The sequence below is a fragment of the Oncorhynchus gorbuscha genome, linkage group LG08 (assembly GCF_021184085.1).
Source record: "Oncorhynchus gorbuscha isolate QuinsamMale2020 ecotype Even-year linkage group LG08, OgorEven_v1.0, whole genome shotgun sequence".
Taxonomy (NCBI): domain Eukaryota; kingdom Metazoa; phylum Chordata; class Actinopteri; order Salmoniformes; family Salmonidae; genus Oncorhynchus; species Oncorhynchus gorbuscha.
Window position 1 is genome coordinate 33,065,833 of NC_060180.1, and position 144,179 is coordinate 33,210,011.

General features: G+C 42.9%; 1 protein-coding gene across 4 annotated transcripts; it reads left to right on the top strand.

The window, feature by feature from the left end:
- The first annotated feature begins 7,921 nt into the window (after window positions 1–7,921).
- smoc2 (SPARC related modular calcium binding 2) lies at window positions 7,922–67,782 on the top strand. 4 transcript variants are annotated; one of them, XM_046359179.1, is made up of 14 exons: window positions 7,923–8,579; window positions 32,805–32,967; window positions 38,657–38,763; window positions 43,557–43,656; window positions 44,630–44,674; window positions 48,499–48,582; window positions 49,225–49,299; window positions 56,167–56,353; window positions 56,500–56,556; window positions 57,368–57,450; window positions 64,455–64,554; window positions 64,822–65,069; window positions 65,290–65,327; window positions 67,256–67,782. In XM_046359179.1, exons 1-14 carry the CDS (start codon window positions 8,505–8,507, stop codon window positions 67,277–67,279), a joined length of 1,386 nt encoding a protein of 461 aa, XP_046215135.1. In that variant the 5' UTR covers window positions 7,923–8,504; the 3' UTR covers window positions 67,280–67,782. The 4 variants fall into 4 exon arrangements, with proteins under 4 accessions (XP_046215138.1, XP_046215135.1, XP_046215137.1 ...); XM_046359180.1 differs by having other exon boundaries at window positions 7,924–8,579; window positions 48,532–48,582; XM_046359181.1 differs by lacking the exon at window positions 56,500–56,556.
- The last annotated feature ends 76,397 nt before the right edge of the window (window positions 67,783–144,179 follow it).

Sequence of the window (144,179 nt, forward strand, 5' to 3'; positions counted from 1 at the left end):
TGTCTCCAAAAGTAAGATCTTTGTCCCCATGTGCAGTGGCAAACTGTAGTCTGGCTTTTTTTATGGTGGTGTTGGAGCAGTGGCTTCTTACTTGCTGAGCAGCCTTTCAGGTTATGTCGATATAGGACTCGTTTTACTGTGGATATAGATACATTTGTAACTGTTTCCTCCAGCAAGGTCCTTTGCTGTTGTACTGGGATTGATTTGCATTTTTCTCACCAAAGTACGTTCATCTCTAGGAGACAGAACGTGCCTCCTTCCTGAGCGTTATGACGGCTGTGTGGTCCGAGGGTGTTTATACTTGCGTACTATTGTTTGTACAGATGGACGAGGTACCTTCAGGCATTTGGACATTTTTCCCTAAGACGAACCAGACTCGTGAAGGTCTACAATTCTTTTTTAGGTCTTGGCTGATTTCTTTTGATTTTCCCATGATGTCAGGCAAAGAAGCACTGAGTTTGAAGGTAGGCCTTAAAATACATCCACAGGTACACCTCCAAATAACTTAAATGATGTAAATTAAGCTATCAGAAGCTTCTAAAGCCATGACATAATGTTCTGGAATTTTCCAAGCTGTTTAAAGGCACAGTCAACTTCGTAAATGTAAACTTCAGACCTCTCCTCTAGCATCCCGCGGCGAGCTGCAGATCCCCCCCTGGTCCTCGTGTCCATCCTGATGAAGCTATGCAGGACACAGGTAGCCTTCACACACCTGAATTCCCCCAGGAGGCAGTCCCAGATGGCCCTGGTCACGCAACCTTGCAGTGCCCTACACAGTAACTGTAGGCAATATGATTACTCTTATAACAAATCATGATAACATTGGATAAATAGATGCATGTGCACACACATCTGCATGTGTGGCATGTAACAACAACAGGATCACATCAAGGACAGCTCATTTGAGTTAGCCTGCACTGTAGCTAGTTAGCTAATAATTCACCATTTTATTGTACATTTTTGTTAAATGTATTTACTTACTTGAAAGGTTCTCTCAACCATGTGGACAATTGGAAACAGAGCAGCAAGGTTTGTTTGTCACCAGAGCGGTTTAGAGAATATTACTATTTACATGTGAATAAATTAATGAAATGGAGAATGGATGAACTATTGACCCATTTAATAACCAGACCTTCATACAAACTTGCTGAATTCTTGACACATAATCGAACCGCGCTACTATATGCTGCCAGCACACCCACAATCAAGCCACTTCTGGTGGCCGGAGCGGCACGTTGCAATTTACCACGTACTAATGTACACATACGATAAGGATTTCAGGTTAGTCCCATGCAACTCAGTAGTGCTGAGGCTGCGGCTGCCCCCCATAAATAGCTACCGCGGCACTACTTCCACCCTGTGTCCTTTTTCGAGGTGCCGTAGATCACTGACAAAGACGATTGGAGTGAACCAATAGCTCACATAACCGTGTTTACATACATAACCTTCATTATGTAGCACTATATTGGATCACTCCAATATGGTATCACAATACCAGATGAATCGGTGAACTAGGTAAGGGCCAGACAGGGAGTAAAGTCCCGTAGGACTGAGTTTAGGGCAGTCATAGTTGCTGTGTTCCTCCGTACCCGACTCAGGGAGGCGGAGGTAACACCCAGCACAGCCGTCCCGACCTCATAGACAGGGTCCCCATTTACTTCATAGTACCTAGAAAAGGTGCTAGACGATGCCCAACTGGCTGAGGCACAAATGTCAACTGGTAGGGCCCATGATAGTAGAATGCCTCACTACAGCAGACGGCAGAGGCCAATGTGAGAGTCTTTAAATCAATAGACTTATCCTAGAACTCTCTCACCATAGCAAACGAATAGCTGATCAGACTGTCGTATTGCCTGTGTCTGTGTAATGTAAGTGTCCAAGAACCTCATCGGGCACAGCACACTTGGGGAAAAACAACCAGCTCATCCCCATCCACGGGATGGGGCATAATAGAGACAAATGTAAGGCCCGGTTCACATGTTTGTCAGACAGGAACTTCAGCAAGAATTAGGGTTTAAGATGGAGGGTGACACTCCTCTTGTCTGGACCCAGTGTGAAAAACATTCAGTGCTCACTGAAAAAGCATGAGATTCACTCACACTCGTAGTGGAGGTAATAGCCAACAGGAATGCCCAGCTTCATGGATAGGTGCTTCAAAGACATCGACTCTAGGGGCTTCAGGGGCTTGAGGCTTAGCAAGAGCGGCTTAGCAAGAGCTGACAGCACCACGTCAAGGTTCCAACTAGGCACCGAGCGAGCCTTTACTGGTCACAGACATTGAACTCCCTTCATACATTTTGAGAGCAATGGGTAGCCACCCATGGGTCCGTCTTGGCATGGCATGTCATGGCATGCTGAGATAGCGTCTAAACTGTAAGAATGTAAAACTGTTTGCATATGTGACTCCAGTGGAGGCTGCTGAGGGGAGAACAGGTCATAATAATGGCCGGAACGAAGCAAATGAATGTATTGATACCATTTAATTGATTTCGTTCCAGTCATTACCACAGCCCATTCCTCCAATTAAGATGCCACCAGCCCCCTGTGTATCACTCTCACACCAGGTACAGAATATGCCCCATCACATTTGATATGATGCATTGGTGGAAGATGCCATGGCGCTCCACAATGTGTTCACCACATTGTCCTGAAGGTCTAGATTGGTCCACTAGAGGCCAAGCCCGAAGCTGGAGGCGGTGCGGGTCCGGATACCACAGTGTCCCCCAAGCCTGAAAGAGCAGGTTGGGCCTTAGGGGCAACTCCCATGGGGTCCCAGAGAGGAGGGACAACAGGACGCTGAACCATGGTGGTCTCGGCCAAGATGGAGCTACCTTGAACAGTTCGTGGCCCATCAAGACGACCAAGTCTAGCGTAGCTGTGATCAGGGGAAATGGTGGGAACGCGTAAAGTGTCATTGAATCCCTCGTGAGCGAGGGAGTCCAGACCCAGAGGGCCTGTAGGGTCCAACATTGAGAACCATCTGGGGCAATGAGTGTTCTCCTGAGATGCAAACAGATCCACCTGTGCTCTCCCGAACCTGTCCCAAAGCTGTTAGACCAAATATCTAGTCCCCCTCCAGTGGGCCGTCTCTCAAAAGCATGTCTACTGCATTGTTCAGGACCTCGGGGATATGTGCTGCTCGCAGCGATGATAAGCGGGTCTAGGCCAACAGCAAGAGCTCCCGAACCATTGGACCAGGAACTGTCCTACCAGGTAGGACTGGAACTTTTGGAGAGCTAGACAAACCCCCGAGCTCCTGCACATTGATGTGTTGACCATTCCATGGGAGGCTCCAGCGGACGCTGGCCGCCTGCCTCTTAACGGCACCCCAACCCAGAGGCATCAGCTCACACAAGTTATCTGAGGTGGACACTGATCAGGCTCACTCCCTTTAACAGGAAGGAGCGAGATAGCCATTTCGATAGGGTCTTCAAACATGCACCCATCACCAACAGTTGATGGTGTCTGTGTTGGTTTGGGTGCCGGCCGTGGGATTTGAACAGTGAAGCCACCATCAGTAGGCCGAATAACTGTTGGCACTCTAACACCGACATGGCTTGTCCGAGCAGGAAACGTTTGAGCTAGGATATAATTTTGTTTCTCTCATCTAAGGAGACGTGCCCTCATGAGAGCCGAGTCTATGGACACCCTGAGGTAGATCAGATGCTGTGAGGAGGTCAGGTGACTCTTTTCCTCGTTTAGGGTGAGGCCCAGAACTCTAAGGTGGTTAAAGAGGGTCATCATGTCTGTTTTGGCCTGTTCCCTGGATGGGACAGACTATCCAATCGTCCAGGTGTGCCACCTTTCATAGACACAGTCTCTGCCTGTGGACAGGGACACCTTGCATATCTCAATGTAAAATGGCATTCTGGAAATGGTCATTTTTCTCTGTGGGAAGAAGAGAAGTGTAACAGAAAAATATGGCAACACCGTGAGACCAGCAGTGTAATCTAGTTATTATGTGAAAAAAAATAATCGAGCACCAACCCAGCTACCCACTGTTTGAAAAACAGCAGTGCAAATGCAGCTGGAATGTGAGTTTACAATGGAAACTAGTATAGTTAATGTCTGTACTGCAAAGTAGTGCAACATAACTATAGTAACCCTCACTACAATAGAGCTGTAATGTTAGTTTCCAGGGGAAACTAGGATAGTTACGGTATTAACTGTAAATACAACAGAAAACTAGTAACCCCAGCTACACACTGTGCAAGACCGTAGTGTAATAGAGGAAAGTTGAGTTTCCAAGGGAAAACTAGGATAGTCACTGAAAACTGGTATGTAGCCTACCGTAAGTAGTGCAACAGAAAAACTATAGTAAACCCAGCTACACACTGTGCAAAAAAAAATGTTGTGTAATAGTGCTGTCAGTTTCCAATTAAGGGATAGTTCATGTCTGTACTGTAAAGTAGTGCAACATATCTACAGTTCACACAGCTCCACACTGAAATAGAGCTGAGAGGTGCGTTTCCATGGGAAACTATGATAGTTACTGTTTGTACTGTAAACTAGTTTAACAGAAAACTATCACAACCCAGCAACTGTGTGAAAAAACATTGTAATCTCACTATGGTGAACATAAACTCAGCCCAATACTGGAAAATTAAGCCAACAGTGTAATTTACTGGGTATACAAAACATTAAGAACACCTGCTCTTTCAATGAAAGACTGACCAGGTGAATCTAGATGAAAGCTACGATCCCTTATTGATGTCACTTATTAAATCCACTTCAATCAGCGTAGATGAAGGGGAGGAGACAGGTTAAAGAAGGATTTTTAAGCCTTCAGACAATTGAGACATGGATTGTGTATATGTGCCATTCAGAGGGTGAATGGGCAAGACAAAATATTTAAATGCCTTTGAACGGTGTATGGTAGTAGGTGCCAGAAGCACCAGTTTGTGTCAAGAACTGCAACTCTGCTGGGTTTTTCACTCTCAACAGTTTCCCGTGTGCATCAAGAATGGTCCACCACCCAAAAGACATCCAGCCAACTTGACACAACTGTGGAAAGCATTGGAGTCAACAAATATTAGTAGGGTGTTCCCCATGTTTGGTAGACTCAGTGTGCTACTGTGCCTATATATACACTGCGCAATACTGTATGATAGTATAGAATGGGTCCTACAGTATCAGCCTTAGTCTCATACACTATTTGAAGGAGAGGAGACATTAATGGCGGTAGCTTCTCCTTCTGGAAAAACAATTAAGCCAACCATGTGATATACAATGTTTATAGTAAACACTGTGCAATACTGTACAATATGGACCTAAAATATCAGCCTAAGAGTATGAGACAATCTGAAGGAACAGACATTTAGTGTGAACTGCCTGACCGTGAAGTGGCAGGGCATTCTACATCACACGTTTATAGCTTATTTCTTGCTATATATGTGGGGGTTCAGGTTGGCAGTACTTAGTCCTGCAATGTTCACCTCTCATTAGATAGCTACTTTGCATAGTTCATTCACCATGGAACACACAAGAGTCTAGGCAAGATGGCTTGCGCCCTCTGAGTGAGATGAAAAAATGGTGCGCCTCGCGACACCTAGCTTACTCTCAGGGGAGAACTGCAAGTCCACCAGAGTGAAACATACACAGTCTCCCGATCTTGCGGGATAGGCATGGTCCCCGAACCTGAAGGCGTAAACCGTGAGGGTTCCTGAAGGCTTAAACCGTGAGGGTTCCTGAAGGCTTAAACCGTGAGGGTTCCGGTGGACAGACAAGTCACACAGACAACTAAGACAAACGCTCTGCGTCACAATACTAGTCGGCCAAACCGAGTATCGCCCAGTTTTGTACACTGTCAAAAGTAATAAAACAAGGACAAAACCCCCAAAAGATGGCATAAGTCAAACCGAGTGGGGGAACAGCAGAGCACCGAGATGGAGAGGTTAGCTAGCTGCATCAAGCTTATGAATAGCTGTGGCTATACTTCAGCGCTTATACACTCTAATATAGAGTTCTTACCAAGAAAATCCTCTTGGAATGAGCCGAGAAAGGGAAAAAGATGGAAGTAGTGGGGCGGCGGCAATTTAAGGGGGTCACTACCCGATACAGGGGACTAATTTGAAATCCTTACTCGGAATGTATCCTGTCGCACGGAAGAATACCATATTGGAGTGATCCCATATAGTGCTACATAACCTATCTTGACATGTTAATGCTGGCAGAGCTGTCTAAGAGGAAAATGAATGGTAGCTAACTGGACTAGGGGAGACTCATCATATTTATAGTCTCTTCTCTGCCCAGCTACTAGTTCAAGTGCACTACATTTGTATAGGCATTGATAGTATACATTCGTATTATTAGATATTAGTTTAAAAATATATATGTACATTTGAACCCATGTTGCAATGGTCAGGAAGTCCTCTTTCAAATCAAGGTTGTCCCGTGGATTTAATTACTTAACTTGCCACCAGGTGGCATGATTGCTTTGAATGTGCACTGACAGGGTAACATTGTTGACATTGTTGCACGGTGACTAGTAACCTATGCAGACATAGGGTTAGACATAGGGGCAGACATAGGGTTACATACGGTAATGTGCAGACGCATTACCCCTTTGGCCATAACCTCTTTTTTGTTATTATTTATTGTGAGTGGTGTAGATGTTTCAACTGGAATTTTAATTTGCATGACTCTTTCCTGTACTCTATGACAGGCCTGTCCACAAGTGGAGGCTGGTGCGAGAAGCAATAGGAGGACGGGCTCATTGCAATGGCTGGAATGGAATAAATGGAACAGAGTGGAATGTGGTTTCCATATGTTTTATGTGTTTGATACAGTTCCTTTTATTCCATTCCAGCCATTACAATGAGCCCGTCCTCCTATAGCTCCTCCCACCAGCCTCCATTGCTGTCAACACAAAAGCGCTCCTGAGCCTCGGTACTTTAATGGCCTTAAAACCCACAGTTTCAGATTTTATGGACAATGTTTTATGTTTTTTTTGTATTAGGCTATTAAATTACATTTTTGCTTAGCATAATTTTAAAAAGTTTGCCTCAAATCTCACGTAGGCCTGTTAGGCCGAGCCTATTGGCCATAATATTCCATTCGAAATGATCGGTGCACACTGTGCACTGAGTGTTAAAACTTTGCAAATGTGTCTTTTGCCGAATGCCAACACTATAGGTTTGGGCCTACTCGACAGTACATTCTTTGACCGCCATATGACATTTTTTTTCATGCCCTCGGACACTGGCCTTCTAAGCCCAGCTAGTGAGATTCCACACCCAATTTCGCAGCCCACTGGATCGTTTGCGGTTTGGGTAAACTGTCAGTGAGCTTCCATCCATGGAATCTGGCATGATACTTCAATATTCCTCATACAAGGCAGCCCAGCTTGGTCTCATAGACTAGACGTAACATAGTAAATGTAAACTCGAGACACTCAAATTAATAGCTAACCCTAACCCAACTCCTAATATAAACCCTAACCTTCACACCCTAACCCCTAGCCTAGCTAACATTAGCCATTATTCGTAATATATCATACGTTTTGCGAATTTGTAACATATTGTACATTTCGAAAATGTGTAACATATTGTATGTTTTGCAAATTCGTAACATTAATACAAATTGTAATTTGTAACATGTACTAAATGGGTGTCTCGGATTTACATACAGAATAATACAAATGCTCTGAGACCATGCTGGGCAGCCTGACCATCTTTTATTTGAGGTGTCAGAGCATCAAAGGGGTTTTCCATTCCTTTCGACATGTGGACCTATCCATATCCCTATCTTTTGCGTGTGCGTTAGAGTAGAGAGAGAAAGAGAGAGAAAGAGAGAGAGATTGAGTTTTCAAGAGGGAGTTGAAGACTGTACACGCGACTCAATATATATTCTGTCCTCTTTCATTACCTTTCATACGCATGCGCTAGTCGCTACTCTACACTCACTACGCCTTTACGCAGTCTGGTCCTCTCTTTACTGAGCGAGGCTCATAACACAGCAGAGGACAAAAGAGAAAAGGATTCCCTGTTGTGGTTTAGGGGAAAAAAAGAAAAAGAGGGAGAAAGAAAGAAAATAGAACTTTGTTTGCCTTAGCTACCAGCAGCAGAAAGATAACTTCAAAACGTATAGGCTACCAAGGAACTGCCTGCATCCGATAAGGGATCTAGTCCACATACGAGGAGAGGGGGGGGTGTGGAGAAAAGTCGAGAGAGAGACAGAGTGTGTGTGTGAGAGAGAGAGAGAGCACCGAAGGAGGGAAAAGGGTCAGGACACAAGGGGCATTTCGCACTGCGAGAAATAAGGATAATATCAGAAGGTTGCAGAAGTAACGGAATTGGCAGAGATAAAAACGTGTGATAAAATAAACGTCTGCCCCACAACTTCTTCACAAAGTCAATTGAAAGGAGTACCTTGGTAATTGAATTGTGCGCATTTTCTCAAGAAAAGTATTTGGATACTTAGGACACAGTTGGTTTTGCTGAAGCCGAGACAGTAGGCTGGAGGCTTCACTTTGTGCGTAATTTTCATTGAGAGCCACCATCAGGATGCGCGTCTGCCTGCTCTTGGTCCTTCTCTGCCTCCTTTGCGCCGGGCACGCTCAGAAGTTCTCCGCTCTTACGGTAGGATACTATAGTATACTTCTGCCAGAATACTCTGACTTTTTGCAGTCGAGCATTTGTCATACTTGTGTATTGGTTTATTTGGGATATAGCCTTCTTACGCGCAGAATGCACGCTTGGAGCAATGGCTTTATGTGATGGCAATTAAGAAAATAACGTTTTTTCACCAGTTTACGAGCCGCGAAGGATAACATATGGTTCGGATTCTCCACTTGCATATTTTTGAATCCATGAACATAGCCTATTGATTTAAGTGTTGTTTTATCTGGAACTAGATATTTTCTATCTTTTTTCATTTTTGTATTTCTTTATTTAGGCCTGTTAATATATATATTTATTTATATGTAATCTTTTTTAATATTTCTATTTCTATTCTTTTAATATATATTTTTTTAACTTAAATGATAGGACCATTCATGTAAGGTCCCTCTTTGATGTAAGGTCCCTCTTAATTTCCGTGCCAAATCATGTCCAAATCATCATCCTAAAGTATGACAAAAATGACTGTGTAACTCAATGAAGTAACTTGTAGATAACTTGGACATGATTTGGAAAATTCTAGTTTAGGTACTATTGACTTGCATTGGATTGATTAAATCAATCAACTTACCTTGTTTCGTTAGATTAAGTTAGATCATGTAGATGAGACAGATAACATGTTTAGTTGAGCAAAGGAGGAACAAACTACATTGTAATAATAGTTATTTTTGATACGAAAGAAGATTAGCTGTGTGTTTGATTACGCTAAATAAGTGAACATTGCATATTGTATATACATTAAAACATAGTGTGGTGGTGGTTTTGATTATTATTTTTTTTTTTTACCAGAGCAGTGTTCTTAAGCTTTATGAATGTTAGAGGTACACCAAATATTGACTTGTCCACATGAGTCCATCATTCTAAAATCCGTTTTAGTGAAAAATATCTGGGTATAAGAGTCCATTGTGAAAGCTAGATGTACTGCTAACACCTATAGCTAATTTAATGTAATGACTTTCAAAGGTCTGAAATAATTTAGAGAATACTTCAGTTTAGCCTTATTGAATCTTTGGGTGAATTTTGTCTTGTAACAATTGCATTTTTCAAAGCATTTTTTGTGCAAACGCTGCTCCTTCGTGGAACTCCATGTCAGCGAAGTCTTTCGTCCTTGCGCGCCTGTGCGCTCTCATTGCGAGTGTAAACACATTGGCTAGGGAATAGCTGGCTGGTTGCTTGGCGGGGAAACTCGTTTAAACCTGTTTGAAGGATGATATAAAGTATGTAGGCTAAAAACAGCCTCATAGTCTTGTAGCCTTATTATAGTGATATTTCGCATGTGCTGCATTCGTTGCCTTTTAGATAGAATAAATAAAACAGGGTTGAACTAAGTTGAAAAATGTCATCCATAAAAAAATATAAAAAACATGCACATATTCAATATAAGAAACAGACAAACTGAAAGAACATTTATTTTAACCTTGTATTAATTAATTTTCTTTCAGTATGCTCCATAGAATCTAATTATTAATATAATAAAACTAGGCCTATGATATTTTCTTGAAAATGAGGCCTATAGCCTACTCAAACATGATAATTGGCTTTATTTAGCAAGGCACTGTGCAGATTCATTCATATTCAGCACATCATGATTCGTTTTTTAGGATAGGCTAATGATTAGAGATTCTGTACCGCTTTTTGTCAACAGCACACCAAATATTTTCATCGATTTGAGGAATATTAGGCTATAGTGACGTCACCAATAGCCTATGTAAAATTTGTATCAATAGGCTACCTGTTGCATTTTTGAGATATGAAAAGGAAACAGAAATGTGACTGACCTACACTGTACAGGTAGGAAAGTGTCCAGACAATTGTGAGCTGATTGACCATTAGGCTAGGTGTGAATGTTCTGAAGCTTAAAATTCTAATCCATCATGAATACAACAGAAACCCAATCGACCCCTTATGAGCCATCAGCGGGACAAAAGTATTGCTCAGTCAATGAGGTGGTTCGCTAAAAATGTCAGCACCATTTTATCAAATGTTCATGTTGATATTTTACAGTTTTCATGGGCATACAAATCCAAAATGATGTATGCTATTGCAAAATCGAATGCTTCTTACCGAGTCACCAACTTGCGTTGTACTTCAATATGCATAGGCCAATAGGACTACTTGTTGGAGGCTCATTTGGAATCCAGGTGTTTAGTTAAGCCTAGTGATATTGTCAACCATCATCAGCTCATCCAGATTTTTTTTCTTCTGAATGAGAGTCAGATGTTGGGATATAGCATGGGGTGCTAGTTCGCCGCGCCTATGAAGACTGTTGCGATCAATGTTGGATTCCATCCAATACCCCTACATTTATGTTGATTATCTGCTATTGTCAGATTGATTTACAGCAGGGTCTAGAAGATTTAACAGAGAAAGCATCAAGGTCTAGGCTACTGTACCCAATTGCGTAGGATGGGCTGTATACTTTATCATAGAGGCTATTGTTACTTTGTGTCTATAAAATCACAATGTTTCCATTTCTATTTTCATGTGACAAAGAGTCTTCTTTAAATTGAAACGACCTTAGCCCTGCCTTTTACCTGATCCAATATTTTTGCATGAACTGTTTATTGTCATACATTTGGTAGCCTATGCTACAAAATATAATATTCTGCCCATATGAACACATTTATTTTAGGCCACAGCCTAAGGAACAGCTACATGATTGAATGAAAAGCAGCAAACAGACACAACATTGTTTCAAATTCTTTAATAAAAGACACATAAACAGCTTGCTTCACAGCTTGCTTCACAGTTTCCTCGCCACATAGGCCTACAAGGAAACTCAATGTATCTCGACGAGTTCTTGGGGATCTGTACGCAGCATTGTACCTTCCACCAAAAGTTTTGCTCCTCAAAAAGACACGTAAGAGGAATTTTTGTGTGCATGTATTCCGTCTGGCTAAGTGGCTTGACAGAATCTCTGGGTGCATTCTTTCTGCCAAGCAGTGGCAACTGGGCGCATGTACTCTGTCTGACCTGATAGAATCTCTAGGTGCCATCTCCCTGGGTTTGTAGGGTCTGACAGCTCCAGATGGTAGGAGTGGAGTGATTATCTCTGCTGGCATGTCTCTGTGATGCTGATGTGCCTGTTAGCAGCCTGCTCATTGCTCCAGTGCCTGGCTTGCCCAGTGATCCTCTCCCGTTTTGTTGTGCTAGTCACCCAGACAGCAAGCTAGAAGCCAAATATGCAAACATGACTGCATCCAACATCCAACAGCACTGATGACAATGCACTCTTTGGGGATGGGGTCCATGCCTCTCTGCTTTGACTGCCTTACCAGTGCATTTACATTCACAAAGCACTTGTCATTGTTACCACAGGCGAAGCACAGGCCAATGTCAGTTCATCCCCCTCTAGATCTGAGTAATGGTCTGAAGCACCATGCACACAAGGCTTCTGGTGAACTCTAAAAACAACCTAATTGCTGTCCCCTCTTAGAGTGTAATGTTGACATGTTCATTGCATCATAACCCAGTAGGGGAAACCCAACAACACTACAGTGCCCATTCCATATTACCCATCAGCCCTTGCATGCTTATGAAGAAAAGAGAGGCAAGAGCACATTTTTGGGTGGATGGAGTTTTTTTTAACGACCGTAATCATGTGTGCTCACAGTGCTCATCTCTGCTCACTTCTGCTCAGGTAGGAATAATAGAAAGTTGTAGAGACTGGAGGCCGAAGTGGCTGTAGAGGAATGCGCAGTGTCAGAGTCTTGCCTCTGTGATTTAGAGGTTGATGTGGCAGCCACCGCCCTTAGTGCCACTATTTATGGGCTGTGCGAGGATGCCTTAATATCCAATGGGAAACAAATGGCCATGGGTTGTTAACCTGGAGGTGAGGGGTCAGAGAAGCTCTCTCCTCTGCCTGCACATGGCATTTTGGAATGTGGGAGGAAGCATTGCATTGTGCAGATGCACCTCTCGCTCTGCAATCTCACACACACTGTGATATACAGTTGAAGTCAAAAGTTTACATACACTTAGGTTGGAGTCATTAAAACTCATTTTTCAACCACTCCACAAATTTCTTGTTAACAACTACAGCTTTGGCAAGTCTGTTAGGACATCTACTTTCTGCATGACACAAGTCATTTTTTCAACAATTGTTCATAGGCAGATTATTTCACTTATAATTCACTGTATCACAATTAAAGTGGGTCAGAAGTTTACATACACTATGATGACTGTGTCTTTAAACAGCTTGGAAAATTCCAGAAAATGTTGTCATGGCTTTAGAAGCTTCTGATAGGCTAAGTGACATCATTAGAGTCATTTGGAGGTGTACCTGTGGATGTATTTTAAGGCCGACCTTCAAATGCAGTGCCTCTTTGCTTGACATCACAGGAAAATCAAAATAAATCAGCCAAGACCTCAAAAAAAGTATGGACCTCCACATGTTTGGTTCATCATTGAGAGCAATTTCCAAAAGTCTGAAGGTAATAAAAAATTCAAAAGGCATTCGCACATCTGAGCAATCTTTTTTGCAGGTGCATGGCAACAGTTAAACCAGATGAAGGAAACAGGAAACTGTACACTGCTCTTGATAGTATCACTGATATGAATAAGCTTACTTATTGGTCTCACGGCTTTCGTCAGAGCTTTTGTGATTTAAAACAATTAGCACCGTTATGTAGACCTAGCCCTAACCACATTCATTCTACATGTCGAAAGGGGTTGGAGGCAAAGGAAAAACACATAAGTGCTACCAAATATAAAAGCCTGAAGGTACCATGTTCATCTGGACAAACAATAGTACGCAACTATGCGACAACACCATGGGACAACGCAGCGGTCATACTGCTCAGGAAAGAGCAGTATGTCTCCTAGAGATGAACGTACTTTGGTGTGAAAAGTGCAAATCAATCCCAGACAACAGCAAAGGACCTTGTGAAAATGCTGGAGGAAACAGGTACAAAGGTATCTATATTCACAGTAAAACAAGTCCTATATTGACATAGCCTGAAAGGCCGCTCAGCAAGGAATAAGCCACTGCTCAAAACCGCCATAAAAAAGCCAGACTATGGTTTACAACTGCACATGGGGACAAAGATTGTACTTTTTGGAGAAATGTCCTCTGGTCTGATGAAACAAAAATAGAACTGTTTGGCCATAAGGACCATTGTTTTGTTTGGAAGAAAAAGGGGGAGGCTTGCAAGCCAAAGAACACCATCCCAACCGTGAAGCACGGGGGTGGCAGCATCATGTTGTGGGGGTGCTTTGCTGCAGGAGGCACTGGTGCACTTCACAAAATAGATGGCATCATGAGGGAGGAAAATTACGTGGATATATTGATGCAACATCTCAAGACATCAGTCAGGAAGTAAAAGCTTGGTTGCAAATGGATCTTCCAATTGGACAATGACCCCAAGCATACTTCCAAAGTTGTGGCAAAATGGCTTAAGGGCAACAAAGTCAAGGTATTGGAGTGGTCATCACAAAGCCCTAACATCAATCCTATAGATGATTTGTGGGCAGAACTGAAAAAACATGTGCGAGCAAGGAGGCCTGCAAACCTGAATAAGTTACTCTAGCTCTGTCTGGAGGATGGGCCAAAATTCACCCAACTTATTGTGGGAAGCTTGTGGAAGGCTACCGGAAACGTTTGACCCAAGTTAAAGAATTTAAAGGCAATTCTACCAAATACTAATTGAGTGTATGTAAACATCTGACCCACTGGGAATGTAATGAAATAAATAATAGCTGAAAGAAATAATTATCATTACTTTTATTGTGACATTTCACATTCTTAAAATAAAGTGCTGATCCTAACTGAACTAAGACAGGGAATTATTACTAGGATTAAATGTCAGGAATTGTGAAAACTGAGTTTAAATATAGTTGGCTAAGGTACATGTAAACTTACGTCATCAACTGTTCGCAGAGACTAGCTGTCCACAAACACATACACACACACTGATATATGTGCACTCTGTCCTTGTGGAGGCAGAGGGATGGAGCAGTGTTTGGTGTGAGTGTTCTCAGCGTTGAGGTAAAAAGTGTTGTGAGTGTTATATCTGACTTTTGATTCTAATGGAGTTAACACCAGTGGGATTGAAATTGACGCCACCTGCGGTGAATAAATGAAGTGGGGTTTTTGTTACTCCACTGTGTTGAGGTACTTTTTCTGTCAGAGTGCAAAAAAACATGGAAGTGGCCTATTTACCAGTATCCCTTGCTGCAGGTTGCTATTTGTAATGGTTTGTTTTAAATTCTATGTTTCTGCATGCATATTGATTGATTAATTGTTCTTATACTACCCAACGATAACACATTTTTCTTAACTTATCCGATCTGTAAGTGGTTGGACTTATTGCATCTGTTATTGAGATGGTTGTTCCAGTGTAGATGGTTTAGGTAGTCTCATTTATCCCTTACAAGTTTTTCAGACCACTGTGTTAGGGTAAAACTAGGCTGTCGAAGTATGATATTGTCAAAAAAAGTAATATATTGTCATAAATAATTAAATCTTTATGATAAAATATTCACTTAGCCACTCACTTGCTGAAGGTTGCAGGACTGAAAGCTGTGAAATGCAACAATAATGTTTCTGTCACTAGCAAACACGTAATGTGTACTACAATTACCTCTAAAATTAACTTGAAAGGAACCCTGGGAAATAAATATGTAAATAGGCCTTTACACCCTACAGTGTTAAAACAACACCCCAGAATGAGTTACTGTAACTCCACAGGTATTCATTGCTTACCACAGAAAAATTTGGTAACTATTTGCATGAGCTTTCAGAGATCATATCTTATTATTTAACATTGTTTTAGGTTTTTGATTATCAGGCATTTTATCCCACTTTCACAGCCATTGTTGTGCACTGTGCTCAATCCACTAACAGTAGCCTAAGTGTGTCACGACTTCCGCTTGTTCGGGCGGCGTTCGGCGGTCGACGTCACCGGCTTTCTAGCCACCGCTGATCCACTTTTCATTTTCCATTTGTTCTGTCTTTGTCTTATCACACCTGGATTCACTCAAACAATTACTTGTTTATTATTTAACCCTCTGTTCCCCATGTTGTATTTGTGAGTGATTGTTTATTGTTATTGTCAGGCGCTGCACTTTTGTTTTAGACCGTGTTTTGCCACTAGTATGTGTTATGTGCTGTCATTTGGTAACCGGTATTAAAGTGAGCCTTTTTATTTTACTCCGCTCTCTTGCACTTGACTTCGCCTCCCATATACACGCCAACACTCTTGGGGTGTTAGTTTTTCAACACTTTGAAAATTATTATTTTAACAACCTTTCTGTCAGTTACATTTACACACTAAGAAAGTATTACAATTAACACTGTGGTTGTTAAAATTTTGAACTCAAATTTGCTGTGTGGGCACGGTGCAGGTGCATGCTCGGGATATGACTATAACAATGAGACAACTTCTACCATGTAGTAAACTATTGCAACACAAAAAATTCCCTGGTATGCATATATAATCTACTGTACTCAAGTTGGTGGCTGAGTCTCAGAATTACACTTTATTGGTGAACCGTCCTAATAGGACCCTTAGAAAACATAACTGATATTGTATTTAGGCTATATTTGGTCACACAAACAATAACTAATTCATTAAATTAAGCCTTCATAAACCCTTTATAAGGCCTACATAGATGCTTCACATGGTTAATACATGTAAAGAACTTTGTGAGACAATAGATATAACATGGAATGTTGTGGTGTTAGGTTGTGGTCTGGTGAGACATAGTGGCTTTAATGTTTTGCCTCAGGAGAAATTGATTAACCAGAAGACGTTTGGAGTTCCCTTTAAGTTAGTCAACTTCGGTAAAATACTATGGGGAGTCGCACACTCTCGAAATATGCACCTCGCTGGAAGCCCCGCCTTCCACAGGTGATAAAGCTTGAGGCTCGAATTCATTCCTTCAATTAATATGTTCTTCACCTCGGTGTGAAACGGAACGATTCACTTTACTAAAAAACAATTGTAACACGAAACTGTCTTACATTGTGTCAACTTAACTGTCCCTTAGTGGTAGAGCATACTATCAATAACTTTGTGTGCTGAATTTGGCATGGTTCTCATAAGTTTCCTAATCACAAACAATTAGTTATTCTTTGAATAGTTTGGCCTGGCTATAGCAGTAAGTAAGATGGCTAACGCGTCCGAAACAACTAAGCTAACAAGCCAGTTCGGGTTTGCGACCATGCACAAATTAATTAAAAGATACTCACGTTTGTTGTCTTGTATGTCTTGTCTCGATGAAGGCTCAAGGTCCCACCTCTGTGATTCGGTCCTAAGTAGATTTTTGAGATCAGGCTAGCTAACAAGCGCTGCATAGCATGCTAGCCATGTTAGCTAACTTGCAGAGGCGAGCTAGCTACTGTCATCTATTCCGGCTTCCTAACGGTGGAATTGCTTGGGTAGCTCTCTTATTTAGTATACATAGCTAGCGTTCAGTTTCTTGGTTATTCTAAACGGATTGTGCTGCGGTCAAAGAGGCTAGCTAGACTAGAAGCCTCATCATGGTTAAAGTTGGTTAGCGTGCATAACTTCTGGCAAATTAAGCTTACTAGCTTTCCCTCAGCATTAAGGCAATCACATTCCTATTTCCAATTCCTGGAGTTGGAGGGAGTGGAGGAAGTGGGCTTGCGGGCACCTCCGATGAGAAAGCAGACTCCGAGCACTTGACTCGGGAAATCCTCGGAGCGAGGGACCTTAGCACAGGTCTGAGTGACTGGTGAGCCCCTGCACAAAAAAAACATTACTGTGACATCAGTGCCTCCACATATGGTTACGGCCAAACCCAAACAGGGTGCTACGTCAACCATTGCCGTAGCCCCTGTGTCCATAAGGGGCCGGGCTTTTTCCAGCTTATACAGTCTCATGGAAACACAACTTAGTTTACAGCTTGTCTGTTTTTAAAGCCCCCTGATACCCCCCCATTCCTTGGTGTTCACCTGGTTCAAAGGGTATATCAATCTCCCAGGGTGGGAGAAATAAATTGGGAGATTCGCTCTCTGTCCACAAGGGGGCACTCTCCCCCATAGGTGGCTCATTACTGGGATTAATAGCTGATTCGTGCCTGTAGCTCACTAGTCCCTATTAGGTGCTTAGTGATACAGGTAATGGGTTTTATAGGCGATTGGTTTGATTCCTGTGAATTAAATTAGCTTTTTCAGAGCCGTATGTCCCTTTTCCAGGTGGGTTACAAGGTGATGTGACAATGGTACCTATGACTGGTGGGTATGATAACCTTCAGTGCTGGGTGCCAGCCGGTTACCGGGACGCCACTTACCGCCTAAAACGAGGGGCACTGCCAATCGGAGTACGTCACGGATTGCTGGTGCCCCAAAACCCAGAGTGGACTGGGCTTCAGGCAAACCTCAGTGCATGAACACAGTTGTCAACCTAAAGTTCCACAGTGTTCATGGGTGACAAAAGGGTTGTGTCTCCCACATGTGGGTGTAATGAAAAGTGTCCCTTCTCCACATTCAAACACATGTGGTCAAGTGGTGGAAAGGGAAAAATAACCAATCTCTCCCAGTCCACAAGGTGGTGTCCCGCCCCTTCAGACGGGACTTGACGGGAGGCTCACTGTCTGCTCCAATCAATTAGCGCCCATGTGCAATATTTCTGTGGATCATGCGAACAGGAACATTGGGGTACAGGCTACAATTTTCTACGGCGTCATCACGTCCACTGTTCCCGAGGCCTTCGTGCCAATATTGAGGGACCATATGTTGTTCCACACCCCTGGGTGTTTGCCCAGATATGGGAGAGGTTTGGCAGGGCCGATGTAGATCTTTACGCATCACGAGAAAACGTGCAGTGTAGTCTACTTTTCTTGATGAGGGACCCGAGTGCCCCATTTGGAATGGACGCTCTGGTGCACCAGTGGCTTTGGACCCTCCTTTACGCGTTTCCGCCAGTGGTTCTGATTCAGCCCACGTTTTGAGAGAGTGCGCCGGAAGGGATTATCATTGATTTTTGTGTTTCCCCGTTGGTCCAGGCAGCCTTGGTTCGAGGAGATCATTTGCCCTTTAGGCGGGGACTCATGGTAACTCCTGTTGCGCAGTGACCTGTTGTCCCATGCGCATGGGTTTGGCATGCAAGGCTGGAGATTAGGTTCCTATGTGCCTGGCCCTTGATGGCCAGAGGTTTACCTCCGAATGTTATTGCTATCGTTCAATCCCCAAAGGCGTCCTCCACGAGAAGGCTGTATGAGGCAAGCGTTTGAGCTCTGGTGCCATGATAAAGGGCTTGTTACTTTTGATTGCTCTGTGAGGGACATCCTTATGTTCCTACAGGAGCTTTTTGAGCAGGAGCGGGCATTCTCCACCTTAAAGTGTACATGGCCTCTATTGCTATCTGGTAATTGATGGAGACACACCGGGGGCCTACCCCCTGGTTGTGTGGTTCCTGGACGGTGTACGTCGTATCAGACGTGTCTCTAAACCTATTTCGCCCACATGGTACTTGATGCTGGTTTTGGAGGCACTGTGTTCCCCTTTGAGCCTCTGGAGTCTGAAGATCCTCTTCTAAAGAACCTCCTTGCTCATGGCTTTGGCATCGGCTAAACGTGTTGGGGACCTCCATGCTTTATCTGTATGCACTTCCTGTACTCAGTTCGTTCCGGGTGACTCTAAGGTGATGTTGTCCATTACATTTACATTTAAGTCATTTAGCAGACGCTCTTATCCAGAGCGACTTACAAATTGGTGCATTCACCTTATGACATCCAGTGGAACAGTCACTTTACAATAGTGCGTCTAAATCTTAAAGGGGGGGGGGGTGAGAAGGATTACTTTATCCTATCCTAGGTATTCCTTAAAGAGGTGGGGTTTCAGGTGTCTCAGGTGTCTCCGGAAGGTGGTGGGCCCATAGCTCATGACTATGAGCTATGGGCCCAGTTGCATAAAACATCTTAAGTTTAATTTTCCCTTTATCTTTTCCCTTAAAGTTTCCTTTAACTTTTAAGGGGAACTGCACCCGCTGATTTGGCCTCATGTTTTAGCTTGCTCCTCAAGAAATGCTAGTGGCCATGACAGAAGCCAAAGGTGAGTTGGCTTGTGGGTGTGGTTCGATGTGAGTGCTTCTTGGGTGTGCCTTTGCCACCACCAAGACACACCCATCTGTCAGCAGGCCGCAGCTGTTTCCCTCAACTTAATCACAACAAACTAACTTCATTCAGGTTGAGTTCAATAGCTTTGAATAGGTCAGTAGCCTACAGAGTAATATGAGAAGGATGCATTTGCTGAATTTATGTAGATAATCTAAGCAAAGTGTTTTGATAACTTTCAAATGTAGTAACAGGTCCATATATAATAAACAAGCCTTTACGTAATACCGTAGAAGCAGTGTTCTACTAATATAACAATGTCCACCTTTCACCTTTCATCTTTCATTGCCATTCACAGCATTCTGTCTGGTGGTAATGGGGCTACCTTGGCAAACGTGTCAGAGTGGTCATACCTCTCTGACAAACGTGTCAGAGTGTGGTGTCCCATATACAACAAGAGTTCCCTGATCCTGGTGCAGAATACACAGGGTTTCTCCCTCCCGATATTGACTGATACCACTCAATTCAATAATAATAAAGACAATACAAGTAAAAGTTGTGTCTAGTAAAAATGTTATGCCGATTGCCAGGTCTCTCCCCATTCAGAGACACCAGTATCAAGCCTGTCTTTCAAGTCTCCATGTGCTGGCTCCATACATGTTTCTGTGAATACACACACATAGTGTATGTGTTTTATTAGCAATGGCAGTTAGGATAGGAAATAGAGTATCTGACAAACAAACAAGTACTATGTTAATACCCTCTTGATTCTAGCCATCCCGGATCCGGGATCGTGAATACAGCCTCAAGCTCATTACCATAATGCAACGTTAACTATTCATGAAAATCGCAAATTAAATTAAATAAATATATTTGCTCTCAAGCTTAGCCTTTTTGTTAACAACACTGTCATCTCAGATTTTCAAAATATGCTTTTGAACCATAGCTAAACAAGCATTTGTGTAAGAGTATTGATAGCCTAGCCATGCAACATTTTCACAAAAACAAGAAAAGCATTCAAATAAAATAATTTACCTTTGAAGAACCTCAGATGTTTTCAATGAGGAGACTCTCAGTTAGATAGCAAATGTTCAGTTTTTCCAAAAATATTATTTGTGAAGACAAATCGCTCCGTTTGGGTAAGAAAAAAACAGAACCCGAACTTTTTTCCAAATTAATAATATCCAAATCCATAATATCGACAGAAACATGTTGTTTAGAATCAATCCTCAAGGTGTTTTTCACATATCTATCGATGATAAATCAGTTTAGTTTCTCCTCTGAAGAAATGGAACGCTCATGGACCTAGAGATTACGCAATAATTTCGACGCAGGACACCTGGTAAATGTAGTCTCTTATGGTCAATCTTCCAATGATATGCCTACAAATACGTCACAATGCTGCAGACACCTTGGGGAAACGGCAGAAAGTGCAGGCTCATTCCTGGCGCATTCACAGCCATATAAGGAGACATTGGAACACAGCGCCTTCAGAATCTGGGGCTTTTCCTGTATGAACTTTAATCTTGGTTTCGCCTGTAGCATTAGTTCTGGGGCACTCACAGATAATATCTTTGCAGTTTTGGAGTTTTTTCTTTCCAAAGCTGTCAATTACATGCATAGTCGAGCATCTTTTCGTGACAAAATATCTTGTTTAAAACGGGAACATTTTTTTATCCAAAAATTAAAAGAGCGCCGCCTATCTCGAAGAAGTTAATGATTGAACAGGTCAGATAAAACCTACCCAACTATAGTCTTCCCATCAAATGACTGAGGCTGCCATCTGGAAAAAGCATCTCCAGTCCATCTGCAATAGGCAGAGTTGAGGCAGATTTCATCAGTGACACATGGAATGAAAATAGTATTACTGTTACTGGACATTTGTGCTGTACTGTATTATTAGTAATCACCTCATTGTGAATGTGTTGAGTTGATGTGTTGAGTGCCTTGTCAGACTAAACCTACCTAATTCTGTTCTCCCCATTGACGACCATTGGTGAGCAGGCCAGAGGTGAGTTCTTTGCCAGAGCCCCATTGATGGGCATAGCAGTGTAGATCAGCTCCTGGCCACTCATCAAAGATACTGTTCAGTACTGCTGAGTGATTAACCAACATATACTTTTTTCGGGCTATTAAACAAGTCATTGACCGTCGTCAAGTTCAGTTACATGAATTCCATTACGTTTTTTTATTTTGTGAACCCAGTGCACTGTTAATCTAGAGAGGAAATCAAATCATTCACAAAATAAATCAAATTAAGTACTATTTGGGATGCTGGGTTGAAGGGAGATATAGTTTTAATTGAGCAAATATTCAACCTCGTTCAGCGAAGAAACATGGTAATTAACTACAATTACCTTTTTTTTTTTTTACTATTGCGCCATTTTTCCCCAGCTTAGATGGATCAGAGAGTAAGAGGCGAAGTGAGAGGTTTCACTCTTGCCAAAATCTGTCCAAAACAAGCCCAATGCATTTCTGTGGCCTTATTTTGGACCTACGATTGTAACCTGCCTTCCCACCTCTATGACTCCGATTGCTAGGGCAGAGACATGGGCATCTTGTCATATACAGTATGCATATTTCTGGATGGATACACTTTTACGGCTGCTACGTTAGGTTAGATACACACAGACCACATAGAGCGCATGAGAGAGGAATGTACACAACACAAGAGGAGAGGGATAGAGACAGTTCGTGAAAGTATGCCTTATCTACTTTGAAGAACAAGTAAAATTATTTAATCAGACAGCTCTGCAGGCTAGCTAAATAAGATGACTAAAAACAGTACAGCATGGGTAGGACATCATTTTCGATGGCCTGGCTGGCTGACTGCAATTGCTTGAGTAGAGATGAGATGATTACTTTATGAAATGAAAAATAATAAACTAATCAAATAAAAACTAAGTAATATACACAACTGAAATATTTTCAATTCAATATTTTGTTTAATATTCAATATTCAATATATTTGGCTTTAGAATTTCCATTAAAAAGCTTGGAAATCATTGTAAAGTCATAATTTCATAAGGCATTTGACGTTATTTGACACACACAAACACACAAAGCACTTATTACATTATCAATGGTGGTTATGATTAGCCTGTGATACTATCAAGAGCAGTGTGCGGTTTCCTCCTTTTCTCTCATTGTATTCAACTGTTACCATGCACCTGCAAAAAAGACAGCTCAGATGTGCGAGTGCATTTGGAAATTTTGTTTCTGATTAGCCTGATGAAACCAACCTGATCTATGCTTTCACTTTTCTATTTCACTTCAGATATATCATGCCCTGGACATTATACAGTGGCTTGCGAAAGTATTCACCCCCTTGGCATTTTTCCTATTTTGTTGTCTAACAACCTGGAATAAAAAGTTGGGAAAAAAGTTTGTATCATTTAATTTACACAACATGCCTACCACTTTGAAGATGCAATATATATTTGTTATTGTTAAACAAACAAGAAATAAGACAGAAACACAGAAAACTTGAGTGTGCATAACTATTCACCCCCTAAAGTCAATACTTTGTAGAGAGCCACCTTTTGCTGCAATTATAGCTGCAAGTCACTTGGGGTATGTCTCTATAAGCTTGGCACATCGAGCCACTGGAATTTTTGCCCATTCTTCAAGGTGAAACTGCTCCAGCTGTGCAGCAATCTTTAAGTCATACCACAGATTCTCAATTGGATTGAGGTCTGGGCTTTGACTAGGCCATTCCAAGACGTTTAAATGTTTCCCCTTACACCACTCTAGTGTAGCTTTAGCAGTATGCTTAGGGTCATTGTCCTGCTGGAAGGTGAACCTCTGTCCCAGTTTCAAATCTCTGGAAGACAAACAGGTTTCCCTCAATAATTTCCATGTATTTAACGCCATCCATCATTCCTTCTATTGTGACCAGTGTCCCAGTCCCTGCCGATGAAAAACATAGTCACAGCATGGTGCTGCCACTACCATGCTTCACTGTGGGGATGGCGTTCTTGGGGTGATGGAGGGGTATTGGGTTTGCGCCAGACATAGTGTTTTCCTTAATGGCCAAAAAGCTACATTTTAGTCTCATCTGACCAGAATACCTTCTTTCATATGTTTGGGGGGTCTCCAACATGCCTTTTGGCAATTTCTTTAAGAATGGCTTTTTTTTCTGGCCAGCTCTGTGGAGTGTACTGCTTAAAGTGGTCCTATGGACAGATACTCCAATCTCTGCTATGGAACTTTGCAGCTCCTTCAGGGTTATCTTTAGTCTCTTTGTTGCCTCTCTGATTAATGCCCTCCTGCCTAGTCTGTGAGTTTCGGTGGGTGGCCCTCTCTTGGCAGGTTTGTTGTGGTGCCATATTCTTTACATTTTTTAATAATAGATTGAATGGTGCTCTGTGGGATGTTCAAAGTTTCGGATATGTTTATATACCTCAACCCTGATCTGTATGTCTCCAAAACTTTGTCCCTGGCCTGTTTGAGCTCCTTGGTCTTCATGGTGCCACTTGCTTGTTGGTGCCCCTTGCATAGTGGTGTTGCAGACTCTGGGGCCTTTCAGCACAGGTGTATATATACTGAGATCATGTGACACTTAAATAAGTTTTGTGCAATCTAACTAATTCTGTATTTTGAAGGTAATTGGTTGCACCATATCCTTTTAGGGGCTTCATAGCAAAGGGGTGAACACATATGCAATGTTTGTATAATAATTGTATATTTTATAAATTTTTGAAACAAGCTCTTTTTTTCATTTCACTTCACCAATTTGGACTATTTTGTGTTATGTCCATTACATTAAATCCAAGAAAAAAATCTAGTTAAATGACAGGTTGTAATGCAACAAAATAGGAAAAACACCAAGGGGGATGAATACTTTTGCAAGGCACTGTATGCATCTAAGAAGTAGAAAACAAGAAACAAATGTCAGTTACATAAATCATGATTCATAATTGGGTTATCAAATGTGTCAAAGCAATGAAGTGGGTCACCTTCTGTATTTGTACAAATGATGAGCCTTTGAAAGCTGTTGCCGCTGACGGGTGAAGGTTAATGGCCGGATACTTGCCAACATGTGGCTGACTGACATTTACTCCGAGGTGCTGTCCTGTTGCACCCTCTACAACCACTGTGATTATTGTTATCTGACCATGCTGATCATCTATGAACGTTTGAACATCTTGGCCATGTTCTGTTATAATTTCCACCCAGCACAGCCAAAAGAGGACTGGCCACCCCTCAAAGCATGGTTTCTCTCTAGGTTTTCTCCTAGGTTCCGGCCTTTCTAGGGAGTTTTTCCTTGCCACCGTGCTTCTACATCTGCATTGCTTGCTGTTTGGCATTTTAGGCTGGTTTTCTGTACAGCACTTTGTGGCATCGGCTGATGTAAAAAGGGCTTTATAAATACATTTGATTGATTGATTGATTGATTGACTGTTCAATTTATAGGAATTCTCACAGCGAGGGCATGTCTGCATGATATTGATGAGGGCTCCCTTGCTGGTCTTTTCTATGCTGCATGTTCGGTTGCAAACTGGACATATCTCGATCAACTGCAGCAGGCAATTTTATGAGGTGTTGTTGACTGGGAGGGACTGTGACATGGTGATATATTAGACAGCCAAGTGGTAAATTGCATGTTGTTATAAAGAAAGGACAAGGCTTTTTGCTAATATACTTCAGAACCAAAATTACTGTACTTGTTGTATCTGCTTGGCTGGGTAATTGGCAAACTATTTTATCAAGACGGGTATTTTTGAATACAACTTTTTATATAACACACCTCACATGTCATTGTTGATGAAGTCGCCTGTGTCATCAGGGTAGTAACTCGGGTCACTGTCTGATGATGGCGTGTCTGTCCTTTTCATAGGAGTCAAGGGAGACTCTGGAATCAATGGCAATCACATTACCGGACATGTTATGATACCCACCTTTGCTCCTTCTGGTAGGTCCCGGGATGTATTCCTGACCAGGGGATCCATCTGACACCCAACTGTGCACTTTGTCTAACAGGAAAACAGTGTCAACAATTGTCATCATCCCTCAGTTATAAACATAGCTTGAGAAATAATGTAATCTCATTTGGAAGCTAATTCTATGCTTTACAGATGTAGACTGACTGGCTCCAGATTGTATTAGATAAACACGTTACATTATGTAACCAACTGTGACATCCGGGTGGAGGCGATGGAAATCCCTCAACAGTGACGGGTCTAAGACATGCAGGCCCCTCACTAGGCGTCTCGAGTCCAGAATGGCACGTATCCTGTACGCCGGGGACCCCTCGATGTCCAGAGGGGGCGGAGGGACCTCCGGCACCTCACCTTCCTGTTGGGGACAAGCTACCACCGGCCTGAGGAGAGACACATGAAAAGAGGGGTTAATACAAAAATAGGAAGGGAGTTGTAATCTATAACACACCTCGTTTATCCTCCTCAGGACTTTGAAGGGCCCCACACACTGCAGCCCCAGCTTCCGGCAGGGAAAGCAGAGGGGCAGGCTTGTTTGAGGGATTCCTGGACGGCTCTCCAGTTCTCCTTGGAGCGCTGCACCCACTCCTCCACCACAGGAGCCTCGGTCTGACTCGGATGACATGGTGCCAGAACCAGCTGGTAGCCCAACACACACTGAAATGGTGATAGGTTCATAGAAGACGGAGTGAGTTCTGGGCATACTCCGCCCATGGGACGTACCTAGACCACTCCCCTGGCCGGTCCTGGCAATACGACCGCAGAAACCTACCCACCTCCTGGTTTACTCTCTCCACCTGCCCATTACTCTCGGGGTGATAACCGGAGGTCAGGCTGACCGAGACCCCCAGACGCTCCATAAACGCCCTCCATACCCGAGACGTCAACTGGGGACCTCGATCAGAGATGATGTCCTCCGGCACACCATAGTGCCGGAAGACGTGGGTAAATAGTGCCTCCGCAGTCTGTAGGGCTGTAGGGAGACCGGGCAACGGGAGGAGACGGCAGGACTTAGAAAACCGATCCACAACAACCAGGACCGTAGTGTTCCCCTGAGACTGGCGAAGATCGGTCAGGGAATACACTGACAAGTGAAACCATGACCGTTGTGGAACGGGGAGGGGCTGTAACTTCCCTCTAGGAAGGTGCCTAGGAGCCTTACTCTGGGCGAACACCGAACAGGAAGAGACACAGAACCTAACGTCCCTAGCCAAGGTGGGCCACCAATCCCGCACTGTCCTCGCCACACCACGATAACCCGAAGAGGGTAGGGTGTGAGCCCACCGAATCAGTTGATCGCGAACACCAAGCGGCACGTACTTGCGACCAGTCGGACACTGAGGAAGTGCAGGTTTCACCCGTAATGCCCGCTTGATGTCCGAGTCCACCTCCCATACCACTGGTGCCACCAGCCTAGAGGCTGGAAGGATGGGAGTAGGATCGGTGGGCCGATCCTCCGTGTCATGGAGACGAGACAGCGCGTCGGCCTTCGTGTTCAGAGAGCCTGGTCTATAAGACAGATTCAGTCTCCTAGCTGCCACCGCTAAGAAGTCCCGGTCCCCCACATAGTTAGGCTCCGCCGGACCGAGCTTCCTCGAAAAGAAAGCGCAGGGGCGGAGTTTCGGTGGCGTACCAGAGCGCTGTGATAGCATGGCACCCACCCCAGCCTCGGACGCGTCCACCTCCACTATGAATGCTAAAGAGGGGTCTGGGTGCGCCAACACGGTGGCATCTGTGAATAGCGCCTTCAACCTATTGAAGGCTCTGTCAGCCTCTGCTGACCACCTCAAACGCACCCGCCCCCCCTTCAGCAGTGAGGTAATGGGAGCCGCTACCTGGCCAAAACCCCGGATAAACCTCCAGTAGTAATTGGCAAACCCTAAGAACCGCTGCACTTCCTTCACCGTGGTTGGAATCGGCCAATTACGCACGGCCTTAACGCGGTCACACGCCACCCAAACAGGAAGGGGAGCCACCTTCGGTAGGAGTCGTGACAAATGTTGCCATTTCTGTTACGAGAAAATAGTTTTTCAAAAATAGCTAGCAATGCTAATGTTAGCTAGCTAAAATACTGCATCTAAAGTCAATCTGGCGACATCATGACAAAAGGTTTTCCTACTTAATTATTTCCCTTCTTTTTAAATGTTATGTTTCCAAGCAAAATCCAAGTTGTATTGAGGTAGGCTAATATTAGCTAGCTAGCTGGCTAGAAAGTAATAGTTGAGAAAAAAGTAACTAAAAGCGACGTGTTTTATTATCTTCTAATTAATTTGTCTACTAAGATAAATGTGATTTCTTTGAGATGTTTAGTCAGTGAATCAGGCCGTATCCATGGCAACCAGACACTCTTTCTGCCACGCATGCCTTCAAACTACTGTAAAAACACTTAAGTATGCCACTTACCTAAAGAAACTGTTTGAGGGGCTCTATGCAACATCCTTAAACAATTCCCTTGGGTAAGGTCAAATTATTCCTTAAGGTAAACCCTTAAGAACACTTAAGATGTTTTATGCAACCGGGCCCAGGTCCTTAGCTTTGGGCTATTTCCCATCTCGCCGCCTCCTTTTGCTTCTGAAGAGCAACAGAGGTCACATTGCCCATTGTTTAAAGGGTTGACTGTAGGAGATATTTGTGCTGCGGCGAGTTGAGTATCACCACACATTTTTGTGAGGTTTTATTGCTTGGATGTCACTGCTCCCAGTATAGCCAACAGTGTCCTTAAGGCTTTGACAGGGGAAAATCAATAAGCAGCGCACCTTGTGTGCAATACCCAGACTGACGCATCTGGCTGGGTCAGGAGTGGGTGGTCTGCCAAGGGACGTTTCATTTATAGTATTCATTGGGGTCGGCCTGGGGCATGATTATATTTCCTCATAGTATGTTGTACCGAGTTGACTGACTGAAAGGGAACGTAATGTTATGACTATAACTACTGTTACTTGAAGGAGGGAAACGAGGTACAACACCTGTTTGGCCCGGCGTCGCCCATTCCTGGGCTCCTTGAAGAGCTGTATAAAACATTTAAAGAATGAATCCTAGCCTCACGCTTATCACCTGTGGAGGGCAGGGCCTCCAGCAAGGCATGGATATCATTGGCCTTGTCAGGCATATAATAATAATATATATAATATATGCCATTTAGCAGACGCTTTTATCCAAAGCGACTTACAGTCATGTGTGCATACATTCTACGTATGGGTGGTCCCGGGGATCGAACCCACTACCCTGGCGTTACAAGCGCCATGCTCTACCAACTGAGCTACAGATCCTTCAATCAAAGTTGTGAGAGTATGAAACCCCATAGTATATTGTACCTCGTTTCCCTCCTTCAGGGAACTATAGTTATAGCCATAACGTTATGTTCTCTGCCTAAAACATTTGTCAATGCCCTCTTGATGTTATTAGGCAGCTGAACAATGTGCCACTTATGTTATTCCTGGGTAGGTTATGTTTTTGTCATTGTACTGTGAAAGGTGTTAGACCTGTCTAGAATTGTGTTTAAATCGGAAAAGAACTTGTAGAACAATGCCTGCCTCTGGCACAAACCTATAAAAAGAAAAAAATCATGCTTTAACTTAACACATGGCCTCTATTGCCCCCTTGTCATTCACGAAACTTAGCACCTGCAAACATTTCTTTACTTAAAAAAAACCTCACATAAAAAACTACCAGCGGCCTTTCACAGATTTCTCTTTTCTTTTTTTCCCTTCTTATTTTTTACATCTTTCACAGCAATTAAACGCCTTTGCCTTTGATTGAGTTAATAGCCTGGTTAAAAAGCTGTCAATTTCTTCCCTGTCCACCATTCTGGAAACTAATGATCTCCTTTGCATCCAAGCGGTGGAGCAGGAAACCCCCGCCAAGGCGATTTAACACGTTTGTGACGGCTCTCAGCTGGGGCCCCCATTGACCGTATGGGGCCGTGGTGTGAGGGGCCTCTCGGGGCAGTAGAAGAGGGGGCACCCCAGCCCAGAAGGCCCTCATTGGGCTACAATGTGCTCTCTGCTGGAGCTTCGCCTCCAGACCACTCCATTCAATCCCAAAAAGCTGCAAAGCCAGGGGAGGTAATAGGATTTGATTTGTATGCTGGTTGGTCTAGAAAAGAAAAATCCCTCTCTCACACCCACTCCCTTTCTCAATCCCCCCTCGTTATCTTCAAACATCTCATTGCATTATTTTAGCAGATGCAAAAAGCTTCTTCCAACAGAGATTAAGGAAATAGCATAAAAAGGACACAGACTAGAAAGAGAGAGAAATGGACACATTAAAATGGTACATGAAAAGGACTCAAGCCACAACAAGTGGTCTGTCTTGCATGAATTCTCTTCTTCTCCTTCTATGAAGAAGTCGTAAGTCACAGTAGAGCGGAGGGCGGAGATATGCACTTAGCTGTAGCAGACCCACTGGGCACACACTGGTTGAATCAACATTGTTCCCACATAATTAAAAAAAATGTTAAACAACGTGGAATAGACATTGAATTGACATTTGTGCCCAGTGGGGATGCAGTGGACAATCCATCACGTTGTGGCCCAGGCCCTGTTATGGTGTGTGATGGTTGCCATGAAGTTGGAGTGATATGTCAGGGGAGTGTCAGGCCCACTGTCTGTGGTTGAAAATGATGATCTGGTCTAGGTGGGCAGCAGCAGTAGCACTCTGGTCTGTGGTGGGGCTCTGGGGCTGCTAGCCTGCTGTGGTGGGGTGGGTCTGGGTTGAAGTCTGGAGGACACACAGACTGATCATTGTCAGAGCTGATCCTGGCCCGTTACGGCTGTGGTCTTGAAGAAAGCCATTTTCTGCCCAGTCTTTCTTGCCTCCTGCCCTTTATGTGACGGGGAGCTGTGAAAGAGAGCGGCCGGGTGCATGGAGGTCACAGCTGCAGGGGAAAGCCCTAATGGGAGATGTTGTTTCTGTACGATGGGAAGGGAAGACAGTGAGGGAGGAGGGGGGGAGGAAGGAGGGAGGGGGTGAGAGAGTTCTCTGACCCAAGACTGTGGGAGACTGTCAGTCAGAAGCAGTGGTGCAGACGATCCAAGAAACTGAGAGATGAGAGACATGGAGGAAGAGAAGGGGGGTTAGGGATAGACCCCCAACACACTCAGAAATGGGCAACAAGCCCTCCTCTTTTCTTCTCGAGATGATATTCATAAATTGGATGAACATTCACATGGATGTTTTGCATAGATCAGTAAAAGAAAACCAAGACAGAGGAAGTGGGCTTAAAATATTCACTGACAATCATGTATCTCCCAATCCAGAAGATAGTATCCCAAGTGGGTAAGAGAAGGGAGAAGGAGGAGGGAAGAAAGAAAGGCTGCAGAGACTGTAGTCGTGACTCAGACACAGGGTGTGTTTGTGAAAACAGACGTGGGGCCCCTGTAGCACGTGCAAACATTTTGTTCCACCGTCTCATCTCTACTCCCTTTAGCTTCCAGATCAATGTTTTTTTTAAAGAATGACAACGCATTAGTTTAAAGGCAGCGAGGGAAGAAAAGCAAGACAGACAGAAAGACAGGGGCTTGTAAAAATATTTTATTTATTTTATTTAATCCAAGTCTTTCCTCGTGGCTCTTCTCTCTTTCTCAATGTGTTTCAACTGGCCTCTCTCTTCTGATTCCTCCCTGGGAGATTTATGATCAGAGATGACAGAGGGGGTTGTCTCCCCCGGCCATGGGCGATGCCGTGATCCAGGCTAGCGCTCTTCCAGGTGCAGTGCAGCCCCTCCAGCTCTCCTCTTCTGAGCACTGTTAGAGGCCCATCTGCTAACAACCCTAAACCCTCGGCACGTCAAGTCTCTCTTCATTTGTTACATGTCAGACAAAGCTAATTTATTTTATTAGTGATCATCCCGTCCACCTATATGGATGATGTTTCCTTTTTAATCTTTCTAGGCCCGCTGCCCTGTCATTTGATCACTAACAATGGATTTATTTGCTGTGGGTAACTTGTAGGTGTGTGTGTGTGTGTGTGTATGTGTGGGTGTGAGGGTGGGTGGGTGGGTGTGAGAGTGTTGGAGGTTACGGCTGTTCAAGAGTGTGTATACTGCATGTGTATGTGTGCGTACCTACAATGACAACTTAAACAAAAAACTGTTTGTGTTTATTGTGAGTGGTCCAATATTTACATGACTTCAGATACAATAGAATTCAAGTGTCAGGAGAGGACAGTTAAGTCCACAAACAGGCATTTACTATTTGGATTGAAATGAAAACAACACCTGCGTGTGTTCTGGAGACAGGAGAGGGCACAAAACAGTGTGTTTTCACCATTCAATCCACCTGAATATCGTACAGAACATGCAAGAATCAAGCCAACACCATGAAAACCCACACATTTGTACTCTAAGTCACACAAAACCCTCAAGACTTCTATTTTATTTAGCCACTTTCTCATTCAGTGTCTTTCCATTCATTGTAGCAGTCACAGCCTGTTGCCTGCTCCTTTGTATGGACCAGCGAGGGGGTTTCAGTTTGCGGTGGGCAGACACAATGGTTGCATTGACACAGGTGATCTGATGCGTTCAGCCAGGAGGCTGCATCGTTGTTGCTCTCTTTTCATGCCTCAGTCAAACATCCATCGGGAATCTGGAGGGATTTCAGGTGAATTCCTGCGCAGGTATTGGCACGAAAAAAAGGCAAGCAGGAAGCGTCACTCAAGTCTGATCCAGCTCCCCTCCCCCTCAACCCCCTCACCCCCGGGACAAGACAGGGCATGGCTACTCCTTGTGACTGACAAGCTTCTCCTCAGTCCTGTGATAGAGACGGTTTCATCAGGGTGTCTGTGTGGTTGTATATCAATGAGAGGACGTTATGCTTGTTTTCTTTTTACCACCAGTAACGACTAGAAAAGACTGCTAAAAAGGAACTTTCAATTACGATATTTGGTTTAGGCAATGAATGGACAGCTGTACCTTGTTGGCATAAGAGTCTCACAATATGGTTCTGCAAGGTATATGCCTATACACAGGCCCCAATTACACCGTGTATTTAGGCTACATACTGTGCATCCCTTTGAAATCACACCAGCTGCTTGAGAAGATTAAACTGTTTTGTCAGAGAGGTCAATGAAATTATTCAGTGTAATGATTTTCAACATGTTTAACACCTCTCTTATTTCTGTCCCTTTCTCCACTCTATCTTGCTCTCTGTCTTTCTGTCTCCTTTTCTCTCTACTCTCATCTTCCTTTCTGTCCATATCTCCCTCTTGCCTCTCCCTCCCTCTATCTCAGTTTCTGCGTGTGGAGCAGGATAAGGAGTGTAACATGGAGTGTACTGGTGGTCCCAGGAAGCCCCTGTGCGCTTCGGACGGCAGAACCTTCTCATCGCGCTGCGAGTTCCTCCGTGCCAAGTGCCGAGACCCCCAGCTGGAGGTCATCCGAGGGCCATGCAAAGGTCAGGCCATGAGTCACGCTTCAGCCCCGCGGAGCCTCGCAAATGAGCCCCGGGTCACAGCAGAAACTTCATTTCAGCATAATGGGGCGGCAGGGTAGCCTAGTGGTTAGAGCATTGGACTAGTAACCAAAAGGTTGCAAGTTCAAATCCCTGAGCTGACAAGGTACAAAATCTGTCATTCTGCCCCTGAAAAGACAGTTAACCCACTGTTCTGAAGCTGTCATTGAAAATAAGAATTTGTTCTTAACTGACTTGCCTAGTAAAATAAAGGTAAATTAAAAAAAATACAAATAATAATTGATTCTTTCAGCACTGGGTTGACAACTGGTGTTGACACAGGCAGGCCTATAGAGAGTATAATGTAAAGTGAATTCTGCTGGTTTGGTCTTATAGGTTTGTGTGTAGCTACTAGTCATGCATTATACAGGACAAGTTCCCAACTCCCCATCAATGTTTTAAAAGTGTTATGTTTTTTTGTTTTGGTGGTATAATAAGTCTAACTTGAGGGATGATGAAAGGATAATTGGCAGGTAAAAGTCAGTCGACGTGTAGAAGAATGAACACCATTCTAGTTTATTGCGTTGATGAAGTTCTTGAATGATTTGTATTAGATGTGTATATGTGTTGGAGGGTGTGTATCCTGCAACATTGTTCCCCCTTTGCTTTATGTTTATTTTTAAATGATTTCCTTTCCTTTCTATCCAATCACAATGTCAAACTATGGGTGAAGCATCCTCATCGATTAGAAACAGATTTTTTTATCCTCCGTCTGATGGAACAGAATAAATGATGTGCCTGGTGTCTGAATGAAATGCCTTGACAAGAGTTAATGGGGTCGTTTTCATTATATAGATTATATATGCATGCTAGCATAGACATATATGGGACCGATGGCAGATTTGGGATGAAAAGTGTAATGCAATCAGAACCCAACAAGGTCAAGCAGCTCACAGACCCACTCATTGTGCGAGTGGTGGTAGGAAGACCCCATAGAATCCTAGCACCCCCAATTCTGCACCTCCTACTCCTTTGCTGCACTCACTAGAAAGTAACAGGGGAGGATTGCGGGCAGGGGCGGACTTGGACAAAAATTCGGCCCTGACATATTATCCACACCTGCCCACATCAATGCGCGGGCCACCAACTCACCTTTGTTTGCCTCCCTGTTGTGCTCTCTATCTATCTTGACATCTTCAATCCTGTCACATTGTGCCTCTTTTTGAATGTCTGCTTAAGCTGTATACATTACAAATGCCAAGCTAACGACTTAGGCTATATTGCAAATTAGTGCGCTGTTATCTGTTCCCCTGAACAACACCTACCTTAAGTTTTAATTACTATTACAGGGCTCCAGACTAATATTTTACCCTGGTGTCACTCATGACTTGAGTCCGACAAAATCATGGGGCTGGTGCCACCAACTGTAGAAGATAGTGGCACCAGCCCCATGATTTTGTCGGACTCAAGTCATGAGTAATCATCTTATAAAATAGTTAATCATTCTTTATTAGGAAGTGTAATAAATGGACTACTAATGTATTCAAGACATAAGTTGTTCAATCTAACACATCCAAGCAGGAATGCATGATTCAATTTATTATTAACCTAATAAGGTGATTGTCATGAATTTTCGGGTTGACAATTAGACTATAGTTGCTATATTTTTACTGTCAAAATAGGACTCCAGAATTTCAAGATTTATTTTGTGTTCAATAGAGATGAATTACGTACATCTTTATGTACACTAACTAATATCAGGATATTAACATTTGGGGTTCAACACCTGAGGAAGTGAAAGCTCAAACTATGCACAACCAATTCATAACATATTGCACAGATTGGATTTGTAACATATCAGATGAATTGCAAAATGCATGATCCACCAGTAAATGTAATGTCCTAAAAAAACACACAGCTGTAGGCTATTACCCATGAGACCTATATATGCCTATGACCGCGCGGCACTCCAAATCTCAAAGCCATATCAAATATCTTGGTTGTAAAATAGATGCTATTGAGTGGAATATTGAGAGTTGAGAAATGTAAATGATTCCTACAGAAAGCGGAGACCCTCCTCTCTGACAGGGACAAAGCATCCAAAGCTGTGTTTTTTTGCATTTTGAAATGTTAAACGACCAGAACAAATGTTTCACTCGAGCTCATGGAGGGAGAGGAGAGTGGCTCCCTCATCACAGCAGCAGGCTCCAGTGAAACAAGCACAGCGGCAATTCATCTCTATTGAACACAAAATAAATCTTGAAATTCTGGAGTCCTATTTTGACAGTAAAATATAGCAACTATAGTCTAATGGGCACTTTCATTACAGAAATTATGAAGATAATGCACTTTACTCTTTGACCAATTCATGGTTTTAGTCGCCCAAAAAAACAGGACGTTTTGAGTGAGTTGACAATGTATAATGTGCTCTTTCCGCATTTATAGGTACCTTTTAAAAATGTTTTATGATCCATGATCTTGGCTGCCTAATTGATGACAGAGTCGGAGCAGATCTCTTTGCTGATGCCGCGTTTGACTTTGAATGTGAGTTTGCGTGACCTCAGCTCAGTCAGAGAACCGAGCCGGCCGTTGCCCACTGAGCAGCCAAAGGCTCATTATAGATTAATTTAACAAAGAAATTGTGCAAAAATCGTAATAAAAAAAAAATATTAACAGGCTTAAGGGCCATGTCACCTTTTATATAAAAAATATATTTTAGGGGTGTCAATTCCGACAAACCCACCCCCAAAAATAATTGTCCAGCCCATCTGGCATTTGTCAGAATTGCCAGATGGCCAATCTGCCCTGCTGCAAAAAAAGAAAATACGTAACATGACAGAAAACAATTTTTTGCATTTATGCTTGTGCTGAGTTGCCACGGCAACTGCTTTGAGCGGGACATCTGGATGTGGCCAACAAAGAAAGGCAGGAGAGAGAATGGAGGATTCCAGCTAGGAGGGCTGAAAGGGACAAGGGTCCATGAAAGTCCTATTGTATGAGTAAATAACATAGATGCTGGGGAGTCTAAAACCCCATCCATTCCTTGGGGCAAGACACACAAAGTGACTTTTCCAGGCTGAAGCCCAGGCCAGTCGGGACCAGAAATAACCCAGAGGTCAGCAGAGACTAGGGGGCATTGGAAGCACAGAGTTGGGTTTGTGCATTCGGGATGGCGGGTAAGGCGAGACTGGCACCACATTTGTTTTCTATCACAAAGCAGAGCTCAGATGATTCAACTGTCCTGTCATTTTTTCCAGTCGTCGGGTATTTGGTTGGAGCCCCCTAGTGAAGGACGAGAGGTTTGTTTTTTTTCCACTGAAGCTAACTTTAAGTCCCTGTTTCCCTCCCTCCGGAACATTGTCTTGCCTTGCCCCCTCTTCCACGCCCGTGACAGTGGTGCACACACACACACAAACACTCAGGCTGAAATAAACCAGCACGCTTTCTCTCCTTCTCCCTCTAATGGACGAGCAACAAAGAGCCAGCGACAAAGAGCCTCCTCACCAGACTGGAGACAACTTTTAAACGTTTTAGCATGCGTCATTGTTTTCACTTGATTCGAACCAGCCAGGTTTGCATTATGGGTAATGTGTCACACATAGTAATAGTCAGCTGTGGCATCAACACACATTTAACATTTACATTTAAGTCATTTAGCAGACGCTCTTATCCAGAGCGACTTACAAATTGGTGCATTCACCTTATGACATCGAGTGGAACAGTCACTTTACAATAGTGCATCTAAATCTTAAAGGGGGGGGGGTGAGAGGGATTACTTATCCTATCCTAGGTATTCCTTAAAGAGGTGGGGTTTCAGGAGTCTCCGGAAGGTGGTGATTGACTCCGCTGTCCTGGCGTCGTGAGGGAGTTTGTTCCACCATTGGAAGGGCCAGAGCAGCGAACAGTTTTGACTGGGCTGAGCGGGAGCTGTACTTCCTCAGTGGTAGGGAGGCGAGCAGGCCAGAGGTGGATGAACGCAGTGCCCTTGTTTGGGTGTAGGGCCTGATCAGAGCCTGGAGGTACTGAGGTGCCGTTCCCCTCACAGCTCCGTAGGCAAGCACCATGGTCTTGTAGCGGATGCGAGCTTCAACTGGAAGCCAGTGGAGAGAACGGAGGAGCGGGGTGACGTGAGAGAACTTGGGAAGGTTGAACACCAGACGGGCTGCGGCGTTCTGGATGAGTTGAAGGGGTTTAATGGCACAGGCAGGGAGCCCAGCCAACAGCGAATTGCAGTAATCCAGACGGGAGATGACAAGTGCCTGGATTAGGACCTGCGCCGCTTCCTGTGTGAGGCAGGGTCGTACTCTGCGGATGTTGTAGAGCATGAACCTACAGGAACGGGCCACCGCCTTGATGTTGGTTGAGAACGACAGGGTGTTGTCCAGGATCACGCCAAGGTTCTTAGCGCTCTGGGAGGAGGACACAATGGAGTTGTCAACCGTGATGGCGAGATCATGGAACGGGCAGTCCTTCCCCGGGAGGAAGAGCAGCTCCGTCTTGCCGAGGTTCAGCTTGAGGTGGTGATCCGTCATCCACACCATCCACTATAGCTCCTGACAGGGCAATCTGATCTGAGGCCATTACCATAAGAGAAGAAAAATAGGACCCATTTTTACATCCAGGAACCCTTAAAGGCCAGGAGAGAAAAAATAAGTGACCAGAATCTAAACTGTTTTGGAGTGGGGTTTAAAGAGAGGGAGGGAAAGAGAATGAGAGAGATGGAGTGGGGTCTAGAGAATGGGGTTGAGAGAGATAGAGAGATAGAGAGAGAGAGAGGATGCTGTGGGGTTTAGAGTGTGAAGAGATGGAGTAGGGTTTAGAGAGAAAGGAAGAGGTGGACATCCCAACGTTCCGACCTTCCAGAATTTTTTTCCCGTGCATCAGCCCTTTTCTGAGCTAGGCCAAGACTGGAATGTACTCCAGGAGAAAGAGGGAAAGTGATCTGTCCAGCCCCGTAATGGCTTTACCACTTGGCCATTGGACTGGCTGGTGCAGAGGCCTGTCTGCTACTAATAGATGGCGATGTTGGTTCGATTCCCAGCCACACAAGACACAAGAATCTGCAACTTCCGAAACAGATTTTATTATTTCCCCTCTGTCTTAGTCTTTCTTTCTCTTTCCTCTCTTCATAATATGAATATGTGATTCCATGTCTCCCTCTGTCTTTTAACCATATTTATTGTCTTTGCTTTTTAGTGAATGTCATAAAACTCACAAGTTTTTTTAACTAGTGGATTTTAACAGAGTATTTGAAGCCTACATGTAGATATGACTAGCTGGATTCTTGTTGAGGTTGAGTGTGTCCGCTCTTGCTGGACATGCAATGATTGTTATGGTTTCTGTTGCCCAGACAGTAGGGCTGCAATTCAATTCATAGCGCAGTGCACTGAACAGCCAATGTGCACTGAACAGCCAATGGCATTTTCCCCGATGTTCGTGTGTATCACATTCATGGTAAGCGCTGGAAATGTGGGCTCAATCGGAAATTACCTTAAGTCAATTACCTTACCTTATGTCAAGCATGGATTGGATTGAATTCCAGCCTAGTTGTTTTTATAAACAGTGTTTTATAGACATATGATTGGTTGAGATATTATATTGTTTATTATATGATTGGTTGGATTATTATTTAGTTTAGTATATGATTGGTTGGATTATTGGACGTGTGATGATTATGATGTCTGTGCTTCAGATACATCCAGATGTGTGGCAGAGAAGAAGTACACGGAACAGCAGGCCAAGAAGCTCTTCCCTCAGGTGTTTGTACCTGTCTGCAACCCAGATGGAACATACAGCGAGGTAAGATAGAGTGCAATTATAGGAGCTAGATCAGCATTTCTCAATCATCTCCTCGAGTACCCCCAGCCATTTCAAGTATTTTATATATTTTAACATTCACTTTTTTAGTCATTTAGCAGACACTCTTTTCCAGAGTGATTTACATGAGCAATTTGGGTTTATTGCATTGCTCAAGGGAACATCAACATATTTTTCCACCTTGATTTGAACCAGCAACCTTTTGGTTACTGGTACAGCATGCTTACCTGCTAGGCTATAAATTCCAGAACTTAATCAGGTGTGTTAGTTCTGTTTATCAAATATGTAGAATCACTGGGGACACTCGAGGACAGGTTTGGGAAACACTGATAATGTAGATTGGATTTGAATTATTTGGTATTTTTGACAAGGCCGTCAGTCACCTTGTGCACTTAAAGGCTTAAGAAATTAATTGAGAATAAAACTTAACTTATTGTGAAAAAAGCAATATAAAACAAAACAGATTAGCAGTTCAAAGATTCTAAAAACAACCTTACGGTTCAAGAACATACCTGTTTTACACTTTGGGTTGAGCAATTAACTATTTAGGTACACTTGGGAGTGCGGCCTGCCATGCAAATCTTAACCAATCTCATTTAACACACAGTTGAAACAATTAACCAAACAATTAACTGCATGAGGTGATACTTATTGTCTCATGTCAATCAAACAAGTCCCCAGGCTATGTGCGCTAATTACTCAATTTGGTAGTTCTGCTGTCTGTAAAGAAATTAACAGGCTGTTGGTTCTGCTGCTACAATTGGTAGTGTGCAGCATGCTCCTATCATTTGTGCTGCAAGGCAGCTGTCCCGAGTTAGCGGGCATGATTGAATTCCAAACCCAACCCTCAAATATCCCAGGAAATCAGCAATGTCATTTTCAAAAAAAAATTGTTTTGGAAAATACTTAGTGACCAAAATTATCCCACTACTTACAGTTGTTAGTCAATTTTGGGACTAGAATTGATATGACTACTACCGATGCCACAGTTAATTTATCTAGTCGTTTATTTTATTGTTCAGCTGTTCTAAATATGGAAGGATTTGAATGAATCAATACAAAACAAACACACTTGCTCTTAAATAACATGCATACTTTAAGACTACACGGGCTCTAGTACCAGAGCCTTTCCTTCACTTCTGAAATGTTTTGTTTTAAGAGCATCTTAAAGAGTATTGCTGTAATGAAAAGTGATACGAATTAAATCTGTACACAGGCAACCCAATGCTGATATGTTGCCATTAATTGGTCTTTCTACCCATCAGATCAGAAAATTGGACAAATTATCAGGCTGCTTGTGTAAACACAGCTAGGGAGTCTGCTGCCAATACAGTTAAGTTTTGAAGGCCTTGAAATCATCCAGTACACAGCCAATAAACACATCTATTTGCAGTTCCCCATTTAGCCTCAAGAGGACAGCCCCCTGACTTTATCTAAGTCTTCTTGTAGTTCCCCTTTTGGTATATCGGCAACTGCGGGAGTGCCTCCACTGCACTCCCAGAACACTGCAGCCTAGGCACAGAGGGCAGCAGGTAGCCCTTAAGAGTGGTGGGCGAGTAATCAAAAGGTCACTGGTTTGAATCTCCAAGCCAAATAGGTGAAAAATCTGTCGATATGCCCTTGAGCAAGGCACTAAACCCTAACTGCACCTGTAATTCGCTCTGGATAATAGAGTCTGCTAAATGACTGAAATGTAAAATGGAACGGCTGTACTCCTCAGCAGGAGCAGAACCGCTTCCCCTTCTCACGGGTCTTCCATGCTGGTCCTCCAGAGGATACACACCAGTTGCCACCCACCCACATCCTGTTGAATTATGGCTTGGTGCTGGTAAACGATGGCCTTGACATTGCTTGCTCTTGCAAAAACATCTCAGTTTAAAGCCTTCTACAAAAAAGCCCCCAAAACCGCTAGGGGTAAATATCCAACCACTGCCTCCATACGTGACAAGGCTGGCCATCCCCTCAAAATAAACTGAGAATAAAACTTTTTTTAAAGTGTTTGAGCAAGCTAAAACAAACCAGATTGCCGGTAAAAAAAAGAACATACTGAACACTTTTCAGAACATACTGAATATACCTGTAATATACTCTGGTTTGAGCAATTACCTAATTGGGTACACCTGGAATGTGACCTGCCATGCAAAACTAGCCAATCTGCTCATTTAAAACACAATTTAAACAATTAACTACATGAGGTGATACTGATAGAAAGCACTTAAATATGGAAGTATTGGAATGACGAATGAATTAATCAATTCAAAATATACGACCGACCTGGGCCCGGTTTCCTGATAGCGATGGAACTTAGGCTTGCAAGTGTTTTAACGATGCCCCTTTCCTACAATGGCTGAAAATGTAACATGTGTTTCCCAAAACACCATGCAGAGAGAACGGCTGTTAAGTGGAGCATGTGTCGATACTGATAGAATCGAAAGAAAGACAGTTAAAATCCATTAAAATCTTACCTTAACATTATAATTATTTCACAATACTGATGATGGATAAGCTCCTAGAGAGATATTATCACCTACGGATGCAAATATTGAGGCAGCTTATTCTAACGCATCCCCAATTTTTTTTTTTTTACCTTTATTTAACCAGGCAAGTCAGTTAAGAACACATTCTTATTTTCAATGACGGCCTGGGAACAGTGGGTTAACTGCCTGTTCAGGGGCAGAATGACAGATTTGTACCTTGTCAGCTCAGGGGTTTGAACTCACAACCTTCCGGTTACTAGTCCAACGCTCTAACCACTAGACTACTCTGCCGCCCCAATAAAAATACTCAATCACCGATTTGGCACATTATTGCGCACCTGTTACGATACACATCATGAAATTACAGACAGTAGCCTAAAAGCATTGGGACTCAATTGATTGAACATGAAATGTATTTCAATATTTCCTACTGTTTATATTTTAATGCAGTCATCTCAGTTTTCACTTGAATCATCTTTCTATACATCGCTTGCTTGTATCAATAAACGGTCATACGAAAATGTATCACCTTTTAGCCAGGTACATTTCTATGGCAAAGAATCCTTCAGAACTAACCTGCTGCGGGGCAGGCTAACTCACAGTTAACTCCACTTACCCTGAATGAAATGAAATAACTTGCCCATGGATTGATTTTTCATCATTGTCTCAATGAAGAGTTCGGCGTTCGACTAGCATGTGCGACATGCATGCATAGTTACAAGCCTGCTAGAGGCTTGTAACTATACGAGCAATATCCACAATTGTAGTATGGATGAAGCCGGAGCTCGAATGTGAAGTTAACTGATGCTGATTAGCTTTACAAAACCCTAAGTAGATCTAGATTGCTTCGTAGGATACCCCTATGAAGTTATCAGTGGTCACAGAGAGATCTGTAAACCATGTGATTCTATGTTTAGCGGAAATCTTCTTTGTATACATTTATGTAAACTCACTTTTGTACATCGCCTTGGTCCGTACAATTGACCGTATATTAGCACCCCAAAAACGTAATACTTCCAGATCAACTATAATGTCAATACCATTGTAAAGCACACTTTCTCCCCTTTCCAACAAAATAAATGACATGACCTAAATGCTGCCCGTTTCTGCATAATTCAAGACGGCAATGAGCCCCGTCGGGTCTTTTTAAAAATGGAGGGTGGGGAAGCGAAACTAATAGTGAGAAGGAGAGATGTGAGGGAAAATGGCCTTTTTTCACTCAATCTGTCCAATTTATCACCTTATTGTCTCTAAAATGTAAATACAACACTATAAAGAGTTTATATAATGTGTGATTACATACCTATTTGAAGGTTTGTGTTGAATTTGAATCTGGTTTTTAGGACGGTGCTAAAGTGATCTTCAGAAGTAAACCGTTTTTTTGAGAGTCGTGATCGCTGGCAGTGACGACGCACTGTCCATTTCTTGTTTTTAAACGATGAGAGAAGTGCTACACTTGGTGGAGAGAGATTGTAAGACAGAAATAGTTGCTTTATGCGTGCTGTACGTTACGGCACGATGTAATGGAGGGTCAGTTTTTTCAACTTTTCTCCAATACTATAGAGTCATTACCATGTCAATCAACACTTAAATAGAAACATAGTTAATACCCCAGATTTGGAAGTCAACACAGTCGCTACAGTCCCATTAGTTTTCTTTGCGGCCTCGTTTGAATGTCGCGGTAGCTCACATTTGTACGGAATGGTTGCAAGACGAAAATTAATCTAACGACACACTTAGCTGTTCTACGAGCGGTCTGAGGCAGGCGTTAGATTACGAGAATTTCTAAGTGCAACGTTAATAACATTGGTCTTGGGAAACAGTTTGGAGATTTAACGATTCTCCTACGAAGTTCTAACGATGAACTTAGCCTTAAGATGCCTTTGGGAAACCAACCCTGCTCTTAGTGCGATACTTTGGGATTTTGGCAATAGGGTCTCTGTGTCCAGTATGAAGGGAGTTAGAGTTAGTTTCGCAAGCCAATGCTAACTAGCATTAGCGCAATGAGATAACCATAGACTTCGAGTCACTGCACTAATATTAGTTAGCAATTGTGCTAACTAGTTAGCAACTTCCTTCAAACTGCAAGTAGAGACATAAAAATGTTATTCACAAGTTCAACTGACTGGGGAAGTAGATAAAGGGCCTCATTGCCAAAATCCCAAAGTATCCCTTTAAATAACTATACTTTAAAATACTCCAATGTCTCGCGTGAAGGAGTTTTTCCTTCAGCGTTATCTTGTCTATGTGACATGTTATCCTGTGCTGAGCTCTTATGCCATGCTGTGTTGGTTACAGGTGCAGTGTCATAGTTACACAGGCTACTGTTGGTGTGTCACGCCCAATGGCCGTCCTATCAGTGGCTCAGCCGTGGCCAATAAGAAGCCCCGATGCCAAGGTAGGTACACTCCTCCCAACCTGGGTCCTTTTTGTTATATATTTTTTTGTTAGAAACCATCTAGTTGTTACTTATATTCTGTGTGTGCATGTCTGTGTACGTGTCTACTTGCACAATTGTGTATGTGTAAATGTGTTAATTTTAGGGCACTTTTTGGTTACAATGTTGTCGCAATGTTGTTGTTGATTGATCAGTTGCTGACAGTGGAGAACCACATCCAAATATTACAGTAATGATGTGTATTGTAATTTAGCTTTAGCAGCATGTAGCTGAGTAACAATGACAATGCTTGCTCAATCCACTTACGTAGGGAAACAACTTGACATTCTTTTGATTGTGAGACATATTTGTGTGGACCACCATTTATGCCCTTCCCTATGGGAACGTCAGGATCCAGCAGACCTTGGGCTTTGAGGGTTAGGTGTGCATCCCAAATGTCACTCTTTTCCCTATGGAGCACAGTTATTTGGACCAGGGTCCATAAGGGCTATTCAGCATAATGGGAATAATGTGCCATTTAGGACGCAACCTAGGAGTCCGAGGATGTTGCTCAATTCATGGGCTACATGGTGTAAATAGGCCCAGCAGAAAATCCTGTAGTGGAGTTGAGCAACAAACTTAAACTGTACGGAATGTGAGCGTTCCTGGATAAAAGAGTCTGCCAAACAATCAAATAACCAATGCCACATGTCCCTATATTTTCCCTCTTTGGAGCTCAATTGGAAGTCAGTGTGATTTCAGTTGTGAGGCAACTACAGAGATCTCAGGGTGTGGGTTTGGGTTTGCAGTCCATGTTGGTGTCACAGTAGGAGGCCAATGATTGAAAGCATGGCGGATATAGGAGCCACTGGTTGATGTACTTAGGACTCTTGGGTCATGTTCATTAGGCACCAAATGAAAAAAAACTGACTAAAACAGAGAGTGACTACCTGGACTTGTCCAATAAGAAAAGCTAACTGCTTTCTATTTTCAGGGTCAAAACATGAGAGAGCTAGCACAAGAGAACCCGGAAAAGCAGGTAAGTACCTTGACAATAACATGATCAAACTGTTATTTTTGGTACATTTTATGTGTGTCTATAGTGGGTGTGCATTCATCCGTGAGTGAGTGCATGTGTGTGCTTGTGTGCATGCACCTGTGTGTATTTGAATCTGTAATATATGTACATCATACAGGATGGTCACCTGTTATAGCTTGCCTTTTCAATATTTTGACAATTGAAAGAGTGCGAGAGAGCAGCCTCAGGGCTGGAATAAAAGACAGCTTGTTACACAGTAACTAGGCCAGAGAAGAGAGGCTGTGTTTGGCTTGTATAAAGTTTACTCCCAGCAGCTAGACTAAAGGGATTTTCACACTACTGAGCCAAACCAAGTCAAGCCAAGCCAAACTGTACTGAGCTGGGCTGGTTACGCATCCACCATAGTTGCTGGAACCATAATGAAAAAGACCATGTGGAAAGAAATATCAAGCCTATAAACTTTGATTCGGGGTCGGCACAATATTGTGAAAAGGGCATCAGACCCCATTGCCTTTTTGCTTGTCTTTACCAGAAACCAGACAACGATATTGAAGGGCCCTCAGAGTGGCAGAACTCACCAACTTAACTCATCAACACAAATAATTGTATTTCCTTTCAGCAGCAGTGTCCTCAGAAACAACAGATACAATAATTTTCTCAGTCCTCCCTAACATTTTACCTCCTTTATCCTCTGACTCTCTCTCTCTCTACCTCACAACTGAGTTTCATTTTAAGGGCATGCTGATTTGAAATCCTGTGAATCCTGTGAAGGATGTTGTTAATTGGGGGGAGGTTTCCGATTGATTCCAGGACGCGGTGTCGTGATATTCTTTGCTGTGTGACATTTATGTCTGCACCTCTTTTCAGTTAACAGCTTAAACCTAGAGAATGTATGTTGTTTGAGCCCAGCCAAGTCATTACCCATACTGTAGGTCAGCTGTTATTAGAGTCAGAGAAAATGCAAATGCAGAGGCCAGAGAAAGAGTGCATCCTAAATGGCACCATTTTCTCTATGTAGTGCACTACTTTTGGTCAAAGTAGTGCACTACATAAGGAATAGGGTGCCATTTAGGGTGCACACAGAGAGTATAGTTCAGCTTGATTTGGTTGGATAAACAGGATGGTTGAAACTAGAATAAACCATAGATTTTTGGTTTCCCGACACTGAAAATAGCTTTGATTCGGCAAGAGATCCATCGATATCTACGCCTCCTTAGACGGCCTCATCAACTGTTTGTTATTAGAAACAAACATCAAAGTTGGAACCAGATATCTTCCATAATTAACACCGTCCACATTTATCATGGGACTTGCGGACTTAATTTAAAGGTCCAATGCAGCTGTTTTTATCTCAAATAACATCTGGGTAATAATTAAGTACCTTACTGTGATTGTTTTAGATTAAAAAGGTAAAAAAAGAAACAAAAATAGCTTATTAACAATATCATATGTTGCTCTGATGGAAAAACTCAACCGCCTCGCTTCCATGGCCCACAGATCCTTCCAGCTGATCTTCCTCTTCTCCACACTGTCCCATCGAGTCCACTGTCCCTGTTTGGAAAGAGAGACTGCCTTGGCCCACCTTGCAGCCTCTTCCTCATGGCGTACTTCCTGCACTACCATCTTCCGCCGCTCTGGTGCAGTGGCCTTACTCCAAGCAGCACAGCTAGTTAGCCCAAGGCCTCCTCTCCCTTGCTGAACATGACCCACAATGTCAGCATGTCTGAGGGCTGCTGTTGCCTCCTGGACTGCTTTTCCTGGCCTCCATTTGCGCCCAGTTGCCAAGGTCGGCACGTTGTTGCTCACCACTGGGTCTCGAGATTCATTCAGTGTCATCTGGAGCCTGGTTTTTGCACACTTGAATTCCTCTGTTAGACTGGTGAGGGGCAGCTTGAGGACACCATCTCCATAGAGGCCTATGGTGGTAAGGCATCGTGGAACTCCGAGCCACTTCTTTAAGTAGCCTGTGTGTCCTCTTTCCATCTTCTCCACTGTACTGCCAAATTCTCTAAAATGACAATGGAGGTGGCTTATGGTAGAGAAATTCATATTAAATCATCTGGCAACAGCTTTGGTGGACATTCCTGCAGTCAGCATGCCAATTGCACTCTGCCTCCAAACTTGAGACATCCGTGGCATTGTGTTTTGTGACAAAATTGCACATTTTAGAGTGTCTTTTTCTTGTCCCCAGCACGAGGTGCACCTGTGTAATGATCACTCTGTTTAATCAGCTTCTTGATATCCATTTACATTACATTTAAGTCATTTAGCAGACGCTCTTATCCAGAGCGACTTACAAATTGGTGCATTCACCTTATGACATCCAGTGGAACAGCCACTTTACAATAGTGCATCTAAATATTTTAAGGGAGGGGGGTGAGAAGGATTACTTTATCCTATCCTAGGTATTCCTTAAAGAGGTGTCAGGTGTCAGGTCACCTGTCAGGTGGATGGATTATCCTGGCAAAGGAGAAATGCTCACTAACAGGGATGTAAACACATTTGTGCACAACGTGAGAGAAATACACCTTTTGAGCATATGGAAAATTACTAGGATCTTTTATTTCAGCTCATAAAGCACTTTACATGTTGCGTTTTATATTTTTGTTCAGTATAAAATACAGCTAAATCTAGTTTTTGACTGCATTCATACATATTTCATACACATTCTGAAAAATTGGTCACTGAAGACTGACAGTAACTAATGCTGTGTAACAACAAATGGCATGTGATTTTCCTACTGGACACAAAAAAAGGAATTACAGCCATAAAAACCTTACAAAATAATGTTTATTAGAGGTTTATGTTAAATCCAAGTCATAAATATGACTTCCTTTGTAGAATCTCATTTCCTGTGTAGTGCTATGACTTCCTGTGCATTTCTGAATTAATTTGTAACTGAAGGCTGACAGGGTTCAAGTGAATTCAATCCCAAAAGCTTTATTGTCCATACGATGGAACATTCTTCAATCTCTCTAGTTCCCATAAGCCTGTGTCCCCAGTCAGTCCCCACAGTGGTTGAGCCCTCCTCTGTGACCTGCTGTGAGGTTACCCACACCTGTGCTTTACACTAACGAGCCAGAACCCAACTAACCCCTTTCCCAGTCCTCCCTTCCACCCCCCTCAAAATCAAACAAACAAACAGAGCCTAAACAAACACCAAGCCCAACCCTAACCCTCTTGTTAATTGATTCATCTGGAACATGTGTGCGCCTGGATGTTGCATATTTCTCTGGTTGGGCCTTGCACGCCTTCTCCTCTCCTTGCTCCTGTTCTTCAGCTGGCGGGACACACATGCACGTACGCACATGAACGTATGCACGCACACAAACTCATGCATTCCCCACATGCAGATCCACAGAGGGATGGAGAAGTGTATACCACAGAGTAGTTTCAGCCTTTAGCAACGTTCACATCCCTTCTCATTAACTTTGGGTTAGGTCCTAAATAAGTGTACTGTATGTAGGGCTGCATCCTAGCTTGAGATGTACTGTATACATATGTAACTTTCCCTTACATTTTCCATTGATCAAAGGGGATGGTGTGGGTGTCTGAAGTTAGATATGGGTATTATGTGTCTTTGAATAGCCACTAACATTTTTTAATGATGATGAGTATTATTGAAGCTCTGCAATCTTGATGTCCAACTATGACCACTATATGTACTGTACATCCACTGACACCTTGAGTGCATCTCATCTCCTCTATCACCCCTCTCACTCTTTCAATCCTCTAGTCTCTCTACCTCTCTTGGCCGGGCAATGTGCAAATCTGTAATGGTTGATTTAGTGTTGTAAAAATCTAGCGTACACTCTCAATTGTAGTTTCCTTGCAAATCTTTTCCATTCTAAACACAGATGAGTCAGCTGGCCTAGTGGGGGAGCCGAATTCCCCGACAGATGAGGAAGGTGAGCTCTTCTTCTTCCTTTCTGGGCCCTGTTCGATTAGTTCAGAAATGCGTCCTTCCTTACTCACCTTCAAGTAATAACAAATCTGAATTGGTTGGGTACTTTAAATAATTCCACTTTAATACTGTTTACGTATCTTACATTACTCATATCACATGTATATACTGTATTTTATACCATCTACTGCACCTTGCCTAGGTAGTTGTTGGGGAATTGTTAGATTACTTGTTAGATATTACTGCACTGTCGGAACTACAAGCACAAGCATTTCGCTACACTCGCATTAACATCTGCTAACCAATACAATTTGATTTGATAAAATAAATAAATTAGTAACCTTGTTTTCACCTCAACAATACAAGAAAGGACATTTCTTCAGTATTCGAAAAGGGTCAAGATAGTTTCTGAACTGGGCGCGGCAGGTTGCGTAGTGGTCAGAGTGTTGGACTAGTAACTGAAAGGTTGCAAGATTAATTCCCTGAGCTGACAAGGTAAAAATCTGTTCCTAGGCTGTCATTGAAAATAAGAATTGGTTCATAACTGACTTGCCTAGTTAAATAAAGGTACAATAAAGGTACATTTAAAAAAAAATAATTGTGATGGATAATGTGTGTTTGATTGAATTCTGTAATCTTCTTTCAGACATCATTTCTCAGTACCCCACCCTCTGGACAGAGCAGGTCCGCAGCCGGCAGAACAACAGGACCAGAACACAATGTGAGTTCAAGAGGCATTTCTACCTATCCAATGATTGTTTTTTAGATTGCATTGTGAACTGAATTGATGAAGCTCTTGCTCTTTAGTTTATTTTAAAAATAGCAAGAGAGTTTTGTGAGAATATCTTAGTAGAAGAAAGACTTTCATTATGATTAAGTATTTTATGAGAGTATTGAATGTGATCTATATGATATTAGTATATGGGATGAGTATGCTGCATTCACAATTGATGATGGTTTAGAGCTCTGTCTCTGTCTTTTTTCTTATTCCAAGTGCCTGTAATTGTCAGCACATTGCAGTATCCTCTCCATTCCCCTATTCCCCTCCATTCCCCTATCCTCTAACACACATTGTATATAGACTTTCTTTTTTCTACTGTGTCATTCATTTGTTTATTGTGTTATTGGCTTGTTTATTGTTTACTCCATGTGTGTTGTTTTCTGTGTCACACTGCTTTGCTTTATCTTGGCCAGGTCGCAATTGCAAATGAGAACTTGTTCTCAACTAGCCTACCTGGTTAAATAAAGGTGAAAAATGGCATTTTATTTATTCCCATCTACTCATTTGGGGAAAATGACTGCTTGCTGTATGAAACAATGTTATTTTTGGTGTCTTGTCATGATATGTGTGTGTGTGCGTGCATGTGCATGCCTGTGTGTGTGTGTGTGTGAATCACTCAGTCTTGATTTTAGACCAATGAAAACGTTGCAAATGCAGTGTTGATGGTTTTGATTACCCAATGAACTCCCATGTGCTCCTTGTGGAGTATTGGATTTCTATCTATGAAAGAATTATCAAAAGAGAGACACACAGAGAGAAAAATAGTAAAGAGAGAGTTAAGAGAGCAAAGGAGCTATTTAGGGTCTTTTGTGTGGCTAAAGCTCTTGTAAAATGAAAACAAACAAAGACAAAAGGGGATATGCATTATCTTACTGTTGATTCCATGCCCAGAGGGAAGCCACAATGAAGAAGTAGAGGAAAGAAAGAAGAAGTGTTGAAAGCCCCAATGGCCCAGAGGAGCTCTTTAGAAAATGTGTTGGCATAGAAGTTTAATGCTTTAAAGCTTTGCTGGAGAGCTGTGTGGCATAGGGAAAATTCGGCTACAGGGAGTGATCTGATTGATTTCTGGTGGGACTCTTGGAGAGATATCTTTCTTCGGTGGAGCCAAAGTAAGTCCCTACTACTGTGTTTGGGAATTTTTAAGGAAAAATATGCAGACATAAAAGCTAGTTGCTTTAGATACAGTAGATGTAGCATTTTTCTCTCTGGGAAAATGTGTGTGTGTGTGTGTAAATATTTACTTAACTTGAGCACAGGGACCTCTGTTCAGTCATGAGCCCTTCAATGCCGGTAAACAGTGCAGTGGGGGGCTGATAAAGCAGTCTGCACACACTGTCTCCGAACACTCATCCTCCTCCTCCTCCATTGCTTCTTTTCCTCTCCTTTAAAAAAAAAATCAAATAAAATTGTATTGGTCACATATACATATTTTGCAGGTGAAGCAAAATGCTTGTGTTCCTAGCGCCAAGAGTGCAGTAATACCTTACAATACAAAACAATACACTTATATCGCCAAAATTAAGACATATTAGATGAGCAATGTCAGAGTCTGGAGAGCCTTTTGGTTCCAGATGCTGCAATTGCAGTACCAGGTGGTGATACAGCCTGACAGGATGCTCTCAATGGTGCATTTGTAGAAGTTTGTGAGGGCCTAAGTTGCCAAGCCAAATTTATTCAGCCTCCTGAGGTTGAAGAGGCGCTGTTGCGCCTTCTTCACTGCACTGTCTGTGTGGATGGACCATTTCAGGTTGTCAGTGATGTGCACACCGAGGAACTTGAAGTTTTTCACCCTATCCACTGAGACCTTGTTGATTTAGATGGGGGTGTGCTCCCTCTGCTGTCTCCTAAATTCCAGACTCAACTCCTTTGTTTTGTTGATATTCAGGGAGAGGTTATTTTCTTGGCACCACTCTGACAGGGCCCTCACCTCCTCCCTTTAGGCTGTCTCATCCTTGTTGGTAATCAGGCTTACCACTGTTGTCGTCTGCAGACTTTATGATTGTGTTGGAGACATGCGTGGCCAAGCAGCCATGGGTGAACAGGCAGTACAGGAGGGGGCTGAGCACACACCCTTGTGGGGACTCCCGTGTTGAGGATCAGCATAGCTGAAGTGTCGTAGCCTCCACCTGGGGTCGACCTGTCAGGAAGTCCAGGACCTAGTAGCACAGGGTGGGGTTCCGACCCAGGGCCCCAAGGTTAGTGATGAGCTTGGAGGACACTATGGTGTTGAAGGCTGAGCTGTAGTCAATGAACAGAATTCTTACATAGGTATTCCTCTTGTCCAGATGGGATAGGGCAGTGTACAGTACAATGGTTATTGCATCATCCGTGGATCTGTTGGGGTCTTTTGCTAATTGTAGTGGGTCTAGGTTGTTGGGTAAGGTGCAGGTGTGCGTGGATCCTTATATCCTTAACGAGCCTCTTAAAGCTCTTCATGATGACAGAAGTGTGTGCTACGGGTCGATTTGTAATTTAGTTTAGTTTCCTGTGCTTTCTTAGGTACAGGAACAATGTAGGGAAGGGCATGAGTAAGTACTTGAGTACTCGAACTGACCTCAACTCGATCTGTAACCTGTAAAACTAATTGGTCTAAATTTAGTCTTGAAGACAAGGTTAATTTGCTTTGACTCTAGTGTTCCATTTGTACATGTGCATTTCAGGGACACAACAACAAAATAAACCAAGCCAAGCATCTCACAGTTCCGCTCACTTAATTCCCTTTCCCCTCCATGTCTCACTACTCACTCAATTGTGTTCGGACTGCTCCCTCTACACACACGTGCTGTGTAAGCCTACAGAAACAAAAGCCTATAAAAACGTATCCAACTGATGGGAAACACAAGCTACATTCCTTGCCAAATGATGACAATTTTATCACAAATTCTAAATGGACTGGTTGACTGAAGTATGGATATATGTGTTTCCAACAATGAACTGTAGATATGGAACATTTGTCATTAGTTGTTTAGGATACTGGTACTAGTCAAAAGTTTCACAAAGTCAAAATTGGCTATATCATAAAAATACATGAAAACAAAAGGTTAGGTTAGGCTAACAGTGTGGTTCAGGTCAGGGTTAGGTTTAATCTGATTTTTAAGAAGCAAACTTGTAGAAACAGACAGGGTTTATGACTTTCTGTTTGTGGTAACTAATGTTAGTGACGATCCTACGAACTGCTAGCGGCATTTAGGTTTGGCTAGCCCAAACTATTACCCGACTAAACATAGACAGGTTCCACACTGAAAATATGGAAAAATATATTAGTTTGATGAAGAAATTGAACATATTTTCATCAGAATCATTAAGCCTAGGCCTACTCCCCAAACAGATGTCTTGGCCATAATTAATCCCCATGCAGTGTTCAATGGGGCGGCAGGGTAGTGGTTAGAGCATTGGACTAGTACCCGAAAGGTTGCAAGTTCAAAACCCCGAGCTGACAAGGTACAAATCTGTCGTTCTGCCCCTGAACAGGCAGTTAACCCACTGTTCCTAGGATGTCATTGAAAATAAGAATTTGTTCTTAACTGACTTGCCTAGTAAAATAAATAAAAAAATGTAGAATGAACAGGCATAATAAACTCAATCTGTTTATCAAAAGGAAGACTTTCATTTGGTTTTGGTTTGTAAACCCTTGCCAAATTGAGCCCATTTCACATTATTACTCTAAGAGTAACTGTTCGAGACACGAATGGCTTTGCACTATTCTGTTCTATTTTATTTTGATATATTACATGCTTTTTTTACTAGAAAATAGGTGTCTTTACTGTGATGAGGGCTCCGGAAATAGGGGGTCTTGTCTGCAAAATTAACAAAACAAGGCTATTCCATTGCACAGCAAAAGCTTCTACAAGTAAGCGCCACACTGCTGAGGTTACTACCTTTTTGAAGACTGTGTTCCACAATGTTAACCAGTTGATTTTACAGTTTTCAATAAATACATCTTAAATGGCACTTGTTTTATAAATTGACTGAATATATATATATGGGTCAATTTAGCAATTAGTATGAGTTTTCTGTAATAGTTATGATAAATTAGGCATTGTTACTCGCTGTTGGCATATTGATAAATGTGCAATTTTCTGACAATAGCTTTTTATTTTATTTTATTTGAGTACTCGAGTACTCTAAAAAAGCATGCAAGTACTCGAACAGTCAAAAAAGGTAAATTGCCCATCCCTAAAAGAATGGTGGACATCTTGAAGCAAGTGAGGCTAACAGACTGGGATAGGGAGAGATTGAAAATGTCCGTAAACAGTCCAGCCAGCAGGTCTGCGCATGCTCTGAGGACACGGTTAGGAATGCCGTCTGGGCCTGCAGCCCTGCAAGTGTTAACACGTCTTTTGGTTTTGGGTAAGTTCTTATCGTAACAGTGGGAACAACATCCTCTATGCACTTCCTGATGATCTCAGCCACCGAGTCAGTGTATACGTCAATGTCAATCTCAGTGGCAACCCGGAACATATCCCAGTCCGTGTGATCAAAACAATCTTGAAACATAGATTCCGATTGGTCAGACCGACGTTACCACGGGTACTTACTGTTTAAGTTTCTGTCTATAGAAAAGGAAGCGCAATGGAGGTGTGATCTGATTTGCTGAAGGGAGGGCAGGGGAGGGAGGGCCTTGTAGCCACCCCGGAAGGGGGAGTAGCAATGGTCAATCATTTTTATTGAGCGAGTAGGGCAGGCGATGTGTTGGAAATACTTTGGTAGTGGTTCTTCAGAAATGCTTTATTAAATTTCCCAGCTACAATAAATGCGACCTCAAGATATGCAGTTTCCAGTTGGCACAAAGTCCAATGTAGTTCCTTGAAAGCCATTGCGGTGTCGGCTTGAGGGGGAATATACACGGCGATGACGATGATCAAAAATAATGATCTCAGGAGGTAATGTGGTCGGCAGTTGATTGTGAGGTATTCCAGATCGAGAGAACAAAAGGTTTTGAGTTCCTGTATCTTATCACAATCACACCATGAGTAGTTAATCATGAAATACACCTCCGCCTTTCTTCCTTCTGGAGTGATCTTTCTTAATGTCCGCTCGATATACGGAGAACCCAGCTGGCTGTATGGACGGGGGTAGTATATCCGTTGAGAGCTATGATTCCGTGAAACTCAGTATGTTATAGTCCCTAATGCCTCTCTGGAAAAAGATCCTCGCCCTGAGCTCGTCTACTTTATTGTCCAGAGACTGAACATCAGCAAGTAATATACTCGGAAGCGGTGGATAGCATACACGCCTCCTGAGTCAGAATAAAAGCCCACTCCATATTCCTCTTCTCCGTCGCCGGCGTCTTGCAGCAGACCCTGGGATGAGTGGAAATGCCTCGGGTAGTACAAATAAAGGTTCCAATTCAGAAAGTCGGATTTCCGGTTGAAATGCTGGTGAGTGACCGTTGATCTAATATCGAAAAGTTATTTTGGCAGAATGTAATAATGTGAGAAATAACAACAATACAAATCAAAATACTGCATGTCTGTCAGGGCACTCTTTATTTACAATTGCTACCTTCTGGTTCATCCTCTGTGTGGGTCTAGGGTCTGATGCAGAATATGGATAGGGATGGGAAGGTATGTCAAGAGAAAAGAAAGCATGCATTTGTTTTATAAGTCCAAACTTCAGTTATATTGGGTCAGGGCTTAAATACAACAATGGTGTGTTTAACCTTTCTTGCACAGGGCGTTCCGCTAGCGACCAACCTTGATAACATCTGGTGAAATTGCAGAGCGCCAAATTCAAAATACAGAAATAGTCATAATAAACATTCATAAAAAATACAAGTGTTACACATCGGCTTAAAGATGAACTTCTTGCAGCTTTGTCAGATTTCAAAAAGGCTTTACGGCGAAAGCATACCATGTGATTATCTGAGCACAGCGCCCCGCTTACAAAAGCATACAAACATTTTACAACCAAGTAAAGGAATTACTAAAGTCAGAAATAGTGATAAAATGAATCACTTACCCTTGAAGATCTTCATATGGTTGCAATCAAAAGAGTCCCAGCTACACAATAAATTGTTGTTTTGTTTGATAATGTCCCTCTTTTTATCCCCAAAACTCTGTTTTGTTGGCGTGTTTTGTTTAGTAATCCACTGGCTCAAAGGCGGTCAAAACATGCAGACGAATAGTTCCTAATAGTACCGGTAAAGTTCATAGAGACATGTCAAACGATGTTTAGAATTAATCCTCAGTTCGTCAATTGTCTAAATAATCGATAACATTTCAACCGAACAATAGCGTATTCAATAGAAAGGAAAAACAACGAGGGGGGCACACTCGGTCACGTGCGCAAACCAGCACTGCATGATTCTACAGTCCACTGACAGAAAGGTCTCATGCTTTTTCATTTTTCGGAAAACAAGTCTGAAACAATGTCTAAAGACTGACATCTAGTGGAAGCAATAGGAATTGCAATCTGAGTCCTAACCCATTAGACACTCTATAGGCATTCAATTGAAAATACCCACATCAAAACAATCCAACTTCTGGGATGGATTTTCCTCAGGTTTTCACCTGCCATATCAGTTCTGTTATACTCACAGACATTATTTTAACAGTGTTTTCTATCCACATCTACCAATTATATGCATATCCTAGCTTCTGGGCCTGAGTAACAGGCAGTTTACTATGGGCACGCTTCTCATCCAGACATCGAAATACTGCCCCCAAGCCATAAGAAGTTAAATGAATCTTCTCCAGGTGTACTGTGTTTGAGTGTCTATATACCAAGGTGGACCATCTTCACTGCGCTGATTTGAGATGTTCTGATCTGTTCTCGCTGCTCATCCTCTTACCCCTGACCCCTCAGCCTCATCATGTGACCAGGAGCAGCAGTCGGCCCAGGAGGAAGCACGGCAGCACAAGAACGAGGCGGTGTTCGTGCCCGACTGTGCCCAAGGGGGCCTCTACAAACCTGTCCAGTGTCACCCGTCCACCGGGTACTGCTGGTGCGTGCTGGTGGACACAGGGCGGCCCATTCCTGGCACCTCCACCAGGTGAGAGACTGGCACTGCCCACTTTGACAGTACAGCTTCAAAACACCTGACTGGGGGCTGGAGATGGAAGTTTTCAACCTGTATTACAGTAGGATATCGATATATTGTCTTATTGGGTACCCTGCTTTGTGTCCTGCTTTGTATAGTGTACGTCCTGAAGCTTCCAAGTGTACAGATGCAACTACATACCAACGTACATGCAGGTACATACAGAATGCCCTCACATCCACATTTCCTATAGAGTCCAATCACACATTAAACTGAGTGCCAGTCACCAGTAGCTAAGCGGTCCATCATGGGCACTGCTGTGTGTGTGATTGAGCGGTTGTTGAGGTTGAGTGTGGGGTTCAGGGGTCGGCGAGGCTGGCAAAGAAGGGGCATGCGTGCGGGTACAGTTTTAATGAGCGGGGGGAATGATGCAGAGCTAGGTATCGGATTAACAAGGCCCCAGGCAGGGCCCCAGGCAGGGCCCCAGGCAGGGCGCCAGACAGCGCATTAGTCTGTTCTTGGCCAGGACGCATGGCACAGCAGTGGCAATCGGGGCTTCGCTCTCAAGCGTTTTCCAAGGGAGGGCATGAAAGACATCCCTGTGTCCCACGCTCTCTGTTTCCCTCTATCTCACACACAATTCCCTTTCTCTTTCACTCTATTTCTCCCATCTCACTATCACTTTTCCTTTTTGACTCTTTCTTTCACTCTCTCTCTCTCTCTCTCTCTCTCTCTCTCTCTCTCTCTCTCTCTCTCTCTCTCTCTCTCTCTCTCTCTCTCTCTCTCTCTCTCTCTCTCACACACACTATCCCTCCACTATCCCTTCCTGTTTTGGGAGCAGCTTCTCACCCTCTCTCCAAGTTGCAGGGAAAGTATTTAGCCACAGTAATATTTCTAGATTAAGTGGGACTTTAAAATGCTGACATTTGATTGCATGGGGAGATGGGTGATGAATTATAGCATTGTTAATTTAACCATAAGAGTCAACTGAACAACATTAATAGTTCTTTACATTGTGTATCACAGATATGAGCAACCAAAGTGTGATGGCAACGCCAGAGCCCATCCCACCAAACCGAAGGACCATTACAGAAGCAGACATCTTCAAGGTGGGTCTTGGTAGATGAAGTCTACATGGTCTCTTTCCTCTTTCCTCTCCGGATCACATTGTGGAATCTTAATCCTAACCAACTTGTCTCTGACCCTAACTATGCTATGTAACTAATATATCACTATATAGTGATATTTTATTGTGTTAATTGTATGTTTTTTGTTAACAATCTACACGAAAAGACTATGTGAAAGTGGAAGAAGATTCATAGAAATTAAATAACTAAAATATAGTTGTTGCCTAAGTATTCAGCTCCCTGAGTCAATAGATGTTAGAAGCAGCTTTGGCATTGATTACTGCTGAAAGTCTTCTTGGGTGTCTATAAGCTTTGAACAACTAGATTGTGTAATATTATTTTCAAAATGCTTTAAGCTCTGTCAATATGTTGGGGATCATGGATAGACAGCAATTGTCAAGTCTTGCGATAGATTTTCAAGCAGATTTAAGTCAAGACTGTAATTTGGCAACTCAAGAACATTCACTGTCTTCTTGGTAAGCAACTCCAGTGTAGATTTGGCCTTGTGTTGTAGTTTATTGTCCTACTGAAAGGTGAATTCCTCTCCCAGTCTCTGGTGTAAAGCAGACTGAAGCAGTTTTTTCTCTAGGATTTTGCCTGTGCTTAGCTTCATCCCATTTATTTTGATCCTCAGTATTTGCAGATAACAAGGATACCCATACCATGACGCAGGCACCACCATGTTTGAAAATAAGGAGGCAATTACTCAGTGATGTGTTGTGTTGGATTTGTTCCAAACATAAGGCTTTGCATTCGGCCAAAAAGTGTATTTCTTTGCTGTGTTTTTGTTTCTTCAGTATTAATTTAGTACCTTGTTGCACACAAGATGCATGTTTTGGAATATTTTTCGTCTTTATATTTGTATTCTTCTTTTCACTCTGTCATTTAGGTCATTATTGTGGAGTAACTACAATATTGTTGATCCATCCTCAGTTTTCTCCCATCACAGTCATTGAATGTTTTAAAATCACCAATTGCCTCATGGTAACACACCCTAAGCAGTTGAATTCCTGTCCTGCAGGTCAGTTCAGAAGGACGACTGTATCTTTGATGTGTCTGGGTGATTTAACCCTTGTGTGGAGTTCATGTTTTTGTTATTCACCCAATGTTTGCGGGTCTGATGGACCCACAACATGATTTGGGTTTTAAAACAATACAGCCGTAACAATTTACATAAAAATACTTCATACTTAGATGTTGGCTTATATCAATTACGAGGAATATAGACAACATACATGGTTCATATTAGCTATTTACCTCATCTAGATCACATGTATAAATAAAAGTGCTATTAGTTTTTTTTTTTATCTAGACATATGTGGATTAAATCACGTTTATCTTGAACAAATATGAATGAAACAAGATTTTCATCACTATTAATGTTTATTGCTATGAACTGAACAAATCGGAAGGACCCATTCTACATAAGGTATTTTATGGAAATGATAAATGAGACCCATTGAATACAAATTAAGGTTGGTCTACACACCACAGAGTTTTACTGTGTGTGTGTTGCAAACGTATTTCTTGCACTTGATGCATGTGTACTGTGTCTTCCTGTCCTTCATGCGTCCACACACTTCTTGTTGCTACCGGCTGCAATCTAGAATGATGAAAACACTTAGTTCAGGAATTTTATTAACATCTCACTCACTCACGTATATAGTTACAGCAGGCCAAGGTAGGAGAGTCAGACACACACACATGCAACAACATTGCTCACACTTCTGGTATTGAAGTTGTTGGTTCTGTGCGTCGGGCGGATGTGGACCAACCATCCTCCTCCTGAATCCCCCTCACGATGGCTGCAAAATCTGGGGTCCTTGGGATATGTTGCTTCCTCTGGATTTGAGGTCTTACCAATACCTTTTCCAGCTCCACTATGAAAGAGCTATCTCCTCTGGAGATTCCCTCTGTTCCAATCTAGGTTCAACGCCATCCAGATGACAAACGCATTTTATGCCGAGATTCTTATTTTGCAGCTGTAGCCAGTCACCAGCTTGTCTAAATTGTCCACCTCTCCTTTTCTGGCTTTTGATGTTCCTAGCTACAGATTCTCCCATCCCTATGGAGCGTACTCATGAGTACCACATTTTTGTCCATGAACACAAACTTAGATGAATTGATAAGCCTGTTCCGTGTATTCAACAGCTGAGGTGGGAGCTCTGGCTTGTTTTTTCGTACTGTTCCTGCCATCGTCAGATTCCTCTAGAGGAGCTGCAGTCCCAGCTTGTGCGAAGTAAAAAAGTGTAATGTATTGTCATACAAATCATGTATTGTAATAACATTGTGCAGGTTCACACACTACAAAGGGTAAAGAGTGTGTGAAAAGCTGGAGACAGGCAGACATGCAGGGAGACAGACAGGTTCTTGGTGCTATGTTGAAACAGTAAGCCCAGAGAGGAGGAAGACAGACTGAAGGCACACAGCAAACCTTTTTGTTTAATTTTTACTTGTTTTCACCTACACACACACACTTTTCCACACTTTTTTTACCCTCGTGACCAGTGGACCCGAACATGACATATGTAATGTAAATGTGTAGGGGGGTGCACAGTGTGCATTCAATGAAAATGTTTTCTTTTACATGTTCTTCACAAAAAATGAGCCAAGGCCAATGAGTGTCAGGTTGAAAAAAATTATGAATTGTATAATTTTTATTTGAGTAAACATTGAAAATGGGTCCCATATACCCAAACAACCCACATCAAAATTATTAACTTGGCCATGCTTAAAGAGATATTCTGTGTCTGATTTGCTATTGTTACCGATCTACCAATCTTTATTGGTAGATCGGAGGAAGTGTTAGTCATTCGAAAATCACGTGATCCCCTATTATTTCACACAGAGTGAGGCCAACTTATTATGTGATTTGTTAAGCCAAATGTTATTCTGGAACTAATTTAGGCTTGCCTAAACAAAGGGGCTGAATACTTATGCAACAACTACATTTTAGTAATAAAAAATCCACTTTGACCTATTTTGTGTAAATTGTTGACCAAAAATGGCAATTAAACCATTTGAATTTCACTTTGAAACACAATAAAATGTGAAGAAATCCAAGAGGTCTGAATACTTTTGCAAGGCACTGTAAATAAAATGTCACTCTAAGTAAAATATAATGAATATGTCACTATAAGGTTTAAAGATGATCACTAGCTAGGTTTCCATACAATTGGCGAAAGATTTTCATGCAAATGTTCTAAAGTCCATAAGAAATTATCTGTGCATTATTCCACCAGATTTCCCGCTGATAAAAAGTTGTGTGATGACTTAGTGCACATGAAAGCACTTTTGCGCTTAAATTTTCGGTGTACCGAATAAAAAAACGAATATGTTTCCATCCCATTTTACTCTACCGATTTAATTGTGCATGAAGGTAATCACTGTGCACTTAACCACCATAAGCTATAAACTTACGAAATAAATTATGAAGTTCATCATAACTTATTTAATCTGCCTTTAAATGCTTTTCCACATTGTGGTGGAACGTAATATATCATCTCGTGACTCCAAGTTTAATTCGACATGATGCGTTTCAACCTCAATTATGACTCTATTTAACCAACAAAAAAATTATCGTAACTTGTCTAGAGTATTCTGTTTTGTCGACATTTGGGAAATTTCACAGCCAAAATTGCTGTTTTTTTGCATTAGGTAATTAATCCGCTTGAAATGGTTGGATGGAAACCTGGTTACTATAAGTAACATGTAAGTAATATAAGTAATATGTCAGTTTAGGTGATGTAATGGTTAGATATGACTATTTTGACATTCTAATGAGACCATGTTGGTTTCACAGCAGTTTACCCTGTCTGCTGATCCCAACACAAGGGGCAGAAACACAGTGCCTGTGTGTGTCTTTGTTGACATCATTAGTGTTTATCCATGAAATGCTTGACGCAGGCTGGCTTGATATTTCCCACAACCCCTCACATTGTGTGTGTGTTTGTGTGTGATAGAGAGGAGACAGATGCTAATTAGTGAGGTATGTAATCAGGGACTAACAGGGAGAGATGTGAAATAGGCCGGTGACAGGAATCGCCAGTTGAGGATGGAAGTGAAACCGTATGTGTGAGAGAGGGAAAGATAATGAAGGACAGGAAGTATGGGGGATACTATGGATAGTTAGTGGAAGATGGATGGACGACAGGGATAGATAGGTGTGGGCAGGGGAAATCCCAAGAGGGACTCCTGGTTGTTTTTTAAAGTTTTTTTTTAGTACAGGAATGCCATTCAGTACAGATTATATTGAAGTTAAAGTATCTGCGGTGAAAAAATTCCGTGTTTCCCATATGAAATTGTTACCAAAAGTAAGATGAGTTGGCTACAGGAAAATATTGTTGATACTTGACAGGAAATTACACCAATTACATATTGGTTACCTTACTCTGTAAGTAGTCTTTGGACAAATCTATGCTTTAGTTTTGTCACCTTTAGTTTCATTCACCCACAGCATTTTAGTCTAAAAACCAAAGTTAGCATTTGATTAGAGCAGCCATTTGATTAGAGCAGCCAGGTAAACAAAACCATGTCACTCTAACAGTCACTCGGGATGGGTTCATTCTTGATGCACCCATCCCGTTACCGGGATCATTTTCGTCAACCACCGCTGAATTGCAAAGCGCCAAATTCAAATTAAATCACTAAAAATATTTAATTTTCATGAAATCACAAGTGCAATATAGCAAAACACAGCTTAGCTTGTTGTTAATCCATCTGTTGTGTCAGATTTCAATAAAGCTTTTCGGCAAAAGCATACCAAGCGTTTATGTAAGCACATCTCTCTCAGTAGGCAAAACATTACAAACAGCTAGCAGCCAAGTAGATTGGTCACGAAAGTCAGAAAAGAAATACATTAAATTGCTTACCTTTGATGATCTTCAGATGTTTGCACTCACGAGACTCCCAGTTACACAATAAATGTTCCTTTTGTTCCATAAAGATTATTTTTATATCCAAAATACCTCCATTTGGTTGGCCCGTTATGTTCAGAAATCAACAGGCTCGAGCGGTCATGACATCGCAGAAGAAAATTTCAAATAGTATCCGTAATGATCGAGGAAACAAGTCAAACATGTCAAACAAATCAATCCTCAGGTTGTTTTTACAATATATAATCGATAATATATCAACCGTGAATGTAGCTTCTTCAGAGAGAGAGAGAAAGAAAATGGATGCTCCATGCTATTGCGCATACAAAACGCTGCTGGCACCCAGCCATACCCAGCCATACGCTCATTTTTCAAAATAAAAGCCTGAAACTATGTCTAAAGAATGTTCACACCATGGGGAAGCCGTAGGAAAAGGAATCTGGTTGACATCCTTTTAAAATGGAGCGAAGGCAGGCTATGGAACATAGCTTTCAAAATAGAAGCCACTTCCTGGTTTGATTTTCCTCAGGTTTTCATCTGCAATATCAGTTCTGTTATACTCACAGACAATATTTTGATGGTTTTGGAAACTTTAGAGTGTTTTCTATCCTAATCTGACAATTATATGCATATTCTAGATTCTGGGCCTGACAAATAGGCAGTTTAATATGGGTACGTTTTTCATCCAAACATCAAAATACTGCCCCCTACACTCAGGAGGTTAAAACGTTAGAGTCAGTCGAGTCGTCAACACTCGGTTCAGCTGCTGATAAACCTTTGCTTTGCTCTGTCGTCAATCCTCTATTACGCTGCTCATACACCTTTGCTTTTCTCTTGTGTCTTTACCTGGGAAAGGAGGAAATGAGGCTGGGTGCTGGGTGTTTACCACTGCGCTGGACGCCACCTGTTTGAGATGGGCCAAGCATGCTATTATCTCCTGTGCAGGAGAATATGGCCCCGTAGGCCTGGGTCATAAGAAGAGAAGAAACCCTGGATAATGTTCTCCTTTTCCTCCCGCAGGCGGCAAGTTGGGTTGGGGGAAAGGGGGATGGAGGGGGGTGACTGTGAGAACACCTAAAAACCCCTAGAGGAAGAGTCCATGAATCTCTCGGGCCTCCATGGCCTTCAGCTCTTCCAGAACAACTTTGCCCCTTATTCTTAAAACATTATGGCCGAACACACAACTACTATCATTAGGTTAATTTGCTTCAGTTGCCCCCTCATGTACGTACGTACATATTGGAGAGGTTCTGTCCTGACTGTTCTGCATGTGATGATTGGCTAAGGTTAGGTGGAGGTGTCTGTTGGATGTAATTGTTTAACTTGTTTCAATGGTGGACGAGACTCCAATTTACACAGTGACACATATAGGGCACATACCGGCTGTGTATTTCTTAAATTATTTATTTTTTCAAAGTTCAAATACTCAGTCCATCAAAACATTTTTTTTGGACCTTTTTTAACTAGGCAAGTCAGTTAAGAACAAATTCTTATTTTCAATGACGGCCTAGGAACAATGGGTTAACTGCCTTGTTCAGGGGCAGAACGACCTTTCGGTTACAAGTCCAACGCTCTTAACCACTAGGCTACCTGCTGGCCCACATATTGATTATATTATCAGATAATGTTGTAGAAAGAGACCAAAAGGATGGGAATATTAAGATTCATATAGTCAATAATATCTCCAGTTTGCATATGAAATGGTACCAGGCGTTGGTTAGTCACGTCGGGGGTCTGTAGCCCACAGTTGTGAAAACTGTGATAGGTTTGCTCTGGGAGCCTCCAGATACATTTTCCTTCTCCATGATTGGGGAATTCTGACACTTATTGAAAGGGATTAAAAAGAAAACTGTGTGACAGTCTCATTGGGTTTTATATCCCCCTCTGTCATCTGTATGTGCTACTCATGTTCAAACTACAGTCTCAGTTATTTTACTTCCCTTTCCAAAGGGGTTTTATGGTGGCAACCACCTTTGAGAAATTGAATGGCATGACATGGAATGGAAAGTCATTGTTCTGTCTCGTCACTCGCCGATGTTGACATTCTTTTGTAAATAAAACACATAATAGGTGCATATGCACTTATTCAGCTACCTTTGTTTTCCTTCCCAGGGTGTCCCGGGGCAAAGAAAACTGAATTTCTGACGAGTGTTCTCGACGCGCTGTCAACAGATATGGTGCATGCTGTCACAGATCCAGCATCTGCCGGCAGGTTAGAATGTCACTGATTGATTTATTCATAGTTTTTTATTGATTTAAATGGTTTGGCCCGCTCCTTAATTAGAAAAATAAACAAAATGGCAGCCAAGTCACTTTAAAGCTGAGTGATATTCTTTTGCTATGAAGCTGAGTGATATTCTTTAATATCATACAATATCATGAATTTAAATAATATTAAATTGATCTAAATATCACAGAGTGGCCTTTAACCGATTAATTCCCTGATTGATTGATTAATCGAACAATCATGGATCCACAGGATGTTGGAGCCAGAGCCAAGTCACACACTAGAGGAGAGAGTGGTCCACTGGTACTTCAGTCAGCTAGATAAAAACTCCAACGGTGACATCGGCAAGAAGGAGATCAAACCTTTCAAACGTTTCCTGCGCAAGAAGTCCAAGCCCAAGAAGTGTGTGAAGAAGTTTGTGGAGTACTGTGACATCAGCAATGACAAGGCTCTTTCCCTGCAGGAGCTGATGGGATGCCTGGGCGTCACCAAGGAAGAAGGTGAGATACCAAATTTTCATTCCCAGAGAATTCCCAACCAGGAATGCTGCCTGACACAAATGGGATTGATACACCTCACAAATGCTAATGTTGTAATAAGCTGCTAAACGATTAATCGAAAATGACTATGAAGTGATTTTATAAATGAAAACTGCTGGTAAAGTTTTACACTGCTCTCATCATGTAAGGCTGATTATATTGTGACACTGTTTTACTCCAGGGACCAAACCAGGTGAAGGTACATCCTCCAGTAAACTGGTAAGTAAAACCCTGGCAATTACTTGTGTGAGTATTATATGCTGCACTTATAAGGTCAGCAAATATCAGAGTGACAATAAGGAGAGTTGAGAGTAGTGAAATAATGGGAACCCGTCTGCCCTCTTTAAATGTCCTTAATATCAAATAGTCCAACAGGTGCATTGTTTAAATATATATATATTTTTAATAGAAAGATAGAGACTGTACTCCGTTGAGATTTTGGAATAATCGAAACCGAAGGCTCAAATGCAACAATATAAATAATTTATTAGGACATCATAATGTCCTAAAAGTGCAAGGTGCATACTGAAATGCACACTGAGGACACTGATGATGGTTTGAAATTTTAACCTTTTATTTATGCATTTTTTTGCACCTTGCACTTTTTGGGCAGTATGATGCCCTAATAAATTATACATATTTTTGCATTTGAACCTCCAGTTTGGGGTTCTTGTAAATTTTACCGTAGCATACAAGCAGCTAGTGGCAAGTAGGTTACTGTGAATATCAGATCAACGACACACAGTACAATAATGTAAAATGAATAATACTACTGTAGTCGTAATAAAATAAATGAATGAATGAATGGATGAATTCATTAAATTAAATTAATTGATGAGAGATGGGGGTGGATATTACAGTATTTTACTCGGATTGGTGCAAGCAGGTTGGCTGCTAGGTAAAGTGTTTTCACATTACAGCATCTATTAATATTTGTACTTTATATCACTTGCACTTTTAAAGGCCATAGTTAAGGCTTCAAACTGGCAGTGACTACAGTTAAAAGCAGACCAAAAGAACATGCCAAAATGCTTAACCTTTAAAGGTTTAAGACTTGCTCCCACTCCAATCTGTATCCTATACATTTTAGATTGATAGTTGACTACCACACATTAGTTAAATTGGTACAGCATTCTCACAAACGGATGCAACAAAAATGAATATAGGGACACGCAAAAATATGATAATGAGTCAGAAACAACAATACCATGCACCAATTGGTGGTAAAGAAAAGAAGATGTTGGCGCTCCAAAAATATGGCAAAATAATGTATTCTGTAGGGTGGTAATACAGCAATTATTTTTCCTCTCACAACATTTTCCAATACTGCACCTTAATTTACTGTATTATGCAGTATAATGCTTCTACAGTATTTTACTGTTGATACATATATACAATTACCGTATAAATTACAGTTTTCTGTTACAGTATGATCTCTTTTTATAAGATCCTAGCAGTGCTAACACTACCTTTGAAAAGCAGGTTATAATAACTTTGGAGAAAGATGTGTGAGATATGTATCACAGATATAGTTTGCTATAGTGCTTGTGTCATGCAGGTGAAAGAGGACCCAAAAGCGACTTAACAGAAACAGAGTTTATTCAAGTCCAAACAGAAAACGACAAATCCTGAATCCTTAACAGGAAATGTCCAAACAGGGAATAACAGAAATCCTCTAGTCTGTAGAGGGGAATAACAGGAGAAGCGGCCACAGACTGCAGGTCGCTTCGGGTAGGCGCAGGCCGTAGCTGACAGAGACACCTGCTCACACGCAGCATCTGATGAAGGCAAAAACACGACAGGACAGGGCGATACACAATCACAGCACGGTGAATTCTAAACAAGGAACCGACAGGACAGGAACGGAACACAAAGGAAGAAATAGGGACTCTAATCAGGGGAAAGGATCGGGAACAGGTGTGGGAAGACTAAATGATGATTAGGGGAATAGGAACAGCTGGGAGCAGGAACGGAACGATAGAGAGAAGAGAGAGCGAGAGAGTGAGAGAGGGAGGGGGAGAGAGAGGGATAGAAAGAGGGAAAGAACCTAATAAGACCAGCAGAGGGAAACGAATAGAATGGGGAGCACAGGGACAAGACATGATAATAAATGACAAACATGACAGCTTGGTTCTCCCTCTTCGCAGAATCCCTCAAAGAAGCAAGGCTAAGCCAACGACCGAGATTTCCCCTCCCCTTTTGGAGCTTCTGCCAATCGGCAATGGAAACCATAGTATTTGCACTTTGTACTTTAAGAAATGTAAATTCCCTTTGTAGAAATTAGGTATTTAAACAGACTGCTGAATCTGTGAATGATGTAGTTTTTTTAATGTCTTTACAAAAAAAATATTTAACACATACAGTGTATGTGTCTTTTGTGTCTAAAGAAAGTATACTTTTCGGAGTTGTACAAGTTTTGTGATTTTGCATTTTGTGTCCGCTTTGAATTGTTACGTTTTACTGTTGTTGATGTTAACGCAGATGTATGTATAGTTTGTTATATGGCTAAAACATTAACTTAGGCCCCTCTGCATTTTTTATGTACTTACTGACCTAGCAGCCCTTCCTGAGCTCTGTACAGCAGTTTGTATTATTAAACATGGATCATCACACAATTAATTTTGTTCAAAATGTATACATGTTTATTAGAAATAAAGAACTCTTTTATGACCCATTTGGGTCCCGCTTTAAATGACATGCTCCTTATAAAGGCTTCATAAAGGGTGGCAGGTAGCATAGTTGTTAGAGCGTTGGGTTACCTAGTAACCGAAAGATTGCCAGGTCGAATCCCGATCTGACAACGTAAAAATCTGTTATTCTGCCCCTGAACAAGGCAGTTAACCCACTGTTCCTAGGCCATCATTGTTCTTAACTGACTTGCCTGGTTAAATAAAGCCTCCATATAGCGTTCATAAACACTACAAGTGTCATATATAACTATGTCTTGTTTTATAAAGTGTTTATTCATGTGGCATAACTGTGTGACATAACCCACTATGTCAAATGTGACCCAATTCAGGAAACTAGGTGAACCGTTTGAACCTAAAACAAATATTTTTTTTATCAAAATGTGTTTTTTGACAGATCTGCCTTCTTAAACATGTGAACTTCCATGTGCCTTTATAACAAATTTGTACGCCATCTGTAAATACAAATACAATTTCTAAATTGCAAGCCTTGTTGGTCAAGCCACAGAAAAAGCCAGCATAGTCAGAGTTGGACCTGACCGGCCTCCCGGGTGGCACAATGGTTAAGGGCGCTGTACTGCAGCGCCAGCTGTGCCTTCAGAGACTCTGGGTTCGCGCCGAGGCTCTGTCGTAACCGGCCGCGACCCGGAGGTCCGTGACTGTCAACCATGACTTTCAACCTTCGTCTCTCCCGAGCTCATACGGGAGTTGTAGCGATGAGACAAGATAGTAGCTACTAAAACAATTGGATACCACGAAATTGGGAAGAAAAAGGAGTACAATAATAAAAATATATATATAAAAACAATAGTTGGACCTGACCTAAACTTCTCCCAAAGTAAAAAAAAGTTGGTAGGGCCTTTTAAAATCCGTTTAAAAAATTGCCTAATTTTCCCAAATTCCATTTTCTTGGTTTTGTTTTTCCAGGTTTTTTAAATTTTCCCTCCTTTTCTTCTGCTTTACCCCAGTTTAATAGAAACACGACCATATGCTTAACATAGCAAATGCTTAACATCAGGGGCTAACTTTTGAGGTCTGAAAAAAAAAAAAAACTTAGATTTTTGGATGAGCATGCCATGCCATAATTGGTTAGTGTTTTTTTTGTAGTGCAGTAAGCACACGTCATGTGTTTCGGCTGGCAATGGATGGGTGGAATAAAAGGCCAGTAACACTTCAAAGCCCTATGAAACGACATTATATACAATATACATTCATACTGAGTATTCCCTACATGTCACGCCTTGGTCTTAGTATTTTGTGTTTTCTTTAATTATTTGGTCAGGCCAGGGTGTGACATGGGTTTATGTTGTTGTATTTCGTATTGGGGTTTTTGTATTATTGGGATTGTGGCTGTGTAGGGGTGTTGTATGGGCTTGGCTGCCTGAGGCGGTTCTCAATCAGAGTGAGGTGATTCTCGTTGTCTCTGATTGGGAACCGTATTTAGGTAGCCTGGTTTCGCTTTGTATTTCGTGGGTGATTGTTCCTGTCTCTGTGTAGTTTCACCAGATAGGCTGTAATAGGTTTCACGTTCCGTTTGTTGTTTTTGTATTTATGAGTTATTTCATGTATCGTTCCATTTTCCTTCATTAAAGAACATGAGTAACAACCACGCTGCATTTCGGTCCGACTCTCTTTCGACAAATGAAGAACGACATTACAAAATCACCCACCCTACTCGGACCGAGCAGCGTGTTAACAGGCAGCAGCGAAGGGAGGATGTTATGGACAGCAAAGGCATGGAGTATACGACGTGGGAAGAAATAGACAGGTGGGCGGTCGACCCAGAGAGAATGCCGGAGCCCGCCTGGGATTCACTGGAGCAGTGCGAAGAGGGCTATAGGCGAATGGAGTCGAAAAGAAAGACACGGCGACGCAGAGCGAAAACCGAAAGTCATCCCCAAATATTTATTGGGGGAGGGCTCAGAGAGAGAGTGGCTGAGTCAGGAGTCAGACCTGAGGCTACTCTCCCTGTTAATCGTGAAGAGCAGTTGCAGTGGGAGAGGCTGCACCACTTGAAGAATTGGACATGGGAGGAGGAACTGGACGGAAAAGGACCCTGGGCTCAGCCTGGTGAATATCGCCGCCCCAAGGAGGAAATAGAGGCGAAAAAAAGCGGAGAGGCGCTGGTATGAGGAGGCAGCACGGCGACGCGGATGGAAGCCCGAAAAGCAGCCCAAAATAATTATTGGGGTGGGGCTTAATGGGAGTATGGCTATGCCAGGTAGGAGACCTGTGCAAACACCCTGTGCTTACCGGTGGGCTAGAGAGACCGGGCAGACACCGTGTTATGCTATGGAGCGCACGGTGTTTCCAGTGCGGGTGCATAGCCCGGTGCGGTTCATACCAGTCCTTCGTATTGGCCGGGCTAGAGTGGGCATCGAGCCAGGTAAGCTTGGGCAGGCTCGGTGCTCATGAGCTCCAGTGCGCCTGCACGGTCGGGTCTATCCAGAGCCACCTCCACACACCAGTCCTCCGGTAGCAGCTCCCCGCGCCAGGCTTCCTGTGCGTGTCCTCGCTCCAGTATCACCAGTGCCAGCATCACGCACCAGGCCTCCTGTGTACCTACCTAGCCTTGCACGTCCTGTGCCAGTCCTGCTCTCAGGCTCTCCAGGACACCTTCACGGTCCAGTCCATCCTGTGCCACCTTCACACACCAGTCCTCCGGTAGCAGCTCCCCGCACCAGGCTTCCTGTGCGTGTCCTCGATCCTGTAGCACCAGTTCCAGCACCACGCACCAGGCCGTCAGTGCGCCTCGCCTGTTCAGCACTGTCAGAGCCTTTCTCCTCTCCTGCGCTACCGGAGTCTTCTGTCTGTTCAGCGCTATCAGAGCCTTCCTTCCCTCCTGCGCTGTCGGAGTATCCCGCCTGTTCAGCGCTATCAGAGCCTTCCTCCTGTACAGCGCTGCCGGAGCCTCCTGCCTGTTCGGTGCAGCGTGAGCTGCCAGTCTGCAGGGAGCTGTCAGTCTGCAAGGTGCTGTCAGTCTGCATGAAGCAGCCAGAGCTGTCAGTCTGCAAAGAGCTGCCAGTCTGCAAGGAGCTGCCAGTCTGCAAGGAGCTGTCAGTCTGCAAGGAGCTGCCAGTCTGCAGGGTGCTGTCAGCCTGCATGGAGCAGTCAGAGCTGTCAGTCTGCATAAAGCAGCCAGAGCTGTCAGCCTGCATGGAGCAGTCAAAGCTGTCAGTCTGTTCGAAGCAGCCAGAGCTGTCAGTCTGCATGAAGCAGCCAGAGCTGTCAGTCTGCAAAGAGCTGTCAGTCTGCAAAGAGCTACCAGTCTGCAAGGAGCGGTCAGCCTGCATGGAGCTGCCAGAGCTGTCAGTCTACAAGGAGCTGTCAGTCTGCATAGAGCAGCTAGATCCGCCAGTCAGCCATGATCTTCTAGATCTGCCAGTCAACCAGATTCTTTCAGATCTGCCAGTCAACCAGTCTCTTCCAGATCTGCCAGTCAACCAGTCTCTTCCAGATCTGCCAGTCAACCAGTCTCTTCCAGATCTGTTAGTCAACCAGAATCTTCCAGATCCGCCAGCCAGCCAGGATCTACCGGAGCCTACTACCTGCCTGAGCTTCCTCTCAGTACTGGGCTTCCTCTCAGTACTGGGCTTCCTCTCAGTACTGGGCTTCCTCTCAGTACCGGGCTTTCTCTCAGTACTGGGCTTCCCCTCAGTTCCGGGCTGCCCCTCAGTTCTGGGCTGCCCCTCAGTCTCGAGCTGCCCCTCAGTCCCGAGCTGCCCCTCAGTCCCGAGCTGCCCCTCAGTCCCGAGCTGCCCCTCAGTCCCGAGCTGCCCCTCAGTCCCGAGCTGCCCCTCAGTCCCGAGCTGCCCCTCAGTCCCGAGCTGTCCCTCAGTCCCGAGATGCCCCTCAGTCACGAGCTGCTCCTCAGTTCTGTGGGGTTCTGGGTGAGGACTATTAGGCCATGGTCGGCGGAGAGGGTGGATTATCCCAGGACGCGAAGGGGAGGAACTAGGACATTAATGGAGTGGGGTCCACATCCCGAGCCGGAACCTCCACCATGGACAGACGCCCACCCGGACCCTCCCTATGGTTTTGAGGTGCGTCCGGGAGTCCACACCTTAGGGTGGGGTGGGGTTCTGTCACGCCTTGGTCTTAGTATTTTGTGTTTTCTTTAATTATTTGGTCAGGCCAGGGTGTGACATGGGTTTATGTTGTTGTATTTCGTATTGGGGTTTTTGTATTATTGGGATTGCGGCTGAGTAGGGGTGTTGTATGGGCTTGGCTGCCTGAGGCGGTTCTCAATCAGAGTCAGGTGATTCTCGTTGTCTCTGATTAGGAACCATATTTAGGTAGCCTGGTTTTGCTTTGTATTTCGTGGGTGATTGTTCCTGTCTCTGTGTAGTGTTCACCAGATAGGCTGTAATAGGTTTCACGTTCCGTTTGTTGTTTTTGTATTTATGAGTTATTTCATGTATCGTTCCGTTTTCCTTCATTAAAGATCATGAGTAACAACCACGCTGCATTTCGGTCCGACACTCTTTCGACAAACGAAGAACGCCGTTACACTACAATACTTTTACTGCGGCACCTAGAATAATTCTTGCTCTAAGCTAACATGTATTCCATATATAGTGATTTGCATTGGGGGCATTTATTTGACCTATTTTCAAATCCACATTTATGCAAATGTCACTTAAACTTGAAGAAATATGACTCTTTGTTTTATTTAGACAATTATTTGTCATATATCATGAATGGTTGACACTTTTCTACTATTCCGTGGGGGACTTTTTTTCTCTCAAAAATGTCAGAAATTATGTGACCCTAAAGTACTTTTTTAATGTTGCTGACGAGAAGCTGATCATGTGATGAGTTTGCAAATTAAAGGCACACAAAAAACAAGTAAGTTAATCTTTATTTATTCTCATTTAAATTAGTTTGTAGAAGTTAAGTGATGAGATCGATTACATACCGTAGCTATCTCGATCATTATTTCAAATAATTTTGCTAGCTAGCAGGCTCAGCTAAATAAAACTCCTCCTACATACATCCACGTCTCATTGTCACATCATGAGATTTGTAAATTACAGAGGAACAATATGAATTGAATTGAGTTTATCATCTTCCCATTTAGAGTTTCTGGCGCAGCATAGAAATGCCCTTATCCAGATGGTGTGACAAAGGCATTTCCTAACAGACCTGCTAACTTTCTTTATTGTTACTTTTAAGGTTGGAACCAACATGCAGTATCTCCAGCAGGAGGAGAGACAATTTCCTCTGCCAGTTCAGGGACAATCTGCTGTTCAATGTAATTGCATTTCTGGACATTTTGAAACTTCATGTATTCATGTTACTGATAATTCCCTAAGTGTTATTAACACATTTGTGTTTATATCATTAACCCTTTTTGTTATAATTGACCAAATATGCCTGACTTTATAGTAAGTACAGCAGCATATGATACAAGGCATTTATGTATGTGTTAAAAATGAGGGGTCTGACTTTAAATGAAGTACGGCTTCATGCGATATAGAGTCTTTATGGATGTGTTATGAATAACTAAAGGTTTCTCACTTCGAACTAAGTATTACAGGACACTACATAAAGTGTCAATAAATAGGTTATTAACGTTTTGCTGATTTAGGAAGGTTCTCTCATTATCCACAGGTTACTATAGGGTGAGAGGTATTTAAATGGATTGACGGACCTGCAAAGCTTCCGTTTGTATGTGTGTGTGTCAGAACCAAGATGATTTGGAGTAGTCCAACCTGAGACTACCGCACCAGGTTTTCCTCTTCTGTTCCCATGCTGGAGACAAGGGAGTGATTACAACCTGTTACAATGGTGCCAACATTTTGTGGCTCATCTTTCAGTGGGGGAGTGGGTGAATGTACTGAGGAACATGTAACTTGGTTCCAGAAGACAGACACTTAACATTTCTTTAGGTTGGAGGCTTTCATCAACTTAAGTGGTTCTTGGTGTAAAGTCATCCCCAGGCAATTGCACACACAGCACATATAAGCCTGGGATATTAACCATTCAAAGTGGGCCTTAGTGGGAGTGCCTATAGAATTCTATAGGAGTAACCTTACTGAGTAAAGTTTTTGTCATCGTCACTAGTTAACACAGTCAAAAAGTCATAATTCTGGCTAAACCCTGCCCATTTCCACGATTTATCTTAAAATGAGATTTTAAACCTATGTGTAATGTGACTAACATGCCATAACTTTAAAGAGTATGCCATCCTTCAGTACAGCATGTCACCCTTTATAAAGCACATGTTTATATCATATTTAACATAGTGGATTATGTCACATTTGACATTGGTTATGTCACACAGTTATGAACCCTTTATAAAGCATGACTTACGGTTTTCTAGATGCTTTAACACATTTATGTAGTGCTTATGAAGGCATTATGAAGGCTTTATGAGGCCTTCATAAGCTGAACTTAATTCAAGCTGGACCCATATTTGCATTGCATGTGTCTATCAGTCATACAAGGGTACGATTAAGTAATAAGGCCCGAGGAGGTGTGATATATGGCCAATATACCATGGCTAAGGGCTATTCTTAGTACGACGCAACCCGGAGTGCCTAGACACAGCCCTTGGCCATGGTATATACCACAACACCCAGAGGTGTCTTATTGCTATTCTAAACTGGTTACCAATGTAATTAGAGCAATAAAAAAAAATGTTTCGTCATACCCATGGTATACTGTCTGATATACCATGGCTGTCATTCAATTAGCATTCAGGGCTTGAATCACCCAGTTTATAATGGGAAATATTGTATGATCTAAAAACTATTACTAATTATCAGCACAACTGGACAGATTTTGTGTTTTGGGGAACCAATCTCTTGTAATGTCCCCACACTGTTCACAAATGCGGAACAATGGACAGGGCTGCATCTTGATTACATTTGACTAAATGTGATTGACTGGTGACATGTCTTTTTTTATGTTGCTGTGCACAGAATATCAGATAGTACAAGGATTGGAGAAGAGTTTAATCTCAACAGCAAAACATCAATATGATATATACACTTCATGACCGAAAGTATGTGGACACCTGCTCGTCGAACATCTCATTCCAAAATCCTGAGAATTAATATTATGCCGTTGGTCTCCCATTTGCTGCTTTAACAGCCTCCACTCTTCTCTGAATGCTTTCCACTGGATGTTGGAACATTGCTGCAAGGACTTGCTTCCATTCAGCCACAAAAGCGTTATTGAGGTCGGGAACTAATTTTTGGCGATTAGGCCTTGCTCACAGTTGGCACTCGGCATTCCAAATCATCCCAAAGGTGTTCAATGGGGTTGAGGTCAGGGCTCTGTGCAGGCCAGTCAAGTTCTTCCACACTGATCTCAACAAACCATTTCTGTATGGACCTCGCTTTGTACACTGGGGCATTGTCATGCTGAAACAGGAAAGGGCCTTCCCCAAACTGTTGCCTTAAAGTTGGAAGCACAAAATCTTCAAGAATGTGATTGTATGCTGTAGTTTTTCCTCCACTGGATCTAAGGGGCCTAGCCCGAATCATGAAAAACAGCCCCAGACCACTATTCCTCCTTCACCAAACTTTACAGTTGGCTCTATACATTGGGGCAGGTACGGTTCTCTTGGCATCTGCCAAACCCAGATTCATCCGTCGGACTGCCAGATGGTGAAGCGTGATTCGTCACTCCAGAGAACGCTTTTCCACTGCTCCATAGTCCAATGGCGGCTAGCTTTACACCACCCTAGCCTACGCTTGGCATTGCGCATGGAGACTTAGGCTTGTGTGTGGCTACTCGGTCATGGAAACCCATTTCATGGAACTCCCGACAAACAGTTATTGAGCTGACTTTGCTTCCAGAGGCAGTTTGGCACTCGGTAGTGAGTGTTGCAACCAAGAATAGACTATTTTTACACGGTACACTCTTCAGCTCTCTGGAACTTGTGTGACCTACCACGCTGTTGTTGCTCAGCTCTCTGGAACAGAAGTTTGATGAACTGACCTACCATCCTTGACGTCGGCTGAGCTGTTGTTGCTCTTATACATTTACAGTTCACCGGAGAAGAAACCCATAATGATAAAGTAAACACGGTTTATTTTTTTTATTTTTGCAAAAGTATGAAATGTAAAACAACTGAAATATTACATTTACATAAGTATTCAGAGCCTTAACTCAGTACTTTGTTGGAGCACATTTGGCAGCAATTACAGACTCAAGTCTTCTTGGTATGACGCTACAAGCTTGGCACACCTGCAGTTTCTTCCATTATTCTCTACAGATCCTCTCAAGCTCTGTCAGGTTGGATGGGGAGTGTCAGTGCATAGCTATTTTCAGGTCTCTCCAGAGATTTTTGATTGGGTTCAAGTCTGGGCTCTGGCTGGGCCACACAAGTACTTGTCCTGAAGCCTCTCCTGCATTGTCTTGGCTGTGTGCTTAGGGTTGTCCTGTTGGAAGGTGAACTTTCACTCCAGTCTGAGGTCCTGAGCACTCTGGAGCGAATTTTCATCAAGGAATTCTCTGTACTTTGCTCGGTTCATCTTTCTTTTGATTCTGACTAGTCTCCCAGTCCCTGCTGCTGAAAAACATCCCCACGCATGATGCTGCCACCACCATGCTTCACCGTAGGGAAGGTGCCAGGTTTCCTCCAGACGTGATGCTTGTCATTCAGGACAAAGAGTTCAATCTTGGTTTCATCAGACCAGAGAATCTTTCTCAAGGTCTGAGAGTCGTTTACGTACCTTTAGGCAAACTCCAAGCGGGTTGTCATGTGCCTTCCACTGAGGAGTGGTTTCCATTGGGTAACTCTACCATAAAGGCCTGATTGGAGGAGTACTGCAGAGATGGTTGTCCTTCTGGAAGGATGATGGAGGCCACTGTGTTCTAGTGGACCTTCAATGCTGCAGAAATACGTGTCTCGACACAATCCTGACATGGACCTCTACGGACAATTCCTTCGACCTCATGACTTGGTTTTTGCTCTGACATGCACTGTCATACTGTGGGACCTTATATAGCTGTTTACCTTTCCAAATCGTGTCCAATCAATTGAATATACCATGGGTGGACCCAAATCAAGTTGCAGAATCATCTCAAGGATGATCAATGGAAACATGATGCATTTGAGCTTCATTTCAAGTCTCACAGTAACGGGTCTGAATACTTATGTAAATAAGGTATTTCAGAGTTAAATTTTTAATACATTTTCAGATATTTATAAAAACCTGTATTTTACTTTCATTATGTGTAGATTATTTTAGAACAAGGCTACAACGTAACAAAATGTGTAAAAAGGGAAGGGGACTTAATCATTTCCGAATGCACTGTATAGTGTATTTAACTAAGTACTATATTTCACTGCTTCTCTTAAGTGGTGATAGTGGGGCGGCAGGGTAGCCTAGTGTTTAGAGCTTTGGACGAGTAACCGGAAGGTTGCTAGTTCAAACCCCCGAGCTGACAAGGTACAAATCTGTCGTTCTGCCCCTGAACAGGCAGTTAACCCACTGTTCCTACGTTCCCGTTTTAAACAAGATATTTTGTCACGAAAAGATGCTTGACTATGCATATAATTGACAGCTTTGGAAAGAAAACACTCTGACATTTCCAAAACCGCAAAGATATTGTCTGTGAGTGCCACAGAACTGATTTTACAGAAAAAAACCAGATAAAAATACAATCAGGAAGTGCCGCATTTTTTGAAACCGCCTCATGGCAATGACTCCTTATATGGCTGTGGAGGAGCTAGCAGTCAGCTTACCTTTTCCACGTTTTCCCCAAGGTGTCTGCAGCATTGTGACATATTTTTAGGCATATCATTGGAAGATTGACCATAAAGAGACTACATTTACCAGGTGGTCGCTTGCGTAATCTCCAGCTGCAGTATTTTTCCGTTTGCCTCGGATGACAAACCGACTGCCAGGAATGATTTTTCATCGAATAGAATTGTGAAAAACACCTTGAGGATTGATTCTAAACAACGTTTGCCAATGTTTCTGTCGATATTTATAGAGCTAATTTGGAAAAAAGTTCAGCGTTGTAAGTGACTGCATTTTCGTTTTTTTTTCTTGGCCTAACGTGATGAACAAAACTGAGCTATTTCTCTTACACAAATAATATTTTTGGAAAAAATGAACATTTGCTATCAAACTGAGAGTCTCGTCATTGAAAACATCGGAAGTTCTTCAAAGGTAAATTATTTTATTTGAATGCTTTTCTTGTTTTTGTGAAAATGTTGCCTGCTGAATGCTAGGCTTAATGCTATGCTAGGCTATCAATACTCTTACACAAATGCTTGTGTAGCTTTGGTTAAAGCATATTTTGAAAATCTGACATGACAGTGTTGTTAACAAAAGGCTAAGCTTGTGTTTCAATATATTTATTTCATTTCATTTGCGATTTTCATGAATAGGAAACGTTGTGTTATGGTAATGAGCTTGAGGCTATGATTACGCTCCCGGATACGGGATTGCTCGACGCTAGAAGTTAAGTGCTAAACCGCAGCTGAATCTGGTAATGAATTGTGTGGCTATTGAACAAGTTGAGGAGACTAAATTACTTGGCGTTACCTTAGATTATAAATTGTGATGGTCAAAACATATAGATTCAATGTTTGCAAAGATGGGGAGAGGTCTAGCCGTAATAAAGCGAGGCTCTGCTTTTTTGACACCACACTCCAAAAAGTTCTGCAGGCTCTAGTTTTGTTTTATCTTGATTGTTTTCCACTTGTGTGGCAAGGAAAGACCTAGTTAACCTCTTAAGCCTAGCCCTGTTTACTGCCCCTAATGGAGGAATTGGGTACCCATATAAAACAGGATACATTTTTGTCAAAAGTTGCTAATATATGCATATAAAAAATATTATCGAATAGAAAACACTCTAAAGCTTCTAAACCCATTTAAATTTTGTCTCCATGTAAAGCAGAAGTCTCAGGGCATGCATTCTCCCAAAATCTCTCTTGTCATGGAAAAAGTTGGCCCAACTTTGACGTCATCTTAAACGCCTTCCCAAACAACTACCGCTCTGGGAACAGTTCCTACGTGTTCAGCGCGAAGCCTGCTTTCAATGGGGCTTCTCATTGTGTGAATCGCACGCTCACGAGACGTTGAGCATGCCGAAAGGTCTCGGTCACGCGAAAAAAAGTGTACGTTTATGCGCGCTCTGCTCCCGCTCTCTCTTTTCTTCAGGATCAATTACAAGACGTGTGTGTTTCGCTTCGTCCTCACAATTGCTGTACACCTTTATAACATGTTAAAGCTTAATTATGAACATAGTTTGACAAGTTTACTCGATATATAATATATAATTTCAACGTTTTGGTGCGCATCCACTTGAATTTTGCCTACATTTCGACCGAAAAGTGGCTATTTTGAGAAACGAAAGACGCAGACTTGAAAACTAAACGCTGTTTTGGTAAGTATAATCCCTTCCAGGTCTTTTGATGGAAGAACAGCAAAGGTAAGGGAATATTTATGTGTTAATTTTGGGTTTCTGTCGACTCCAAGATAGAGGAGGCATAATGATACATTTGGAGCGCTGACTCCTAGTATAGCCTAGTAAACGCAAACTGTAACGTTAAAAATAAATGTAACACAGCGTTTGCATTTAGAAGAAGTGTATCTTCCTATACATATGTAAAACATGCATATTTAGTCAAAGTTTATGATGTGTATTCCTTGTTAGCTGACGTTATCTGCCGGAGCTATTTCATTTCTCCTGACATTTTAGTAGCATTTTTTGAACGATGCTTCATTGTAAACGGAGATTTATGGATGTATATTGCAGATTATTGAAAAAAAAGAATGTGCTGTGTAACATGTTATATTACTGTCATCTGATGAAGATTTCAAAAGGTTAGTGAAATTATTTTTTTTTTAATCCTGCGTTTGTTGATTGCATATTTTTTCCTACTTGGCTATGCTAATGAGCTATGTCTGCGGTGGTGGTTTGACATAAATATGTGCTATGTTTTCGCCGTAAAACATTTTAGAAATCTGACTTGTTGCCTGGATTCACAACGAGTGTAGCTTTAATTCAATACCCTGCATGTGTATTTTAATGAACGTTTGAGTTTTAACTAATACTATTAGCATTTAGCGTAGCGCATTTGCATTTCCAGAGCTCTAGATGGGACGCCTGCGTACCAGGTAGAAGCAAGAGGTTAAGCTGCAGCTGGCCCAGAACAGAGCGGCACGCTTTGCTCTTAATTGTAATCAGAATGCTAAACATAAATACTATGCATGCCAGTCTCCCTTGGCTAAGAGTTGAGAGCATCACTTCTTCTTTTTATAAGAAATATTAATGTGTTGAAAATACTCAATTGTTTGCATTGTCAACTTACACACAGCTCTGACACACACACTTATCCCACCAGACATGCCACCAGGGTACTTTTCATAGTTCCCAAATCCAGAGCAATTCAAGAAAACGTACAGTATTATATACAGTAGAGCCCTTATTGCATGGAACTTCTTTCCATCTCGTACTGCTCAAATAAACAACAAACCTGGTTTCAAAAACAGATAAAGCGGCACAACGCCTCTCCCCTATTTGACCTGGGTAGTTTGTGTGAATGCATTGATATGTAGGCCAGGTGTACGCCTTTTAAAAAATGTATGTCATTCTGTCCTTGAGCTGTTCTTGTCTAATGATGTTCCATATTATGCAATTCTGTATTATGTTTCATGTTTTGTGGACCCCAGGAAGAGTTGCTACTGCTTTTGCAACAGCTAATGGGGATCCTAATAAAATACCAAACACCAAACATTAGACATACTTCTGACATTTAATATAATTGGGCCAGAGGGGATGGCTGCAGTTTTATGGGCTCTAACCAACTGTGCTATTTTGTTTGTTTTTTCATGGTGTTTGTAATTTATTTCGTACATAAAGTTGCTGCTACCGTCTCTTATGACCGAAGAGCTTTGGACATCAGAACAGCAATTACTCACCTCGAACTGGATGAAGATTTTTTCATTAATAATTTGTAGCCGTCTATTTACCACCACAAACCGATGCTGGCACTAAGACCGTAATCAACGAGCTGTATAAGGCCAAAAGCAAACAAGAAAATGCTCATTCAGTTGCGGCGCTCCTAGTGACCGGGGACTTTAATACAGGCAAAGTAAAATTTCTACAAGCATGTCACATGTGCAACCAGAGGAAAAAAACTCTAGACTACCTTTACTCCACACACAGAGATGCATACAAAGCTCTCCCTCACCCTCCATTTAGCAAATCTGACCATAACTATATCCTCCATATTCCTGCTTACACGCAAAAACTAAAGCAGGAAGTACCAGTGACTAGCTCAATACAGAAGTGGTCAGATGATGAGAATGCTACGCTATAGAACTTTTTTGCTAGCACAGACTGGAGTATGTTCTGTTCATCCAATCATATTGAGGAGTTTACCACCTCAGTCACAGGCTTCATCAATAAGTGCATCGATGATGTCGGCCCCACAGTGACCGTGCGTACATATCCCAACCAGAAGCCATGGCAACTTCTTCATCGAAGCTGCCGCTTTCAAGGAGGACACTAATCTGGATGCTTACAAGAAATCCCGCTATGCCCTCAAACAAACCATCAAACAGGCTAAGTGTCAGTACAGGACTAAGATTGAATCCTACAACACCGGCTCTGATGTTCGTCGCATGTGGCAGGGCTTGCAAACTATTAAGGACTACAAAGGGAAACCCAGCCATGAGCCTCCCAGTGACGGAAGCCTACCAGCAGAGCTAAATGTCTTTTTTGCTCTCTTTGAGGCAAGCAACACTGCAGCATAAATGAGAGCACCAGCCGTTCCGGATGACTGTGTGATCACGCTCTCCGTAGCCCGATGTGAGCATTACAGTTAAAAAGGTCAACCTTCACAAGGCTGCGGGGCCAGACAGATTACCAGGGCGTGTAATCAGAGCATGTGTGGACCAACTGGCAAGTGACTTCACTGACATTTTTAACCTCTCCCTGACTGAGTCTGTAATACCTACATGTTTCAAGCAGATCACCACAGTCCCTGTACTCAATAATGCAAATGTACCTTCCTAAATGACTACGTTGGCAGCCATGAAGTGCTTTGAAAGGCTGGTCATGACTAACATCAACACCCTCATCCCGGAAACCGTAAACCTACTCCAATTCACATACCACCCCAACAGATCCACAGATGACGCAATCTCAATTGCACTCCCCACTGCCCTTTTCACACCTGGACAAAAGGAACACTTATTAATAATATATAATATATGCCATTTAGCAGACGCTTTTATCCAAAGCGACTTACAGTCATGTGTGCATACATTCTACGTATGGGTGGTCCCGGGGATCGAACCCACTACCCTGGCGTTACAAGCGCCATGCTCTACCAACTGAGCTACACAGGACCTCTCTGCGCACCGAACCCGTTAGCGGGATTAAATTCGACAACATATGGTGATCGCTACATAAATAGTCATATGAAACATTCATGAAAATACAAGTGTCTCACATGTTTCGAAAGCCTAGAATCTTGCTAATCCAACTGCGTTGTCAGATTTAAAAAATGATTTACTGCGAAAGAATACGATGCCATTATCTGAGGATAGAGCCACATAAAAAAATATTTCAACCAGCACAGGCGTAACAAAATCACAAATTTCAAGAAAATAAATCGTTTACCTTTGACAATCTTCCTCTGTTTGCAATCCCAATGCTCATTGTTACACAATGAATGGTCTTTTGTTTGATAAATCCATTTTTATAGCCTAACATGAAACATTTTGTGAACCGCTTGTGTCGTGAATTCCGTCTCATTCCATTTTCGACGACACATTCGATGTAAATACACCGACTAAACGTGACTTTTCCAGTCATGTTAGGTTTCATTGCAATCAACTGGTTTGTTTGTAACACAACCAAACTTGATGGGTCATTTCGCGGTACCTATTGACTAAAAGAAACCGATTTGAAGACAACAAGTAATGACATCATTGTGCACCAATGATATGACCGCTGTTTCGTTGATTGACTGTATTTTAACCCAATGACCACTGATCGTCTTGAAATCTAGCTGGGTAGATAACCAATGAGCTAAGATAAACGGCAATATGAAATGTTTATGTGTTGCAAGACCAACTCATGTAGTAAACTCCTGCGTAAAGATGGTCATTTGCCATTGAAGATTCATACTGGAAGGAGCCAAGCTTGTGACGCACAGCACTTTTTCGGTAACGCGCATCTTCAGCTGTTTATAAATCGAACATCATGGCGAATAAGTCAGGGAAAGCTAAATCCAAGAGTAGATATACGAATGTAGACAAAATAATAGAGGAAATTGATCGTGATAGTGAAACAGATCTTCTTTTGGAAGACGATTCAGCTAGCGACCATAGCTATGTCTCCAAAATGGAAGCATATTTTTTCAACGGAGAAGACATTGTTTTGGACTGGTAAGTTCTCTCATGCTTATGCCGTTGTTTGAAATTAATAATATAAAATATTATTTGTGATTTTTTGTTTTTACATTTTATTTGCAATATATAAAAATGTAATGAAATGTGTAAAGTACACATTGGCTATACATTGTGGGTGGGGGTGTGTTTGTATGTATGTGAATGACCCATAGCCTATGTTTGTGTGTGTGTGTTTATACGTATATATATAAAAATGGAATGGAGTAGAATGTAACAGCAAACCTACACATCGCAACACAGCGACCATGCTTCCTCCTCTCAGTCTACATATTATGGATTAGAGGGAGCATGGTCGAGATGTGTGTGTCTGCCGCTCCACCCGGAGGAGGGGAAGTGTGCCACCTGCTAACGAAGGGACAGAAGGGCGTTGGCACACTGACCTAGAAGATGATGTGGGAGCCACCTCAACCAACATTTAGGCCGAAAAGGAAGCCAGGACCTCAGGTGAACATGACTGCAACTTACAGCCCCCTTCAGCTTTTTCGACTGTTTTTCACACAATCTGTTGTCAATTCGCCCGTGTCTAACACAAATAAGTATGGGAAGAAGAAGCAAGCAGGCAAAAAGGTAGCATGGAAGCCCATATCCATGTCAGACTTTTTCTGCTACCTTTCACTGGTCATCTACATGGGGCTGGTGAAGCTGAAAAGCCTGAGTGATTACTGGTAAACAACATCTCTCTACCAACTGACTTTCCCCATGACTGTTATGTCTTGCAAAAGGTTTCTGGTTATCTCACAGGCGCTTCACATCAGTGACCCAAAGGTTCATGAAGCGAATGACAAGAAGAGAGGCACAGCAACGTTTGATAGACTGTGCAAAATAAAACCTCTCTACTACAGCATTGTTGAGGCCTGAAAAACCTACTTTCAGCCAGCCCAGAATGTGTCAATAGATGAGAGGATGGTAGCCTCAAAGGCCAGAATTGGCCTCAAACAGTACATGAGAAACAAACCAACCAAGTGGGGTTACAAGCTGTTTGTGTTGGCTGATTCTGTGTGTGCCTACACATGCAATTTTGCTACCGGTAAGGGAGCTATGACTTTGTAATGGAGATATTGGATTTTCAAATGCTAGGTATGGGCTACAAACTGTTTGTGGATAACTTCTAAACAGGTCCTACCTTGTTTGCAGACCTTAGGAAGTGGGAAGTGTGGGCTTGTGGCATCATTCCTACCAACAGGGTGGGCATTCCGAAGGAGAAGGTGAACGACATGCCTAAGCAGTGGACCATGCGATGGATCCATGAAGATGGCCTGCTGTTTGTAAAGTGGATGGATACCAGAGAGGTGGTGATGTGCACAACAATCCACAAGTCCTTCAGTGGGGATCATGTCGTCAGACGTATGAAGGACGGTGCCGGGGCATGGACCACCAACAATGTCCCCATTCCAACTGCAGTAAAGGACTACAAAAAGAGCATGGGAGGTGTTAGGCTATTACAATGTTCTCCATAAGACGATGAAATGGTACAAGACCTTCTATCATTTCATCGACATTGCTGTGGTGAATGCATTCATCCTACACAAGGAAATGGCTAAGAGCTGTGGAAAGCCCTTCATCTCAAATCAAATCAAATCAAATGTATTTGTCACATACACATGGTTAGCAGATGTTAATGCGAGTGTAGCGAAATGCTTGTGCTTCTAGTTCCGACAATGCAGTAATAACCAACAAGTAATCTAACTAACAATTCCTAAACTACTGTCTCATACACAGTGTAAGGGGATAAATAATATGTACATAAGGATATATGAATGAGTGATGGTACAGAGCAGCATAGGCAAGATACAGTAGATGGTATCAAGTACAGTATATACATATAAGATGAGTATGTAAACAAAGTGGCATAGATAAAGTGGCTAGTGATACATGTATAACATAAGGATGCAGTCGATGATATAGAGTACAGTATATACGTATGCATATGAGATGAATAATGTAGGGTAAGTAACATTATATAAGGTAGCATTGTTTAAAGTGGCTAGTGATATATTTACATCATTCCCATCAATTCCCATTATTAAAGTGGCTGGAGTTGAGTCAGTGTCAGTGTGTTGGCAGCGGCCACTCAATGTTAGTGGTGGCTGTTTAACAGTCTGACGGCCTTGAGATAGAAGCTGTTTTTCAGTCCCTCGGTCCCAGCTTTGATGCACCTGTACTGACCTCGCCTTCTGGATGATAGCGGGGTGAACAGGCAGTGGCTCGGGTGGTTGATGTCCTTGATGATCTTTATGGCCTTCCTGTAACATCGGGTGGTGTAGGTGTCCTGGAGGGCAGGTAGTTTGCCCCCGGTGATGCGTTGTGCAGACCTCACTACCCTCTGGAGAGCCTTACGGTTGAGGGCGGAGCAGTTGCCATACCAGGCGGTGATACAGCCCGCCAGGATGCTCTCGATTGTGCATCTGTAGAAGTTTGTGAGTGCTTTTGGTGACAAGCCAAATTTCTTCAGCCTCCTGAGGTTGAAGAGGCGCTGCTGCGCCTTCTTCACGATGCTGTCTGTGTGAGTGGACCAATTCAGTTTGTCTGTGATGTGTATGCCGAGGAACTTAAAACTTGCTACCCTCTCCACTACTGTTCCATCGATGTGGATAGGGGGGTGTTCCCTCTGCTGTTTCCTGAAGTCCACAATCATCTCCTTAGTTTTGTTGACGTTGAGTGTGAGGTTTTTTTCCTGACACCACACTCCGAGGGCCCTCACCTCCTCCCTGTAGGCCGTCTCTCACAGAAAGCCTTCAGAGAGCTGCTCATCAAGGAGCTTGCTGGCTTCAACACCACTGCACCACGTTCTACCTACTCTACCCCTGTCCCTTCTGCTCCTGCCACAAGTGTGCATCTGCCCAAATGTATTTCTGCAGGCATGGATGTGCCTAATGGCCAAAAGGGCACAGCATGGAGGCGTCGCTATGTTGTTTGCAAGATGGTCCCCCATCACCTGCACCACATGCTTGGTAACCCTCTGCTTCAAAGCAGAAAGAGACTGCTATGGCACCTGGCATCAGCAGCACAATATTGTGTAGAGCTTTGGCAAAGTGGGTGGGGTTAAATCCTTCCTGTTTAGCCCTGTCCGGGGGTCTCATCGGATGGGGCCATAGTGTCTCCTGACCCCTCCAGTCTCAGCCTCCAGTATTTATGCTGCAGTAGTTTATGCGTCGGGGCGCTAGGGTCAGTTTGTTATATCTGGAGTACTTCTACTGTCTTATCCGGTGTCCTGTGTGAATTTAAGTATGCTCTCTCTAATTCTCTCCTTCTTTCTCTCTCTCGGAGGACCTGAGCCCTAGGACCATGCGTCAGGACTACCTGGCAGGATGACTCCTTGCTGTCCCCAGTCCACCTGGACTTGCTGCTGTTCCAGTTTCAACTGTTCTGCATGCGGCTATGGAACCCTAAACTGTTCCTATTTACTCTTGAGGTGCTGTCCTGTTGCACCCTCTACAACCACTGTGATTATTAGTGTCTGACCCTGCTGGTCATCTATGAACGTTTTAAAATCTCGGCCATGTTCTGTTATAATCTCCACCCGGCACAGCCAGAAGAGGACTGGCCACCCCTCATAGCCTGGTTCCTCTCTAGGTTTCTTCCTAGGTTTTGGCCTTTCTAGGGAGTTTGTCCTAGCCACCGTGCTTCTACACCTGCATTGCTGTTTGGGGTTTTTGGCTGGGTTTCTGTACAGCACTTTGAGATATTAGCTGTGGTACGAGGGCTATATAAATACATTTGATTTGATAGAGGACTGAGGGTCTTCCAAATATTGAAAGTGTGTAAATAGTTACCCATGTTATTGTGTAAATGTATATATTTTTTCTTCATATATTCTTTTCCATTTATTTTTCTCTACATTTTTTTTTGGGGGGGGGGTACCATTTTAGAATACCATTTTGGTATTTTGTATATAGTTATTTGTTTCAAAATGTATACCTTCACCAATTTGGCCACTTGGGTACATTTGGGCTACTTGTGTGGGACACCTGGGTGACTTCATGATAAATGTTATGTAGCACACTCATTTTGGAAGTTATCATTCTGAAACTTTGCACAAGTACTGGTGCCCTCTTATGTCTTTCACCTAAATTGTCCCCAACATCCTATCTGAATGTTTGTTTTATCTTGTTCATTTTAAAGATGATGATACAACAATAAATTTTTTTAAAAAGTATGTTTTTTCCATTGTATTATCTAAACCAGATCTATTCTCATACATTCAATTTACATTTACACGAACTTCAGAGTGTTTTCTTTCAAATGGTACCAATAATATGCATATCCTTGGTTCTGGTTCAGGCAGTTAGATTTGGGTATGTCTTCAGGCGGAAATTGAAAGAAGGGCTCTAAGAGGTTATCACAGTGTCCAAAGAATGGCCAGATGTATACAGAATGGTGTCGTCTGCGTAGAGGTGGAGCGAAGAATCACCCGCAGAAAGAGCGACATCATTGATATATACAGAGAAAAGAGGTTGTTAATGTCTACTACTTGAAGATTAGTAGATTAGTAGATTGAAGATGACTTGTTTATTTAGGTCGATTATGCCTACTACTTGAACATCCTTTCCATCATCTTACTCCACATAGACAACATATGATGTGTTTCTGAGATGTGAGTCCCCCTACCATTTCTGCCTGGCTTTTGCATAAAACTATCATTGTAATATTTGAGGCCTGGAGCATTTAATATCCAATGCTTATTTCTATGACTTATTTAAAACTGTCCATGAATGGCTGCAGAAATACATATCCTCGTGTTATTAATTGTCAAAGACACAAGAAGGCATAAAAGATTTCAAATATGTGATTACACAGGCAAAATTGGGAAGAATCGGAAAAATAAAATGTGTGATAAGTAATGTGCTGACCAGCACAGAAATTACCCTATATTTTTGCCCATTGTTAAGAATGCGAATTGTTCCAATGACTAAATAAAGTACATTGAAAATAAACTCTCCTGAAAACAAGACATAAATCTTCCCCAACACCCTAACCAAATAAATTGTCTTTATACAGTTCAAGTCGGAAGTTTACATACACTTAGGTTGGAGTCATTAAATGTCGTTTTTCAACCACTCCACAAATTTCTTGTTAACAAACTATAGTTCTGGGAAGTGGGTTAGGACATCTACTTTGTGCATGACGCAAGTACTTTTTCCAACAATTGTTTACAGATAGATTATTTCACTTATCACAATTCCAGTGGGTCAGATGTATACATACACTAAATTGAATGTGCCTTTAAACAGCTTGGACAATTCCAGAAAATGATGTCATGACTTTAGAAAATTCTGATAGGCAAATTGACATAATTTCAGTCAATTGGAGGTGTACCTGTGGATGTATACCGTCAAACTCAGTGCCTCTTTGCTTGACATCATAGGAAAATCAAATGAAATCAGCCAAGACCTCAGAAAAACATTGTAGACCTCCACAAGTCTGGTTCATCCTTGGGAGCAATTTCCATATGCCTGAAGTTACCACGTCCATCTGTACAAACAATACCATCTGACCATGTAGCTGTCATCCTGCTCAGGAAAGAGATGCGTTCTGTCTCCTAGAGATGAATGTACCTTGATGCGAAAAATGCAAATCAATCCAAGAACAACAGCAAAGGACCTTGTGAAGATTCTGGAGTAAACAGGTACAAAAGTATCTATATCAATAGTAAAACGAGTCCTATATCGACATAATCTGAAAGGCCGCTCAGCAAGGAAGAAGCAAATGCTCCAAAACCACCTTAAAAATCCAGACTACGGTTTTCAACTGAACATGGGGACAAAGATTGTATGTCCTCTGGTCTGATGAAACAAAAATATAACTTTTTGGCCATAATGACCATCGTTATGATTGGCGGAAAAGGGGGGAGGCTTGCAAGCCAAAGAACACCATCCCAACCATGAAGCACTGGGGTGGCAGCATCATGTTGTGGTGTTTTGTTTGCTGCAGGAGAGACTGATGCACTTCACAAAATAGATGGCATCATGAGGAAGGAAAATTATGTCGATATATTGAAGCAACATCTCAAGACATCAGTCAGGAAGTTAAAGCTTTGTCGCAAATGGATCTTCCAAATGAACAATGACCCCAAGCATACTTCCAAAGTTGTGGCAAAATGGTTTCAGGACAACAAAGTCAAGGTATTGGGGTGGCCATCACAAAGCCCTGACCTCAATCCTGCAGAAAATTTGTGGGCAGAACTGAAAAAGCATGTGGGAGCAAGGAGCCTACAAACCTGACTCAGTTACACCAGCTCTGTCAGGAGGAATTGGTCAGAATTCAACAAATTTATTGTGGAAGGCTACCCAAAACTTTCGACCCAAGTTAAACAATTTAAAGGCAATGCTATCAAATACTAATTGATTGTATGTAAACTTCTGACCCACTGGGAACGTGATGATAGAAATCAAATCTGAAAGAAATAATCTTCTTTACTATTATTCTGACATTTCACATTCTTAAAATAAAGTGGTGATCCTAACTAACCTAAGACAAGGAATTTTAACTAGGATTAAATGTCAGGAATTGTGAAAAATAAGTGTAATTTGCTAAGGTGCATGTAAACTTCCGACTTCAAATGTATTTTCCCCCTCTTGAATCGAACTTAGACTTTTGGGTTCACAATATGTGAGGTCACCCTATCAATCTTCCCTGCTACAACATACTGTAGGTCTGTCTGCTGCCTTTTCGTCGTCACATCCTCAATGCCAATACCAAACGAGGGGACTTAAACGTGTGAATTAAATCAGCTTTAATACATGCTGTCAAAAGGCTGTGTTCTGCAGCAGGGATGGGAGTAACACCAACTGAATTTTGTTGACATCATTGTACATAAAACAGTGCAACCGTGCTGCTCTTTTAAAATACTGTACGGTCTCTCTATCAGCTCCACTCTACTCTTGAGGGTGCTTCTTTAAAATGTGGATTCAACCCCCTTGATCCCTTACATAACTAGACCAATCATATGCTTCAAAGAGCAGCAGTTCATTCAAGGGTTTTTCTTTATTTAGACTATTTTCTACATTGTAGAATAATAGTGAAGACATCAAAACAATGATTTACACATATGGAATCATGTAGTAAACAAAAAACAGTTTTTAAAATATTTACAAATGTAGATTCTTCAAAGTAGCCACTGTTTATGACCCCCCCTCCATAAATACCTTTACCCCATTCTCTCCACTCTACAGAATGGACTCTTGGAAAGCTCTTTGTTACCACAGAGAACGTTTGGTAACATCAAAAATGATGGGGAATGGAACAATAATTCCCTTTCTCAACCGGTTGAAAGTGTCCGTTGGTACTTAAAGAATATGATGTCAGATCAGTTGTTGTCTGGGACATTATGTCTGATGATAGGACGACATAAATTGTATCATGGAAAGTCTACACATTCACATCAGATTCACATGGAGTTGTTGTGGAATTAAAATTTTTAAGTATGAAAGTATTTGTGAAAAGATTAAATGTAACGTTATCCTCCTAAATAAGAGAAATGTTTCATAGTAACACTTCAGTGGCCACGCCCAAGTGAACAGACATTGGTTGAGAACTATGAAACAAGACCTCCTCTCGTCCAGTACAAAAGCCTGTTGACAGAAGTCAACCTGAGTCTCCGATGACTGCTGTCCGTACGGTTAAAAGGGTTCATTTCAAATACAACCTAATGATATTTATATGAGACAAGATAATGTGGAGGTGACGATCGCCATGTTAAAATTGTGAATTTCGACTAGAACAGCCAGAATACAGTACCTATATACATTTTACAAACCCTGTATGTCTTACATTGGTTATCTTGTTATTAGGCCCACCCTTCAGCTCCATTCAACGCCTCCCATCTATCTCTTAACACCATCCATTTTGGATTTCAATTTGCCATACACTACCGTTCAAAAGTTTGGGTCACTAAGAAATGTCCTTGTTTTTGAAAGAAAAGCACATTTTTTGTCATCAAATTGATGAGAAATACATGGTAGGAATTGTTAATGTTGTAAATGGCTATTGTAGCTGTAAACGGCAGATTTTTATGTAATATCTACATAGGCATACAGAGGCCCATTATCAAAAACGAGGACATTTCTAAGTGACCCCAAACTATTGATTGTTGGTGTATGTATATACTGTATCAGTTTAATTGGCTCTTATATCTTTGCATAGTGGTGACTCAGTGCCCCTCTTATTTGTGGAGAAGTCTGGCATAGTGACAATATTTTGGTTTTAAACACTTTAACTGGTCACTTCCAATTTTTATGGTATTTCTCGGGACTCTCTCTCATAAATGGGAAATATTCCCAGTTTTGAAACTTGGTAGATTTTCAGGAAAATATTTATCTCTAGAGTAGAGGTAGCTTAATCCTGTCTTTACCCTTTTACTTATTCCACAAACCAATAACCACTACCCTCAACCCAAACCACCATATATACAACTACAACACTGCCAACATTTCAAATTCCACCCCAATACAATATTAAAGTGTTGACACATGTATAATTTGTATTCCCCAGGGCCAAGACCCACCTAAACACCTTTTTACAGGCGGACCTCAATGCAGGACATTTTTTTATTAGTTCCAATTGGTTGGAGAGAGTGGTGGAGAAAAACAAGCAACACGACTAAGCGTTTTGGCTTTGACCACTGACAGGCCCCTCAGGCTGTAAATTACTGACAGAACCCATCAAGGGCTTAAATTGTTTTTTAAAATGTAACCTTTATTTAAATAGGAAAGTCAGTTAAGAAAAATTCTTATTTACAGTGACAGCCTATCAATCAATCAATCAAATGTCACAAATGTCAAAGTGCTGTACAGAAACCCAGCCTAAAACCTTAAATAGCAATTAATGTAGGTGTAGAAGCACGGTGGCTAGGAAAAAAATCCCTAGAAAGGCAGAACCTAGGAAGAAACCTAGAGAAGAACCAGGTTATGAGGGGTGGCCAGTCCTCTTCTGGCTGTGCCGGGTGGAGATTATAACAGAACATGGCTAAGATGTTCAAATGTTCATAGATGAATAGAATGGGTCAAATAATAATAATCACAGTGGTTGTCGAGGGTGCAACAGGTCAGCACCTCAGGAGTAAATGTCAGTTGATTTTTCATAGATGATCATTCAGAGTATCTCAACTGCTCCTGCCGTATCTAGAGACTTGGAAACAGCAGGTCTGGGACAGGTAGCACACCCGGTGAACAGGTCAGGGTTCCATAGCCTCAGACAGAACAGTTGAAACTGAAGCAGCAGCATTACCAGGTGGACTGGGGACAGCAAGGAGTCATCAGGCCAGGTAGTCCTGAAGCATGATCCTCGGGCTCAGGTCTTCCAAGAGAAAGAAAGAATTAGAGAGAGCATACTTAAATTCACACAGTACACCGGATAAGACAGGAGAAATACTCCAGATAAAACAGACTGACCCTAGCCCCCGACACATAAACTATTGCAGCATAAATACTGGAGGCTGAGACAGGAGGGGTCGAGAGACACTGTGGCCCCGTCCGACTATACAGGATATAACCCCACCCACTTTGCCAAAGCACAGCCCCCACACCACTAGAGGGATATCTCCAACCACCAACTTACCATCCTGAGACAAGGCTAGACAAGGCCGAGTATAGCCCACGATGATCTCCCCCACGGCACAACCCAAGGAGGGACACCAACCTGGACAGGAGGATCACATCAGTGACTCAACCCATTCAAGTGATGCATCTCTCTTAGGGATGGCATGGAGGAACACCAGTAAGCCAGTGACTCAGCCCATGTAATAGGGTTTGAGGCAGAGAATCCCATTGGAGAGAGGGGAACCAGCCAGGCAGAGACAGCAAGGGGGGTTCGTTGCTCCAGTGCATTTCCGTTCACCTTCACACTTCTGGGCCAGACTACACTCAATCATAGGACCTACTGAAGAGATGAGTCTTCAATAAAGACCTAAGGGTTGAGACTGAGTCTCCGTCTCTCACATGGATAGGCAGATCATTCCATAAATATTTAGTTTTATAGGAGAAAGCCCTGCCTCCAGCTGTATGCTTAGAAATTCTAGGGACAATAAGGAGGCCTGTGTCTTGTGACTGTACTGTACGTGTAGATATGTATGGCAGGACAAGATCGGAAAGATAGGCAGGAGTAAGCCCATGTCATGCTTTGTAGGTTAGGAGTAAAACCTTGAAATAAGCCCTTGCCTTATCAGGAAGCCAGTGCAGAGAGGCTTGCACTGGAGTAATATGATACATTTTTGGGGTTCTAGTCAAGATTCTAGCAGACGATTTTAGCACTAACTGAAGTTTATGTATTGCATTATCTGGGTAGCTGGAAAGTAGAGCATTGCATGCTTTTGTCCTAGAGGTGACAAAAACATGGATGATTTTTTCTGCATCATTTTTGGACAGAAAGTTTCCAATTTTTCAATGTTACGTAGATAGCAATAAGCTGTCCTTGAAACAATATTGATATGTTCATCAAAAGAGAGATCATGGTCCAGAGTACAACCATCAAGATGGTTCTTGGGACCTAGAACTAGCATCTCTGTTTTGTCCTAGTTTAAAAGTTGAACATTTGCTGCCTTCCACTTCCTTATGTCTGAAACACAGCCTACCAGGGAACAGTGGGTTAACTGCCTTGTTCAGGGGTGGAACAACATATTTTTACCTTGTCAGCTCAGGGATTCCATCCAGAAACCTTTCGGTTACTGGCCCAACACTCTAAGCACTAGGTTACTTGTCGCCTCAAAGACCTAACCAGGGTTTCCTCCTTCTCTCTTCGCCATGAGAGGCACTCCTCTGTGGGTAAACAGTCTGAGGATGGCTGTGTCTTGGAAGTGTGGCAGGAGCCTTTCTCACAGCTTCACTTGGTTGGATCACTGGGCCACTCAGCCCAATTCACTACATCGCCCCTGGACACTGCCACAATCATTACTCTCCAGCAGATTAATTGCTGAGGTGTGAGTTTTTACGAGGGCGGCGAAAAAGAAAAACATTCAAGTGCGAAGTGTTTGCTATGAAATGAACTGCGACTTTCACAAGGACTCCTTTCACTCGGTCAGCCCGTCTTTCTCAAGTTCTGTTTTCTTAAGGTGACTTCATGCAAAAACATGACTTTGCCATGTTGTTGTTAAACCAGTACGTAGTATTACAACATGATCGATGGTCTCCTCCACAACAGCCATAGACAGTGGGGATCACTGAGGAGGGCACACACTGTACCTCTCAGATAAAGAGAGCTGGTCTAGAATCAGTGTCAGCTTTTAGATCATAATTAACATGGACAGGGTGGACCTGATCCTAGATCAGCACTCCTACTCTGAGATGCTTTTGGAATACGGGCCCTGGTCCCCCGAATTATACAGGTACTTCCAGGAATGTCTACATGTATTACTCACATCTGGTCTCTCAGATTATTTTCCTAAAATGACCTAAGAGATCCTTTTCAGAAAATCGCTAAGACTTCAGCACATCAGACAGACAGCTATCGATTTTACAGTCCCACTGTGAGGCTGGCAAGTTTTTGGCATTGTGTGTTTGAACTACCATTACATGCAGCAAATCGAGATGATTTAAATCCTGCTAGTTTTTTATTAAATTGCCTTTTTCATCCTCATGCTAGATAGCTAATGTTAAAGCTGCCCATTTAATTCCACAATACTTTTGGCAGCTACTCACCCCAACGTTAGACGTCACATTTTCATGGAATCCAATGGACTGCTTGAGCATTAGTGAGCCTAGCATGATGGGATAATAGGATAATTAGGAGTACAGCGACACCTTCCATCCCTGGATTAAGATACATTTTCAAACCATTTCCGTTCTCGTTCACTGATGTGAAAACATATTGAAATATGACTCTTTCTACTAGAAGGAAGGGTTACTAAAACTTCAAGTCGAAACCTTTTGTCTTGGCTACTGTGAAGCATATAGTTTCACCCCTAAACACTGCACCTTTAACATTTTAACGTGTGAGTTCTAAATATCTCTAAAGGTCGCCCCAGCATGAGATTTTCTTTATGTGCGTGATGTCAGATTGCACTCACTGTTCCAAAATATGATTGTTATGCAACAGGAGAGTTAACCCACACTGCCCTCAAACCAAGGCACGCTGCCTGCTAATTATCTATAGGCCAAGTTAAAATTGTTCAAGTTCAAATTATTTTCGAACAAGTTTTATTTTTGAGGTGTGTTCCGCCTCCTCATTAATTCACATAGAAGTAACCCATTTCACTTTTGCGGACAATTTACATTTGAGGCATTACTGAGCAGGACAAACTTCTCTCTTTGACAAGAGCCAAAGCACAAACTCTTTCCTCCCAGGCACATTTTCCAACTTGCCTTCACTACTAATAATAACTTTGGACATGTGTGCATTCCTATCAAAGTAAGGGAACACCTCCCTGAAATGTACAAAAATGAATGGGAACATATTGACACCGTACGAAACATATACACGGTGTCCAATATCACTCAATTCGGTGTGGTTTCATTCAAAGTGGATTGCAAATGCCATATGGCAAATGCCAAGTGTAACACTGCAAAAATCCAAGAGATGGCGAGTGCGCTCCACCGTGATTTTTCACATTGCAAATGTAATACAAGTCATGACCGATAAATTTCACATTTATCACCCCCTTAAAAAAGTGCTTTCTGGACCGTTTCTCGAAATTCTTTCAATTGTTTTGGTCAATTACACATGTGAAAGAACTGTATGAATATACGTTTGTCAAATTTTATTATCATAAAATTAATGTATTTTTTTACTTGTGCATAAGGCATATGTTTTGTCCATTTGTGATATGATTTCATAGGAAGTCAAAAGTCAAAGTCAAAAGAAACTTTTGTTCTTTGGCCGAATGCCATATAAAATGTCCAAAAGCAATATGAAAGATTTGAAAGTGCCAAATCAGGATGTTATGTCCATTTGCTATGTACGATCAATGGAAGTCGGTTTACAAACTCAAAAGTCAGTGAACTATGTCCAAAAGGCATTTATACTGCGAAAAGGATATATAGCACTATGTTAAGCCATGAATCAACCTTGTGGGACTGTTGTTTTTTAACTATTTTTTTTAAACATCCAAAATGACAAGGGGAGCCCCCTATTGGATGGGCACGGGTCGGGGGTGCTCCCTACCCAACCGTGGAACCCTTGCTACCCCATAATGGCATTTAATTATATATATTTTTTTAATGTGCTCCTGGTAAACCGTTCCATTCATCAGGTTCATGGCTGTAAATTTGCAGTATGCTTCAATGTGCATTTACCATCACAAATTTGTCATGCTCAAAAATACTGCAGAAAAGCAAAATTGACTGGTCTGATGAACTCGGGATGGCCGGGCAGTGATAGTGGTTCCTCTCCATCGCTTATTGGTGTTGATTTCAGAAGGTCATTTTGGTGATGGTACCTCACTGTTTTTGCAAATGGACAAAAGTCAGCCAGCAAGTCACCGTCCATCAGTCAATTAGATATAATTTTGACACCAAACTGATACAAACTGACACCACACCCACTTTTTCCAACTCGTTTCCAACTATGATATATTTCAGAGCAGGCCCATAATTCACAGCACCTTCTGTTTAAAACATAATAAAAACGTAAACACGTAGTTATGTTCTAGCTGCGGGTCCATTTCTGACATTATGTGTAGACCTATGTGAGGCGACCCCGAATTTCGGCTCGATAGGTCATTCGGTGCCCGAGCAACAACCTTAATTGGTGCTGAAAAAACATATTGTTTCCATGCCTTGGTACGGGGTCCTTGAATGAGCTATCGGACAGAAACATTGGGGTCCGTCTCTATGGGCTGAGCCGGTCTCAATGCACCGGGTCTTGCGACTCTGGGACTTTTCTAAATGTCGTCATTTTCGTAATTGTCAAAATGAATTGAAGTTATTGCAAATGTACGAGGCTGTTTCATGGTTCGAGAACCTTCTAGAGCCACGTAACTCGCCACGTACTATCGGCATGAGGTCTAGAACAGGTTTATAAAGTTTCAGAACTCCAGGTCTGACGGTTATTTTTTAGTTCAAACAAAGGCAACTATTGCAGCCACTGTCTGTCTCTACGCACCACACTGTGTCCCTCTGTCCTAGCTGTGTGTGTGTGATTTTTTTCTTGGAAATTTTATGGGAGACATGACTGATTTACAGTTCATAGGGGTTGCCTAATCTCACATATGAAGTTTTGAAAAGATCTGACCTTTTTAACCTTTTGAAACAGCCCCAATGACACCATTTAAGGCACTTCCTGTTGGCACAGGAAGTAAACACATATCCTGATTGGGGCATGCCTTTACAGATTCCGGAGTTTTAAGTGTTTACGTTAAGAACCGACTGATTTACACAGGGTTGAATGCACTATGTATCACAAACTGCTGGTTGTGTAGAGGATTTTGTCCTTCTGTAGCTTAGTTGGTAGAGCATGGTGCTTGTAACGCCAGGGTAGTGGGTTTGATCCCCGGGACCACCCATACGTAGAATGTATGCACACATGACTGTAAGTCGCTTTGGATAAAAGTGTCCGCTAAATGGCATATATTATTATTATATTATTTTAATAACCACTTCCGGTTAATCCAGGAAGCTTAGAATCAACACAGGTAGACCTCATGGTGGCTTGATGGATTGTCATCGAAGACAGGTTCATACAGCATTCATAACTCACATAGGCTTCAGGTTGAAATTAGGGGTGCAGGCAATGTATTCCTATGGGGAGAGAAGTCATTGAAAACTGTTTGATGTAAACACCTTCTTTTAACTTAGAGCTCCCCCCTACTTTGTGCAATTTAAGCCTGAAGACCTACCCAAATTTAACAGCCTTTAGGTCAGGCACAGAACCAAGGATATACATATTCTTGGTACCATTTGAAAGAAAACACTCTGAAGTTTGTGTAAATGTGAATATAGGAGAATATAAAACAATAGATCTGGTTTAGATAAAACAATGAAAAAAACACACTTTTTTATTTTTATATCACCATCTTTAAAATGAACAGGATAGAACAAACATTCAGATAGGATGATGGGGACAATTTCAGTGAAAAATATAAGAGGGCAACAGTACAAAGTTTCAGAGTGATAACTTCCAAAATGTGTGTGCTACATTTATCATGAAGTCACCCAAGTGTCCCACACAAGTAGCCCAAATGTACCTAAGTGGTCAAATTGGTGAAGGTATACATTTTGAAACAAATATTTATATACAAAATACCAAAATGGTATTCTAACACACACACCCCCCCAAAAAAATGAGAAAAAAATGAAATAAAAAAATTATTGATAAAATAAATATATGAAAAAAAATATATATATATACATTTACAAAATAACATGGGTAACTATTTACACACTTTCAATATTTGGAAGACCCTCAGTCCTCTATAAAATCAGATCTATTTATATAGCCCCAGCCTAAAAGGGTTCCATAGCCGCAGGCAGAACATTTGAAACTGGAACAGCAGCAAGGCCGGGTGGACTGGGGACAGCAATGAGTCATCATGGCAGGTAGTCCTGAAGCATGGTCCAAGGGCTCAGGTCCTCAGAGAGAAAGACGGAGAGAAAGCGAGAGCAGACTTAACCTGTTGCGACGAGCAATCCCGTATCCGGAAGCGTAATTATAGCCTCAAGTGTTATGCAGGTGAATGAGGACCCAAAAGCGACTTGGCGAAAACAGAGTCTTTATTCCAGTCAAGGAAATATGCAATACTCCTAGACAAATCGGAGCGGTAAACAAAGCATAAAAAACAATTCCACTCGTAATGACGAGGACAGACTGGAGACTCGACCATAAACTGTAGGTTGCCTCGGGAAGGCACTGACCGTAGCAGACTCCGACACCTGCTCACCACGCAGCATCTGAGGGAAACACGACACGACAGGGCGAGACAAAGACACAGCACGGTGAACAATATACAAGGATCCGACAGGACAGAAACGGAAAACAAGGGGAGAAATAGGGACTCTAATCAGAGGAAAAGATAGGGAACAGGTGTGGAAAGACTAAATGATTGATTAGGGGAATAGGAACAGCTGGGAGCAGGAACGGAACGATAGAGAGAAGAGAGAGAGGGAGGGAGAGAGAAAAAAAGGGAACGAACCTAAAAAGACCAGCAGGGGGAAAACGAACAGAAGGGAAAGCAAAATGACAAGACAATATAAGACAAAACATGACAGTACCCCCCCACTCACCGAGCGCCTCCTGGCGCACTCGAGGAGGAATCCTGGCGGCAACGGAGGAAATCATCAATCAGCGAACGGTCCAGCACGTCCCGAGACGGGACCCAACTCCTCTCCTCAGGACCGTAACCCTCCCAATCCACTAAGTATTGGTGACACCGTCCCCGAGAACGCATGTCCATGATCTTACGTACCTTGTAAATAGGTGCGCTCTCGACAAGGACGGGAGGGGGGGAGGGAAGACGAACGGGGGGTGCGAAGAAAGGGCTTGACACAGGAGACATGGAAGACAGGATGGATGCGACGAAGATGTCGCGGAAGAAGCAGTCGCACAGCGACAGGATTGACGACCTGGGAGACACGGAACGGACCAATGAACCGCGGAGTCAACTTACGAGAAGCTGTCGTAAGAGGAAGGTTGCGAGTGGAAAGCCACACTCTCTGGCCGCAACAATACCTAGGACTCTTAATCCTGCGTTTATTGGCGGCTCTCACAGTCTGTGCCCTGTAACGGCAAAGTGCAGACCTCACCCTCCTCCAGGTGCGCTCACAACGTTGGACAAACGCTTGAGCGGAGGGAACGCTGGACTCGGCAAGCTGGGATGAGAACAGAGGAGGCTGGTAACCCAGACTACTCTGAAACGGAGATAACCCGGTAGCAGACAAAGGAAGCGAGTTGTGAGCGTATTCTGCCCAGGGGAGCTGTTCTGCCCAAGACGCAGGGTTTCTGAAAGAAAGGCTGCGTAGTATGCGACCAATCGTCTGATTGGCCCTCTCTGCTTGACCGTTAGACTGGGGATGAAACCCGGAAGAGAGACTGACGGACGCACCAATCAAACGACAGAACTCCCTCCAAAACTGTGACGTGAATTGCGGGCCTCTGTCTGAAACGGCGTCTAACGGGAGGCCATGAATTCTGAACACATTCTCGATGATGATTTGTGCCGTCTCCTTAGCGGAAGGAAGTTTAGTGAGGGGAATGAAATATGCCGCCTTAGAGAACCTATCGACAACCGTAAGAATCACAGTCTTCCCCGCAGACAAAGGCAGACCGGTAATGAAGTCTAGGGCGATGTGAGACCATGGTCAAGAAGGAATGGGAAGCGGTCTGAGACGACCGGCAGGAGGAGAGTTACCTGACTTAGTCTGCGCGCAGTCCGAACAAGCAGCCACGAAACGGCGCGTGTCACGCTCCTGAGTAGGCCACCAAAAGCGCTGGCGAATAGAAGCAAGAGTACCTCGAACGCCGGGATGACCAGCTAACTTGGCAGAGTGAGCCCACTGAAGAACAGCCAGACGAGTAGAAACAGGAACGAAAAGAAGGTTACTAGGACAAGCGCGCGGCGACGCAGTGTGCGTGAGTGCTTGCTTAACCTGTCTTTCAATTCCCCAGACTGTCAACCTGACAACACGCCCATAAGGAAGAATCCCCTCGGGATCAGTAGAAGCCACAGAAGAACTAAAAAGACGGGATAAGGCATCAGGCTTGGTGTTCTTACTACCCGGACGGTAAGAAATCACAAACTCGAAACGAGCGAAAAACAACGCCCAACGAGCTTGACGAGCATTAAGTCGTTTGGCAGAACGGATGTACTCAAGGTTCTTATGGTCTGTCCAAACGACAAAAGGAACGGTCGCCCCCTCCAACCACTGTCGCCATTCGCCTAGGGCTAAGCGGATGGCGAGCAGTTCGCGGTTACCCACATCATAATTGCGTTCAGATGGCGACAGGCGATGAGAAAAATAAGCGCAAGGATGAACCTTATCGTCAGACTGGAAGCGCTGGGATAGAATGGCTCCCACGCCTACCTCTGAAGCGAAAAACCTCGACAATGAATTGTCTAGTGACGTCAGGAGTAACGAGGATAGGAGCGGACGTAAAACGTTCTTTTAGAAGATCAAAAGCTCCCTGGGCGGAAACGGACCACTTAAAAATTAGAAATTAGCGAAACCTAGAAAGCGCTGCAACTCGACACGTGACCTTGGAACGGGCCACTCACTGACAGCTTGGACCTTAGCGGAATCCATCTGAATGCCTTCAGCGGAAATAACAGAACCGAGAAAAGTAACGGAGGAGACATGAAAAGAACACTTCTCAGCCTTCACGTAGAGACAATTCTCTAAAAGGCGCTGGAGTACACGTCGAACGTGCTGAACATGAATCTCGAGTGACGGTGAAAAAATCAGGATATCGTCAAGGTAGACAAAAACAAAGATGTTCAGCATGTCTCTCAGAACATCATTAACTAATGCCTGAAAAACAGCTGGCGCATTGGCGAGACCAAACGGCAGAACCCGGTACTCAAAATGCCCTAACGGAGTGTTAAACGCCGTTTTCCACTCGTCCCCCTCTCTGATGCGCACGAGATGGTAAGCGTTACGAAGGTCCAACTTAGTAAAGCACCTAGCTCCCTGCAGAATCTCGAAGGCTGATGACATAAGGGGAAGCGGATAATGATTCTTAACCGTTATGTCATTCAGCCCTCGATAATCCACGCAGGGGCGCAGAGTACCGTCCTTCTTCTTAACAAAAAAAAAAACCCCGCCCCGGCCGGAGAGGAAGAAGGCACTACGGTACCGGCGTCAAGAGACACAGACAAATAATCCTCGAGAGCCTTACGTTCGGGAGCCGACAGAGAGTATAGTCTACCCCGAGGAGGAGTGGTCCCCGGAAGGAGATCAATACTACAATCATACGACCGGTGAGGAGGAAGGGAGTTGGCTCGGGACCGACTGAAGACCGTGCGCAGATCATGATATTCCTCCGGCACTCCTGTCAAATCGCCAGGTTCCTCCTGAGAAGTGGGGACAGAAGAAACGGGAGGGATAGCAGACATTAAACACTTCACATGACAAGAAACGTTCCAGGATAGGATAGAATTACTAGACCAATTAATAGAAGGATTATGACATACTAGCCAGGGATGACCCAAAACAACAGGTGTAAAAGGTGAACGAAAAATCAAAAAAGAAATAGTTTCACTGTGGTTACCAGATACTGTGAGGGTTAAAGGTAGTGTCTCATATCTGATACTGGGAAGATGACTACCATCTAAGGCGAACATGGGCGTAGGCTTGTCTAACTGTCTGAAAGGAATGTCATGTTTCCGAGCCCATGTTTCGTCCATAAAACAACCCTCAGCCCCAGAGTCTATCAAGGCACTGCATGTAGCACCCGAACCGGTCCAGCGTAGATGGACCGACATAGTAGTACAGGATCTAGATGGAGAGACCTGAGTAGTAGCGCTCACCAGTAGCCCTCCGCTTACTGATGAGCTCTGGCTTTTACTGGACATGAATTGACAAAATGTCCAGCAAGTCCGCAATAGAGGCACAGGCGGTTGGTGATCCTCCATTCCCTCTCCTTAGTCGAGATGCGAATACCTCCCAGCTGCATGGGCTCAGTCTCTGAGCCAGAGGAGGGAGATGGTTGCGATGCGGAGCAGGGAAACACCGTTAACGCGAGCTCTCTTCCACGAGCTTGGTGACGAAGATCTACCCGTCGTTCTATGCGGATGGCGAGAGCAATCAAAGAGTCCACACTGGTAGGAACCTCCCGGGAGAGAATCTCATCTTTAACCACTGCGTGGAGTCCCTCCAGAAAACGAGCGAGCAGCGCCGGCTCGTTCCAGTCACTAGAGGCAGCAAGAGTGCGAAACTCTATAGAGTAATCCGTTATGGATCGATCACCTTGGCATAGGGAAGCCAGGGCCCTAGAAGCCTCCCTACCAAAAACTGAACGGTCAAAAACCCGAATCATCTCCTCTTTAAAGTTCTGGTAATTGTTAGAACAATCAGCCCTTGCCTCCCAGATAGCTGTGCCCCACTCTCGAGCCCAGCCAGTAAGGAGTGATATGACGTAAGCAACCCGAGCTCTCTCTCTAGAGTATGTGTTGGGTTGGAGAGAGAACACAATATCACACTGGGTGAGAAAGGAGCGGCACTCCGTGGGCTGCCCGGAGTAACAAGGTGGGTTATTAACCCTAGGTTCCGGAGGCTCGGCAGACCAGGAAGTAACAGGTGGCACGAGACGAAGACTCTGGAACTGTCCAGAGAGGTCGGAAACCTGAGCGGCCAGGTTCTCCACGGCATGACGAGCAGCAGACAATTCCTGCTCGTGTCTGCCGAGCATGGCTCCTTGGATCTCGACGGCAGTGTTACGAGCGTCTGTAGTCGCTGGGTCCATTCTTTGGTCGGATCCTTCTGTTATGCAGGTGAATGAGGACCCAAAAGCGACTTGGCGAAAACAGAGTCTTTATTCCAGTCAAGGAAATATGCAATACTCCTAGACAAATCGGAGCGGTAAACAAAGCATAAAAAACAATTCCACTCGTAATGACGAGGACAGACTGGAGACTCGACCATAAACTGTAGGTTGCCTCGGGAAGGCACTGACCGTAGCAGACTCCGACACCTGCTCACCACGCAGCATCTGAGGGAAACACGACAAGACAGGGCGAGACAAAGACACAGCACGGTGAACAATATACAAGGATCCGACAGGACAGAAACGGAAAACAAGGGGAGAAATAGGGACTCTAATCAGAGGAAAAGATAGGGAACAGGTGTGGAAAGACTAAATGATTGATTAGGGGAATAGGAACAGCTGGGAGCAGGAACGGAACGATAGAGAGAAGAGAGAGAGGGAGGGAGAGAGAAAAAAGGGAACGAACCTAAAAAGACCAGCAGGGGGAAAACGAACAGAAGGGAAAGCAAAATGACAAGACAATATAAGACAAAACATGACATCAAGCTCATTACCATAACGCAACGTTAACTATTCATGAAAATCGCAAATGAAATTAAATAAATATATTGGCTCACAAGCTTATCCTTTTGTTATCAACACTGTCATCTCAGATTTTCAAAAAATGCTTTTCAACCATAGCTACACAAGCATTTGTGTAAGAGTATTGATAGCTACCATAGCATTAAGCCTAGCATTCAGCAGGCAACATTTTCACAAAAACAAGAAAAGCATTCAAATAAAATAATTTACCTTTGAAGAACTTCGGATGTTTTCAATGAGGAGACTCTCAGTTAGATAGCAAATGTTCAGTTTTTCCAAAAATATTATTTGTGTAGGAGAAATCGCTCTGTTTTGTTCATCACGTTTGGCTAAGAAAAACCCCCGAAAATTCAGTACAACGCAAAAAAAATTCCAAATTAAATCCATAATATCGACAGAAACATGGCAAACGTTGTTTAGAATCAATCCTCAAGGTGTTTTTCACATATCTATTCGATGATAAATCACTCGTTGCAGTTTGGTTTCTCCTCTGTTCAAAATGGAAAAATGCACGCACCTGGAGATTACGCAATAGTTTCGACGGAGGAACCGAGCGGACAACTGGTAAATGTAGTCTCTTATGGTCAATTTTAAAATGATATGCCTACAAATACGTCACAATGCTGCAAACACCTTGGGTAAACGACAGAAAGTGTAGGCTTATTCCTTGCGCATTCACAGCCATATAAGGAGACATTGGAACACAGCGCCTCCAAAATCTGGCTCACTTCCTGTATGAAATGTCATCGTAGTTTCGCCTGTAGCATTAGTTCTGTGGCACTCACTGACAATATCTTTGCAGTTTTGGAAACGTCAGAGTGTTTTCTTTCCAAAGCTGTCAATTATATGCATAGCCGACCATCTTTTCGTGACAAAATATCTTGTTTAAAACGGGAACGCTTTTCATCCAAAAATGAAATACTGCCCCCAGAGGTTCAAGAGGTTAAATTCACACAAGACACCGGATAAGACAGGAAAAGTACTCCAGATATAACATACTGACCCTAGCCCCCACCCACTTTGCCATATAACCCCACCAACTTTGCCAAAACTCTAACTCTATTCTGCTGCTGATGCCAGATGCCATAGCAGTCTCTTTCTGATGTAAAACAGAGGGTCACTGAGCATGTGGTGCATGTGATGGGAGACTTCATCTTGCAAATAACACAGCAACGCCTCCATGCTGTGCCCTTTTGGCCCATAGGCACATCCATGCTTGCACAAATATATTTGGGCAGATGAACACTTGTGGCAGGAGCAGAAGAGACAGGGCTTGGTGCAGTGGTGCTGTAGCCAGCAAGCTCCTTGATGCTCCCTCTAATGTAGACTTATTGGAGGAAGCATGCTGGCTGTGTTGAGATGTATGGATATATATATATATATATATATATATACATATACACACACAGACATAGGCTATGGTCGTTCTCATACAAACAAACAGACCCTCACTCACAATGACTAGCTAATGTGTACATTATCTTTATATATTGCAAATAAAATGTAAAAACAATCACAGATAATATTTTATATTAATTTCAAATAACGGTATTAGCATGAGAGCAACTTACCAGTCCAAAACAATGTCCTCTCCGTTCAAAAAATATGCCTCAGTTTCAGAATCAAAGCTATGGGAGATAATGGAGATTACGCAATAATTGCAACGGAGGACACCAAGCGGCCACCTGGTAGATGTAGTCTCTTAAGGTCAATCTTCCAATGATTTGCCTACAAATACGTCACAATGCTGTCGACACCTTGGGGAAACGACAGAAAGTCTAAGCTCATTCGTGACCCATACACAGCCATATAAGGAGACATTGGAACACAGCGCATTCAAAATCTGGGGCACTTCCTGTTTGAAATTTCATCTTGGTTTCGCCTGTAGCATTAGTTCTGTGGCACTTACAGACAATATCTTTGCAGTTTTGGAAACGTAAGAGTGTTTTCTTTCCAAAGCTGTCAATTATTTGCATAGTCGAACATCTTTTCGTGACAAAATATCTTGTTTAAAACGGGAACGTTTTTTATCCATAAATTAAAAGAGCGCCTCCTATATCCAAGAAGTTAAGAACTGACTTATTTACAGAGGGTTGAATGAGTGTGTGTTATCTCCGAAAATCACAGAAAATCACAGAAATCTTGCATAGCTCGGAAACACAATTCAAAAAGATTAGTCTGAACACGCTGCAACTGGATCTGTAACTTTTAAAAAAATGACATTGTACGATTTCTCTGAAATTACGATAGATAAATGGCTGGTTCTTTTTTATTGATACAGCAGGTTCATTTACTTTGACGTGAAGTGGAAAAATTATTGCTCTATTTTCATTTTTGACCCCCCAGGAAAATGGCCATAACTCAAAAACCGTTGAGGCCTGGACGCCATCTTGTTCGGGGCCAAACCTATGCTCACCAAGTATCGTCTTCGAAGCCTTTTCCGTTTAGGAGATAAGGCCACGTCATGATTGGTGATGTTTTGTACATTGCAATACGATTCCACTCGCCCTCTTGTGGGATTTCCCTGGACAGCAGAAAAATTACCAAAATGTGAACATTTTATAAAACGTAAACCGAATGTCCGAGAGACGTTGTTTGATGACTTCCTGGAAGACGTTGTCGGACAACTAGTAAGGGACCGTACATTTGCAATGTGGACTTTCTTACTAACCTTATGGCAAATGTCAAAATGTCAAATGGCAAAATGTTCCCTTAAAAACAACCTGAGGATTGATTATTAAAAAAAACGTTTGACATGTTTTCCTTGGACATTATGGAAACTATTTGGATTTTCGTCTGCGTTGTCGTGACCACTCTTTCCTGTGGATTTCTGAACATAATGCGACAAACAAACGGAGGTATTTTGGATATAAAAATAATCTTTATGGAACAAAAGGAACATTTGTTGTGTAGCTGGGAGTCTCGTGAGTGAAAACATCCGAAGATCATCAAAGGTAAACGATTAATTTGATTTATTTTCTGATTTTCGTGACCAAGCTTCCTGATGCTAAGTGTACTTGATGTTTTGTCGTGCGATCGATAAATTTACACAAACGCTTGGATTGCTTTCGCTGTAAAGCATATTTTCAAAATCTGACACGACAGGTGGATTAACAAAAGGCTAAACTGTGTTTTCCTATATTGCACTTGTGATTTCATGAATATAAATATTTGTAGTAATATTTATTTAATGTAGCGCTATGCTATTCAGCGGTTGTTGATGACACTTATCCCGATAGTGGGATTGCAGCCATAACAAGTTAAGAGATGATGCACAACAACAGTTTCTACCAGGAAACCATGATTCTAATAACCTCCGCTGTCGAAATAACTGTAAAGTACGTCGCCATCAAAACAACTACCGCTACATTCGACCTGTTCAATCTGCTTCCACCTTGAACAGAATTGACACATCAAGTCGTTGCGAACGACCACTCCCCTTTGTGGGGAATATGTCCACTAAACATGAATCAAAACGATCATACCTGGAAACAGTCCTGGAGGACTGCTTAACTTGTCATGCACTAATTGATTGATGACAGACCTCGACAGCCACTGAGGGTGTTGAAGCACAAACATCAGGAGACTTGGTTGAAAGGTTACAGCCACTTTATTAATAACGCGGCCACTGACAACTCGTACATAGGGTTCGAACTTTTCGTTTGCGCCTCGAATGCCAACACCAACCGCTGGTGGGGGGGGGTCCCGAGACACAAAGGGGAGAATAGTAGCCCAGACCCATGATGAGCCTTATCGAGGCCGGTGGGGGGGGGGGGGGGTCGAGACTACGGACAACACCGTACGAGGCCGCCAGAGCATAAATCAAATCTAGTTGTAAACTCCCCTTTGAGAACAGCGAGGAGCAGACAGGCCCCTAGACGGGGATTATCTTAGAACACATCTAAGATAGTACTGAGGTGTACCACACTGGTCGTAAAGGAAGTCCAGTGGACTTGTCCACCTCCCCAAAAAATGGCAACAATAATAATTTCTTGCCATGTTTAGTATTCACTACAACAACTAGTAAAATGTTCTAATCATGTATTCCTGTAGGATAACATTTCTGAATAATTCGGTAGGACAACTGGACCCCTTGAGTACCAGTACCAATACCACAGTCAGTCAAGCAACACTCAGTAAGAGGATTAGTAACCTCACAAGTTAAATTGCTTTTGATAACAACGACATAGGAGTCACTCAGAGTGCATCACGGGGAAGGGAATCTCCATTGCACTTTTCCAATGGTTACACACGCCACTAATAAATAGAACCCTCCGTTCAGGAGAAAAGTTATTAGAGTCATGAACCACGATCACACCACGTACCACTGGTCTAGTACTTAACCTCTTGCTCCTACCTGGCATGCAGGCGTCCCATCTAGAGATCTGGAAATGCAAATGCGCTACGCTAAATGCTAATAGTATTAGTTCAAACTCAAACGTTCATTAAAATACACATGCAGGGTATTGAATTAAAGCTACACTCATTGTGAATCCAGGCAACAAGTCAGATTTTTAAAATGCTTTTCGGCGAAAGCATGAGAAGCTATTATCTGATAGCATGTAACACCCCAAAAGACCCGCAGGGGACGTAAAACAAAATAATTAGCATAGTCGTCGCTGCACAAACCGCACAAATAAAATATAAAACATTCATTACCTTTGACCATCTTCTTTGTTGGCACTCCTAGATGTCCCATAATCACTATTGGGTCTTTTTTTTATTAGATCGGTCCATATATAGCCTAGATATCGATCTATGAAGACTGTGTTTCATAACGTAACGTCATTTTTTAAAATTAAAAAAGTCGACGATAAACTTTCACAAAACACTTCGAAATACTTTTGTAATGCAACTTTAGGTATTAGTACACGTTAATAAGCGATAAAATTCATCAGGAGGTAAGTTCTATAGGTGTCCGTCTGGAAAAAATGTCAGGATATTTCTCAACCAAAACATCCGGTCGGAGACCGGAGGGAATCGGTTCCCTTGATTCGGTTTGACCAAGAATCAAAGCCGAAGCAAATGACAAGTGTTATGCAGGTGAGTGAGGACCCAAAAGCGGTTTAACAGAAACAGAGTCATTTAATGTCCAAACACAGGGAATACATATATCCTCTTCAGATGTATCGATAGACAAAATAGACAACCCGCAGAGAGGGCGACAAAATAAATCATATAGTCCTCTGATCTATACAGGAGAGTCCCCTTCTAGCAGTAGAGGAGAATAGCAGGGTTAGCGGCAACAGACTGCTGGTCTCTCCGGGTAGGCGCGGGTTGTAGAGGACAGAGGTACCTGATCACACGTAGCATCTGATGAAGAGGCAGATTACGACAGGACGGGACAAGGGTGAAGCAAACGAGAATCTGACAAAGACAGAAGCAGAAACAGAGAGAGAAATAGAGACCTAATCAGAGGGAAAAAGGTAACAGGTGGGAGAGAGTAAACGAGGTAGTTAGAGGAGATGAGGAACAGCTGGGGGAAGGAAAGGGAGAGAAGGTAACCTAATACGACCAGCAGGGGGAAACGAAGTGAAGAGAAAGAACAGGAACAAGACATAACATGACAATACATGACAGTACCCCCCCACTCACCGAGCGCCTCCTGGCGCACTCGAGGAGGAAACCTGGCGGCAACGGAGGAAATCATCGATCAGCGAACGGTCCAGCACGTCCCGAGATGGAACCCAACTCCTTTCCTCAGGACCGTACCCCTCCCAATCCACTAGGTACTGATGACCACGGCCCCGAGGACGCATGTCCAAAATCTTACGGACCCTGTAGATAGGCGCGCCCTCGACAAGGATGGGGGGGGAGACGAACGGGGGCGCGAAGAAAGGGCTTAACACAGGAGACATGGAAGACCGGGTGGACGCGACGAAGATGTCGCGGAAGAAGATGTCGCACAGGATTAATGACCTGAGAAATACGGAACGGACCAATGAACCGCGGGGTCAACTTGCGAGAAGCTGTCTTAAGGGGAAGGTTTTGAGTGGAGAGCCATACTCTCTGACCGCGACAATATCTAGAACTCTTAGTCCTACGCTGATTAGCGGCTCTCACAGTCTGCGCCCTATAACGGCAAAGTGCAGACCTGACCCTCTTCCAGGTGCGCTCACAACGTTGGACAAAAGCCTGAGCGGAGGGGACGCTGGACTCGGCAAGCTGGGACGAGAACAGAGGAGGCTGGTACCCAAGGCTACACTGAAAAGGAGATAGCCCGGTCGCAGACGAAGGAAGCGAGTTGTGAGCGTATTCTGCCCAGGGGAGCTGTTCTGCCCAAGACGCAGGGTTATGAAAAGAAAGACTGCGTAAGATGCGACCAATAGTCTTATTGGCCCGTTCTGCTTGACCGTTAGACTGGGGGTGAAACCCGGAAGAGAGACTGACGGAAGCCCCAATCAAACGGCAAAACTCCCTCCAAAATTGAGACGTGAATTGCGGACCCCTGTCCGAAACGGCGTCTGACGGAAGACCATGAATTCTGAAAACATTCTCAATGATGATTTGTGCAGTCTCTTTAGCAGAAGGAAGCTTAGCGAGGGGAATAAAATGACCCGCCTTAGAGAACCTATCGACAACCGTTAGAATAACAGTCTTCCCCGCTGACGAAGGCAGTCCGGTAATGAAGTCTAAGGCGATGTGAGACCACGGTCGAGAGGGAATGGAAAGCGGTCTGAGACGGCCGGCAGGAGGGGAGTTACTGGACTTAGTCTGCGCGCAGTCTGAACAAGCAGCCACGAAACGACGCATGTCACGCTCCTGAGTGGGCCACCAAAAACGCTGGCGAATAGAAGCAAGCGTACCCCGAACGCCGGGGTGGCTGGCTAACTTGGCAGAGTGAGCCCACTGAAGAACGGCCAGACGAGTAGGAACGGGAACGAAAAGAAGGTTCCTAGGACAAGCGCGCGGCTATGGAGTGTGAGTGAGTGCTTGCTCTACCTGCCTCTCAATTCCCCCAGACAGTCAACCCGACAACACGCCCCTCAGGGAGAATCCCCTCGGGGTCGGTGGAGGCTACAGAAGAACTGAAGAGACGGGATAAAGCATCAGGCTTGGTGTTCTTAGAGCCCGGACGATAAGAAATAACGAACTCGAAACGAGCGAAAAACAACGCCCAACGAGCCTGACGCGCATTAAGTCATTTGGCAGAACGGATGTACTCAAGGTTCCTATGGTCAGTCCAAACGACAAAAGGAACGGTCGCCCCCTCCAACCACTGTCGCCATTCGCCTAGGGCTAAGCGGATGGCGAGCAGTTCGCGGTTTCCCACATCATAGTTACGTTCCGACGGCGACAGGCGATGAGAAAAATACGGGCAAGGGTGGACCTTGTCGTCAGAAGGGGAGCGCTGGGAAAGAATGGCTCCCACGCCCACCTCTGACGCGTCAACCTCGACAATGAACTGTCTAGAGACGTCAGGCGTAACAAGGATAGGTGCGGATGTAAAACGCTTCTTGAGGAGATCAAAAGCTCCCTGGGCAGAAACGGACCACTTAAAGCACGTCTTGACAGAAGTAAGGGCTGTGAGAGGAGCTGCCACCTGACCGAAATTACGGATGAAACGACGATAGAAATTTGCGAAGCCGAGAAAGCGCTGCAGCTCGACATGTGACTTAGGGACGGGCCAATCGCTGACAGCTTGGACCTTAGCGGGATCCATCTTAATGCCTTCAGCGGAAATAACAGAACCGAGAAATGTGACGGAGGAGGCATGAAAAGAACACTTCTCAGCCTTTACATAAAGACAATTCTCTAAAAGGCGCTGGAGGACACGTCGAACATGCTGAACATGAATCTGGAGTGACGGTGAAAAAATCAGGATATCGTCAAGGTAAACGAAAACAAAGATGTTCAGCATGTCTCTCAGTACATCATTCACTAATGCCTGAAAGACAGCTGGAGCGTTAGTGAGGCCGAACGGCAGAACCCGGTATTCAAAGTGCCCTAACGGAGTGTTAAACGCCGTTTTACACTCGTCCCCCTCCCTGATGCGCACGAGATGGTAAGCGTTACGAAGGACCAACTTATTGAAAAACCTGGCTCCCTGCAGGATCTCGAAGGCTGAAGACATAAGGGGAAGCGGATAACGATTCTTAACCGTTATGTCATTCAGCCCTCGATAATCCACGCAGGGGCGCAGTGTCCCGTCCTTTTTCTTAACAAAAAAACCCCGCTCCTGCGGGAGAGGAGGAGGGGACTACGGTACCGGCGTCGAGAGCTACAGACAAATAATCTTCGAGAGCCTTACGTTCGGGAGCCGACAGAGAGTATAGTCTACCCCGGGGGGGAGTGGTTCCCGGAAGGAGATCAATACTACAATCATACGACCGGTGCGGAGGAAGGGAGGTGGCCCTGGACCGACTGAACACCGTGCGCAGATCGTGATATTCCTCCGGCACCCCTGTCAAATCACCAGGCTCCTCCTATGAAGAAGAGACAGAGGAAACAGGAGGGATAGCAGACATTAAACACTTCACATGACAAGAGACATTCCAGGAGAGGATAGAATTACTAGACCAATTAATAGAAGGATTATGACACACTAGCCAGGGATGGCCCAAAACAACAGGTGTAAAAGGTGAATGAAAAATTAAAAAAGAAATGGTTTCGCTATGATTACCAGAGACAGTGAGGGTTAAAGGTAGCGTTTCACGCTGAATCCTGGGGAGAGGACTACCATCCAAGGCGAACAAGGCCGTGGGCTCCCCTAACCGTCTGAGAGGAATGTCATGTTCCCGAGCCCAGGCTTCGTCCATAAAACAGCCCTCCGCCCCAGAGTCTATCAAGGCACTGCAGGAAGCTGCCGAACCGGTCCAGCGTAGATGGACCGACAAGGTAGTACAGGATCTTGAAGGAGAGACCTGAGTAGTAGCGCTAGCCCTCCGCTTACTGATGAGCTCTGGCCTTTTACTGGACATGAAGTGACAAAATGACCAGCGGAACCGCAATAGAGACAGAGGCGGTTGGTGATTCTCCGTTCCCTCTCCTTTCCTTAGGAGAACAGATGAACTGGAAGGTGGTATGGCATAATGATTTAAAATATATTCGCAAATGTTATTATACACCATGTTGCCGTTTCCAAATGAAACTCGATGACGATATTCTCTGCAACGGTTGCACTATAACTTGGTTGAGTTTACAAAAACTCAACCAGGTGCTAGCAACAACAACGAGTGGACATTTTGAGGTGTGCATTCACCCAGTGCATCTGTCCACAAGAGATTACAACCTTGTGATAATTATTATTAAATTGGATGCAGCTGAGAAGAAATTAAACACAATTTTTTAATTTTGTGGAAATTTGCCCATTTGTAACAAGCATGGTAACAAGCATTCGTTGTTACACATCTGTAATTATGGACTGCAATTATTGGCAGTTACATTTTGTTATTACAGTGTAACAATGAGTTACTACAGTTAACTACAATGATTGTTAGTGTAATTACACATGTAATTACGCTGTAATGCGGACCACTTAAAACATTTGAATGTATTTGATTAACCTTTATTTAACTAGACAAGTCAGTTAAGAACAACTTCTTATTTTCAATGACAGCCTACCAAAAAGCAAAAGGCCTCCTGCGGGGACGGGGGCCTGGGATTCAAAATAAAAAATACATCTAATATAGGCCTGTTCCTGTGTTCTACAACATGCTTGACTTGGCTGCTATCAACACACACATGTTGGTTATGCAGTGCATGAACAACACAATGAGCAGGAAAGACTTCATAATGATTCTGGCACACAGGCTATGTGAGAGACAAATTAGGACCAAGGCAGCAGCAAAGATTCCACAGCTCAACTGACTTGTTTGTGGGAAGTGTTGCAATCAAGTGAAACTGACAAGGATTTGTTGTGACTGTTAGGACAAGGGATAACAGCTAAATGAGATCCAACTTTTGTAAGCACAACCGAGGCCACAAATAATGTTTCCAGTAACTGACAATAATAGAGAATTTTTGACCGCTGTCATTTCGACACAATGCCAATAGGCTTTTCCTGGGTTTCGTTGCGCATGCTTTTTGTTCCATAGTTGTAACAAAGGCCCACAAAATAGATTTTACACTTGAATGTTTTGGGTTTTTACATAAAGCTTATAAAAACTCAGCAAAAAATAAACTGTCAACTGCGTTTATTTTCAGAAAACGTGTAAATATTTGTATGAACACAACAAGATTCAACAACTAAGACATAAACTGAACAAGTTCCACAGATATGTGACTAACAGAAATTGAACAATAAGTCCCTGAACAAAGGGGTGTCAAAATCAAAAGTAACAGTCTGTATCTGGTGTGGCCACCAGCTGCATTAAGTACTGCAGTGCATCTCCTCCTCATGGACTGCACCACATTTGCCAGTTCTTGCTGTGAGATGTTACCACACTCTTCCACCAAGGCACCTGCAAGCTCCCGGACATTTCTGGGGTGAATGGCCTTAGCCCTCACCCTCCGATCCAACAGGTCCAAGACGTGCTCAATGGGATTGAGATCCGGGCTCTTCACTGGCCATGGCAGAACACTGACATTCCTGTCTTCCTGCAGGAAATCACACACAGAATGAGCAGTATGGCTGGTGGCATTGTCATGCTGGAGGGTCATGTCAGGATGAGCCTGCAGGAAGGGTGCCATATGAGGGAGGAGAATCTAACTCCAAATCGATCCCGCTCCAGAGTACAGGCCTCGGTGTAACGCTTCGACGATAAATGCGAATCCGACCATCAGCCTTGAGGCAAAACTCGTCAGTGAAGAGCACTTTTTTGGCAGTCCTGTCTTGTCCAGCCCTCAGTCCAGCCTCTCTCAGCCTATTGCAGAATGTCTGAGCACTGATGGAGGGATTATGCGTTCCTGGTGTAACTCGGGCAGTTGTTGTTGCCATCCTGTACCTGTGTGATGTTCGGATGTACCGATCCTGCGCAGGTGTTGTTACACGTGTCTGCCACTCCGAGAACGACCAGCTGTCGGTCCTCTCTCCCTGGAGTGCTGTCTTAGGCGTCTCACAGTACAGACAATGCAATTTATTGCCCTGGTCACAACTGCAGTACTCATGCCTCTTTGCAGCATGCCTAAGGCACGTTCACACAGATGAGCAGGGATCCTGGGGATCTTTCTTTTAGTGTTTTTCAGAGTCAGTAGAAAGGCCTCTTTGGTGTCCTAACTGTGACCTTAATTGCCTACCGTCTGTAAGCTGTTAGTATCTTAACGACCGTTCCACAGGTGCATGTTCATTAATTGTTTATGCTTCAAGCATGGGAAACTGTCACATCCGCTTCTGCTACGCCCGCTGATGTTCATCCGATGTCTTCTTGACCTGCAGTTACTCCCCCTGTACACTCTCTCTCCCTCTTTGTGTGATTGTGTGGTTGGAGACAGGCATGCTGAAGTCAGAGCAGATCCCTACCAGCTGCAACGTGTTCCATAATCAAGACCTCTACAAATACTCAGTCCTGCCACTTCCACTCTGCCAGATTGTAATCTCTGCTCAGTCAGTTCATGATTCTTGCCATTTATGATTATTCAAGATCCTGTTTCCCTGCCTGACAACGTTTATCCTCTCATTGCAGTTACCGCTCTGTCTCTGGCTCCTGTCTCCTGTACCACATCTCACCACCCAACTACCTTGCTCTGGATTTTTCTGACTACCACTACCTTGGATTCCCCTCAGGACCTGTTTACCCTGTTCTACTCAGCTAAATCCAACCTCAGTCTCCATATCTGTTTTTTATGCAACTCATCCAAGCTTCCCTAGATCTGCACTCCATATCTCCCTGTATAACAAGAAATATCTTGGTTCATTCATCCATGTTTATTCATCTGAGTCTGCTCTTGCGTTCCCCTGTGTCGCTCCGCTTAACAGGAAACAGTGTTTAAACCCGTGAAGTAATTTGCATTTTTACTAATTATCTTTGAAGGACAGGGTCGTGAAAAAGGGACATTTCTTTTTTTGCTGAGTTTAGTAACATAAACAAATAAAAGCGTTAAGTTCTTTCAAATATTTACATTTTGTATTATAATGTTACCCAACGCCTTCATAAACACAACAAAATTATATTGGCATGAAGGGGGGTTCAAATGAGGCCATGCTTTTCTATGCAGTTAAATTGATTTATTAGACTGGAGGTTATTGGTACTTCTCGACTCCTGGCTATTCTACTGTTAGGTATGCATATGGTAATTTTGACGCTTTGAGGATGAAATGCTCAAAGTTTTTGTCTTTAGTGATATTTCAAATCGAATCAAATGTTATTAGTCACATGCACTAAATACAAAAAGTATAAAATTACATTGAAATGCTTACTTACGAGCCCCTAACCAACAACGCAGTGTCAAAAAAATTAAGATAAGAGTAAGAAATAAAAGTAACAAGTAATTGAAGAGCAGCAGTGCATAAGAGACGGTAGTGGCAACATTATGTACAAAATAAGTTACAAACAACCCAAATAAACGAACAAAACACAATCGGCTGGCTGGGGGCACGTAAAAGGTCTGCCATCTTCTCCGGCGCCATCATATTTGTCTGAAAGTGCTGCTAGAGTGTAAAATACATATATTTATGAAAAGTTAAAACAAGTGAGTTCAAGGTTAGTTATTGAAGTTATTGATATAGCAAAATTGAAAATGGTCAGATTGACCCTCTTGGGAGTTCTAGTGTTAATCAATTTGTTTATATGGACTAATAGCAATAAGGGCAAATTCAATGTATCATCAAATAATTGTTATAATTATACCTACAGGGGTCCAAAAATTATAAATCGAGAAGCTAAATGATCTGTTGGATGACCATCTTAAAACAATTCCTTATGTTAGCCCCGGGCCCTTACACTCTAGGGGTTAAACATAGTGATTGCTTGTTTTTCCCTCTTGATTTCTTTCCCCAGATGCTCCAAGGTAATTTCAGTCATCCCAACAACAGTTGCACATTTGGAAGTGTTGAGTGATTATTTCATGTTAACTTAAACAGTCTTTCACTTTATTTGATTTACCTTCCTAAAATTGAGTTGCACCCTCTTTTGCCCTCAGAACAGCCTCCATTCATTGAGGCATGGACTCTGCAAGGTGTCAAAAGGGTTCCACAGGGATGCTGACTCATGTTGACTCCAATGCTTCCCACAGTTGTGTCAAGTTGGCTGGATGACCAGTGCACCTGGCACCTAGTACTATACCCCATTCAAAGACACAAATATTTTGTCTTGCCCACTCACCCTCTGAATGGCACACATACACAATCCATGTCTCAATTGTCTCAAGGCTTAAAAATTGTTTAACCTGTGTCCTCCTCTCCATCTACACTGATTGAAGTAGATTTAACAAGTGACATCAATAAGAGATCTTAGCTTTCACCTGGATTCACCTAGTCAGTCTATGTCATGGAAAGATCAGGTGTTCCTTGTGTTCTATGTGTGTTGAGTGATTGTTACATGAACGTAATTAAACAGTTTTTCACTTTATTTAGATAGTCCTAATGCATATCTACAGAGGGTTACTAGAGTGTTAGTGAATGCACTGAACATGCTCATTAGTTGATAGATGTTTGAATGGGAAGAAGATAGTCTGTGTAGACCATCAACTAAGCTCAACTTGTGTTTCACTTCATGAGGATAGTCCCAAAGCATATTGACAGATAGTTACTAGAATGACAACAAATATGCTGTTGCGTTGTTACTGATATGCATTTGAGATGCTGCTGATAGTCTCCTGATTGTTTGTTGATCGTCTATAGATCGGGTTGGCATTTGTGCGAGTGTTGAAATAGTACTGACAGGCTACAGGTATGCTGTTTAAAATGCTGCTGATAGTCTGCAATGGTTTGATGAGCATCTATTGTCTAGCTTGTTGAAAATGATTAGATATACTCCTGAAATGCTACTGAAAGGCTAAAGACATTCTGTTGAAATGTTGCTCATAGTCTACAGATCATCTGTAGATGGACTACAGACACTTTCTTGATGAAAGTTAACATATATGCAGTTGACATGTTACTGTAGAGCATCTACAGATGGACTATCCAAATAAGTGTTACCCAATCAAGGACACTTCAAAAGAAAGGTTTTCTTATTTGTAACAGAACAGCAGCGTTCTTTACTCCTTTGTTTTTATCTGATACTGAATATGTTGATGAATGTAGTCTGGCATATTAAGCTATAAGGACTAAACATGGTAAATGGATAAAAAATACTATTTTGTTTCCTATTTCTACAAAGCAATGCTTGACATTGCGCCACAAGCACAGGCCAGCTCTTGTACATTCCCAAACATACATCTTGACAAGACTAATGTATTCACATTCTGGTGTCTGTTACTAACCATGCTGCCATGTCTGCTTTGCATACACAACACTGATAAAAAGACTGGTCGAGAGACAGTACATATTGTTTTCCTATTGCGGTAAAATAAGACATAGTCATTGGTTAACTGTTGGAAAATTGAACTTGGAGGTTAAACTAATGTTTGGCTGACACGTAGAGGTACCTATCGAGCAAGTAGATTTTTACTGATCTGTAACATTTCAATGTTGGGTATAAACTGAATGGTATAAACTGAATAGACCACTAGAGATTAAACTGATTTACAATAAATCTATTGTGGGTGGCAACCTTGAGCACATACAGTATGTTCATTTGTCTATGCCACAGAGGTGTACATACATGGGACCAAGGGGTTGGATTCTGGATTAGGCCCAGAGAGAGAGCTCAGAGAGTAAACAGTGAAGTATAAACATGCCCTAACTGTACTGTTAATATGCAAGTCATAATGCTTATAGTCCTAGGCTATGATATAAGCCATTGTAAGACAGGGATAACTATTTGCTCTACATATCCTAAAATCATCCATATTGTTTACAATAGTTTCTCTGTTTTGTTTCAAGACAGGACAGGGATTCTCCTCTTGTCACTTGTGTTAAACTCCCAATAAAATGGATGGCCCACAGGTTGAAAGATTTTTGAACCTCTCTGTTTGCTTTGTAACGCTTGAGTGTCTCTGCCCATAGCCGGGGAAAGTAGTCATTCACTGTGCCTTTATTAGTCCTGTGTTAGCAGACCAATATAGCCATCTGTAGCACAAACATTCCCCTGTTGACAAAAAAGGTCTAGGACCCCCACCCCCAAACTACTTCCCAGGGCTATGTCTTGGCCCAAAATTGTTTAATGATATACTTGTCATTGAGGGATTGTTTTCTTCCTTTAGCCATTCACCATCTCTCTCCCACCCCCTTCATCCTTCCTCCTCCCAACTCCCCCGCCCCCGTCTCAGCCGTGCACCTGTGGGTGGGAGGGCCTTGGCTGTCAGCGGAACATTCCAGAGGAGAAGTCACCCCGTTAATCCCCTGAGTTTAGGCCCAGGCCATCCCAACAGCTCCCACATACCACCACCCCAACCCACCATAGCCCTTTCCTCAGCCTTGGCACTCTCCCACCCCGGCCCCAACTCAATCCCAGTCAGGCTCAAACGGGATACCGCCGTGCCAAAGGTAGACATTGTGTGAATGAGACTTCAATACAACATCCCCTCCTCCCTCAGCCTCTCACACCTGCTCTAGGGGTTTTAATCCTCACAAATACTCAAGAATGAAAGCAAATATTGTTATGCCTGAATTTGAAGGGCCCGTTCTGAATGGGTGAAGTTAACCTTCTAACCATTAACCTTCTTACCTTGACTACTTTGAGCTGTCTGTCTTGCCTTTTCAAAGTTTGATACAATATTTAGAAAATTATAGAGTATGTGTTTAATGAATTTTTCACAATCTATTTGGACTTTCTCCACTATATTGGCATTCTAAACATGGATATGTAAACATTATTAAAGTGGTGTTATTTAAAGTGACAAGTGATACCTTTATTAAGTCCATTTATTCATGTGGCCAGAGATTTGAGTCTGTATGTTGGACAAAAAGATGGTGCCCTTTGTACAAGTTATCTGCAGCCGCATTGTTAGTAGTGGCTGTAACCTTTTAATTAAAAGTCCCAGTGTTTTTGCTTCAAAGTGCTCAGTGGCTGTCGTGGCCTGCCATTCACCACAGCATCCACGTGAGTCAACCGTTACAGTACCTGCGATCTGAGACAAGGATATCTTTCAGAGATATCGCACAGTGGCGGGACTGACACCATTCATTTCGATGTAAGGGATTTATGTCCCCCTCAAAGCAGAAAATGTATCATTGGAAGCAGAGTCCACACTGAACGTTGACACTTTGTTTCCTGAGATGGCCGTGGTGCTTGCGGAAGTGTCTGAAGGACAAGAGAAATTCATCTTAGCTACAATATCACATGACTCCAAGGAGGAGGGAAGTTGCTCACTCACAGAGACTGCTGGCTCGAAATCATGAAAATAATAGTTTATCAGGTGTATGTGCAGGGATATCGTAATATCTTCTTGAGTCAGATTTTGCAACAAGAGGCAGCAAAACAATTTTTCCCAAGGGGTCCCGTTGAAAGATACTCCTTGTGGATAACTGTGTTGGAGCCAGTGTTAGGAGAAGACAGTTTGGTCAGTGGAGACGGCATGGTTACTTGTGACCACAATTGATTGTTTTTCCAATCCATCAGTGGGACTAAATGATCCATCAAGTCAATCTCAGAGTAGCAGATGTTCAGTTTCGAGGCTGGTGACATACACATGGTGAACAAGAGATACGTTTTTAAAGTGCAGTTTCAGCATGAGTTGCATTGTGAGAGGTGAGGTAGTCTAAATGAAACCTCAAAGTTTAGTGTCGCATCGTTCCATTTTTAAACAACGTATAACTGGGTTCACAGCCCGTTTGAGATTATTGAACAATGTTTGAAAGACGAGCAATATTGTCGAGCTTGAATCAATTAACGCATCATGGGCTAAGCAGTCCTCCAGGGCTGTTTCTAGGTAGCGACTTTCAGAGTTGCGTTTTATGGTCTTATTCCCAACAAAGTGGACTGATTGTTGGCGTGATGTGTTATTTGTGTTCATTGTGAAAACAGATCGAGTTTGAGTGGAATTGGCTATTGCGATGTGGTTTACCCTGTGTGTCGCAATATTTGTATCTGAGTCTTTAGTCAAAGCCTGTTTCTTGATCGAGCAGGCCCTGGATAGGGTTTTGAGTGTGCGCAGGGGTATTTTGATAGTTTATGTCCTTGCAAATTGTGTTAATTTTGCATGGAATTTATCATATTTATTTTTGGGTTAATTCAGTCGTTCCTGTAGAAGACAATTTTGTTCCTGTAGAAGACGATTTTGTTTCTGTCGAAGACAATTTTTTGCTCGTTCTTCGTAAGTTTTTTTAATTGTTCTGTTCTTAAACGCAGTTCCTCGGCTTGCAATATCTTTTATTTTTAGGCTTTTGTCATTAGTTTCCTTGGTCTCTCAACCTGTCCTTTCATCTCAACCGTTTCTTTCTTGTGCTTCTGCTGTGCGCTACGGTATTGGACTGATGTCAATCTCTGCTGGCAGCCATACTTCAGGGCTAAACTGGAGAGAACCTTTACAAGGCCTGCTTAACTAGCCAGTTAGTATACTTGTGCCATAGCTGGGCTGCTCGAACGAGACCTGAACCCAGGAACCTAGCTAGCGAGATGACCTTACAATATTAACAAAACATACAACTTCAATTATGTATGCTATCTGCCTTGAATTACATTTTAATACGGCTTAGATATGGTTGAGAACAAAAAAATATATTGAGTGTCAATGTTGTCGGAATATAATAGCTAAAAACTTGTGGAGAGTGTAGTTGTTTATTCAGGCTCGGAATGTAAGAAAAAAGTGGAATGGGTTCAACGAAGCAATGGGCAGGGAGTTGAACAATATGGTTGACAACTGTACAAAAGGGCTGGATAATTGGGTCACTGATGGATAATGGGGTCACTGACTTGAATGATAAGACTGGCTTTCGGGTTTTGGATGTGAACTGAGACGATAGGTAGTGTATGTGGAAACAGTGGATTGGGGGAGGCAGAAGGTATTGTAAGCATATACCAGGATGGCTGGTTCTGGGGAGAACTGAATTTGACATTTGACGGAACAAGGGAGGCAAGCACAACTGTAAGACCTGAAGGTGACCCGAGGCCACTGACCCACAGGCAGGGACGCCTTGGGCTCTATAAATACTATGAACAGTGTGTAACAAAGATTTTGGCCATGGACCCAGGCTTGCGTGTGGATGGGAAGCCATGTGCAGGGGGGGTGTTGGGTCCCTGTCACTCTCAAGAGTTATGACTCAGGTATTTTGTATTTTTGTATTTATTATGGATCCTCATTAGCTGTGCCAAATGTGACGACCCTCCCACTCTGTCTGCCATATTCTGTCTTTGTTCTTGTTTCCTTATTAGGATGCCGGTGGGCGGAGTTGAGAGGGTCGTCAGCTACATGGGAAACACCTGGGCCAGGTGTCTCCCAGGATAAATAGACCTCTTCAACATTCATGGAGGAGACTCTCTCCATGCAGACACCTTTTGTAGATTGTGTTGTGGTTCTTGGTGGCCTATTGTTTGTTTGCTTTGGCACCTTTCATCACCCTGCATTATCACATTCATTCATGCAAAACACTCACTTACACTACTGATTACTGATTACACACACCATTGTATATTATACTTAGTTGCTTTAGTTAATAAATACATACTTTGCTACTTACTCCTTATCTCCACGTTGTCTCCCTTTGTTACGGGCTTTGAGCCGGTTCGTGACTAGTGGGGGCTCGTCCGGGATCTTTGAACTATTGGTTTGGGAGACCGTGGAGGTACGTGTTTAGTTTGAATATGGTGTTTGAGTGTGATCGGCCCAGTATTGGTTGCCTTTGTTATTTGGTTTGTGTGCTGCGTTGGAGAGAGTATAATGGTTAGTTTCCAGGCCCTGCCTAGCCTGAACTCTTGTTCTACTTTCTGTTGGGACATCAGTCTGAAGTGAGTAATCTGCTGTGTACCTCGGTGGGAGATTTGGGTAGGGTAGTGGAACTTGCTACCCGGAGCTATAGCCTTTTTCCCCTGATAGGTTTAGCGACGTGTTTCATTTTTTGGAATATGTTGGGCATGGTTAATGTTTGTTATTTTTGTGTGGTGTCTGTGGACTGAGCAGTTGTCTCGGGGGCACATCCGTGGCTTGGTAGAATTTGCCAGCATGCTGGGGAGTTCTATTTCCTTGCCAGCGGGCTACAGTGCGTAAATTCCCACCGCAAATCTGCACGAAGACTAGGGTTGAGTTATTGTAGGTTTTGGGGAAGCTCCATATCTCATCTCTCTTCTGTGGTGCTCAGGGTGATTGTCAATTCTCGGGTTGTGTTCTGGTGTGCTCAGCAGAAGGGAAGAGCGAGAATTGTTTTTTGTGTGATTATGGCGTCTTATGTAGATAAGTTCATTCGCTCTCCATCAGAGGAATTGTTAGATTTAGGTACTAAAGAACAGCTGTTGAAGGTCGCGGAACACTACAAGGTTGAGATTAGTGATAAACGTCTAAAGAATTCTATTAGGTTGATATTGAAAGCCAATCTGATGGAGAGTGGTATTCTTGAAGTTACCACCGGGCCAGCCTCTGCTGAGGATTTGTTGTCTCCCATAACGTTACAATGGCCATTCCATCGGTTAGTCCTAGTAGCCTTCTTTTTGAACAGCAGAAAGAACTGCTTTTGTTACAGCTAGAGCATGATCGTGAGAAGCTAGAGCATGATCGGCAGCATGATCGTGAGAAGCTAGAGCATGATCGTGTGAAATATGAAAAGGAATTGGCATTTAAACAAGATATGGAGCGTGCTAAAATCAAGTTGCAACAAGAACGTTTAGAGTTGGTTAGGGAAGGAAAGATCTCAGGGGAGAGTTTGTTTTGGGAAGGTGACCCAGATTTACCTAGGGGTAGTTCCGCTTTTGGTCGTGCCCCAGAGACATTTGATATTGTTGGGAACTAACGGTTATTGCCTCGGTTTAATGAAAGGGACCCCGAGACATTCTTTTCGTTGTTTGAGCGGGTTGCTGACGCTAGGAGTTGGCCTGATTCTGACCGCACTTTAATGTTGCAGTGTGTGCTGACTGGTAAAGCGCAGGAAGCATATTCAGCTCTTAGTGTACACGACAGTGCCAGTTATGATAAAGTTAAAACAGCTGTGTTACAGATTTATGAATTGGTCCCTGAGGCTTACCGCCAACGATTTAGAACTTTAAAAAGGGACGATAACCAGACTCATGTTGAGTTTGCGCGACAGTTATCTTTACAGTTTAATCGCTGGTGTTCTGCCTCTGCAGTTGTGACTTTCCAAGGGCTGTGTGATCTGATTATGTTAGAGCAATTTAAGGACACAATTCCTGATCGTATTGCCACTTATATTAATGAACAGAAAGTAAAGAATGTTGCTGAAGCTGCGGTTTTGGCGGACGAGTATGTGTTGACTCACAAAAGTGTCTTTGCAAAACCCCGTATTCGGAAAGAGTGGGGGCGTTCGGATAGATTTGGGCTTCGCTCACCGAGATACTTTGATTCTCGGGCAGAGTTCTATTCAACTAGGGTTGAACCTGACTCCCATGGTAAGGCTGACTTTGGGCAGGAGTGTCACTACTGTCAAGGTTCAGGTCATTGGAAAAACGAATGTCCACTTCTCAGGTCAAAGGGTGCTTACGCTAAATCTAAGCCTGCTGCGTTAGCTGCACCTGTTCCACATCAGTTCATTCTTGACTCATTTCCTCAGGCCCAGGAGAATGTGAAAGTCCATATTGATCCAGACTATTTTCCTTTCATTACAGAAGGTTTTGTGTCTATGTTAGGAAGTAAAGACCTAGTGCCAGTGAAGATCCTGAGAGACACAGGTGCCTCTGAATCATTTGTGTTGGAGTCTGTGTTACCCTTTTCTGCTGAGACTGATTCGGGGAATAGTGTTCTAATTAGGGGAATAGGTTTGAACACTCTGTCAGTTCCATTGCATAAACTGATGTTGGATTGTGGGCTGGTGAAGGGTGAAGTTGTTGTGGGGGTGCGTCCTTCGTTGCCTATTGAGGGTATCGACGTTATCCTTGGGAATAACTTAGCAGGTGAGCGTGTATGGCCAGTTGTGTTTCCATCTCTAGTGGTTTCCACTAAGCCGTCATTTGTTGGGATTCCTGATGAGAGTGTACAGAGTTTCCCAGAGGTGTTCTTGCAGTGACACGTTCTATGAGCCGTGGCGAACTAGTCACTGCGCCGACTAATGATAATAATACAAAGTATGTCACTGTTTTCCCTGTTATCCCGTTATCTGTAACCCGCTCAGATCTAATCAATGCTCAACGGGATGACCCCACGTTGGAAGAGTTGCGTGATCAAATTGTGCCTATAGAACAGTTGGGAGATGTCGCCCATGGCTATTTTCTCCAAGAGGATGTCCTGATGAGAAAGTGGGTGTCTCATGATAGTGTTTTTCTGGGGGAGGCAATTAGTCAGGTTGTTGTACCAGTTAAGCTTCGTGAGTTGGTGTTGGAAACTTCTCACAGTGACGTTGCTGGACATATGGGGGTGAGGAAAACCTACAATCGCATATTAAGACATTTCTTTTGGCCTAGATTAAAGAGGGATGTTTCTGATTTTATCAAAACTTGTCACACCTGTCAATTAACTGGTAAGCCTAATCAAGCTATTAAACCAGTACCATTGTTTCCTATTCCTGTACTCAGCCAACCTTTTGAGTATCTGATTATTGACTGTGTGGGTCCTCTGCCTCGTTCTAAAAAGGGTAGCAGTTACCTGTTCACTGTGATGTGTCAGACCACTAGGTTTCCTGTTGCCTATCCTCTCCGATCTATCACGACTAAATCGGTGTTAAAAGCTTTGACTCAGTTTCTCTCATTGTTTGGAATCCCTAAGGTCATTCAGAGTGATCAAGGATCTAATTTTACCTCTAATCTGTTTGGTCAGGTTCTTCAACAGCTCCATATTAAACACAATGTGTCTAGCGCCTATCACGCGCAAAGTCAAGGAGCACTGGAACGTTTCCATCAAACACTTAAGTCTTTGTTGAGAGCTTATTGTACTGAGATGGATAAGGATTGGGAGGAGGGGTTGCCTTGGTTACTGTTAGCCGCTAGGGAAGTTTCACAGGAGAGCACAGGTTTCAGTCCAAATGACCTTGTGTTTGGACATAGGGTGCGTGGACTTTTATCTGTTCTCCAGGATGACTGGAAGTCTCCCGAGCCTCCTCAGTCCCTGTGTTCATATGTGTGTGATTTCCGGCGACGGCTGTATGCCGCTGGTGAAATGGCTAAAGAGAAGTTATCATCTTCACAGGAGAGGATGAAGGGCATATTTGATCGCCGAACTGAGCCTCGTCACTTTAGTCCAGGTGACCAGGTTCTTGCTCTGCTGCCAATTGTTGGTTCTCCTTTTCAAGCCAAGTTTCAAGGTCCATATACAGTGGTGCGCCAGTACACTGAGCAAAATTATCTAGTTGCCACTCCAGAACGGAGGAAAGCACACCAGCTGTGCCATGTAAATCTGTTAAAACCCTATTATGCACGTTCCTCTGAGACTGAACAGTGGGATTCTACAGAGGACGGTAAACCTGTTCTTTTGGCTGATACCGTTGTTTCCTTGGGTTCTTGTCGTGCTAGATCTGTGCATGAGGAGGAAGATGTTCCTGGTCCTGACGATTGTATATTGCAGGGTAGATTGAAAAATTCAGAAACACTGGATATTTTAGACAGTCTTCTCACTCACCTACCTGTTGATGAGCGGAAAGAGATGGTTGGTCTGATTCAGAGATTTCCAGGTTTATTTTCTGATACACCTACACGTACAAACTTAATAGAACATGATATTGACATTGGAGGTGCTGACCCCATTCGTCAGCGGTTCTATAGAGTTTCTTCAGAGAAACTACGTTGTCTGGATGCTGAGGTCAAGTACATGCTGGAGAGTAAGATAGCAGAGCCTTCTTTCTCCAGTTGGGCTTCTCCCTGTATCTTGGTCAGTAAACCGGATGGAACAAACCGTTTTTGTACGGACTACCGTAAGGTAAACAGTGTCACAAAGCCAGATTCATTTCCTCTTCCTCGGATGGAGGACTGTGTTGATCAAGTCGGTGCAGCTAAGTTTGTGAGCAAATTTGACCTGTTAAAAGGCTATTGGCAGGTGCCACTGACGAGTAGGGCACGTGAAATCTCTGCCTTTATTACACCCTTTGGTCTGTACTCGTATTCAGTTATGAGTTTCGGTCTGCGCAATGCACCTGCCACTTTTCAGCGACTTATGAACAGGGTTGTCGCCGGTCTGAAGGTGCGCTGTTTATTTGGACGATGTAGTGATCTATGCAGATACTTGGGAAGAACATCTGTCCCGTATTCAAGCCTTGTTTGAACGTCTGGCTGCGGGTCGCCTCACAATCAATCTGGCAAAATGTGAGTTTGCTCAGGCGACCGTTACATACCTTGGAAAAGTGGTTGGGCAGGGTGAAGTGCATCCTGTTCGGGCTAAAGTGGTGGCTATTGATGCTTTTCCACCACCAACTACTAAAAAGGAACTGATGCGTTTCTTGGGCATGATTGGTTATTACCGTAGTTTTTGTAATAACTTCTCTACTGTGGTCGCTCCCTTGACAGATATGCTGAAATCTAAGGCTGTTTACGTTTGGTCTACTCGTTGTCAACACGCTTTTGAAGATTCAAAGAGATTGCTTACCTCAACTCCAGTGCTGGCTGCTCCTCGCATGGATTTGTCATTTACCTTGCAGGTGGATGCTAGTCATGTGGGGGCAGGTGCAGTTTTGCTGCAAGCAGATGTGTCTGGGATTGAGAGGCCTGTTAGTTTCTTTTCTAAAAAGTTTAACGATTATCAGTTGAACTATTCGGTTATTGAAAAGGAAGCGCTAGCACTCATTTGGGCGCTACAACACTTGAGAAGTGTATGTCGGGTCGGGGGTAGTACCTATTGTGGTCTACACCGACCATAACCCCTCACTTTTTTGAGGTCCATGATGTGTCCAAACCAGAGGATAATGCGATGGTGTTTATTTTTACAATCATTCCATCTCGATGTGAGGCACATCCGGGGGACTGAAAACGTGATTGCTGATGCGCTCTCTCGTGCGCCCTGTTCCTAATGTTTACGTGACTGACCATTGTTTCGGGTTGTCATTTTCTGGTTGTCATGTTCTATCTTTCCTGTCTGTTCCCTCCTGGTCTTGTGTTCTTCTTTCCTCTTAAATATTGCTTCCTATGCGCAAAGGTTGCTGAGGTCTGGGGAGGAGGAGGTTGGATGGGGCAGGTGGAGGTGTGAACACATAACCCTCACCAATTTGGGACGCAGAGGCCTGTGTCAATTTGGGACGCAGAGGCCTGTGTCAATTTGGGACGCAGAGGCCTGTGTCAATTTGGGACGCAGAGGCCTGTGTCAATTTGGGACGCAGAGGCCTGTGTCAATTTGGGACGCAGAGGCCTGTGTCAATTTGGGACGCAGAGGCCTGTGTCAATTTGGGACGCAGAGGCCTGTGTCAATTTGGGACGCGGGTGGCTGGTATGTTGTTCCGGGGTCCTTGTTGGTCCCCGGTTTTATGGGGGGGAATGTGACGACCCTCCCACTCTGTCTGCCATATTCTGTCTTTGTTCTTGTTTCCTTATTAGGATGCCGGTGGGCGGAGTTGAGAGGGTCGTCAGCTACATGGGAAACACCTGGGCCAGGTGTCTCCCAGGATAAATAGACCTCTTCAACATTCATGGAGGAGACTCTCTCCATGCAGACACCTTTTGTAGATTGTGTTGTGGTTCTTGGTGGCCTATTGTTTGTTTGCTTTGGCACCTTTCATCACCCTGCATTATCACATTCATTCATGCAAAACACTCACTTACACTACTGATTACTGATTACACACACCATTGTATATTATACTTAGTTGCTTTAGTTAATAAATACATACTTTGCTACTCCTTATCTCCACGTTGTCTCCCTTTGTTACGGGCTTTGAGCCGGTTCGTGACAAGGGAAACTGTCCCACAGGCAGGGACGCCTTGGGCTCTATAAATACTATGAACAGTATGTAACAAAGATACTGGACATGGACCCAGGCTTGCGTGTGGATGGGAAGGCATGTGCAGAAGGGGGTTCCTGGGGTCCAGCAAAATTAAGGGAGTTTATATAATTTTAAAACATTACAATACATTCACAGATTTCACAACAGACTGTGTGCCCTCAGGCCCCTACTCCACCACTACCACATATCTACAGTACTAAATCCATGTGTATGTATAGTGCGTTTGTTATCATATGTGTGTGAATTTTGTATATGCCTGTGTCTGTGCTAATGTTTGTGTTGCTTCACAGTCCCCGCTGTTCCATTTTTAATCTGTTTTTTAAATCTAATTCTACTGCTTGTGTCAGTTACTTGATGTGGAATAGAGTTCCATGTAGTCATGGCTCCATGTAGTACTGTGTGCCTCCCATAGTCTGTTCTGGACTTGGGGACTGTGAAGAGATGTCTTGTGGGGTATGCATGGGTGTCCGAGCTGTGTGCCAGTAGTTTAGAAAGACAGCTCGGTGCATTCAACATGTCAATACCTCTCATAAATAAAAGTAGTGATGAAGTCAATCTCTCCTCCACTTTCAGCCAGGAGAGATTAACATGCATATTATTAATATTAGCTCTCTGTATACATCCAAGGGCCAGCTGTGCGGCCATGTTCTGAGTCCTTTTTTGTGGCACCTGACGACACAACTGAACAGTAGTCAAGGTGCGACAAAACTAGGGCCTGTAGGACCTGCCTTGTTGATAGTGTTATTAAGAAGGCAGAGCATCGCTTTGTTATAGACAGACTTCTCCCCATCTTAGCTACTACTTCATCAATATGTTTTGACCATGACAATTTATAATCTAGTGTTACTCCAAGCAGTTTCGTCATCTAAACTTGTTCAACTTCCACATTATTTATTACAAGATTTAGTTGAGGTGTAGGGTTTAGTGAGTGTTTTGGGCCAAATACAATGCTTAGTTTTAGAAATATTTAGGGCTAACGTATTCCTTGCCACCCACTCTGGAACTAACTGCAGGTCTTTGTTGAGTGTTGCAGTCATTTCAGTTGCTGCAGTAGCTGACGTGTGTAGTGTTGAGTCATCCGCATACATAGAAACTCTGGCTTTACTCAAAGTCAGTGGCATGTCGTAAATAAACATTTTAAATAGCAAGGTGCCTAAACACCTACCCTGGGGAATTCCTGATTCTAACTGGATTATATTTGATAGGCTTTCATTAAACAACACCCTCTATGTTCTATTAGACAAGTAACTCTTTATCCACATTATAGCAGGGGGTGTAAAGCCATAGGTTTTTCCAGCAGCAGACTATGATCAATAATGTCAAAAGCTGCCCTTTGCAACCACGTAACTATGTGAGAGTGGATTCTAGGCCCTCACTAGCATGACAACTAATACAGACACAGACTGTGTGTGGAAAATTATTTAAGACTGAGACTCTCTCCAATACATCCCAACAATGCAGAGTTATGTGCATCATCAAACATACCCTTCTCATTAACCTGTGGTGAGTTATTCACATTTTTTGATGAACAAATAAGGTTTTATATGTAAGATGTCTTAATAAAGAGCAAAATTATTGATTATTAATATTATTTGTGCCCTGGTCCTATAAGAGCTCTTTGTCACTTCCCACAAGCCGGGTTGTGGGAAGTGAGGGAGTATGCAGTTGGAGGTTGAATGCTTGAAGGGGTACGGGACTATAAAAGTTTGTGAACCACTGGTGTAGATGAAGTGCAGGTGACAGGCTATAGAAGGATTTTTAAGTCTTGAGACAATTGAGACATGGATTGTGTATGTGTGCCATTCAGAGAGTGGATGTGCAAGACATAAAGATGTGAGTGCCTTTGAACGAAGTATGCTAGTAGGTGCCAGGCACACCGGTTTGAGTGTGTCAAGAACTGCAAAACTGGACACCACCCAAAGGACATCTAGCCAACTTGACACAACTGTTGGGATGCATTTTAGTCAACATGGACCAGAATCCATGTGGATCGCTTTCGACACCTTGTAGAGTGGGTGCAACTCAATATTAGGAAGGTGTTACTAATGTTTTGAACACTCAGTGTCTACTATGCCAATACTAATCAACAATGGAGCCTTTCTGAGGCCTGAATATGATATAAATAGCATGTCTATGCAATGGAAAGGGGTATGGGAGGAGAAATACAGTACTAGGCATGGATTAATCTTTTCCCGTCATCTGAAATTCAGTTTCGAAACTGGCAAAGTGGCTAAATGTATGCCACTAGCTTGGTTTCCATCCAATTGGAGACATATTTCCAAGTATTCTAAAATCTGCGCATTTCCTCACCAGGATATGTGTTTCCATCAAACTGATTTAATGTGAATAAAAGGCTGTGCGTGATGATGGGAAAAGATTAACAAAATTAACAAAGTGCACATGAAAATAACTTTTGCGGTTAAATTCCCATGTATCTTGTAAAAAATACTAATTAAATGGGTTTCCATTGCATTTTCAACTCGACTGAATGTTTTATCACAACAAATGTTGCATTAAATAGCAAAGATAAAAAGAAGGAAGGCTACCTACATGATGAGATTTTTATGGATAAAAGCAAGATAGTTTTTATTTGTCAGATGGCAGCCAAGCATTGATCATCATGTCACCAGAATAAGGCCCCCGATATGTACTGGAATGAAGAAATCACTGTGCAATTTCACCACCCTGTAAAGTTAATCATTTATTTAATCTGTATTCTAATAAACTGCATGCTGATCATTGCGTGAAAGTTTACTTTAATATTATGGTTCTTATATCAATATTTGCGCATAAATGCGTTTACACTATGATTTTTTATTGACACAAAAATAACAAACAAATTGTCAACATTTATAAAATTGTTGTTGTCAGCTAATTCATCCACATGAAATGGTTGGATGGAGCCTTGGTAATTTTTATTTTAGATTTGTATTAAATAATCCATTGGGACTGCCTCCCCCTCCACTAAGTGAACATGGACAGCGGCCATCAGCATAAATTGTGGTCCACCAAAGCTGCTGCAGATGTTGGTGAAGATGGAGGGGGAGAGGGGTCTTAGATCGAGCTTTCAACAACGAGGGCCCTTAGAATTTACTGCCAGGCTCACCATGGCAGAAGAATGGGCTACTTCACGGTGGAGAGCAAGCTTTATACAACGATTGACGATGAGTCAAGAGAAACCCTGTCCTGAATCGAGCGCAGAATGTTTAATTTACACTCACCCACACAATCACCCCGCACACTGCGCCAAAGAAAATGAGGAATAGGGATTTGTAACAATGCAGATAATTCAGTATTCAAACTCCCAACCCCCTCGCATACAGTAGGAATGTGGGACTACACTTACGCACACTCATTCAGGAGGCGCAACCACATGCATGCACGCACTGACATGCGCACACACACACACACACACACACACACACACACACACATCTAAGGTTACAGAAACACCATCAAATATAGACACACATGTTTAGAAGAAAATGCTAAGAAACATACTCACTCTCGCTCTCTTTAACATGTCCTCTGTGAGCAATTTGTCAACTGGATCTGATTGACTAGGAGAATCTAGGCAAAAAATGGCATGGTCCCACTCTTACTGTAATTATTAAAGCTAACATTTGCACTGCAAACATACAAGGTTTCCATCCACAAACCCCCTCTTGTGAGGACTGTTTTGTTTAGACCCTTCTCTGTACACTTGCACTAGCTTTACAGAGACAATATTTTCATTGCGGTATTTGAACCAAATGTAATCATTATGGTTGTCAATAAGAGCAAGGTGTTTCAGGGAAGAAGCCTGCTCAAAGGCCAACCATCACCTCTCTCAACAGACTCACAGGCTGTCATTGAATTGGTTGAGACAAAATCGGGGTAGATTCCATGTGAGGGCGATTCCAGCATTACATTTGCACGTAAAATAACAACTTTAACGTCTCAGAAAATGGACATACAAAATATGAATTAAACTTTTGATGTGTGTCTGTAGTAACCCTTGTGGGGTGTATAGCCAAAAAAATCGGACATCTAAATATTGGCAAGTTGGAGAAATAAAGCAAATAATGGATGTTATGGATGTTAAATGAAATGTAGTGTTTAAGTCTTAGGTCAAAACATGGATAGCCATTTCGAAGGAAAGACATGGTTGAACATAAAAGTAATAATTTGAAAAAGTTGTCATTGCCATTAACACTTTAGAGAGGAAAAATGACCATAGTGGGAGTAATATTTTGCATGTATATTTACAGTATATTATATATAGAGTACCTCACATATTGCCCATTTCCATTAGACCAGACCTTGGTGGGCTAGCTCAACTGTGTTTCCACTGCCTCCAGAAAAAGAATAATTATGTAATGTAGTCCCACATTCCTACTGTATGCGAGGGGGTTGGGAGTTTGAATACTGAATTATCTGCATTGTTAAAAATCCCTATTCCTAATTTTCTTTGGCACAGTGTGCGGGTTGATTGTGTGGGTGAGTGTAGCCAAAATCTGACTGCAGCTGGCTTTGCTAATGTTGCTAGTTACCTAGCTAGCAAGATGTTGAATAATTTAATTTATCCTCACCATGCTGTAACTAACGTTACCCCATACTCCTGCCAGTGCCAGCTAGATTCAGAGCCAAGTATTTAGCTTACTAACATTAGCTAGCTAAATGGTAAGCATCGGTGCTAGCATAACAGGCTAGTTAGCTTAATTTGAACCTTGCTTGCCATGGCATTGGCTATTAGCTAGCTAGCTAACCAGGCAAAATAGATGACATGTTTGATATAATGTAGCTAGCTATCGTTCCTTTCAAAAGGAATCTAAAACAAAAATCCAGAAAATCACATTTTTAAGTAATTAATTTGCATTTTATTGCATGACATAAGTATTTGATCACATACCAACCAGTAAGAATTCTGTCTCTCACAGACGTTTTTCTTTAAGAATCCCTCCTGTTTTCCACTCATTACCTGTATTAACTGCACCTGTTTGAACTCGTTACCTGTAAAAAAGACCCCTGTCCACACACTCAAGACCAGGGAGCTGTGTAAGGACATCAGGGAATAAATTGTAGACCTGCACAAGGCTGGGATGGGCTACAGGACAATAGGCAAGCAGCTTGGTTAGAAGGGAACAACTGTTGGAGCAATATTAGAAAATGGAAGAAGGTCAAAATGATGGTCAATCATGCAAGATCTCACCTCGTGGGGTATCAATGATCATGAGGAAGGTGAGGGATTAGCCCAGAACTCCAAGGCAGGACCTGGTCAATGACCTGAAGAGAGCTGGGACCACAGTCTCAAAAAAAACCATTAGTAACACACTACGACATCATGGATTAAATCCTGCAGTGCACGCAAGGTCCTCCTGCTCAAGCCAGCGCATGTCCAGGCCCGTCTGAAGTTTGCCAATGACCATCTGGATGATCCAGAGGAGGAATGGGAGAAGGTCATGTGGTCTGATGAGACAAAAATAGAGATTTTTGGTCTAAACTCCACTAGCCGTGTTTGGAGGAAGAAGAAGGATGGGTACAACCCCAAGAACACCATCCCAACCATGAAGCATGGAGGTGGAAACATCATTCTTTGGGGATGCTTTTCTGCAAAGGGGACAGGATGACTGCACCGTATTGAGGGGGGGATGGATGGGGCCATGTATCGCAAGATCTTGGCCAACAACCTCCTTCCCTCAGTAAGAGCATTGCAGATGGGTCATGGCTGGGTCTTCCAGCATGACAACGACCCGAAACACACAGCCAGGGAAACTAAGGAGTGGCTCCATAAGAAGCATCTCAAGGTCCTGGAGTGGCCTAGCCAGTCTCAAGACCTGAACCCAATAGAAAATCTTTGGGGGGAGCTGAAAGTCCGTATTGCACAGCGACAGCCCCGAAACCTGAAGGATCTGGAGAAGGTCTGTATGGAGGAGTGGGCCAAAATCCCTGCTGCAGTGTGTGCAAACCTGGTCAAGAACTACAGGAAATGTATGATCTCTGTATTTGCAAACAAAGGTTTCTGTACCAAATATAAAGTTCTGCTTTTCTGATTATCAAATACTTATGTCATGCAATAAAATGCAAATGGATTACTTAAAAATCATACAATCTGATTGTCTGGATTTTTGTTTTAGATTCCGTCTCTCGCAGTTGAATTGTACCTATGATAAAAATTACAGACCTCTACATACTTTGTAAGGAGGAAAACCTGCAAAATCAGCAGTGTATCAAATACTTGTTCTTCCCACTGTATACTCCAAGCTATCCTCCCACTCTGCCATATAAATGTCAGTCCCTTGCTATTTCTCCCATTGAAAAGCATCATATAGATGAGATATCAGTTTGCTGATGTGGGACAAATGTTATGCATCTGTCAAACACGGAAGGTTTAACATTTCCAAATTTCAGAAGATGTTTTCTAACATAGTCTCTCATCTGTAGGTATCTGAAAAAGTTACTTCTGGGAAGATTATAGCTTTCCCTCAGCAAATCAAAGGAAGCAATTATCCTTCTACATATAAAATGCCTATGGTATTGATCCCTAACTCTCCCCATCGCTCAAATGTGTTATCAAGGTTAGATGGGGCAAAGGAGGGATTCCTCACAATAGGGAGCAGGAATGATATTGGTCTAAATTCAAAATGGACACACACACATTCAGGCTAGGGTCTATTTTTCTCCATTTCCGCCTGACTGACGTGCCCAAAGTAAACTGCCTGTTGCTCAGGCCCTGAATCCAGGATATGCATATAATTGGTACTATTTGAAAGAAAACACTCTGAAGATTGTTTAACTGTTACAATAATGTAGGAGACTATAACACAATATATATGGTATGAGAAAATCCAACAGATTTTTTATTTTTGAAAGCCCATGCTCTTCCATTAGAATGTATAGGAAAACAATGAAATCGAGCTCCCAGTATGCAATTGCTATGGCTTCCACTGGATGTCAGTAGTCTTTGTTCAATGTTTTCAGGCTTGTTTTTTCACAAACGAGGAATAATTATGAGTTTTAGTACTGGGATACAGACTTGGAAATCAGTCTATGCGCTTGCGACGAAGAGGACGAGCACCTGCTAATATCGTTTTCCTATTGAACATACTTCTTTCTGTATGAAATATTATAGTTTAATGACGTTTTAGGGTACCTGAGGATTAAATAGAAACATATTTTTACTTGTTTTAACAAATTTTAGCGGTAGCTTTTTGGATTCCTTTCTCTGCATGTTGAACAAGTGGATTACTCAAATCGATGGAGCCAACTAAACAGACTTTTTGGGATATAAAGAAAGATGTTATCTAACAAAACAACACTACATGTTGTAGCTGGGACCCTTTGGATGACAAATCAGACTTTCAAAAAGTAAGTGCGTCCTCAAACAATCAAATGGCTTTGCTTTCACTGTAAAGCCTATTGTAAATCGCACAGTGTAGTTAGATTAACACAAATTTAAGCTTTTAACAGATATAAGATGTGTTTCTAAAGTTTCATATCCATAATTTGTATTATTATTTATTTGAATTGCGCGCCCTTCAGTTTCAGAGGACGTTGTCCGGCTCGTGGGACGCCTTTTAAAGCAATTGTTATTTTCTGAGTTATAACTAGTTGTCTACCTAAAATGTGTCAACTGTGGTTTAACAAAATATCATTTATCCGATCATAATTCTAATGCCCAAGTTAACTTAAATGGAAAAAAGACATTCTAACCAAGAGGGCTTTTGCAACTGTATGGGCATTAATTCGCTCTCGTTCTAATTTATTCTATATCCCGAGAAAGCACCAAACAGGTTAATCAAGAATAGCTGGAATACTAGATTGGGGTTCCATTACATAGAGGAGAATGTCATCTGCGTATATAGAAATCTTCTTTAGAGTATCTTTAGTATATGTATCGTGTATTGCCACATAAGAAGTGATCGCCTGAGCGAGAGGTTAAATGGCTAGAGCAAAGAGTACACGCACAACCCTGCCTTGTCTCCCTATAAAGGTTAAATAGGGGTGACAGCAATTGGTTCGTGAGTATTCTCGCAAAGGGGTTCCTGGATCCATTTTATGAACCCATCTCCAAAATTACATTTCTGTAAGACCTTAAATAGATTGGACTACTCAACTTGGTCAAAGGCCTTTTCGGCATCAAGAGATATAACGGCAAGGTCCACATTGGATAACCTCAGAGAATACATTATGTTGAAGAAGCACCTGATATTGAAGAATGAGTTTCTGTTAGGGAGAAAGCCAGTCTGGTCCGAATTGACCAATTTGCCCACTAAAGTACTAAGCTGGTTAGACAGAGTTTTGCTTAAGTATTTTGGTCTGTATTGAGAAGAAATATTGGTCTGTATGACCCTACTTCTTCCAGATCTTTTCCCTTTTTAAATGTATTTTATGTATAACTGTAATAAATGCCTCATCCAAAGTAGGTGGGAGAGCTCCATCCTCATTGGCCTGAACCAACAGTTTGTGCAGTTAGGGAGAGAGAATGTTGCTGAATGTTTTATAAAATTCACCAGGGAATCCATCTTACCACTCTTTAGAGATTTCATTTAATTTCTCAATTTTCTCTGAGAGATATTTCCTTTTTCAGGAAGTTAGAATATTCCTGGTTCAGGGCAGGCCGATTACAGTCCTCCAAAAATGGTTGCATAAATAAGGGGTTAGGATCTACTTTATGTACACTACCATTCAAAAGTTTGGGGTCACTTAGAAATGTCCTTGTTTTTGAAAGAAAAGCACATTTGTTGTCCATTAGTCAGTTTGCTGGTTGCTTTTTTATGTGACAGTGGGCTAAGTGCATAAATACCCACCCCCGTGAATTAGTTTTGTGCGGCTACAAAATAATGCTGCCCCTACCCTAGTGAAGTTAAAATAACATCAAATTGATCAGAAATACAGTGTAGACATAGTTAATCATAAGTACATTTTAGCAATTCCGTTTACTTTTGATACTTAAGTATTTTTAAAACCAAATACTTTTAAAGTAGTATTTTACTGGGTCACTTTTACATGTACTGTACTTGAGTCATTTTCTATTAAATATTTTTTATCAGGACACTGTTTACTTGGAATTGTTCCTTATTTTAGGCTATTACTTTTACCACTTTTTGTCTTAATCTTTACCACACTACTCACTGTTTAGCACATGACCTCACATGTGAATCCTTAAAGAGATGGGAAGGCTTGTTTAAGAGGGTGTGAACAATGCTGAATGGGGTGTAGACATAGGAGAACTCTCCAGTAGGTACCAAATATTCAAAGGCCAATCTCAAAAGTGCTTTTACAAGTTTATCAACTTTCAAAGCGGAAAGTATCCTTCGCATAGAGTTGATCTGGCTGTTGATTGTGGCATGTGGAATGTTATCCCGATCCTCTTCAATGGTTGTGCAAAGTTGCTGGGTATCGGCAGTAACTGGAAAACGCTGTCATGCCCAATGATTCAGAGCATCCCAAACATGCTCAATGGTTGACATGTCCGGTGAGTATACAGGCCATAACTGGACCATTTTCAGCTTCCAGGAAGTGTGTACAGATTCTTGTGACATGGAGCCATGTATTATCATGCTGAAACTTGAGGTGATGGTGGCAGATGAATGGCACGATAATGGGCCTCAGGATCTATGCCTGCCCATACCATAACCCCACCGTCAAAAGGGGCACACCGCTCGCCCACACGACGCCATACACATGGTCTGCGATTGTGAGGCTGGTTGAATGTACAGCCAAATAAAAATAAAAAAACATTGGAGGAGGCTTATGATAGAGAAATTAACATTAAATTATCTGGCAACAGCTCTGTTGGACAATCTTGCTGTTAGCATGCCAATTCTACACTCCCCCAGAACTCAAGACATCTGTGGCATTGTGTTGTGTCACAAAACTGCACATTTTAGAGTGGCCTTTTATTGTCCCTAGCACAAGGTGCACCTGTTTAAAGTTCATGTTGTTTAATCAGCTTCTTGCTATGCCACACCTGTCAGGTGAATGGATTATCTTGGCAAAGGAGAAATGCTCTCTAACAGGGAAGTAAACACATTTGTGCAAAACATTTGAGAGTAATACGCTTTTTGAGCGCATTAAACATTTATTGGATCTCTTATTTCAGCTCATGAAACATGGGACCAAGACTTCACATATTGCATTTATATTTTGTTCAGTATATAATTCAGCATGCTGGCCTTCTAGGCAGAGTTGCAAAGAAAATGCCATATCTCAGATTGGCGCCAATGTAGATATTACATTAAAATAATTGTCAGTTTCCAGCTACAATAGTCATTTACAACATTAAACTGTTGTTTTTATTTGTTTACTAAGACAGGTTAACCTTTCAGGCGCAGGTGTTCTGCTAGCGACGAACCTCAACAACATCCGGTGAAATTGCAGAGCGTGAAATTCAAATGACAGAAATAGAAATATTTAACATTCATGAAAATACAAGTGTCATACATCAAAATAAAGCTTAACTTCTTGTTAATCCAGCCGCTTTGCCAGATTTTATAAAGGCTTTACAGCGAAAGCACACCATGCAATTATCTGAGGACAGCGCCCCGCATACAAAAGCATAAAAAATGTCCCAGCTACATCACAAATGGTCCTTTTGTTCGATAAAGTCCTTCTTTGTAACTCCAAAAACTCAGTTTAGCTGGCACGCTTCAATCAATAATCCACCGGTTTCCACCCTCCTTCAAAATGCATACAAAATTAATCCCACACGTTCACGTCCGGATGAAAAGTGTGCCCAAATTAAACTGCCTACTGCTCAGGCAACAGAAGCTAGGATATGCATATAATTTGTAGATTTGGATAGAAAACAAACTTAAGTTTCTAAAACCTTTAAAATCATGTCTGTGAGTGTAACAGAACCTATTTGGCTGGCGAAACCCCGAGGACAAACCATCCAGGATTTTATTTTTCTGAGAACACTGTCTTTTCAATAAGATTTCTATGGGGAACTAGATTTTTGAGGGACCTGGTTGCAGTTAGCAACTGAGACTGAGGAGTAGGCCGTTTACTCTGGGCACCTCTGGGCACCTTTCATCCAAGCTACTCAATAGTGCCCCTGCAGTCATAAGAAGTTAAACAGAAGGCGCTGTGAATTTTGGGCCTGCTCTGAAAAATGTGATAGTTGGCTTCTAAACGAGTTTGAAAAAGTGGGTGTGGTGTCAGTTTGTATCAGTTTGGTGTCAGAATGATATCTATTTGAATGATGGACGGTGACTTGCTGGCTGACTTTGGTCCATTTGCAATATGTTTAAACAGTGATAGACCATCACCAAATTGACAGTCTGAATCAACACCAACGAGTGATGGAGAGGAACCAGAATCACTGCCCGGCCATCCCGAGTTCATCGGGCCAGTCAATTTTGCATTTCTGCAGTATTTTTGAGCATGTCAAATTTGTGATGGTAAATGCCCATTGAAACATATTGCAAATGGACAGCGGTGCACCTGGTGATTGGAATGCATTACCAGGAGCACATTTTCAAAATGGTTTTTAATGCCTTTAATGCCTGCAAGGGGTATACGGTGCCCATCCCATGCCCATCCCTTTCCATGCCCCCCTGGTCATTTTGGACATTTTTCAAAAAATGGTTAAAAAACAACAGAGTCCCACTCATCAGACATGACAAATAGACCATCTAGGTTGATTCATGGTGTCACAATCATCGTATAAGGCGCAGCGTGTTAAGCGTACATAACCCTTTTAATGAAAGAACGAACACTGAACAAAACTATACAAAACAACAAAACAAACCGTTAAACTATATGGCTAGTGCAGACAAGCAACTTAACATAAAATAACAACCCACAAAATACCCAAGGAATATGGCTACCTAAATATGGTCCCCAATCAGAGACAAAGATGAACAGCTGCCTTTGATTGAGAACCAATCTAGGCAACCATAGACATACAAAAACCAAGCTACTCAATACTGCCCCTGCAGCCATAAAAAGTTAAGAACACATTCTTATTTACAATGATGGCTTACCCCGGCCAAATACTAACCAGGATGATGCTGGGCCAATTGTGCCCTACCCCATGGGACTCCCAAACACGGCTGGTTGTGATACAGCCTGGAATCAAACCAGGGTCTGTAGTGGCACCTTTAGCACTGCGATGGAGTGCCTTAGACCGCCGCGCCACTTGGGAGCCTAATTATTACATAATTGTAACAGTATTTTGTATAACTTGGCTGGGGATCAAACTACAAACCTTCCAATCACAGGGCATACGCTATAACCACAAGGCTACTGAGCTGGTCAATGGGTCTGTGTAAATAATGTAAAGATAAAAAAAAACAATTGTGAACCACTCAGCATTAAGGAAATAGATTGGGGTTAAGTCCTTGCGATAGACTAGCATCCTGTTCAGGGGGTGTAATTGTACATCAAGCTGCCTCACGCTACAGAAACAGGAAATAGGCTCCTGCTCCTATGAGCCATTCCGGCTCGCCCAAGGCTAATGACTTATTGATTCTTGAAGAATATAACTTATTTAACATATGCCTTACGAGCTTAGTCCAATTGTCATACCCCATCAGAAATCAAATACTTACTAATGTTTGTAAACATTATAATTTAAAAAATGGTTTCATTTTGTATCCATAGCTCTATCGATGATTAGAGCAAGTATAAACACCATGGGACCACACAGCGGCCATACCGCTCAAGAAGGAGAAGCATTCTTTCTCCAAGAGATGAACGTACTTTGGTGCGAAAAGCGCAAATCAATCCCAGAACAACAACAGAACGAAGTGCTAAAAATGAAGGATTGTTGAAGAGCAAGAAAACAGCGAAAGAAACATTGAAAAAAAGATGAAAAACCAGACAAAGAAAAAGCAGAGTGGTTCACCAACCCTCCACCGTACACCAATAGACAATTTGATTGCAGGAATGGTGGAAGTAAAAGGAGAAGTAGAGATAAAAGAAGACAAGGGTAGGCCCTCTACACCCTCTCAGACAAAGGGAAAAAGTGAAAGAAGTGAAAAACCCTCTCAGATAGGGAAAACGTGAAAAAGAGATTGAACAGGCCATGGAAAAAAGAATGGAGAACCTCAACTGCTATGGGGGACTGAGAGAAGCCCTGGCAAAGATGGAAGAAAGAATGGAAGAAGGAGATTCATCAGACGAAGATACAAGAGACAAGACAAGAGTACGGGATAGAGCGGAAGAAAGGTTCAAGCAAAAGCGAGAAAAAAGAAAAGATAAGGGAAGAAGAGAGCAGAGGAATTACAGAGAACAGGAGTTTGAGGAATTAGATGAGGGAAGTGAATGGGATTACAGTGGAAGAGAAGTACCCCCCCCCCCCAAAGGTGCGGACTCCGGCCGCAAAACCTTGACCTATAGGGGAGGGTCTGGGTGGGCATCTGTCCGCGGTGGCGGTTCTGGCGCGGGACGCGGATCCCACTTCACAATTGTCTTAGTCCGCCTTATTGTCCGCCTCCGTGGCTTTCTCACCATGGCCACCCTCATCAATGACCCCACTGGACAGAGGGGCAGCTCTGGGCAGAGGGGGACTGGCGCCTCTGGGCAGAGGGGGACTGGCGCCTCTGGGCAGAGGGGGACTGGCGCCTCTGGGCAGAGGGGGACTGGCGCCTCTGGGCAGAGGGGGACTGGCGCCTCTGGGCAGAGGGGGACTGGCGCCTCAGACTCCGGCAGCGGCGCCGGACAGGCGCGACACTCCGGCAGCGGCGCCGGACAGGCGGGACACTCCGGCAGCGGCGCCGGACAGGCGGGACACTCCGGCAGCGGCGCCGGACAGGCGGGACACTCCGGCAGCGGCGCTGGGCAGGCGGGACCACCTGCAGGGAGGAGACAGAGAGACAGTGGTGCTGCCACAGGAACCACCAGGCTGGGGAGACCTTCAGGAGGCTTGGTGTTAGGAGGAGCCTGAAGGACCGGGCTGTGGGGAAGCACTGGAGCTCTGGTGCACAACCTTGGCACCACTTCCCCAGGCTGGACAACTACTCTAGCCCGGACCCTCCAGAGTGCAGGCACAGGTTGAACCGGGCTGTGGGTAAGCACGGGAGATCTAGTGCTTACTACACGCACCTCTCCCTTAGGCTCCACTCCCACATTTGCCCGGCACGAGTGGAGCGCAGGCAGAGGACGCACTGCACCCTCCCGGCGCCCCGGAGACACAGCACGCAGAGCTGGCGCAGGATAACCTGGACCAAAACTGCGTACCGGCAACCAGACCCGCTGAGCAGGCACCATACGCCCTGGCTGAATGCCCACACTTGCATGGCACTTTCGGGGGGCTGCCCTATAGCGCACCGGGCTATGGACACGCACTGGCGACACCGTGCGCTTAACCGCATAACACGGTGCCTGACCAGTAATGCGCTGCTTATAATAAGCATGAGGCGTGAGCTCAGGTCTGCTACCTGGCTTAGTACCACACCTCGTCTGCACCCCCCCCAATTTGTTGGGGGGGCTGCCTCTCGTACCTGTCGCACTGCCGTGCTGCCTCCTCACATCGCCGGCTCCTCTCTCCGGCTGCCTCTGCTCTCCTAGCTGCCCCCACCTGTTCCCATGGAAGGCGATCCTTTCCCGCCAGGATCTCCTCCCAAGTGTAGCAACCCTTGCCGTCCAATACATCCTCCCATGTCCATTCCTCCTGTGATGCTGGCCGCTGTTGTTGCTGCTGCTGCTGCTGCTGCTGCTGCTGCTGCTGCTGCTGTCGTCGCTGCTGTTTTTTACCACGCCGCTCGGTCCTTGGTGGGTGGGTGATTCTGTAATGAAACGGATCAGTATGCGGCGTGGTAAGTGGCCATGGTTCTTTTTAATACGTTAAGGCACACATGAACAACTGACTACAAAAAACAAGAAATGTGAAACCTCAAAACAGTCCTATCTGGTGCAATCACAGAGACAGGAACAATCACCCACAAACACACAGTGAAACCCAGGCTACCTAAGTATGATTCTCAATCAGAGACAACTAATGACACCTGCCTCTGATTGAGAACCATACTAGGCCGAAACATAGAAATACCCAAAACCTAGAAAAACTAACATAGACTGCCCACCGAACTCACGCCCTAACCATACTAACTAAATACAAAACACAGGAAATAAAGGTCAGAACGTGACAATGCCCCAGTCAGTAAAGAGCAGACTGGAGGATGTGGTGGGACTG

What these genes read in the sequence shown, in the direction of transcription:
- smoc2 (XM_046359179.1), top strand. Translation starts at nt 8,505, where the DNA reads ATGCGCGTCTGCCTGCTCTTGGTCCTTCTCTGCCTCCTTTGCGCCGGG. An exon ending in CATCCGAGGGCCATGCAAAG is followed by an intron (nt 32,968 to 38,656) that starts GTCAGGCCATGA and finishes TCTGTGCTTCAG; the next exon opens with ATACATCCAGATGTGTGGCA. An exon ending in CAGATGGAACATACAGCGAG is followed by an intron (nt 38,764 to 43,556) that starts GTAAGATAGAGT and finishes TGTTGGTTACAG; the next exon opens with GTGCAGTGTCATAGTTACAC.